General features: G+C 38.6%; 3 protein-coding genes across 3 annotated transcripts; 2 read left to right on the top strand and 1 right to left on the bottom strand.

Moving 5' to 3' along the window:
• Positions 1 to 9,722: 9,722 nt before the first annotated feature.
• crip2 (cysteine-rich protein 2) lies at positions 9,723 to 28,379 on the bottom strand. The gene is made up of 8 exons (XM_079458086.1): positions 28,230 to 28,379; positions 17,287 to 17,381; positions 12,661 to 12,718; positions 12,108 to 12,242; positions 11,589 to 11,657; positions 11,397 to 11,491; positions 11,224 to 11,281; positions 9,723 to 10,925 (listed from the first exon to the last, which is right to left on the bottom strand). Exons 1-8 carry the CDS (start codon positions 28,270 to 28,272, stop codon positions 10,858 to 10,860), a joined length of 621 nt encoding a protein of 206 aa, XP_079314212.1. The 5' UTR covers positions 28,273 to 28,379; the 3' UTR covers positions 9,723 to 10,857.
• Positions 28,380 to 43,217: 14,838 nt separating this feature from the next.
• Positions 43,218 to 82,162, top strand: mta1 (metastasis associated 1). Its single transcript, XM_079458477.1, has 18 exons — positions 43,218 to 43,603; positions 59,326 to 59,393; positions 61,205 to 61,298; positions 69,958 to 70,084; positions 71,241 to 71,304; positions 72,153 to 72,270; positions 72,997 to 73,099; positions 73,344 to 73,443; positions 74,850 to 75,038; positions 75,573 to 75,647; positions 75,731 to 75,789; positions 75,908 to 76,110; positions 77,006 to 77,157; positions 77,386 to 77,575; positions 78,772 to 78,861; positions 78,948 to 79,100; positions 80,429 to 80,583; positions 81,326 to 82,162. Exons 1-17 carry the CDS (start codon positions 43,576 to 43,578, stop codon positions 80,536 to 80,538), a joined length of 1,923 nt encoding a protein of 640 aa, XP_079314603.1. The 5' UTR covers positions 43,218 to 43,575; the 3' UTR covers positions 80,539 to 80,583; positions 81,326 to 82,162.
• An 832-nt stretch (positions 82,163 to 82,994) lies between these two features.
• Positions 82,995 to 89,172, top strand: tmem229b (transmembrane protein 229B; the record flags this gene model as incomplete). Its single annotated transcript, XM_079458630.1, has 3 exons — positions 82,995 to 83,100; positions 86,746 to 86,826; positions 88,585 to 89,172. Exon 3 carries the CDS (start codon positions 88,621 to 88,623, stop codon positions 89,170 to 89,172), a length of 552 nt encoding a protein of 183 aa, XP_079314756.1. The 5' UTR covers positions 82,995 to 83,100; positions 86,746 to 86,826; positions 88,585 to 88,620.
• Positions 89,173 to 130,865: the final 41,693 nt, after the last annotated feature.

Below are 130,865 nucleotides of genomic sequence, written 5' to 3'. Positions count from 1 at the left end.
GTATCTGTGTTTTCAATCAAAAGGATGTGTTTATTTAAAAATATGTGGAAAGTAAACATTACCGTTGTAATAAAATGGAGATAAAAAATAGGAGACCTAATCTGTTCACTTTGGACTGATTGAAATGTAACGGTCATTTCCCACTGCCTATAAACATAAACATCATTAAGCGTAATGCTTTGGTCTGGCACAGTACTGGAGAGTACACAACTATTTCCACCCAAAACAAAAACGAAAGAAGAGGGAGGTTCAAAAATACAGTTTCCTTAGCAACCGACTATTATTTGTCATAGTTTACTTCCTGTGCCATGGTAACAAGGAATAAAACAGGATATGATGAGTCTGCATGCATTCGGAAGATTGTGAACAGTATTGCAAGAAGCTGTCTTATTATTCAGCTCTCCACACTCTTACAAGCTAAACTGTTTCTGTAAAATATTTATCAAGTTGGACAGCATTGTGTTTTTGTATAGCCTACCGTCCTTTATTACTAAATTGCAAGCATATGTTTTATTCAGTTTTCCTTTTGCGGCTTCCAACTTTGTTGAACAATAAAACATATAAGGAATTGTGCATTTCTAGCTTGGAGCACTTTACAGTGTTTTCTGGTGTGCATATTTTCAGCGTTAGTTTCACACATCCCCATATTTACTAGCACTAAAAGTTTATGGCACTGACGCTGTTCAATATTTGGATCGCATTAAACACCCGTGTTTCACAATGTGGCGTAATTTCCTTTTCTTTTGCAAGGAATTGTTACCTCAGCTGACCTGGATTTTTTCCAGTATAAAGGGCTTCTCTGTGGATGTTGAGGAAACGACATGGGAAGCAGAGAAGGATTCACAACAACGTGATATGAGCGCTGGAGAGACGTCTGTATGGGAAGAAGCATTGCAGGTCTGGGTGTTTGTAGAACTTGCTCTGGTTTAACTTAATGTTGGATTGGTTTACCCAAAAATAAATATTCTGTCATCATCATCATCATCATCATGTCCTTTCAAACCCATATATTTTTGCCATGGACTGTTTCTTTTCCATGCACTTAGAATGTTCAGGGACAAAAGCTTTACAAAGGATGCAAAAATACTAAATTAAAACAAAATATATATGTTTAAAGAATCCAACATTTCAGTTTTTGACATTTTCCCTGTGGACCAATGATTTTTTCTGTCTGTGCCTTTACTATCTTAAAGCTTTAGAACTGAATGCCAAACGTATTGCCGCTGTCCTTCTGAACCCTGCTGTTGTTCAGGACATGGAAAAAAATACATGTTTTAAATGATTAAAAACTGTGTTGTCAAAGTTGACAAGCACTTTTTAAAATACTCTTTATTAGTTAGATATTTGCAAAACCTAGTGACAACCAATGAAGAGTGAATAATAATAACAAAATATAGGGATGAAAGGTTTCAATGAAATGGCAAGGATATTTTTGCATAAAAAAGAAATGTTTCAAAATAAAAATAACAATCACAATTTATTCATGTAACTCGTTATTCATGTTTTTACACTTTTACATCTAAACATAAAAATCGACACCTACGAACCCTGATTCATTTAATATGAAGTTGTTCCTCTCTTTCGAGCAAAGAGCAGATGATTACATCAGAAAGTTGATGAAAGTCAGAAATTCAATAATATGTGAAATCATTGAATTCTTGATTCTGCCGACACACCCTCTGTTCTTTACGGTGCCAAGTTTCCATTCACACCTTTCCAGTCTTTGGTTCACTCACTTCATAGGTAATTTAGAAATACCTTTAGGAAAATCAAAAGTAAGCCGCCTGACTTTTTGGCTCTGGTTTACTCTTCAGCAGAGAAAATTACTCTCATATGCGCAGTGGACCTAAAAAACCAAGCGACCAGTTCGGAAGCCCTGTCAAAGGAAAGAAAATGCCAGAGACATAAACATTACATTTCACAGGATTTTGGAGATGGTTGAATGAGCCCAAATGTGCGTTTATAGCTGGATTTCCTCCACTAAAGCGCTACAATCATCCACTCCACTGTGACACCCCATCCGCTACCATAAATCCATTGATACAAATCAGACGCGATATTTTGGGGCGGACAGCACGTCCACGCGGTTTCCATTACGAGGCCCGCAAGCCGCACATGGCTTAGATCAGTATGAGAAATTACTAAGACTACAGGTTTATTGGTGTCTTGGTGTGGCTTTGAAGTTGGGGATTTTCTTCGCCGTGTACTTGTAGTAGAACTTCATCGCTCTTGCAATTGTAGAGCAGTTTCCATTTGTGTACTCTGGAGTTTTCATTAAATCAGTTTATCAGCACGGAAATGACTGCGGTTGCAACGGAGAGAGTTTGGCGAGGGGACGGAGGGTTATGTCATTATGGGGTAAAAAGCTGAAATAAAGCAGAGCGGACAGGAAAAGAGTGTACGGTGGATAGTAACCATGGTAACCTGCCACTGTGATGCTGTATTAATTCCCAACTCTGTAACTTTGAACACTTTTAACACCTACTTGTACAGTAAACCCATGTGTAATAGAGTGAGAAAACTGTCAGCACTGTAAAGAAAACCAGATTTTTCCTAAAAATGGAAATTGAGGAACTTTGAGTGAAGAATTGGAAGACTTTTATTTCAAACCAGGATTTTGGCATGCCTTAACAGAAGCTTGAATGAATTAAAAGGGTTTTATATGGAAAATGTGTAATTTAAGAATCACAGCGAGCAAGAAAACGTCCTATTGCTCCAAATCCTTTAGAGAAACCCGGAGAATCGATCATTGTCTTATACTTTGCTGCGTTTGGCTCTGACCCATTCATTGTGCTCTTTTGCAATCAATGGAAAATGTCTTGATGTTGCGGTCAACAGATGTAAGTTATTATGTTAATGTCTATTCTTCAAAAGCCTCTGTGTGCTAAAACCATCACTGAGGTGAAAATAAAACATTCTCTAGAGTGATTTTCTGCGGCGTAACGTATTTTAAGGAAGCCAGTAATGGAAGGGAAAAACTTATCTATACTGTATTTGGAAGGTACAGTGGAAATCTTCGCACTGATAAGGATCTTAAAAGATTTTGGCTTACTGTGCAGTTAGCAGAATAACAGGAGGAAATCATTGCAGTTTATGGGGTCTTTGGTCTATTGCTTGCGAAAATGGTTGTTTCAATAAAACCAGTTCGTTAAATATGGCATTACTGTGGAAACGGCTAGTAAATCTATGTCATGAAATAATGGCTCTGTGGGATTATGGAAAGGGAATGAGAAACACATCAGATTGCCTGATGCTGTAAAACAAGACAAAAATGATGATCTAACATCAAGTCCTTAAATGGCATCACCTGCAATTTAAGTGCATGTCTGGAGCAGTTCAGGATTATGAAGATGAATCTTTGAATTTGTCTTTAAACTTTTCTAGTAAATCTTTAACTACCATTAGTGTAAAAACGATAACATTTAAATAACTCAAATGACCACACGACCCGACTCGATGTGTCGGAATTTGACTATTTTTTAAACGTTAATGTAAACTTCATGTACATTTTGGTCTACTTTATAAACAGATCAACATATCTACAGGTGCACCACAACTCGGACACTGCCTGTTATTCAAATCTTACTTTTATAGATAAGTATAAATCTTACTTTTTGTGAAAATAGATTGTGTGTAAAACAATGTGATTTCTTTTGAGCTTTATTGTTGAAGTTGTATCCCCACTTAAAACAGAACTGATCTAAAGGAATAGTTCACCCATACATGAAAATTCGTCATTATGTACCCTCGAGTTGTTCCAAACTTATATACATTTCTTTGTTCTGCTGAACACAAAAGAAGATACTTTGAAGAATGTGGGTAACCAAAGAGTTCTGGGGCGCCATTGACCGCCATTGTGATTTTTTCTAGAGGTTTGAAAACATTCCTTCAAACGTATTTCTTTGTTTTCTGCAGAATAAAATGAACAAGGATTTGGAACAACTTGATGACAGAATTTTCAGTTTTGGGTGAACTGTCCCTATAACCAGAGATAGTCTGTGGATTATTTTCTACAACCAGCATCTCTAACTCTAGCCCGATGAACTGAGCTCTGATTGGGCGTTATTTTCTGCATGGCTTAAATCAATCAAGTGTGGTTTGATTGAGGGTCCACAGGTTTTGGAATGGTCTGTTCTGAATTTCTATTGGCTGCTGTTTCAGTTGCTAATCAAGTGCTAATAACAGGTTAGCTTACACTTAGGGATCAAAGTAACCTTCTAGCGGTCACCATTTTGAGGTCTCATTTGTCTTTTAAAATTAGAAGGACCTCTCACTTTCCTTATTGCCCACAGCATCCCTGATTATTAACACAAGTCTTTCTCAACAGAAGGAAATGAAGGATTTGATTTACCATGTCTGCTCCATCATCGAGAAAAATATCAGAAGAAATATTCTGGTATGCTGGATGTCTGAGAACCTCGGGTCTCCGTGGAAACGTCTGCTCAACACAAACAATTGCTGATTCGCTCTGCAGACGTGAAAGGGAAAGCACAGAGAAAATGTTTTCCCAGAGGGAAGAGTTGGACCGAAAGGCTACTCTGGTGGGTTTATGTGGGAACTCGTTCAGACCGCCGAAGAATTCAGCCAAGTCAAAGAATAGCAGAGCAGCTGCTTTATCTATCGTAGGAAACTGGGCAAATTCCAGTCTGCACATCAACCTTTGACTCTCTTCCAGTCGAGCCTCTGTATATCTATATGCTTCCATGTGCTCGACTGAGAAAAAGATCAAGTGTCTTATTTCTGCTGAGCCGTGTCCGAACAAAACTCAACACGGCATTGCAAGGGCATCATCGATGTTCACAATGTTAATGTGTTGTGGGTGGTTTTTGGTGTGTTGTTGTGTGGTTGCCAGGATGCGTTTGGCATTTTAGTGGCCTACTGTTGCTATGATATTCTGGTCCCCGGGTGTTACGTGGTCTTTTTCTTAAATATAGAATACCGATGACCTTAAGAAAGTACTAGCGTGTCTCAACAAAACACACGAGTTGATGTTTTGTTCAGTTCCAAATGGCGAGGAACTAGTTATGTGGCAAAGTTTTAGAGTTCGTATCTGAGGTTTCGGAAAACCACACAGTACACTGTGAAAAAACTGTAAAATCTGTAATATTCGGGTAGCTGGGACACCAGAAAAAACGTAAAAGTTACATATTTCACACCCAACTTGTAAATTTGTCGTCTGTTTCGTTTCAAAAAAGGAAAATTCAGTAAATACAGTCAAATTGCAGTATTTCTACAGTGTAAGTTTTCACAAAGGAAGATATTTTGAAGAATGTCAGTAACCAAACAGATCTCATCATACATTTACTGATATAGTATTACTTTTCCTTACTATTGCAGTCAATGGGGGATGAGATCTGTTTGGTTACTGACATTCTTCAAAATATCTTCCTTTGTGTTCAGCAGAACAAATAAATGTATACGGGTTTGGGACAATCTGAGGGTGAGTAAATGATGACAGAATCTTCATTTTTAGGTGAACGGTTCCTTTAAAGAGCGAAAATGCATCTGTACTGGTCTATTATACAGTGACAGGAGAAATCATGAACAAGTCGATATAAGGGTATTGGATCAATCTGTGGAGTATTTAGTTTGAAATCTGAACCTATTTAAATGTTTATTTTGTCTTTGTCTTACGTTACATAGAAGGGTAAACATTCATGTACTCTATGTTCTCACATTGGTGGGGTGTTGTTGCTTTGGCTGCAGTGCAGGCAACTTACTGCTTTTGGCCTGAACGATGTCCTTCCGGGATTTGAGGCTACTTGACTAAAATACAGATGTGTTAAAAGAAAAAGATAAATCTCTGAACTACGGTTTGTCTGTATTAGTGTGTCTGAATCAATCTGGCATTTCTGTGCACAACCGTGTGTGTGTAGTCCCTGAGGAGAGTGACAGAATCAGAATAAAAACATCAAACTAAAAGACTATAGAAATGGAAAAGAGTCTGGGTTGGATTAATGGTGGGAATGGAGCCCAGTTTGGTCAAACATTTTACAGGAAGTTCAGTGACAAAGGAAGGGAAAGATGGAGGGAAACCTGCGGAAGGGCAGAAATGTCACATAATTAGTTTAGGTTAAATGAGGCAAAACAGGTTTACTTCACCTGGTATAAATTATTATTGTAAAGTAAATCAAATAGGGGATTCACAACAGGTGCCTGATAAACAATAATTGCACTGTTTGCACATTTTTTGTGTTTCTGCTTTACCCCCATAAAGTAAATGCTGGTTCAGCTGGCATCTACGAAGCAATTGTTGTTCAAACGTGGTCACGTCACAGTGAACTTAGCAGTCGTAGCAGTGCTATATTTAAAATCGGTCAATATTAAGAAGGCTTCCAAAGAGATTGACAGTCAGAAACTACCAGAAAATACCCTACATGCTTTGACTGCCTTATTTTTCTGCTTTCTAACGCAGGACAGATATTTGACACAACTCAACAATGGGTTGAACACTCACAGAAAATGACACACACATACATTAAGAGACGTGATATAGTTTGTATGATGTGTTCTCATTACAACCTTTTGCAAAACCTGGTATCCACTGTAAATGCATTGTTTGTTAAATGTAAAAAACATACTTCCTAAATTTGACTATAGTCAAATGATTCCAGCTTGAGAAAAGACGGACGCGTAGACTTTTGTGCTTGGTTTACGTCTTACAACAGAGTTCAGCATTACTCTGATAGCTTGTGTCCGTTTCTGTGATTCTGGTTAGCTAAATTGTACAGATGTATTCGTCTTAGTGAGACCATAAATACGAGTACACAACTTAAAATCTGACATCTTTAAACATGTAAACAGTAGATTGTAGTAGTCACCATTGTTTTTGTCCATGATGCAAATACGTAGCCTCCAGGTCAATACGTTCATTGCTGTTAAGAGGAATGGTTGCCAAAACGTTGGGTTTTTCCATATTTGACTCAACGATGGGTTGAAATTACCCCAAATTGTTTAGAGTGTACAGCTCACACACTAGCATATTGCGTTTTGGACGTGGTAAAGACTCAATAATGCCTGAACGGTAACAAGGTTAGCCAGTTTAACCAGCTACGTTTTGTGAAAAGCATAATTGTGATCTGTTGCAAACCATCTGTAACCACTATAAACCAACCTGGCATGTACATTCATGCAGATCTAAACTGATATTTCTAAACTGACATTTTCGAAATGTTGCATCATCCAGCGCACATGTGCAGGCCGATCACATTTTCGTGTGAGATGGTGACAGCAGAAACACGAGAGGTTGTGTGTATTGTTTTACTAATGCGGTCTGGTCTCTCGTAGGATATAAGGTCTTCTTTATTGCAGTAGCATTATGAAAATCAAGCCTCACAGCTCAGAACACAACACTAATGATTTCCCCCGTGAAGCCTTAAGTGAATAAAGGAAGGAGATTTCCCATGATGCATCAACTTTTAAATCTCAAGAACATGTGTGGGATCACCGTTGCACTAGGAGAGAGAGATGAGACTAATAAATGTAAAATGTTTACAGACCAGTGGTGGTAAAATCACATCTGTGTACCATTACAGGAGGAATAAAGAGACATGACTGAGACTTTGGACTATTTATTAGAAGACAATAAAATCAGTCATTTAGGCAGGTCAATACTGAAGGTGTAACTATGGGTTACAATAATAGAGAGGGGCAGAGATATGGATTGTGCTATCAGTGGTTCAATTATATTATTACATATAATATATTATTACCTATGTGTTCAGGAAAATGATCATTTTTTTCTTCTGTGAACAATATTTCTCCCAAATTTCTATTTGTGTTTATTTGGAGAATAAAACCTGGAGAAAGAATAAAAAAATAGAGAGAGTATTAATATTTAACAAAAAGCAGACATTACATTAACTTATTCGTTTACAATTACATTCAGATTCAACAGGACACCGTTTGGCAGAAAGGTGTGTAAAACATAAATCACTTTTAAAAAAGTGCAAAAATAATGCTTGTGGAATTTCTGTCATATATTGAAACAATCCTGGTCCTTGTGATGTTGCATCAGATGTTGCAAATCTGGCAAATTTGATGTTACTGATATCTTATTTAGGCTTTAATTTAGTGTTATAATTGATACACTCCATCATATCTTTATTTAAGTAAGGACCACATGGTGGGCACATCAGTTTTTTACTGTATAGGAAAAACTCAATTTCTGTAATTAGACTAAACAAACACTCATTCAGAACAGGATGAAAGATTATGTAAAGAATGGAGGTAAAAATGCTCCCCCTCCCCCTTTCAGTGCTGTCAATGTTTCCAGGGCGTTTATGTCCGGTGCCGCCCATGGGTCTGCTTTTTATTGATGGGTTATGTGTTGATGACCACATTTAGAACATAGATACTGTAAAGCACTGGCCATCTAGTGGATAAATGTAAAAGTCAACCAGATTGAATACAGCAAATTTCATTTAAATACAATAAAGAAGCAAATGGTAACGTAGAGGGTGCACTTATACGTTATTAGGATAATAACACGATTATGACTCGCACGTTTTCATCACGTAAATGATTAAGAATATCTGACTTTTATTTGGATTCAACAACTCAGAGTTTTCTAAATTTGCAACCTGATTTCTCTGTGTCAGAAGGATTACATTCAAATCTGCCTCAACTCTCTTTTATCTCTCCTGGACACAGACCCTCCTGCACAGATACATCTGGACTTCTTTGAATCTAATCCTGCTCTATCTGACCAGATCATATTGCCAGTTTGGCCATCTATATCACTACTATGTGAGTGTTCACGTTTGTGAAAGTTTATGTCTGTAGTCATATTGCGTCAGAGGCAGAACACGGCACAGATTCAGTGAACAGTTTGTTTCCAGAGACAGAGTTCAATGATTTAAAGGCATTCAGTAATGGACTGGAAGTGTATCTCCCCTCCCCTATTTGCATTTCAAAAGTTACCATCCGGTCAATTTTAGAGATTACCGCAACAAGACCTTACCAAATATGGAAGCTGCATTACATACAGTAAATTGCAATTGCAAAAACAGTGTTACATAATAAAGTTTTGAAAGAACCCTTTTTATTACCTACAGATTTTACAGAAAGGTTTTAAAGCATCATTATTAAGATGCAAGCTAGTGTGATATAAGTCAATTGGTCACTACATCTCACTCATATTCATTGAGTTTTCATTGTACAGCCCTCTCAGCATATATATATATATATATATATATATATATATATATATTTATTTATATTGTGGGAATGGTGTCTTGCCATTTTATGACAGTTTAACAACTAGGTGACACTGTTATGCGCACATATTTTTTTTGCAATTCTAGCAGTCAGTCATGTCTCATGCACAAAGAAACCTTGAGGAGAGTAATAGATTTTTAAACCTCTCTTTGTAACTTTAATCCCTTTTTATGCTTGGTGCAAAAGCAAATAACGTTTTTTAGTTAACGTTAGTGTAAATATAAATGCCAGCAGGCTTGACTTAAAGAGCTCAATAAGCAGACAAATACAAGATTACTTGTAAAATGTAAATGAGTAAATCATTTACTCACCCTCATACCAATACAAACCTGTCTGATGTTCCGCATTGGTTTTGTGTCCATACAATGAAAGTCAAAGGGGGCCAATGTTGTTTGGTTTCAAACGTTTTTCAAAATATCCACCGAGGAGAAAGTTTGATTTTTGGATGAACTATCCATTTAAACTACCAACACTTCATAAGTACTCACCAAACTAAATATTTTGTGATCGTGGGACTTCCAGAAAGATCACTTTATTGAAACAATTCAGCACCTAGTGTTCCTGTGAACGTAAATATAACAAAGACCTCCAAATATTCCAAACTTTAATGTGAGAATACACAGACAGAAGCAGCGGGACTCAAGTTCAGGCTCTCTTTTTTTCCAAAAGAAATGTATAAAAAAACAAGCCTGATACAGCAAAGAAATTAGTATAACAGCAAAAACGGTCATAGAATACAAAGACACATTCCGTAAGAATGTGATTGAACTTAATACAAGCTGAAGTCCTACTGGGAAATATAATACTTCAGTTTCACCACTGAGAAACTGGGGTTCATCTAAAATAATACAAAACAATAGAAGAGCACCTTAATATGCTTTTCTCCTTAATCTGATTCCATACGTAGACTAGAGTAATGGTACTAGACTGGCATCATAAATATTAGCTGCAGCCACACATCACATCACATACACTCCCATACCCATCGATAAAGAAGCTTGTCCTCTACTGAAAATGAATAAGAGCCTTTTGCTTTACTGTCTGCAATACATCTTGCAGACCATCTCTTTAAAAAATGGTTCAACGTCGGAATGTTGCCATATGGCCAAAAAGTAAATCTGGGTTTGAGAATTTTTGTTGAGATTTATGGTGATGTGCTCATGAACCTCACCTGCACGGAGACTCTGAGGTGACATGAATCTCCCTGTTGGCAAACAATTCAAATATAAAACAAAGCTCCTTTTAAACTTCTGTTGTTTTATGTGTGAACAGGGACGTATGTTCTACTGCACATACAGTATTGATCCTGAATTCCTTCTGTAGAGGAGCTACAACTTTGTTTCAATTTAGGGAAACACTGATTATACATAAATAATAAAGACATACATTTATATAAATTACCAAAAAAAGACACGGGTTAAGTTAGACATAATCACATTGTATACTGTACATCATGTCAGTCAAAATGTCTTTCAGGGTACATTTGGACATCAGGGAAAAAGGCATGTGGCATCGCCTTTCTGCAGGAAGATCCGGGCTGGCACATTATTCGTGATAAAGGCGAGATGTGGGAAATGTGTGACAGTGAGTGAGGTTGAATATGGATGTGATTTTAGTGATGTGGAGAAGGGCTGAAAATCAAGGCTGAGCCTCAGCGTTGGCTTCCTTGTCATAGATGTAGCTGCCAACACCACCAGTGTTTACACCTGTAAATGGAATAAATCAATTAAATGAATCGGAATTTAGATCTAAATCCCATTAGGTTAAAAAACTGAAGTAAAAATAAGAAAGTAATCAAATATTATATGAAAATGATTTGAAATTGAATTATAAAGCACAAATATGAGAATACAACAACAACTTTTCTATTTAAATAAGACATGCAATTTCATATAAAATGCATAATTGTTTATCTTTAACGCTAACAAAGAACAAATGTCAAAACATGAGAATATAAAAAAAACTGTCTTATAGCTCCACCTAGAGTTACAAACATAACAGTACCTTTAGGACCAAATAGGACAGCGTAACATGGTTTGTGGCAGTAGGGCTGACCGTCATGCTATAACAGATAATGACAAAATATTTATATGATTTATACGATAATATGCAGTAACTAATACAGGCATTTTCTGTATGCCTGTATTTGAGGATTACAGCTTTCATTTCTCACTTACCTCTGCGTGGCTGCCTGCTGCCAGTGTCTTACTGCATCTCTCACAGCGCAGACAGGGCCGGTGCCAGTCTTTCCCAAGTGATGTCACCTTCTCAGCTACCATGTGTAAGTAACAATACATGTCATTCTGTAAGCACTACTCCATTTGCTGGCATTATAAACTATAAGTCTAGAGTCTGAAAGAAATGCATACCGAAATAGACTTTCTTGTTGCATCTGGGACAAAGATTGGCTTCTCCAGAAAAGGAGGTGACGCTACCAGCTGAAAGGACAGGTGCATACAGAGCGGTTTAGGAACGCTTTAGTGTTAATGTCACATTGCAAAACATTTGAGATAAAATAATAAAGGGCAAACATTGGACTCTCTGAAATAGTATATTTCAATTCGTCATTTACAATAGTCACACTTGATCGGACAAACAATAAATCCCCAAGAGATACAAATATCAGGATGAAGAAGCTTAACTAATCTATAGATCTACTGCCAAGTAATTAAACATAAATTCGTCATTTTCATTTTAATATTATTAAAGTTCCTGTCTTGTAGCTATAGCATTTTTTGTTGTATAAAGACCCCTAAAATAAATAAACCCCTGAAAGGATGATCAGGAGCCCAATGGTAAAATGTTAATCTTAGATAAAATAACCAATATCTCAATGGTATTACAGATTAAGCTTGGATAGGTATGAATGTAGGTATTTTTCGTTTTACCTTTAGATGGTTGCCTGGTCGGTGCTGGGACCCCCTTTTCTTGAGGTTTGGGTGCCGAGTCCACAGTGGATGCAGGTGGTGTAGTGCCAGTGGGAGCTTCATACACATAAGATCCTGCTCCTCCAATGTTCACACCTAAAATAATAATTGCAAAGGAACGTCATGATGACGTCTCGCCTCCATTCGCTATTATACAAATGTGCCATCCATCCTCGTGATCACAATAACTGTTCGCAGGAATCTGCTAATTTTATCAATGCTGTACGATTAAATGATCTTCAAACAAAAGTTGTTTGTGAATGATACAAAAACAAATCTATTTGTGATGCTGTCTTAAAGTTATAAAATAGCCAGCAGAAGGCGCTCTCGGATATACACTCAGAATGCATTGTGGGTAAAAAGCAGTGACCAAATGTAGGGAATGAGTTGTTTACTCAGAATTCAGACAACACTACAAAATGGCAGACACCCGATACAGTGCACTATATAGGAGATAGGGGGCGAATTCAGACAGCTATAGTTCATGACCTTGGACCACATTAGCTCCTCTCACCTTTTGGCCCAAAGAGGGCAGCATAGCATGGCTTGTGGCAATACGGTTTCCCATCATGCTGTAAGAAAACAGAAGGCATTGTCATTACTTTACCATTCTGTCCTATGACAATTAATACATATAATGCAAGAATATGACATCTATATTTCTTATGGGATAATCATCTAACAGTGAATCAGTTACTTAATGTCACAGACGGTCACATCCCAGTAAACTTCCCCTCCCCGATCATTTTCACAACAGTTACTAAGACATAGGATATGGAAGACAGACCAAATTTTAACAGCATGTCCTCCCAGAGCCCTTTGGTCAGGGCCAATGGCGGGAAAGTGTTGTCATGGGAACCGTCAGAGGGCAGCTGTGTTACCGTAACAGCTGCACGGGGCAGGATAAAGAAACGGAAGAGGCTAAGAACAGTGGCCTCATGCCAATTCAGACGTGTGCGCGAGGACAAATGTGTAATGAGCCACACATCCCAACAAAGCTTTGCAGACACCTTAATTCCCATGACCATGATTGGAAACCCTGATGTTGTTTGTGATGAAATTGATCACCAGTGAACCCGATGATGTCAGTATAATTTAATGTTATATAGAGCTGCAACTAACGATTATTTTAATAATCGATTAATCTGTCGATTATTTGTTCGATTAATCGATGAATCGGATACAAATTTTTAAAAGCATTCATTTTCAACCCTTTATTGAAAAATAGAACTGACATTGCAAAACATATTTCAAAAGCTTTATTATTACTTATTATATTATTATTACAGCTGGCTGTGGTTTACATGATGCATTTCCCATCAAGAAGCCTCTCATGGTTTGCTGTTTTTTTCTGGAATTTTTTCGGGTCTCTCTGATGGTCTTTCCTCTACCTCCGCTCTGCTTTTTTAATTTATTTTTTCTCCGCTATGCTGCGCGGCGCGATCAACTTTTTTTAGTCCTGTGACACACTAGATGCGTGGCGTGAGCGTCTCAGAAGCCTGGCGTGACCGTTTTTAAATCGGCTCCCATGTTAACAGGTTAGAGCTTGCACACTGCCTGCGTGAGACGAGCCGCACGGAAAACGCGTGCATGCTAGGAATTGAATCGACGCCTATTTTTCACGAGACACGCAAGCGTGTTGGAAGCGTTTCCAGGCAAAATAGAATAAGAAAAGATGTTTATATGTAATTGTGTACACGAATACATATTAATGAATGCCATTTTGATGTTTGAAAGCTAATCATCATTTATTTGAACGTATTTTCAAATTGAATTTCATTAAACCAACATCTACACGTTACGGGGTTTACATGTCCACTGTAGAAAACATCAGGACTTAAATCATGTTTATAATGCATTTTTGGAGAAACAACAAGTGAATATTGAAATAAATTATACATTAATATTCCTATTAAGTATGAGATATTATTACTAAAATGTTGCAAATGAATACTCCAATTAACTACTTTTTTCCATAAAATCTTCCTCCAAGAAAATGCTTAGGCTATATCCAATGAAAAGATACATTGCATTGAATGGGAATATTAATTTATGTCCATCTTAAACACATATTGCATAAAGTAAACTCCTGCATCAATTGATTACGTTACATCTTTAATAACATATCTGAGAATCATCTTAATACGAATTTTGGTTCGTATTAAACCCCAAAATGTATTGGTGACTGAATTATTTTTGTTTTTTATGCTCTTAACAATGTGATTAAAAATGGAAAAAAATATGACACACTACAATAACAACGTAGTCTAGTGTGTCATCTGAGTGACGGTCCAACATCAGGTAATAAAGCTACAAAACATTTGGAAATGTTATTTAAATAAACAGACAGCCTACTTACTCATTTTTCGGATTTTGGAAGGTGTAGGTTATGTGAAAAAAGTTTAAACATGTCGTGAATACAAGACCCTTGTCTGTCGGCGGCCTCCCTCTATGTCACCTATAGCAGCAGCAGCGCGCCAGCGCCGCGTCAGGCACGGTGCTGGTGTGCAAAGATACAGAAAACACGACGCAGCCGCCACAGAGCTGACACGCTACAGAAACGCCACGCTCACGCCACTCAAACATGTGGCGCGCGTTATAGTCGCGCGATACAACGAATCGATAATGAAATTCGTTGCCAACATTTTTAATAATCGATTTTTATCGATTTTATCGATTCGTTGTTGCAGCCCTAATGTTATACGAAAAGTCCACACGCTTACAGAGATTTGGTTGATCTGGTGAAGTTTAGTTTCCCCAGAAAACGACATAAATTGCTAAATTACTAAATGTAAATTTCTCATATAGCCAAACTTTTAACTGTTCCGTGAACTCTGGTCTACTTAACAGAGTATACTAGCCAAAAAAGCGGGAAGACATTTAATGAATTAACTTTTTGGAAAGGAGCAGGTATATATGACTTCATAACCTTGAGATCCGAGTATAGGTTTGGTGAAGGTTTTGTAGAACATCCTGTAAACCACTTTGTTTCCCAAACAGCAGATACAAATTGTGTAAAGCCTGCTAATCAGATTAAGAGAAATTCATTGCCTTTTTTGTGTGCAATATGCATCAGACATGAAAGGTTTGTGGGAGTGATGTCTGAGGTTGAGACTACCCGCGGTTATCTGATCCCATTTCAGTTCAGCTCTCCAACTCACTCATGGATTATTTTTCCAAACCAGGGCTCCAGACTGTGACTAAAACGGTCGCATTTGCGAGTTATATTTTTTCAGAGATCATGCAAATTTACCCGTTTTGAAATAGTTTTCAACGAAATCCAGTGTACCAGTGTGGGTAAACCTCACTTCCCGACCCAAAGAGGACCTAGCGACAGACTAGAGATGCGGTCTTTCCTCGTAAGAGTGCCCTACTTAGAGTAGCCCGAGGGCCCGATACATTGTGTTGTGAACATGCGGAAAAATGTCATTATTACAAACTAAAACCAACATAGTAACGTATTAACACAACCCCTTTCATTTTGATATAAACTCTATAAGCAATAAAATGTTTACGTTTTCATATAGTATATATTATATACTAATATGGTCTTGACATGCACTTTTTCTTTTGGTTCGAATAAATTCAGAGTACAAATTTGGTCTGGTGTTTTCAGAGTTTTAACAGTTGTTTTAGCATCAATCAATAAAAAAGCTTCTCTGCCTCTTTTAAAAAAATCTGCTATCAACTGCATTCAAATAAACAGTATAGACATGCAGCGTTTAAGACTATTTGAACACATTTACACAATTATATTTGTGGACAAATGTAAACACATTTGATCCTATTCCACAGATCTTTCCCAAATCTTGATCAAGCCTGCAGATTCCGTATGTAATTGTTTAAGGAAAAACAACTTAAAATTAAAACGTTATGTTAGCAAAACCTATGAGGGGAAGATGTACATACATCTTTGGATAACGGATAACTAGTTTCAAGTTCATGTTATGTGGCTCTTATGTGGCGCCTGGTTTTTCATCCAATGGCTCCTTAATTGATTTTTTTCTGGAGCCCTGCAAACCCAAACTTTTTCAACTACTTTATTCTGATAAATAAATCCAAAACCTGTCTCTTTCCACCTCAGCTTGATGTAAAACTTTCACACCCTTGCCCAGGCAGAACACATGAAGGACACTCATCATCTTTAGATATTTACTTTGTCGGGTCAACCAATTTACAATACTATTAATAATAAAAAAGAGACCATAGTGATGATAGTATTTCAATCATACTAATGAGAATAAGACATCCGTGAATTTGCTAAACATTATTTTTATTTCACTCAAGTTTTTTATTTTTACAATACTGTATCTAATAATTTGATGTGCAAACTGTAACACACATAACACATGGATACTTCTATTAACTTATTGTTAAAGGTTGATCCTTAAACCCATGTGAAATACCAATTAGAAATCATAACTTTACCGTAGCGACCTGACCTGATGCATGTGTAGAGGATGTTAATATGTTTACACAGAGATTAAAAAGAAAATTTGAACTGTAGTGCAAAGAAGAAGTTTCTATTTCTGCAACTCTGAACATTATAAAAATGTATGTATGGTAAAGAGACACCAGTAATCAGTAATGTCTTTTTTAATGCTAAAGGATGACCTATAATATCAAAGCAATATGTTGCAATCCGAAATTTATGTTGATGGACATAACGGGTCTGTAAAAGATCACTGCTTACTCTGCTGCCATTCCAATCAAAATGTAGTCGCCACAGAGTGATGTAATAGGATGTTGTAAACGTAATGCGCAATTGCACGTAGCGCAGTCACGCAAACAGGGGAACATGAAAACCTTTCAGCCAATCATTTAATACTAGCATCGTGGGACCTCAAACATGTTATTGTGTTGCATTACACACAGCTCTCTCAAACAGAAAAGGGGCACAAATTGTGTGTGGCATGCTACGAGAAAGACAAGAATGTGCAAGCAAGACAAAAACACAGACACAAACACACAAAATACAATGTGACATTGGATTCAATCCTATTGCTTGACTCATCAAATAGAACTGCTGACCTTCTGATGAAAACGTTCAGTGTCATAAAGTCAATACTGTTGAGAGTTTGAGTTTCCCCCGTTAGGCTGCAGAGGGTTAGTGTGCGATCTGTAGTCCTCATTCACTCACCTCAGCATGGCCGCCTGCTGTCAGAGTCTTACTGCAACGCTCGCACTTGAGACAGAACTTGTGCCAATCCTTACCCAGTGATGTCACTTTCTCAGCTAGAAATGAGCAGAGAGAGAGAGAAAGAGAGAGAGAACACAATTATATGAAGAACGTGTGAGTGGCGTTTGCAAAATTTGACACCAAAAGGGTTTTCAGTGTTTTTTAGTTCATTTTTATGGTGAACATTAACCCAGCTTCGATTCCTTAGATATGACTCTGGTTTTTTCTTGAATGTGATTTTTGTTTGCACGTTGATCACCCGCTAGGTAAATTTTTTTATCTGATCAATAAGAAAACTAATGGCACTTATATTCTAAACAAGGCACAATACTGTATTGAGCCATCACACCAGTCTGTTGCAAAAATGATTCAGACGAGAGTTGAAAAAACAAAGCTATTAAAAAATATATTTAACAGTGTTTCCAAAGCCACTACAGGGATTCTTTAAAAAGTACTTGTGTACCAGATATGATATAACCCAGTGGTACTCAAACTTTATCACTGTGAGTCCCCCGTGTATGGTGCATCCCCCAAAAAAAACTTGTAATTTAAAAATTTTAATTAAACTGTTAAAAAAACATTACATTATACAATTTTGGAACAGCAGTTATTTTGGCTGGTGGCTTTATTTTGTTAAAAACTAAATATCTTGGTAGCTACAGCTCCTGAGATGTATACAGTGTGCCATGGAATAACATTAGGAAACTTCCTGTTTGAAAACCAAGCCCGTGAAAAAAGTATGCAGTGCGGAGGTTAAAACAAAGAACCTCTCACTCTCAACGCCATCCGTGCTCTATTATGATTATTAATGATGGCTTTACATAGTTTTCAGAACCGTGAGAGCTCAAGGATACAGTCGATTTATTTTCATTTGGACAATCAAAGTGAGATCATATAACAATTGGAAAATGGACCGGCCATATTGTAAGAGGTAATGATGGCTACTTCCATTGCTGAGGTCTGTGTTGATGTGCAACACAATGAAACCCAGTGACAATTCACCACTAATTTCAGACGGAAAGTGAACTAACAGAGCATCTCTGTAACCCACTACTCCTTTTCCCGTCCTGTACCATTTCTATAGGAGGGCCTTGGGAGACTTCTCCAGATCTAATAATACTCATTCCAAGAATATATCCCAGTCTCCAGACAATGCCGAGACAACTCTCTTGCTCTAGAGGAAACACCTTCTCTTATCAGAACATAGCACAATCAGCCAGAGAGAACAATCGGTTTCCTTTACTATAGCTTCCCCTCCTCGCTAGCGTTCCTGCATGGTGGAGTATTGTTTTCATTCTTTCAGTCCTGCTGCCCGGTAAGTTCATCTCTTGGGGGGTCTGGCTCTGGGCAACAGAGATCACTTTCACCCCCAGAAGAGATTTATACGACCAAATGCATAGTAGATCAAGAAAGTGTTGTTCCAGACTGTACTCCTACACATAGCTGTAGGAACAATTTGGAAAGTGTGTGGGTCAACACATTAAAGCATGGAGATAATATTTGCGATTTATTCAAAATGTGAATAAAACTATGATCATTCAAAAATTAAAACTATTGCTCTAGGACAAGACTGTGAACCAGGATCCCAATCCTGTATACCACAGTAAGTGTGTGTATGAAATGGATGATCAAGTACAGATTAAAAGAGTTACCACTGAAGTGGTTTGTGTTGTTGTGTGAGGTTGATGGGGAGGCATTGTGTTGTCTGGAGGGAATCACTTAATTTAGATGAATAGATCCTGGACTTTCTCCAGCCAAACACTTAACCACATTTTAATTCTACATTCATTCCCAATTCTAGGTTTCTACACTTAAACATTCCAGCATCCTCGCTGTATTTAAAGACCTACATTCCAATGAAATACGGTTGACTACATGGTCCCTTAATCTGTCATAAATCATACCAGAGAGATATCCCTAACAACACTATCATATGTGCCTCGAAGGGTTTATTCAACCAGAGAGGGAAGACGCTCTATCAGTCAGGGTTTCATTAGAGAATCATGTTACCCTGGATGAGGGCGAAAATGAAACAAGCGTCCTAATGGACGGTTTTGTAAGATTATACGCAAGCTTCACATCGTCCGGCTCTGATGATCACAGACAGAGGTTATAGTGCACTACGTACACCTGATAGCAGATAATCATCTGAGCTCTTTGTTTTCAGCAACGGAGGTAATAACTTTATTCTCCATCTTCATTGTTGATAAATGTCTCTAATGTCCAGCAAGTAGAGTTTTACTGTGGTTTACCCCACAATTTCATCCCATTTCAACATGGAGTCAACTGTTCCATGAGAGATGCGTAGGTTTGTTAAATGGGCTGTGTCCGACCGGGACACAAAGGGATTGTAAACAAAACCCTCTGCACTCAAGTAAGAGTAACGGCACCTTCACGCCAGTGAGCTTTTGCCATCTCAGCAGAACATGTAGGTCTGGATGTGGACTAATAGTCTTGTGTTGTCAGCACTGGTTTCCAAGGTACTGTAGACTGTAAAACTGGTTTGAAAGTATTCTTTCCTGTAGCTCAGGGGTTAGAGCATGGCACTAGCAATACCAAGGTTGTGTGTTCGATCCCAGGGGATTGCACATACTTAGAAAGAAATGTATGATAAAATGCAATGCAAGTCGCTTAGAATAAAAGCGTATGCCAAATAAATAAATGTAATTATATGACTCTCCGCAACAATGCCATGCCCTAATGAAGTGGCTCTTATAGGGTGTTTACGCGACAAAAAAGTCCTTGTTTTTAGGGCTTGAAAATGAAAACCTTTGTTTAATTTGTTCAGTTATCGTTTGCACAAAAATCATGCACATATGCATTCCATGTAAATTTTTATTGCCGATAAATGGTGGAAAACAGGACTATGCTTCAGGTACTCAACATTCTTATTAATGTTTTTCCAGCTGAGACGCATATAAACCAACTTCTAAACACATAAGCTGACAGGGTATTTTTAGGTTCAACCTATGCATGTGCGCAGGCATGAAGTTTATCTTTATAAAGTGACGTCGCCAACTTCTGGTCTGGCATGCATAATACAGCTTTTTTTACTTATTGTTGTGGATCGGTGGGAATCATTTCAATAACATTGTTTGTTGCATGTAACATTTCAGAAAGTTAAAAAATGAACTTTTATTTATTTGTCCCATTTAAATATTTCCTTTATTTAGTTTTAGTGGAAGGGCTGCTGCCCTGCAATTTATCTCCAACCCTAATAAAACACACCACGACTCTAAAGAGCATGATTAGCTGGCTCAGGTGTGTGTTTCATTAGGGTTCAACTTTGCAGGACAGTAACTATCCATCTTAGTTAAGTACTGTACATGTTGCAGCAGATTTTATGTCAGTAGGTGTGTTTGACTTAATGCGGCACCGTGCAGACTGACCGCGCCTGACAAATGCAATGTATTCCAGTTAAAAAATTGGTCAGACTTTAATTGAAGCTATAAATGCCCTACGATCACATGTGCAGTACCTTAAGAGCAAGACCAAGAACTATTGTAGGTCAGACGCTGCAGATGCCCTAAATCGTCTGCTTATCTGATGACAATGTATTCCAGTTAAACCTCGAACCTGTCTCCTATGGGCGTCGCCAGACAGTTCCATAGCAGATCCATGCAGAGGATGAAGTACTGGCAGGGAGGAGTATCTAAGTCTGCTAGTTGTGCCCGATTGGCCCAACCAGACTTGGCTCTCAGAGCACATGCTCTGACAACCACTCCCCCCTGGTGAGAAGGCCGCGGTCTAGCACCCGAGACCAGACCTCTGGAACCCCATGTCTGGACCCTGGACAGGTACGAGGAGATCGGAAGTGACCTGTCCCCACTCTCGTTAGCATGGTCAATAGGTGGTGGGGTACCTGAAGTCCCAACCCTTTCCCTGTCGTGTCCAGTACGTGCCCTGCACCTCTTCTTGGACCGAACACAGAGCTCTCCTTCTGAGCAGCTCTTTGTCTATGTCAGGGGACAACAGGGAGGCTGTCTTGAAACAGAGTACTACTACTCCCATGAGTTCTCCCCACTGGTCAGACCGTGTAGGTATTCCACATATTATCTCCCTTCGGCAGATGTGGTCTCCGTGGCGTCCCCCCCTCAGGCGAGGGGGTAGCGCTTCCCAGTGCTCCTTACGGTGTCAAGCGGCCTAGTCGCCTCTAGTGTACCAGGGCCACCGCCTGTACTGCCAGTATTAAGACCCTCTCATCGTGGTCACACAAATTGATGTTTTACTACACCACTGGATGGTTACGATTCGCGAGGACGCTCATTCGTGACTCGCCTATGCCGGTCAGTCTCGTTCCGCTGGAAATCGTGACGTTGCAAAGCAACATGGCATTTTCGACAGGGATCCCATTCTGTCAGTGTCGACACAACGTCAAGAGACCGATTAGAAAGGGAACGTGGAGGGAACGAGACGTTGTGTCCATCATGCAACGATGCCCGCTGCAGCGAACGAGGGTGCCCCTCAAGTTCCTCATCCCAAAAAGGTGAATGAATGGGCACCTTCCTTTTTATAACCATATGTACGGTGCGGAGTCAGGCGTGCCGTCCCATTCGCCAAGTTCATTGGCCTTTTCAAAGTAGAATCGGAGATGATAGGATCTCAAGTCAAACCCCATTCTGTCAGTCTCGACACAACGTCTCGTTACCTCCATCAGGGAACCGAGGTTACATACTTAACCGAGACGTTTTTATATCAACTGTTCTCAGCTAGAGATGAACTTCATCAGTGAAAAAAGATGCTGTGGTCTGTCATAAATATTGTAGGTTCAGTACACAATGAAAGACACATAGTGTCCAACTTGACAGCTGTCTCACATCAGACACGCAATCTTGACGGCGAGTTTATTTTGTTTAAAAAAGCAGTTTTTGCTCCCTGAATTCTTTGTAAGTCGCTTTGGATAATAGCGTCTGCTAAATGACTAAATGTAAAATGTAAATCGTTTTTGATGCCCGCATATCACAGAATAGTTTGCAGTATGAAAAACAGCAGCTCAAACATTTCTTTTTGTATTCCAGTGTAAAAAATACAAACAGGTTTGGAATGACATGAGGCTGAGTATGATCAAATTTTTATTTCTGGAGGCTGCAAATGGGAAACTCTTTTTAAAATCTAATTGCAGCCTATGATCACTGACAAATTGAACGAGGTAAAATCGAATGCTCTGTCCAACTCCAGAGAAAACTAAACAGAAAGGAGAGCCTCTTACATGCTGACCCTGCCTTGAGCAAAGTCTAAGATGTGTAATCACAGATAAACAGCACTAGGCTTGAACAACATTTACTCATAGCTAAAAACCCTACATGCCCCACAACCGGAATGCATCCTTAGTGCCCCACATCCTTCTTTCTCTGAATAATGGACTTCGGTAGGAATGAAAGAGAAGAACGCTGAAAGGTCTGTATAAACAAACATCCCCTTATTGAGTTACAACTGGCTACTTGTTCTTTTGATTTCAATCATCCAAAGTTCGGAACAATTGAAACTCAAATGCAATGACATGCATTACATATCTGTGCACTCTGAAATAAATTTTAAGGGAGGGACAGATTTGTTTCCACTTTGGCATATTTACATAGAGCCATCTGTTTGAAGCACAAGTACATTAGTCTTCTTTCTCTCCAACTGTATCCTCCCGCACCGCAAAAACACGCAGGCCATCTGGGTCCAGCATGGCATTTTGCTTAGAGTCACAGAGTACAGTTCGATCCGCCAGCTTTGCATCTGAAAGCCTGCAGGCCTTAGCCAAACACGAATGCTTACACAATTAAATGAAACAGGGGTATAAGGCAGCTCAGATACACAAAACTATTATGTGCACTTCCTGGCATCAGGAAGCAAGGAAATGATTGCTGTTGTTAGCTCCCATGAACCTCAGCTTTTTCAAACTATAAATAGCACACAACATGCACTGAGATCAGATCAGAAGCCTAGAACACACTAAATGACCCTTCTGCGCCATGATGGCAAACAGCGCTTGTAACCCTCTACTGCTTTGTGGCAGGACTTTCCTTCTCCAAACAAGTCTCAAATTGTAATCTGATTGCAAGGTTGAATTTCCAATTTGCACTGGCCTGTGAACTTCTGTAGAGTAGTGCGGAAAGTATGGGTGTGGTTATAGGCCCTTGCTGCACAGATGTGGCCCTGATGCAAGACCAAGCAAGCTTGACGTCTGTCTCTTCAGTCCAATGCGGTTTCCTCCAGCTACTCGGTTTGGCAGATAGACAATGACATTGTCCATCGCTGACAGCCATCACGATGTTGAGCTGGCATCGTGATTCCCCTGCGTGACGCAATTTTCGTCATCAGGAGGGTCGGCGGGCGCCCGCACATCCTGCTCACGTACAGCACGACAAATGTTAACAGCCGAGTCCACAGACATTTGACATTTTGCACATGTGTCCAGCTTGTCCATTCGCGGTTTTCCATGGTGGAGCATGATTTGGAAGCTGCACAATGTGTGTGTATGCGAGTCTTAGACAGAGGTAGAAAGAAAAGTGAATTAGTAATAATCCACTCATGCTGTGTGTGTGTGTGTGTGTGTGTGTGTGTGTGTGTGTAAACTTGTCAATGACGACCTGAACTGTGCGCGTCCGTGATGGTTCATCAGTGACGCATGACACGCACAGTTGACTAATAACACACAACCTACACTAGTGGACACACGATCTACTTTTCTTTTCACATGAAATACCAACTGAAAGAAATTCCAAATTTGCAGGTTGTACATGCGCAAGTACTTTTGAAAATGCTCACGCTGTCTTGAAAACTGGACGCAAAATGGACATTTTTAATGTCCATCTAATGGCCATCTAGCAAACTGATATAACCCTCGCCCCCCCATGTCAACGTCCATGATGCAAATTTGGTAGACATCGCCCAACCCTACCAGCTACGAATGAAGCAACCTCATGATTTTCAGTTCTCTAGCCCGAATTAGAGTTGCATGTGTGCTACTCCAATGCCCCAGGCTGTCAGTACAAATCAATGCTGCCTCGTGCATAGCTCAGCTTTCCTACAACTAGATACTCAAATCATGTACACAACTAATCAGGGCTAGAGAATTTCAGTAGCGCTTGAGCAGTTAACACCTGGAGTCATGTGAATTACTTTATGATGAACATGTGGATATGAGCCAGGATATTTTTTAGGATTACTCAAATTGTCCGAATGAAAAACAAAGTCATACCAAAAATATGGCACGAGGGTGATTAAATTATGGATTCAAATTCATTTTTGGGTGAACTATTCCAATCTGAAGTGAAGTTGTGAAGACTCCACTGTGTTTACACTTTTTGAGGAAATTAACCCACAAATATATATTTATGAACTATTTTCTCTTTTATTATCAGTCATATTATAAATCATATCATGCGGTATAAATGTTATTTTTGTGTCTCCAAGTACAGTTAAAGCTTGTTAATACTGTGAAGGAGTGTGGAATGATGGGACCTGATAGTGATCAATCAGACGGGAACAAGAAGTCATGTAAGCGGACGAGGTAAAGTAATAAAGTTTTCTAAATGTTGCGTATAATTGTGGTCCATAAGTGACTGCTCGAAAAAGCTAGTGGCTTGCTAGACGCTAGACACTACTTATGTATTTGTCCACGACAATATTGTCATGCGGTTTCTACGTCAGTAAAGACGTAACAAAGATTTGACGCCATTGACAGGCGACGGCACAGCCCCGTGTCACTGTTTAGAATGTCGATTTTCTCATGATTTACAAGTAGTTGGAAACATTTGAGATATTGTAAGTACTCATCTGAACAAAATATATAACACATTTTACTGCAAGATTGACTGCATCTTAAAGCAAATCAATAGAGACAAATGCATGTTAACAACTCTTTAGAAGGTCTAATTAGACTAATGTCCGTTTAAAGAATAGTTACATAAAACATAATTGCATAACTGCTCATGTCTTTCTTTGCTAACCTTGCCACAAAGGCTAAAACCTCTCGTTACTATGGTGGAGGTTCATGACTGTTAGGAATCCTGACAGAAATAAAGAGCGTCCCCCCATTCGGACTCCCACGATTATGCAATGCCCCTTGAAGCAGGATGCAAAACCTCAAGAAGTAGCATTATATAACGGATTCTGCTAATTTAAACAGATTGTGGGGTAGCCATGCAGAAAACACAAGGTTTACACACAGTGAGTTAGTGTATGTGAGAAAAAGAGAGATGGAGACAGTGAGAGAACAAATGACAATGGTCATTTGAGGATGAGAACATAGTGTGCTTTGAGTAACTCTCTGTATCTAGTACCTTCACACAGAAAATGTGTTTGGAATATATGAGAGAAAAACAACCATGTGGAAAAGTACGGTCTCCTAAACCAAAGGAAAACATGATGGAGATGCCCACTCTCACGTCAACGTGACTGGCATTCTGAGAAAGAAGGTATTCTTCTCTGAAGGAAAGAGAACAGACCCTGAAGGGACAGATAAAAGGTAAGTAAAGAAAAGGCAAGGCAGCAAAATTCGTGTGCCACCAAATTCTGGCGTCACTCTACCGTCTGTGAGCTTTGATACAATGCAAGAGTGCTGTTTGCCATTAATAAGGCATAACATGTTTTCATAAATATAAACTTTCAAAATCTGTTCCTAAGGTTTACTTACAATTCTGCCTTTGTTTTAATTTGTAAATCCATTGGTCACAACAGTCTATTTGTTCAATTCCATCTATTCTGAATTAAAATACAAAAAAATTAATTCCTGATTCTACGTAATGCCGTTTTATGTGAAAAGCTGCTAAAGCTTTTACAGTTGAAAGAACACTCACAGCATCTGCTAACAGCTGTTCAATAAATGAATAAAAGTTTTCAGCTGAAAGTTTGAAGGGTTTCCACTCAATACAGTGGCTTACCACTTAAGTTAGAAACAGGATATAGTCAGAAAGGAATTTACAGGAACACATGCACTGACTCCCACAAACTAAATTTGGAAAAGCCATCTGGAGCCACAGGCTTTGCAGCCCAAACTGTATTTGGTCATATTTATCGTTTTTATTTTGATTCAATGTAGTTTATATTTAGCATAAAAAGGGAAAGTTTTTTCAGAATCGATTTAATATATATATATATTGTATACGCGCAGATGTGAGCATTAATCCTAGTTTCCACTTACTTCAGTTGTCAGACTGAAGGCTTGGATATAGCCACCTTGACTTTCAAACGTTAACTTGGTGACATATTGCAAGACAAAGCTGGTGAGGACCTAAAGAGGAGTTTTGAACCACGCCCCTGCTCCTCCACAGCTGGATGGAATGTGCTTTGGCTTCAACTTGAGCCCAATAAAAGACCAGTCACCCGCATCCTCCTGACCAACTCCCTGATGACGTACACAGAGGTCTGAGGTGGTGAGACCTTACATTGTGTTTTCTTCAGTACTATGACATCACACCCAATTTTACCGTTGTGACATTTACAATACAGCACAGGTCCAAATCCTAATTTCCAACCAATAAATCTAAATACATCTTGGTTTCCATCATAACCGGACATCGTGCCTTAACTTTCTTGTGGCTTTATATTGACGGTTGTAGATGCATCCTATAGCACCTTCTCCTTACTATTTCTTTCCCTCAGTTAAGTGATGTTAAGTTGGTTACAACTGGTTGTTGTGGACAGGAGTGAAAGCACAATGCTAAATGTAGATAGCCAAAGTGACCATGTGAATGGTGCATACTTAGGATAGCAAGGCTTATCAACTTTTAAAAGGCATCAGAACGTGCTTCCAATATCTTTTGTTCTTGACTTTAATGGTTGTGCATCCCATCAAACCACAGTATCTCAGCGCAAGTTTATCACTTAGTAAGGTAGCTAACCAAACTAGGCAGATGCCAACATGGACAGGTGGTGTGACACACTTTCTTCCTTAAAGCCTATTATTTATTGGCTGTACGTGTCATTCAGGGACCATGAAAAAGGCCTTTAGATATCAAATTGTCTGTTTTTTCCTCTCTATTTCACACGCCGATATTTGTCGGGTCTAACGTTAATATAAATACATTTTAATGTTTGAATTTAAGGACTACTTTTTTGCTTTTGTATGATAAACAAGTCATTGGGTCACCTCTTGACGGTCCACGTAAAACCTCGATTCAGAACCACTGAATAAAAGACATTTCTAACCGCCCGCTTACAGACAGCCAATGCAAAGACCACCGTTTGCTTATGTAAAGCCTCAACTCACTCATTCCAAATTAATAGACATAAATAAGAGCCAAATAATCATCTCTGATGCGCTGATGCAAAACCTTATAAATACAAGAGTAGGGATGATAAAGTCAAGTGGGAGAGAGGCTATTCAAGCGCTTAATGGTTTATATGGTATATATTGAGCAGGGGCCAATGCTGGGCAGAAAATTGACATCAATATAAATGATTCACTTTGATCTTACAGCTCCCCAGACGTCCGCTGCAAGAGACATGTGCTGTTTTATCAAATAAAACATCTACAAAAGTCTATAAAAGCAAACTGACTTCCCCCTTAGAGTCTTTATTTAAGTCAAGACATTATTTGGTCAAGACAGTGGACGATCACGAAAAGAAATCCTTGCGTGACTAAAGACAGGACGTGGACACAACTGTTTATTATTACTGTACAGAAGCCGGCAATACAATTGCCTCTTTATAAACTGTAATTTCACAGACGTGTCCACGTCACATTTACGTTCGCGTGCAAGCACAAATTCGGCTAATTATGGGGGTGGTTTAAAACATATGTATAAAAATGGATTGATTTTACGATATAACATTGCTCTGTGCGACATATCAACAAACAATCCAAATCCATTTGCTTGGTTACAACGTGGATGTCATTTATTATGTCAAAACGTCACGCTGCACGTTAAATAGAGACATATTAAAACGAAGGAAATATAAAATGAACTTACCAAAATACACAGTCTTCTCGCATTTGGGACACTTGGAGGCCATCGTCTGTTCTTTCGCGAAAAACGGTGAAAATCACGAGTGAATTTCAAACTGGATTCTCTCAGTCGGTAGCAGGTTTCTCCTCCACGCGCGCAAGCCGACCAATGGCTGACAAAAGCGAGAGCATCCCACTGAAAGCACCCCTCTGTATTTGCATAGCTCCGCCCTCTTTTGCAGGTTTGCGTTTGAGCGTCGCCCTGTCGTCTTCTCTTATTGGTCACGCTACAGTCACTCACTAAGTAGGCGGGGCCGTCTAGGTCACCGCTTGTGTCTGCTGGCTCTTCCTTTTCACATCCTTCAACGGGAATGTGAAAGGCGTCCAACAATAGCCCCTTTCACGTCTCATGAATAAGGGATTCTTCAGCTCATGCCCGACCGTTACTAGTGGAAATAAGAGGGAGACGATGTTGGCAAATTTCTTATAATGCTTCTCTATTTGGTTTGGGGTTGAGGTCACTGACAGTATTACGGTTTTCACAAATTTTTCCTTTACATCACTTTTTCCACACGCCCTAACATTTTCACCATGTCTTATTTAGTCCCAGCCGTTTGCCAGCTCTTACATTGCTGTTGCCTCCACCGTGTTCTGGATTGGGTGTAGCCCGTTGCGTTAGGTTTTGGGTTCGAATCCCGAGAACCTGTAAAGCTTGAATGTAATGTCAAACGCTTTGAAGAAATGCATCTGGCACATGTGATAAATGTATCGGTCAACTGTGGAAATGTGCTCCTTGTTGACTGTTAGACTACGCTTGTTTACAGACACACGCGACCGAATCCTGTTTTTTCTCCAAATATCTTAATTGCTTCGTCAATTAGACAAACACCAAATCGACCAGTGACCGTTTTATGCAAAGATGTACAGTATTTAAAGCACTAATCAATCTGGACTTTTATTCTCCCCGCTGCCAAGTTCACTGAGGGGAATACATTTACTTTTTGTGTCAGTGTTACAGCAGTAGATTGGTAGAGCTGCTTTGAAGGGGTCTGACAAAATGCATGCATGTTACAAAACAGTGATTTTCTTTGGTTAAATTGTTTTGTTGGAAATGGTAAGAGTTACTTGGTTTTAAATGAATTTCTTCATTTACCAGCCAATTTTTCTAAATGCAAAATTTGTAAGTTTTCAGATATTAAAATGTCCAACCAAAATCGTATTTATCCTGTTTTCTAAAAATGCATAGGCTATCAACCAACCGGCAGTATTTTTGAAACAACACTGCAGTCTTATGTTTTTTCTTTATCCTGTAATCCTTTTGTGAAGATGTCAAACTAACAATGAAGGTTTTGAGACTAAATATGTGGAGGTTTCATTAAAATGAACTTCATATTTTTTACAGGCATCATTATAGATTCTGTATAACCTACCAAATGGCTTGTTTAGATGCTGGAATGGCGTTAACAAATGGCATTGAATGAAACAAATGGCTTGTAAGTTATCAGTGTTACCTGCCATCCCTGATGAAACAAAATACACACACCAACTTAATATACAAAGATATATCTTTAGTACTTTTTAAGATAAGAAGATCTAAGTGAACTCAACTGAGACACCATAAATAGAAGTGCTAAAGACTGTTTTACTATTAGTACAAACTTAATGGAAGTGTAATTCTTTTTTTTACCTGGTGTAATTGATTTTCATGCACCTTTTGTGGGTTGGCTGCAGTTCATTTGAATCACTTCACATTAAATCTTTGCTGCAGTGATCGTTTTTAGTTTTTAATTTAAATTATTTTCACCTCAGGCTCATGCCAATCCATTTTGGATAAGTGGGAAACAGGTGCCTAAACCCCTCGGTCTCCCATAATAGCATTCTTTTATCTGCAACCGCTCCCTGAGTAATAGATTCTGAGCCAAATGTCGCCTCAAAAGCAAGTGTGATAACCTCAGTGCGTGTCCCACCCAAACCACCGCACCCAAAGCAAGCTTGACTCCTCACAGACGTGTGGGATTATGATTCATGTGAGAACATCTGTGTCCCTAATGTATGTACATGTTTTATAAGTCACAAATAGCAATGGATTTTCAAGGCATTAGATGTGGTGATGAATTCGAGCTCTTAATTAAAGGGATAGTTTAAAATTCTGTCATCATTTACTCACGCTCATGTTATTTCATAACTGTATAAATTTATTTGGAAGAATGTTTGTCATTTTCAGTTCCGGGACATCATTCACTACCATAGTAGGAAGAATTAAATGGTAGTCAAAGGTGCTTGAGAACTCTTTGTTTTCCTACATTTTTCAAAATATCTCATTATGTGTTCAACAAAACAACAAAATACTATATTTTTATTCCTACTATGGCAGTGGATGATGTCCCTGAACTGAAAATTGCTAACATTCTTCCAAATATATTTCTGTGTGTTCATTGGAACAAATACATTTATACAGGTTTGAAACAACCTTAGGGAGAGTAAATGGGAGGGAGACAGATTTTTCATTTTTGGATGAACTATTCCTTTATGCCTTTATGAGATAAATATGTTTGTCCTTTAGGGATAATTAAGTTAAATAGAAACGTGATGTTTTAAATGGCAGATACAGTATGAAACACTCCCAATGCAGCCTAAGGAATTTAGTCATGTCTCAAGGAGTGTCAAGTGTAACTGGCCTTATTGTTTTATTTTAGCAAAGTCAGTGCACATCCAGAAGTACTGAAGCATTCAGTTATTCTATTATTATCATATAAACTGTTCAGAATTTAATTAACAGCAAAAGCTCTGTACTCGGTTGCTTAAGTGTGTCTGCAGTTAAAGGCATCAGGCTGTGAAAATAGAAGCAGGTGTCTGCAAAGCCCGATAAGGCAGAAAATGCACAGACTCCGCATTATCTCGCTCTGGTCTCTAAGCGACACAACCAGACTCCACTATCAGACAGTCACAGTTCAACAACAGAAGTCCTCAGAGCATGTGAGAAAGTGCTTAACATGGGACCGTTACACAAATGGCACTTGTGTGATACTCTGAATTTGAAACAGAATGGATGCTGAAGAATGTCAAGTTATCCCTTGGTATTTAGCTTGACTCTTGGCCTAAGATAACAGCGCATTGACCCCGTCCTGTGTTCTCACCACATACTCTGAGATTGTTGCTATGGAAAGATCTTCCACAGAGCTGTACTCAACAGCACATTCCCAACGGTCCCCTTTTGGGAGTTTCCTCCTGTTCTGGGTATCTCTGTTTTATCTAATCGAGCAAGTATATTTAGAAAGTTTGCTAACACGTCATTCTTGACTTTCTTAAATAAATGTTTGTGCAAGTGGAAAATGATTTCTAACGGTCAATCAAGTGGGTGCGGTTGTCACAAGAAGTTTCAGGAGGAGAATGAGAGAGAAATTAAGATATTCAATTATGTTCTTTTATTTGTCACGTCATCATGTTGGTCGAGAGGCTTGTTGTGATGGACAAACGTACTATTAAAGGAGAACACTAGTCACCAATGTGTTCATTATGTATTAAGGGGATTTCTGGAGGATGTTGACTGTTTTGGTCACAGCTACGTGTGTGAGGTTGATAATATTAACATAATACTTGCAATGGTAAGTTGTTAAGGCAGACATAACTGTTTCTATTTTAAAAACAACCTAAACTGAAAATGTAAACCACATGAAATTTCCCATAGAAAGAAAAAACACAGGAGATCTCTTTAATATGTAAATTTTTTCTCCCAGACAGTGACATTAAATGGAGAGCCAAGCTCAGATTGGTCAAGTTTCAAGATAACCTCAAACATTTCAAGTCTGTCCAAATCCATATTATTTTACCTAGATTCATTTTACATCTCATTCGTCTCATTTGTTATTTTTATTTCTCTTAAAGTCGGCATTAAACGGAAGTAGCAATTGTCTTCTTTTCAATATCGTGACATTAGAAAAAACATGTAGAACTTATTGGATCGTTGGAGTCTCGCCCTCACACCATTCCTCGTTTTTTATTTAAGATGACTGTATGAGGGCACATGAATAATAAAAAAGCGCACAGATATATAATCTATTAAAACAAATTATTTATATAAACACATGACAAATGTGAGCAGTCAATTTCACAATAACTTCAAGTTTTACGAGAAACATATGAGACAAGTTAATACTTAAATAGATCACAAAGGATAACTTTTCTCTGAATTGAAATAAAAATGTATTCTTAATATAAGAAATTTTTTACATGTTGTATATTAGCAGTACAAATATTATTAACAATGCTATACACCACTATAAAAACTGCAGTTATTACAAACGCAAGCACACAAACCCGCAAAAAATTTAAATAGCATAAGCCATTCTAGAATTGTTTAGATTTGTAGATGAATGCAGATGTGTTGTATCTAAGCATATTGCTTTCTCAAATGACATACGTTTCTGGTTCTGTCTCAGATAGGATATGAGATCACTTCCACAGTGTTTTAAACTGAACCTGTCCAGAGATGTACTTTGTCAAACAGCACAAGAGCGCCCACACAAGAACCCCAAAACTGGACGTATCCAAACTATAAAGAGAACTAACAGAGCCATTCCTTAAACATTAATTCGCCAGAGGCATTTCTCTAACGTACACGGCACGAACAGCAAGTATAGAGAATGTGGGTTTGGGTCAAGAAAATACATCAAAGGTCACATCTTTGGCTTTGAAGAAGTATATAAACAAGTCCAGAGCTCCAAAATACCCTAGTTTCATAAACATGGCAAAATCTCAAATCTCAAGAACTTTTTTCGCTTTTTAGAAGTGAAAAAGAAGCTAAAGCTAAACAACTTCACTCTCTGTAATGCTCATGGGAATGTATAAAAATCTTTCTTTGAAACACAGCTTTTTTATATAAATAAGAGCTGTGATTTTCCCTATGATGCAATCAATGTGACAACACACATACAATTTTCACTCGTGTTAAATGTTTGCAGCAGTCAAAGGTAAATTTAGTATCGAGAACGGCTGCGGTGTGTAGCTTTCGGAAAAAGAGAACATTTAAATCATTATATAACGTACCACAACCACAATGTTAAAAAATGACAGTTACGTTTTGTGCATGCACGTGACTTCATGCATGTCCTTTATATTGGTGTAAAGTGTAATGCTGTCCAGTCCTGTTAGATTGAAAGTGCTGCCTGAGGCACGTTTTTGCTCCATATCATTTTACTGCCTCGCTTTTATCATGATATTCCTGTGTCTTACGCAGTCCTTGGAAACTCACACATGCACATTCATTAAAATACTGATGTACATACAGTATTGCACTTGTGTGTGGGATGTGAATGTAGCCCAGCCCTAAAGTCTCTGGGGTCAGCTGTTTCTTTTTTCTCTAGAGTTTTGGCATATGGATGACTCCAGTGTTCCTTTGCCAACTGTCCATGGTGTGTTCTGTAGAACGTATAGCAGACTAAAACAAGGACAGCTGGCCTCTTGTAGGTCCTTGCACTTTCAAAGTCTGGCTCTGTCAGGTTTTGCTGAAAGAGGATGGTGTAATTCTCCAGCAGGGCAGGGCAGATGGAGACAGACTTTATGCCAATCCAGAGCAGCTGAGAGTTGGAAAATCCTGTTGCTTCTGGCCAGTGCCAAACATACCTCTCACTGTTGGCATTGTTCTTGAATATTATCATTATGATTGATCTTTTAGTCCTTATCTTATTATCCTCTTATCTATTCTTAAGGTACAGGTGTAACTGTGATGAGATTAACGAAAAAATACATTAATAGGTTGTTCGCTCTAAAAAGTATAAACACTAACACTCTTTGGTGCTTTTAAAGCATAATTTTAACATCCCGATCAGCTTGACATATGACTGTTGGCTTGACCAATAGCATGTGTTTGTGGCTGGACATCTGTTTGGTCAACCAATGGGGCAAGCAAGTATTCAAGAAACCTGTTGTTTTATTCTGTTTGCTCATGGTAGTGGTACAGGAGAATTTAATCTCCATTGATGCTCTATTCAACTTTAATAAGCATCTCACAAAAGGCATGAAACATAATATATTAAAAAAAAGTTTAAGGTGGGATTTGATTTTGTCTATTGGGAATTGATTGGAATGTGAAGGGTTGTCCCTGTATGACAGGTGGTTGGAGGGGAAGGGATTGAACATCAGCTGAATGGTTGCCAAGTCTATCCCGCGGTTTCTTTTTAACTGTTGCTGCAGATTCTTTTTATTGCATGGGTTAAAGGTGGAAGGATTTTGTTAAAAGGTTAGTTCACCCAAAAAATTTAATTCTGTCATAATTTACTCACCCTCAAATACACCCAAATCTGTATACTTTTCTTTGTTCTGCTGAACATGATGATAGATACTGTATATGGAAGAAGTTTGCAACCAAACAGTTCTGGGACACTGGGGCATAGTAGGACAATTCTTTGTAAGTTTCTTTGTTTTGTAAGAAGATATAAGAAGATATTTTCACTCACATAGTGCCCCAGAAATGTTTGCTTACAAAGATTCTTCCAAATATCTTTTTTTGTGTTGAGCAGAACAACAAAAAAATCATACATATTTGGAACAACGTGAGGGTGAGTAAATGATGACAGAATTCTCATTTTATGGTGAACTGTCCCTTTAATAGGAAGTTATTTATGAAAACGGACTATGTTTATGACTATAAAAATTACTTTAAAATTGTAAACAGTGATTTTAAGACGAAACCTTGTGTAATGCGTAGCACTGACAATAACATTTTAGATTTGGGAGTAGCATATATTGAGTTTTGATATTTGGGCCACTTTTGTTATGCAGATCTGGCAACCATGATCAGCTAAAAATAAAAGTATGAGTAAATCATTTTTGTAATGCATAGCACTGACAATAAAATGTATATTTTAGATTTGGGAGTAGCATATTTTGAGTTTTTATTACTTTTGTTATGCAGATCTGGCAACCCTGGCCTGCTCAAAATAAAAGTATTTTTGATAAAGAAGACAGGCTTTTATTCTTTGTAATAATTTGCATTTTTTTAGACATTCACAATATAAACAGGAACATCAAACGGTCATGTTTGTTTTTACTGTATGTTAAAGATCGGGTAACATCTTCAGTACCTATACAGTGTTGCATTAGTCATATCTTCGAAGAGTAGCCTATTTAGTTTGATAAAATTTATAAATGAGGGATTCAGCTGTACAATTATATCCGGAAAAACACAATTATGCACGTACGTGCCGTTTGCAACAACACACAGACATATGACTTGGTTTCACTTCCCCCGTGCAGTTTCGGCATCTTTAAGCACTGGGACCGCGCCATCTATCAGTTTCAAACGATCTCCAAATCCAGCGTTATATCCACCGTTTATCTATATAACATCCATCACAGAAATGCCGTGAACAACCAGACACATCTAAACTTCACTATCGCAAGAGTAACAGGCTGCAGTGCGGACAATCTTGACGCAGCGCAGACAATCTTGATGGCAAGCGGGTCTCGCTGGCTCTTTTTTTCGCCTTGCCGTACTTTTCCGGGAGAATTGGCCAATAAAGGGAGTAGGATCCCTGTTACGAAGCAGGGATCCAGACTTTTAAAAAAACTTTAACCGTGCTGGGGGAGTGTATCAAGTACAGAAATACTACAAGTTGACCATGTTAATCATGAGAAGCCAGCACGTTCAACCAGGCCCGTCGCGACAAGGCAAGCAAACCAAGCAATTGCTTGGGGCCCCGAGCTGGCCGGGGGCCCCGAGCTGGCCTGGGGCCCAAAGACAACAACTGGTTAAGAATAAAATGCAACGACAAACTGAGCGCCCCTTTGACAGTCAATGCAGTAAAGTGCAATGACACTTTTATTGGGATCCCCCTCAAGGGGCCCCTTTCGTGATCTCTGCTGCCGGCAAAAACAAAACCTCCGTCGGCAGTCATGAAGCGGAATTATGCTTCAGGATCCCAAAAAAGAAAGAAGAGAAATGAAGAGGAGGATAAGAATAAACAAGATAGTGGTAAGTGATAAATTACACTGGATAAAATAGCTCTTCTTGTCTTGGTGTCATTTTGCAGCAGGTAGGCTTGCAAAAATATGTTAGCTAACGTTACCTGTAACCTGCCTGACGGCAAATGCTGCTTGTAACGAACAGTTAGTGCAACTTCGGACGGAATATGGTTACATACTACTGTAATATGTTTTTAAACGGGATAAGGAAGATGCAGATCTGTTCCAGAATCACTGTTTATCGTATTTAATGACATGACATTGCTATAGCTTTGTAATAGGTTTTGATGAAAGTGGCATAACGTTAGCATGCTATACTAACTATTCCACCGTGATGATCTATTTACCAAATGGGGGGGTTAGGAAAACCACACAATAAATTCCGTGCATCAAACATTAGCTTGGGATGTTTTTAAGCATTAGTAACCCTTAACAAAGTGTTAGGAATATCTGGTCGTCTATCTATGTAATGTTTATAGATATTTTAAAATGGTTTCTTAAAGGTTTACAAAAAATGTTTAATCATTACCCGATACCTAATATATTATATGATAGATATAATGTGTGTTACAATAAACTGTTAATTTACAGCACTACTAATAATTAGTAAACATATAATTATAATTTCATTGTTTGTTAACAGTAAAAAGACTGTTTGCTAACAGTTAAATGACAGTAAACTAAAGATTAATTAACTATCAATTTACCATCTATTAATGATTGTTATTATTAAGTGTTACCATCTTTTCTTTCTCCCTCAAGGTGCTTTGCTTAAATTTCTCAGCCCTCAGGCTCTTCCTAAGGAGACCTCCACTGATGAAGGTAGAGTGAATTTCTCTCACTGAGCTGAGCTGTTAATAGTGACCTCTTTCAATATGCTAACAGTGAAATGGTAAAACGTACTTCACAGGTAATTTCAGATTTTTTTTCAATTATTTTCCCAGCTACACCATCAACTTCATCCTCAACATCAGATGCATCACTTCTCAGTGCTGATGTTTCCTCTATAGCACAAGGTACCACCACAAGCTCTAGAATTACAGCTGATATCCTGCACAGCCCAGAGTTTAAACTGATAAGTGTGTGCTGTCATATTGTTAGAAAAACAACAGTGCAAATCACTATTGAATTCCCACCAAACTGTGTAAATACCAGTCACTTTAGCCCATGGATATTTCAGAATGTTTAATATACAGTAGTGCCTGTCAAATTTCTAGGTGTCAGACACTCAGTGATGAATTCTGTACCTCGACAGATGGATTATATTGATAAAAACATTATTTTTCCCCAGCTACACCGTCAATAGCATCTCTCACAGTGGAAGACACTGCATCCAGAACAGAAATTTTCAATGTATATTTGATTTTATGGTACAGTGGTGTTTTTTGTTATGCACATTATATGCAACAGCAGTATTTGCACTGTAATTTTATTTTATTTATGCACAGTATATGCAACATGAGTATTTGAACTTTAAACATGTTTTATTTATGCACTGTTTATGCAACAGCAGTTTATGCACTGTAAACCTTTTTTATTTATATAAAGTGTGGTTGAACTTAAACTTTATGGCTATGCTGTGGTTCCTGTAGGCATTGCGGGTGTGCGGGCGGGGCGGGGGGTTGGGGGGGCCTCCATGTCCATTTTGCTTGGGGCCCCCAAATTCCTTCAAACGGCCCTGCGTTCAACTGTGTAATGAAGTCAGAATGCATGATAAAGCATGTTACCTCCACTTCAACCACTGGCCCATACTATTGTTTTGTAATATGTTTATTTACAATAAGAGGGGCAATAGGAAACTAGAAAAACTAGAAGAGGATTGGGTAAAGCTGTAATCTGGGTTTCAAACAATCCATAACTGCTAGGCCACGGGGCCAACAGCATACGGTTTTATAACTTCACATATAGACACTCACACATATAGCCTACACCACAAAGAAGTTCACACACTTATCACCTCTCTCACCAGAACACAGGGAAGAGGGAGTTCTGGAAAGAAAAGCTTTTTATCAGACAGTAGGCCTATGAGTTAGCTCAGAGTCTGGGTTGCTGTGACAAAATATATGTCATCAATCCCAAATCTAATCTCCCTATGTGTTGTGATGAACCGGTTAAATCAGTGTCATTTCCCATGTCAGCAGTGGCAGGGCTGCTTTGTTCGGATTACTCTCATTGCACACTTTGTACTGTTTGGAGAGCACGTGTGGACAAAGACTTGTGATAAAATATGGTTAAATATCGCCCCCTGCTGATGATCGGTGAAAAGTGCACAAATTTGACCTTTGGTTCTCGACTTCACACCTTGTATTTTATTTGAACCACAGAGTCAAGATTGTGGAGTTATTACCAAATCATTTGAGAACCCTTTTAACACTCCTAGGCCTCATATCTAAATACAGGGGTGCAGGGATGGATTACTGACCGGGCCAATTTGACCAGTGCCCAGGGGCCCTTGACTACCATGAGCCCGAGGGAGCCATGGGCTCCAAGTTTGCGCCATCCAGTCCGGTACAGAAAAACCAACAACAATGAAAACAGATGTTATGTTTAATACATGGGTCCCATAGCCTATACAAGGCCTCTGTGGATAGCCTGTAAAAATAAAATGATAAACAAATCATGGCAGAATATGTTTTTATGTTATCTTTATTTATTAAATTAAATTTGACATATTCATTCAATTACAGCACATTTAAATGGCATTTCCTGAATCTGTTTGTATGTTTACAGACATGTGTCACAGGGGCAATTCATGGTGAGAAATCATTTTTTATTTATGTAATGCATGAAATATGTGTATATTTGACATTTAAGTTAAAGACGTGTGTTTCAGTTTGCCTCAATTTGATCCATTGTTTATTTTTTGCTGCGTAGCTAATATTAGACTTCTATAAACCCTGTACGGAGTATTTGTTAGACCTAAGGTTATAACAAGGAGTCCATTCTTCAAATAAAACACAAACTTCTATTGGTACATTTCTTTATTTATTTTCCTGTATAGTTGAAAATCTGTAATGCTAACTAAAGCTTTATGTTAGCTTTTTAGTTTAATTTGACAAATACCGGAATGCGTTATTACTGGGAATATCATATTTTCCCATTCCAAATGTTGATAAAATTGATCTTGTCACCGTTGGGTTAAATGAACCCAGAATTCTTTTTATTTGACCCACTGGGTTAAAACAAACAAGCATGGTAATTTACAATTCTTTGGACCCAACGCTGGGTTGAAAATAACCCAGAATTTTTTTTACCATGCAACATAGTTAATTTTAGTAGGGCCTTATGCAATACATTGTATCATTTACATTAAAAAGATAGACATTTAGCCAAGTTTAATCATGAGCCAATTTGATTATAGGCAACAGAGCCCAAACCGAGAATGTTGTGGACAACGTTGCTTCTACTTAAGCTTTAAAAAAAACCAGACAATAATATGGGTGAGGCAGTCATCTCTCGTATCATTTCCTGTTTACTGTGCCGCCCGACTCTTAAAACGATCAGACGTCTTCTCATTACTTAGATTTTATTGTTAATCTCTACTCTGTATTTCTGTCTCAGTGTATTTTTGCTGAATGTTATTTTAGTGTCAAGCACTTACCTGCACTTTTGATTTTTTTTAAAATCACTTTTACAAATACATCCTTTTAAGCTCACAAACACCAGTTCCTTCCAGAAAACATTGACTACAGTTGGCAAACAGTGTATGACTCTAATAAGAAGCCGTGATATAAAAAAACACAAGAGAAAGCGGAGCTTGATCAGGCCATATGCCTTAATTGATTTCTTGTGTTTCTCAGGCAGTTCCCTGTTGTGTGAGTGCAAGGGCTCTGGGATAAGGCCAACTGGGGTGCTGCTGCAGCCACTGAGATTGTGGAGGACCGAGTCACAGACAAAGAAATTGTGAAGCCTACTGCTTATTGTTATAAGGTAGGCTGTATCTAGTCGTGAGTGCGGATGGAATGCAGCAAAATTAACAAACATCATTAAATTTGGAAGCGATTACTTAATACGTGTATTTAAGGGATTTGGCTTGAATTTGTGACATGCTTTTAAAGAAGCTAACACACACATATTTATGAATAAACCCATACACAAGCACACACAATTAGCAGTATGGACTTGGCTTTGTCGTCAGTCTCCACAGAGGGTAAGTCAAAGCCTGCCATTGGCTGGGATGAATCATGTGACTGCAGATTAAGCTGGAGGCAGAGCTCAGTTTGTAGGGTTTTTATATGGTGTAAATCAGATGCTCACCACAGCATTCCACTCCGCCTTCACTAACAACAACAACTAAACATGAGCGGTACCTCACCATTCCTTACCGAACTAACGCTTACTGAAATTCACCTGCGTCCCCTAAATCCTCTCGTTTTTCAGATCTTTGCCATGCTGTTTATCTTTGAGCCTTGTCTAAATAGAGACAGGTGAATATATTATTACATACAGTATGTTTTGCTAATTGACACATTATTACGCATTAATTGACGAACATTGTGTTTTGTTATTTTATCGTGAAACACAAAAGTAGATGACACCTTCAGAGCCTATTCAATTGAATTATATGGACGAAGGAGCGCCATTAACGTCTTTGAATGTCTTCACTTATGTTCTGTGGATAAGAAAATTAAATCGTTCAGAAATTAGATTTTGTTTCTGTCAATATTTTTGTCAATAATTGAATGAGTGCTAGTACTGCTGATATGTTGTTATCGGGTGAATAAATAAATATACTCGTAGTTTAAACATTTTAATGTCTATACTTGTATAAGTCCCCAGGGACTTTAAGATTTCATTCAAATCTAGTCTGTTGAAAAAGTACAAAAGCTTTCATTGGGGCGTCACCCTTTCAAACCTTTTGCAGTTAGGCTACTGGTCCCAGTAGTGCATATCAGTACCTCAACCAAATTTTAGTCATTTGCCTAAATGGTACATATTAGGACATTTTTTAAGTGTACCGTCCCAGTGCTTATAACTTTTTCTGACAGTGGGGAATGCGTTATGTGGGACACACGTTCTAGTGTTTGTAGATCCCCCATAAACACATAAATGCCAGTGAAACTTTGGGTTACCCAAAGCTGTGATGTCATCTGATCTTTCCTGAGGTTTTCAAATGGTATTGGGTGTGGATTTAATGCTTTGTATATACATATAAATATGTCACATAAACGAAAAAATGTTCCGTATCCATGCAATTTTGAAATATATTTTACAAAATGATCATTACAGCCTGAAATCAGGGTTTACAAAACCTTCTGTTTTGCTTGTGTTTAGTTCATGGCCTGATAACTGTGTGTCAAACCACACTACTTAACACTGACCTTACCAGAGATCTCATAGTAGTAGATGGTTAAGTGTTTCCTGTTGTAGCATAGCATCAATGGCTAATGTTTCTCATATGCTGACTCATTCTATGCTTTTATATCTATGCTATAATGTTGGAACATATGCCACCCACAACACCTTTCTGAAAAGCAGTCTTTCACATTTCCCTGAGAACAAACTCAGAAGCGGCTAAATCTTTGTAGCTTTGTGCACATATAGTATAAATATAAACCGTCTCTCAGGACTTTACTGAATGCTTATTCCAAGGTTATTGAGCAAATAAATACAACAAGATTTAGACTTTAGTTTACAAAAATCTGGTTTTGTTACTGTCAACCGAGAGTGTTTAGTCTACACACTCTCTGAATTTAAACAGAGTTAAGAACCACCACATTACAATGTGCTAGACGAAACTTAGCGCCATTTCTTTTGGTCGTCACTAAATATGTATTTTATATTTGTTTGATATATATTGTTGTCACTAAACGTGTTTTTTATATTTGCAGATGCTTTTATCCAAAGTGACTTAAAGGTTCTGTGTGTAATTTATAGCGGCATCTAGCGGTGATGTTCTGAATTGCAACAGAACACTGACTACACTCATCCCCCCTCCATTTCGAAGCATTGTGGAGACCGAGAGAGGATTAGATGTTGTGACGTTTTCGCTTCTTTCTCAAATGGGATTTACGAAACGCGTTCTGTCGAGCAGTTCGTCTTTTTAGAGCTACTGTAGAAACAACATGGCGACATGCCCATGCAAGGGGACCCGCGCTGTGTGTAGAACAGAAATAGCTAATTCTAAGGAAACGCTTCATTATGTTAGGTCTTTATACACCTCTGAACATATAGTTACATATGATAATGCATTTCTTTCAATAGATCCACTAAAAACTATACACTGGTCCTTTAAATGTATACTAGAAGAACTGCAAGAATTTTATAGTTTTATTTCATTAACACTGCAAATATGAATTTAGAGTCTGTCTGACATTTGACTTGTGTTTTGACTTGCATATATTTTTTTGCTTATATTCAATATGTTTTCTTGTACAGCTGCTTTGTAACAATGACAATTGTAAATAGCGCTATATAAATAAACTTGCCTTGACTATACATTTTTATGCTGCGTGAATTAATGTAAATTCCACCAATTCGGTTCAGATTCATTTATGCAGTTTAGTACAAGGTTAGTGTTAGTCTAGTTCATACTGTAAACATGTTCACAAGCAAAGCTGGTCAATTTGGTTGATCGGCGGATTTTAACTGGTTAGTATAGTTTAAGGAATAGTTCACTTGAAAATAAAAAAACTCGCCTAATTTTTCAAATGACATCCTAGAAGTAGGTTACAAATGATTCGTAGGTCAGCTGAAACAACGTTTTTTCATCCAAAACAAACATATATAACGTCTGCTAAATGACTAAATGTCTAAATGTAGATATTTAGGTTACATACATGTACACATAGTCATGTTCTCTATCTCTATCTCTCACACACACACATACACGTATAAAACTAAGCTTTTTACGACCGCTTTTTGTGAGAATGCGCTTTTTTGGGGGGGAGAATAATTTCTTATACCCTTAGGGAGTACCGCATCCAAAACACAAGAACAACCAAATGCACCATCGTTGATCATTTTGCAAACACCTTTATCTTTTTTATACCTCGCTCGGAAAGCAACAGTTGTTTATTTGTTTCATTTTTGCCTCTAGTGGGTCCTAAGTAGTACAGCAATGGTCACTCGAAAGAGGCGGGGAAACGTAGAAAGGAGAGTGATGCTTGCCCACAAACGCGGACCCTCTTCCCTCCCTCCCTCCCTCTCCCGTGGCCCGAGTCTCTCCTCCTCACCGAGGAACCCGCTTTGTTGGGAAGGTGTCTGAGAACACGCGCGTGATCCTCAACTCGATCTGCCGCTCCGTAAAGCGCGGCTTCGTTATTATGTGTACTGTCTCTTTAAGATCCCTTCGCTGGTCCGCTTCGTATTGATCAATCCACCATTTTCCAGCGCACAGCACTCAGCGGCGGCAGCGGCGAGAGATAGAAAGCCCTACCTGGAGACGCCAGGCAGGACCGGGGGCAGTCATGGCAGCCAACATGTACCGGGTCGGAGGTAAGAGATCAAGCTTGGTAAAAAACATCGTGCTGTTTTTTACGCGTCGCCCTCGTACGTGCTGTTTTGCGTCAGGGCTTAGCAGTTTTAGGTTTGTCCTTCCTCTTTTATGTTTTAAAGTAGTGTAGGACTACAGCGAGAGGATGAGGAAGACGATGGTGAGATGAAGAGGGACGCTCTCGTTTCGGGACCCCGGGATTGTTTTTAATAGTAACTAGCTCAACGTTTATCGCTGTTAGCATGATGTAGCGCGTGCGTGTGTCATTGAGTATTAGTAACGTTCGGGTAACTCTTAAATTTAGAGAGGAGGGAGGCACGTTTAAAGTTAAGTTTGTGCAGCACGCTTTTACTTTGAGACCCGTCGGGTGAGACGCGCTGTGAACTGGTACAGTCGTGAATCTTATTGGACTTTATGTAGATAAGTTCCGTATGAACAAAAGAGAGAGTGAGAAAGTTTGTGAACGTAGACATAAAGCCCGTAGATGGCCCTGTGCTTATAAAGATGATGTAAAAACAACCCACAGAATAGAAAACGTGGTCACGTTGTGTCAGAGGTTGAACTTAATTGAGATGTGGACTGCACTGAAATTGGTGTGTGATCATAAACGCCAGTTACGTTGGATGGCAGTAAAGCAATGCTATTTGAATAAATGTGGGTCAAATTTAAAAGGTGTCCACAATTATGTCTAATTACATTAATTATCCATTATGGCTGAAGCTCGGGTACCTATTTAAGTGATTGCATCTGTCTCTGTACAAAAGACAAGTGAAAATGAACTGATCCCGTGTTGGCATCAATTATCCATTAGGGTACCGGTCTGAGGAGAAAAATGTGTCCAATGTGTAATTATTGATGTAATGGGTGTATTTGGTAGAGGGTGTTTAGTCTTGAGGCAGAGGGGTTGTATAGGGTGGTCTTTTACGACAAAAGCTGATCTCAGGCACCGTGTGAGATCACCTGTGCTCACATCAAACGCGTATGATCAAACATCAAATACTATTCTTACTATTTCGGCAGGATATGAATAGTATGCACATTTTCCGTATGCAAAGAATACTCTGGTGACTTGCTACAGTTGGCAAAATGTGCTGTGTGAACAGAACATACTGTGCTGGGATGTTTAATGCGCACGACCGACTGTCCGTTTTATAGTGAGGAATGATCTGGACTTAATGTGAATCACATCTTTTTAACCCTTTTTACATGCAATTGCACTACATTTTTTTATTATTTTAAACGAAATTAGACTAAAATATAAGATTATATACTCTCCAAAGGATCATTTTTGGCTCTATGGTTCCATAAATAAACTTGGACAAGTAAACTTTTTTTGTAGTGGGAAAGGATTCTTCAGACTATGAAAGATATGGCTCCTTTAAGAAGCTTTCTTTGGGGAACAAACATGGTTTGTAGCGCCCTTTTTTTTGAAGTGCACCTTATTTCCGAAATAGTTATTGGATGCTGCACGTAATGTTTCAAGTTCATTTATATATATATTCATTTTATATATATATACATTTTAACAATGTTGCATTGATTCAAAGCAGCTTTATAAGAAGAAAATCACACCAAAAATGTAATATAGCTTACATAAGGAATATAATTGTATTCTCCCCATAGAAAGATCGGAATCTACAAAAGATGGTATATGTCTTTTTTAGCCTAAAGGACATTTAGTCGATTAATATGATAGATAACGGGTATCATATCGGACGCCGCCCAAGCTCGCATGGAAATGGCTTTTCAGAATTAAAGAAGATTATTCAAGAACATGAGTGTGTAAACATAGACTTTGCCTCTGAACAAGAGTAGAAAATGTACAGTTCAAGTCTGTAAGATTGTGGTTGGATCAGTATTTAACAAATGCATAGTCAAATTAGGGCTGGGCGGTATACCGAGTTGGAGGGATATATCGATATGTTTACCCAACGCGATGCGGGATTAGCCTATATCGTTCATATCGATATGGTTTGATGCCGTGCACGCGCTCGCTCTGAGCGAACCAGATCGCGCCCGCTTGCCTGCTCCAGCACACAAGGTAGCATGCAACATGGAGGAAAGAAAAGTCGCAAGTGGTGCGATATAACTAAGGCGGTAGCTTATCACATTGCTAAAGACATGGTTCCTATTGCAACAGTGGAATAAGAAGGTTTTAAAACGCTGCTAAAAACCGTTGACCCAAGATACCAGTTACCCAGTCGCAAGTACTTTGCAACAGAAGCTCTGACGCAGACGGAAGCTTTCCGAGCGGCTCGCAAAAGTGTCTTATTTCACGCTAACATCCGATTTATGGTCAAGCAGGACATGCGAGCCATATATGAGTTTGACAGTTAATTTTCTTGAAGATTGGGAAATGAAAACTGCGTGTGCTGTTTATTTGTAAACAGGGAGGGAAAACCCTGTATTTGCATTCTATTTTGCTCAAAAACTGTTAAAATGAAGGTTTAATAAAGGCTTTGATTTTCGAGTAACCATTTATTCCTTTTGGTAAAAAATACCGGATATATATCGTATACCGCTATTCCTCCTAAAAATACTGAGATATGAATTTTTGGCCATATCGCCCAGCCCTAAGTCAAATTATAAAATAAAATATACATGGGAATTTCATTCTCTACACAGCTCTGTTCTCTGTGGTTATCCTGTATAGAGACACATCTCAGCATTGAGGATGGTTTGGTTCGGACATCAAGATTATTGCGTAAATATCTGTTACTCTGTTACACGCTCCTCCCAGTGTTTGCAACATCTCTGCTGCTGAGGCTGAAAATGGCCCCGGGCTCTTCATCCAGCACAGAATCTCAGTGGGCCGCCATACCTCTGGCTACTGCATCACCTGATACATATCGACAGCTCCTGTTCTCTCTCTCTCACTGTATATTGCTCATTGGTCCAACATGGTCCAAAAAGAAGCACCTACCTCAGACTGGAACAATGCCAGTTACGCACAATTTTACACCTCCATGTTCAGACCTCAGCTGTGCACCCAACACTTAGCGCAAGCGTACTAATAGTCAAATGCTGAGATGAGTTTGTGATGTAGTTATGCAGTCAGAGTCAGACTATGATTTGAATCTAGTTAAAGCATCCCAGATCCCTTTCCGGTTTCAAGGCGTTCAGAATTCTCCTGGTGCCCTCAGTCATGATCATGTCATTGTCACCTTTTAGAGGATTTTGGGGCATTAAATTGGGTTGTGGTATAATGGTTAAAACAATGGCCTGTGAGAAGGAAACAAAGCGTTCCCTTGATCTTTGTCCTCCCTCACACTTGATGGAGAAGGTAGTCTGCGTGAATTCTCTCTCATTGAGCCAACTGCTTTTCGCTGTCTCTCCTTTCTTTTCCCAGAAGGGAGGCTTCTCCTAGACTCCAGCGTAGAAGAAACGTGCCAAGAAAATCAGAGGGATTTAAAAAAAAACAGACCACCATGATCAGCCAAAGAAATGTGGAAATAGGCTGAATCACATTAGGACTGGTGACGTTCAACTCGGCTATGTCGTTCGCTATTGATGACAAATGTTCTCTAACCCCTCCTGAAGGACCCCTAGTACTGCATTTATTGTATGTTTCTTATCGAGCTCCTCCTCCTGCTCGGGATTCGTTTGTGGGTTCTCCTATTTGCTTTTCTCCATGTTTCTTTGTCACACTTGGTATAGTGCACCGTCTCACTCAATCTAACAAGCAGGAGCTCAGCATGTGAATTAGCCACGCCCCCTAATTTTAATACCATGTATACAAGGAACATAAAAATATTTTTCTGTTGCAGTAGTTTAGGCATTCATATCATCTAGCCATATTTTAGAGTATGAGCAGATGCACAGAGTGTTCAGATTTTAGAGTACGTTTAAACAAATAAAAAACAAAAAGTTTGTCCTTTTTGAAAAGTTTCACACACACTAGGGGATGACCCCGAATAGTCGAAAATTTTATGCTGCGATAGAAGGAGCCTGATTCGACTACCAATATCAGAGTGGAATCTTAGCAGAGGTGTAATGCAATATATATTGGCAGTGGCGTAGCAGTTAATAATTATTTATGATAAAAAAAGGGACATTTTTAGGGCTGGGTACTTAAACAGCCGGCGCATATGAGCGCGAGGTCTGGCTATGACCCAAGCTCAGGATCTTGTCTCTTCGCGTCTTCTGTGCTGTAAGACAGGTAAGGAGAAGCAGCATGTTCCACACGCACCCGCAGATGACTCGCAAATGAATGTGTACATCGTTTCCAAACATTTGTGACTTACGGAATGGTTGGGCATTTAAATATGAATGAGCACTTTGTATGTAAATGCAGGTAGTTCATTACATAGACTGAACTTTGTGCTGCATGATATGTTATAAAGAATAAAGTAATATAACAAAAATCACCGCATATGGTGCAGACTTTTGGAACTTGTCATTCTCTGTGCAGTATGACAGAGAAAGAGTGCGCAGGAAAAGAGTTTTAGAGTTTAAATGGTAAGATGCTTTTTTGCGTTCCTCCTTTATATACGGTAACTTTATTGGTAGTTCATTGGTAATTATTATCAGGTAGTTTTAAAAATAGTTTTGAGGCGAGATTTGGTCTAGTATTGAATGGCACTGGTTGTTACGTGATGTTTAAGGAAAATGTCCATTAATTCGATTTTGTGACTTCGCACCTGCGATTCAACTATCAGTCGACTATAGGCAAGATGTAAATCCTCAGTCGAGGACACCCCTAGTACACACGCTTGCAAATCTATTGAGAGCGTCTCAGGGCTCAAGACTAACTTTTTTCACTAGGAGCGCTGTATCCCCTGACTGAAATTTTTAGGAGCACAAGCTGAAAATTTTGGGGCTCACCTTAAATCACCCTGCAATGCACAGTTATTGACATTTTCCCCCAAAATAGCTGTATTACTTTCAAATACTTTGATAGTGAATAGACTGAACTCACAGAAATTACTATGTGAAAGTCTTATTTTCATTTCAGAGAGGTATGATATTTCTGAATACCAGGGACATAAGGAATCTGCAGACTTTTGTTACTTCTGTGCTAAAATTTTGGAAAAATCTGCAGAATTCTGTGGAACAGTTTTAAACGCATTTCGAAATATCTCCCCCCTACACACGACAGCGTTATCAAAACGATCTGCATTTACATGGATCCGGGAAAACAATTAAAAACTATGTTTTACGCATGCCAGGCCAGTGAATGGTGCTGTTGCGCTATAAAGAAACCCTGCGTGCTTTTAATCTAAAAGCACTTTTGATACAATGTGTCGGTTATAGTTATAGAAGTGTGCAATAAATACTATGTTTCTGCTGGTTGTAGTGGTGCAGTAAATCTATTTTTGCTATAGAAATTACAAGTATGTCACACGGCACAAACATACAGCATGGAGGCGCCATTATTGTTCGGCGTAATACTCGCGCATGCCTTCAGACTGAACGCATGATACGCATGCGGTTTTTAAAACGTCACCTTGAGAGTTTAGACGGAAACGATAATGCCGTCGTTTTCGAAAGTTTGCGTATTCAGTCCCCAAAAACTCTCTTTTCAGTCTTCAAAAATGCAGTTTTCATGTAAATAAACAGCCAAAACGCATTAAACGTTTACCGTTATTATTTGCAAACCTTGTGTAAACAGCCTCTTCGATTTTCTCCAAAATTATGGCACATCATTCTGTTATCTGGTCCACATTGTGCAGAAAGTTCCTTCAAGGTTGTTTGAATTGAATTGAATAGAAAAAGTCTAAATGTAGTGCACCCCTGTCTTTTGACAAAAAAGGTACTGTACATCTGCTTTGTCGTTAACAAATGCAATATAAACCCATGTCTGTATAGCTAAAATGATCGAAAGATGAATAATTCACTGCATACTGTCCATTCATTGGTTAAACCAGACTACTGTATGCACAGTATTGAACTGTACGTTCATGAGGTTTAAAGGGATAGTTACCCCAAATTAAAAATCCGTCATCATTTACTCACTCTGTGACACCCTCTGTCAATTCAAACCTGTATGACTTTCTTGTGCAGAACACAACAGAAGATATTTAAAAGAACGTTGGTAACCGAACAATGGCGGTACCCATAGACTTGCATTGATTTCTTGTCAGTACAATAGAAGTGTATGAGTACCGCCATTGTTCATTATTGGTTGAACTATCCATTTAAACACAGGTAATCATGACTTTTGCACTAGCTTTGTTCAACTTTGTGTGTTTAAACAATTGATTTTTTTATTAATTTGACCCTTAATCCATAACTACTAGAAATACTTTCAGGTGGTTGTTATGCTCATTGGAAACTAAATGTTTCCTAATTTTTCATTGTGCGATTATGAGGTCTTCTCTGAATATTTGCCACAGTGGTCTTACACCTCTAAGTACCACTTCTTGTCCTAATTTGTCATGACATGTGACACTTCACTTTGTTTGCTATGCAACAGCGATGTGTTTATGTTTCAGCTGCGTCACACTAGGTAGCTCTGCTTCAGTAAAAACTCACAGGCTCAAAGCCTGTCTCGCATAGCTCTACATTCAAGTCAACATGAGGTAACAATTGAGCTTTCTTTATATAGTTTCTCGTGATATTATGCACAGTTCATCAGTACATATGTCAGTCAGTCTAAATAATAATGTAATCTGGAAACGGTGTGCAGTTTTGTTTGATGTCATCTAGGCTTGACTGACTAATGGTCAGTGTTAAGTAGAGATGCACGGATTGCAATTTTAATGGCAGATTCCGGTTTCCGAATTTTTTGTCAGTGAAACCTCAACCTGACTATTCAGATTTTACGATCCAAGAACTATTATTGACAGTATGCTTAATATCATGTTTATGTTTCTTCAATGCACATTCTTTCATCATAATTTTTTTGTAAGAATTTCCCCACATTTCCCTTAATGCAGTTCTACAAGCTGTATTACATTACAGGATCTTCTCTCGCCTAAACAACTCTTAAATTGAAGAACTCCGTGACTAAGAAGAAGTATAAATAATGAAATATAACTAAACATGTCACTTAATTTACCTTCTTCTCTTTTATAATCATCTCACCAAACTAAGCTCAAAATAGTACTTCAACTTTATTCTTGTTTGTGTCTGTTTTATGACGCTAATATTGGTTATAATTATAATAAAAAAAATCTAAGATGTCAAATCAATTATCTTTATCTCTGGTCTGTAGTATTAAAAGCAGTGGGTTGATTCATTTGAGGTCAACTTCATTCAAAGTTTGAATTGAGTGAATTGTAGGCTACTCTATATTTATTCACACTTTTTTGTTAGTAAAGAACTGAATCGGATATATATCATATATACTGTAAGGTTGATGTGTTAATTTTTTATATTTGGGATTTTTAAAACAAATAGAGATTGTGACTCTTACGATTCTGAATGGCGACTAAAAGTAATTCATAATTTACAAGAGGTTCTGACAAAACATTGTTTATTTAGGCATGCAATATTAAGGACTTTGCCTCAAAGTTATTACATATTTTGTGGTTAACCTACAGTAACTATAGTGATAATTAAAAAATAACAAATCCCATAGAAAAACCTATTTTTTTGTTGTTTTACTTAAAATGCAAAGGTTTAACTTCCTAAAAAGTATTAATGCATTGAAGTAACTTGTATATGAAATATATGTCTACAGTAAAACATCCATAAGGTGAAAATTAAAGGTCTTTGGAAAGATTTATCAATTTGCCTGACGTTTACAGACTGCTTGAAGGGGTCTTTAAAGAAAGCCACAACTGACAAACATAACAAAACCGTATTCTCAACTGCAAACAGTTTATAATAACCTGAAAAAAAACATGAAATGCTGGGTAACCTGATGAGAAGCTCTATAGCGCAGCTTCTCTATTAACATAATACAGTGAAAGCGCCACAAACTCTCATGACATGTTTTTACCGTAATGACATATTTGGGCTGGGTGATGTATATCGCAATTCACTCTAATTATACATGTCAAAATCGATTCTCGGTTTTATGCACAGCTCTTCCGTGAACTACAGCTCTTTGATAAGTAGGAAGTATTCCTCGATTTAAAATCACTACGAGGTTGAGTTGTTTATAACGTGCATTTGAAAAAGAAAGACTCGTCAAACATCATCATTATAAATTATTATCATGAAAATACCTGAAAAGGTTCGAAGAACAAGCCATAGAATATCACCATTGTGATTTCCTGGAACTGTGTGTTTGTAAATCGTTCTTCTTCTGTGTCCCATATTTGGAGTTTCTGGCTTTCAGATGTTGCAGCATTTAACTTTAACTCATTGAGGAAACTGAGCATAAGAATTGCATGATATTTTGCCCAGCCCTGTGACAGATATAATTGTGCACTCGGATTTGTCCACGCTACAAACTGCAATCGATAGTTTTGTTTCGAACCTTTTTTATTAAGATGTTAAGCATGATTCGAACAATATAACACAAGACAATGATAAGAGCGGTTTTGTTGCTAGACTGTATTTGCTTTATGTTGGTTTGTTATATGCAGAGGTTGACGAAGTGCACAACTTCTTTACTTGAGTGAAAGTACAGAAACTTCGGGTCAAATATTACTCCACTACAGGTAAAAGTTGTAAAGACAGATTCTTACTTAAGTAAAAGTACAGAAGTACGTGCTTTTAAAAGTACTCAAGTATTAAAAGTAAATGTATTTGATGTCAGTGGTGCATTGTTTTATTGTCGTATACCTTTATGCCTCTGAAGCAACCTGCTGAATACAGAGGGTAACTAACAGTATTAGTGGTATTAAAGGAGTAGTTCACTTCAAAATTGGCCCCCATTGACTTTCCATAGTAATTTTTATTCCTGCTATGGAAAGTCAATGGGGCAGATTTTGAAGGAGGCTACTCCTTTAAGAGCTTTATAAGTTTAATTTAGATATAATCCTGTATTATCATTCAGCCTAATTATCCTCATTAGCCCCCCTAGGCCTTTTATATCATGCATGCAAGTTGGTGACTTTAATCCCAGTGCTTTTGTGATCATGTGACACAGAAATAGTGATGTGCGGTTGAAAAGACTGTTTGTGACGTCGCTTCAGCTGCAGCACCATCACAGATTGAAGTGTTATGATTTTAGTCGGAGGTGTAAATTAATAGACTCAGGAAAATCCTTGATTTACATTAATGAGATCGTCTGGGTGTTTGAATCGAGATTATTACATCTATGGCTGTAGCTATAGATTATTTTACTATTTGAGCATGTTTATTTGTCCAAGGGTGTGAGAGTAACGTGGTGGATAAAAATGAGAAATATTCAATCCTCTGTTTGCCAGAGTTGTTGAGAATATGTGCTACACCCTTCGGCCATCCGTGCACTTCTAAGTGGAGACGATCCACGATGCGGACGGACAAACTTGGGCTTCTGCTTTTCTTTACATAATATGCTTTATTATATGGTGCATACAGAACATTTAGTGGAATGTCGCAGGAACATACGTTTGGCCTTATTGTTGGGAAAACCCCCCAAAAAATTATTTATTTATTTGATTATTTAAAATGTATTATAGCAAAATTTTAAACGTAGACCATAAAATACAATTCTGTAGAAATCTCTAGTCGAGAAGTCATACACTTCATTTTGGTCAGTCCTGCATGTTTTAAAACGAGAATGGCAGATGTGCAAGTACTTATTTGCTTCCGGTGGACACGCATCATTTATATAAGAAAGATTCAGGAAGGTTATTCCCTTTATTTTCCTTTAATTTATAAAAAATAAATATAATCTTGCTTGTTAAATTCGGAGCATTGGGATCGCAAATATAGAGTTTATAAATATAGATTTAATAATCAAACATTGAATTAAATTAATTTTTAGTATTTATAAAATGTGTTTTTCTGTGACCTGCCCTATATGTAATATAGACTTAATATAGTTTTATCCTAACATCATAAATGAACGTTACTGGACAAATAAATTTTTTATGGCGTGTTCATTTTTGTGACCCCACCTTTACTTCCGGTACACATTCACAGAGGGCCTGTAGATTATTTCTGATTACAATCAAAAGAAACTGAGAAGAACCGTTACTTTGCTAAACTCGTCTCTACAATATTTTGAATTTAGACTCCGATACCAAGCTCAACTTCAGTGTACAATACGGTTTCTTTAAATGCGACAACTACAGGACCCATTCAACAAATAGTTTATTTAATAAAATAAACATACTACAAAATTCAACAAATCGTTTATAACAATTACAATTATTATACAGTAAAATAATAATACAAATGAATGTTAACATAAGTTAAATTAAATATATAGTTATATTTATAGACACTAGCCGAACAAACAAAAAAGTTAACTGGGGGTCAGGTACGCGCGCTCTTGAAGAAACGGTCTAGTTTGGGAACGAGCACGCTTGATGAATTTGCAGCTACAGATTAAAAAACAATAAGTTATAAATATGCAAAACTGAATTATTGTTATTTTACATAAATAACGACCATGTGCAACACTAGAGAAATAGTCGAAGGGCAGTTGTTCATTTTTAATTTGCCTCAATATTTGTGAATAAAATCGCATCTTCAGATCAGAATCGTGAATCGAATCGTTGCATTCCTAGAATCAGCCATCCCCGATATGGCAGTATTGTCAATCGGCACAACCCTAGTATGTGTATGTGTACAGATATCTCTTTTGGCTTTTTTCATACTCCGTTTAATTTTATTTCTTCCAAAATATACAGATTCTATAGTCTACAAGCTAGTTATAAAGAGGCTTACACACAAAGGTCACTGTATAACTTGAAAATCAGACAGTAACTTCATGACTTAAAAGCAACACTATTGTTCAGAGAATGTGTTTGGCACATAAGCTTGAATTAACAAGTATTGCCATAGTAACGGATGTCTCGTGGGTCTCAAGACCAGGATTGAATGGCCTTGCCGCACTCAGTGGACCTGTGCCGGCTGGGTCGCGGAGACCTCGTTCTCTGTCGGAGTGCAGCTCATTGCCAGACAGCCTTACAGGAGTCCTATCTGACTGTGTGTACGTGTGCCAGTGTTCTTACTTTCATTTTTATCATTCTTTTTTTTTTTACACATGATGTCCATTTTAAGAAGCTGTTGGCTTTCTCATCTGCATCTGGCCTGATTAGATTCCTTACACCGTTTTCTCTTCTTTTATGGTGGTTCTCTTCAGTCTGAGTAAGGCTCTGCAACATGCACAGATTGGATCACAGGAAATCTGACTGCACTGTGATGTCACAGAGGGTGTTGTGCGCTGATTGGTGGGGGGATGGGGGCACAGTATTTGCTGTGGGCGCAGGCGAGCGGAGATGGCAGGAGGGTTAGCAGAAACTGTGAGAGACAGCGGTGATGCCTTTAAGTCTTCTGTAAGCTCCTTGCCGTTCTCCACCCAGTCCAGCTTGAGGTTCTGATAGACTTCATATCAGGTTTTGCTGGGGCCCAGGAGGCCTCTGGTAGAAGTAGTGCTTATTAGAAAGGCGTCAAAAAGACGTGGCCACTGCAGAGATGTAGTCTTGCAGATGTAGTCAAATGCCACGAAACGGATGACTCGGGTGTTTTAGTTTTTTTTATGCCAAAGGTATAGATTGGAAATAAATGGTATTATTAGTGTGATAAGCATGCCATCAGCCATATATACACAGCCACACACACACATATATATATATATATATATATATATATACGCAGCAATGTACAGACTTGCCAAGAAAACCCAGGGTCTTTACGACGTATAAAATATTTCTTGTGTGGGAAATAGGGCTTTGCCAAGTAATATTTGAGCATTTTCGTGTCCGGGAACACCTGATTCCTCTGTAAGCAGTCATTTTGCTGAATGTTTTCCCCTCATGAGGGGGTGATCACATGGTGTCCACGTGGTAAAGTGATGACACGTCCATACCCTCTATTGGGCAAGTGTATTTATCACATACAATTGTGCTGGCTTTCACATATCAAGGTCTCTGCTTACCCTAAACTTCATCATTAATGTCTTTTAACATAAATCCATCAATTATAATTGAGGACTGGAAGTGTCTATTTAATTTATTTTATTATAGTTACACTCCAGTTATTATTTACATTCCAATTTCAATGTCCAAGTATTATATTAAAAGGTCTTTGTTCTGTAAAAGGGTGCACAATATTATATGATTACTTAAAATATTTATAAAAAGACGATAATATCGACTATCGCAATTATTTCTGATGCAATTAATCGTCAAACCAAAGGTTGCTATCGCGACAGGCCTACTCCATATGTTGGAAAAGGAACCTTAGTATAATATCAAAATCATTTCATGGCTCTTGTAGTGTTATAGATTTAATTTGAACCATGAATGAAGCTAATTCATCAAACATGCATTGTTTATTAGGCTGATAAGCCAAAACATAAACGGCACACTCTGAACTGTGAGAGGGCAGCTTACATGTACGTGACTGACCAAAATGCATTATGGTCTGCTTTAAAATAAAGTAGCAGAAAGAAAATGCATTGAATTGTGTCAGATCAAAGGAAACCATGCGCGGGTATGAAAATGCCCTTACAATTGATGCATTTTTGTGCTGTGGCATAATGGGTAACCCATGTGCATGGCAAGGTAAAGGTATAGTTCACTCAAAAATGACAATGCTGTCATCATTTACAATGACCTCTTCTTATTTCAAACCTGTGAGACCTTCTTTCTTCTGCATAGCACAAAAGAAGGTTTTTAAAGGAATGTTGTTAACCCAACAACAGCGGTACTCATTCACTTTCATTGTATGGAAATAGAAACCAATGCAGGTGAATAGGTACTGCTGTTGTTCGGTTACCAACAATCTTTAAAGTATATATTTTTTTAGTTATGCAGAAGAAAGGTCACATAGGTTTGAAATGACAAGTGGATGAGTAAATGATGACAGCATTTTACAATTTGGGTGAGTAAGTTTAACTCAATGAATATTGTGAGTTAGAATCTGATTTAGCTTATACTTCTTTATTTTGCTAACATCAAAAATCAGCAAAAATGTCTAATACTAGTAACTTGAAAGGACTGAACAAGCTTTCAAGGTCAATGTTTTTTTCTTTTTTTACCTTTAAGTCTTGTCCCATCTGATTTTTTCCCCATTGTATTTAAATCATATGTTTTTATGTATTAGTAAACTGGCATCTTTCTCTCTGATACAAGAACCTCAGACTCAAAGGCTGTGTTACCAATCACTGAGTTCCAAGCATCGTTTTTGCCAGACTCTGGGTTCTGGTGTACAACCCCCAAACCCTGGAATTACTGTTCCGGTAATCTCCCTGAGGTCCCAGCACACACAGGGTTAAAACCAGGCACCCCACCAAGTCTGAGGCCTGCAGGGATGTCCCACAGAGCCGTAAGCTTGCATAGAGCTCACACACCCTGGAGCAAAGCCAAAAGCACTCACTCAAACACAATATGCCTGCATACGAAAACATTGAGGAAGGGAAGACGAAACAAGATAGGGAATCTGAGAGATACTGGGAACCCAACGCAAGAAATATATTTTTTAGGGTACCCAAGTCTTCAGATGCCACAGCTCAATTTGTTAACAAATTGGACTAAAGGCCGATTCACACCAAGAACTATAATATGAAGTATATTAATATTACCAAAAAGGATAACATAATGGTTTAAGCTTGCATGCCGCAGTTTCACAATTTAAATGTGTAAAACATCTAGTGGGATTTATAGCGGCCACTAGCGGTGAGTTTGAGAATTGCAACCAATATTTGTCTTCCGCTCACCCCTCCCTTTCGAACCACGACAGTGGCCACCACAGAACAAAGTTATCCTAGGCTAAGACCGCGTGTCTTCTCATGTTGACGCAGGGAAGAGATCATGTGGGCATTAGAAAGACTGTAGAAAGAGCAATGTCTTGTTTATTACATAAAATAAAAGTCAGGCAGGAGTTAAGACCTGCGTTAATATTATAAAGACTTTCCAGCAGAGATGCTTTTTGAGGAGATACTCATATATATCTATGGAGATACTTTCCATCAAAGAGACGGTGGAGAGAAAGATCGTCTAGAAATCACCCCGAGGAGGTTGCTTTGAATCCGTATTCGACTAACATTGGGTTTTCAAGATATGTTTTTGTTGTAATATAAACTCTGAAACGGAGCAGTTCTTAGCGTCTTGATTCTCTGGAACCAGTCTGCTGCTTGTATATACTTAGCTTATTTTATTAATTTGCATAATTTTTTGCATGGTCTAAGCCAGGGCTAGTCAACTAGCGGCACGCCAATCATCTTGACCTGGGCCGCCTTAACATTTCAAATAAGCGGAAAGACTTAAAGAATGGTGCTCTTTAAAAAAATGCACGTCCTAAATGCTGCTACATTCAATACGAACGTGGCTCTTAACGATTGATGTATTTTAAAGTGGTTCCACAGGCAGTCAGTTTGCACACGTGAAAGATCGCGTACCAAAATGTGTCTAGAGCTCTTGAAAGTAACTGCAGGAAGAGTACTACAACACGTGAACTGATAGGGGAAAACTATGTTCTTTTTAATACAGCATTGATTATGTATGAACAGCTATATTTACGAAAAATAGCTGCTCTTCAAATGACCTGCCCTTCTAAGTGCATGGGGCACATGAATGCGATTGGAATTTACCCGATATTAGTTTCTTGCACAGATCAATTGATTCGCTTTTTAAGACACCAGTTTACAGGGATTCATTTTGTGCTGAATGTATTAGCCTTTTTTACTTTTATTAATTTGACTTGCATTCATTTAAATACAAGTAACAGCAACATAAACAGTATAAAAGGAATGAAATGCAATAAATAACAGAAATATAAAATAACAGATGAAACGGTAAAAACAAATTGGCCCCCATTCCATTTTATACTTTTGGAATCTGGCCCTCAAAGAAAAGTAGTTGAAGATTGATAAAGCTAAGCATTTCATGAGATCCTCCTTAAAATCCCACATTGCTAACGCATTCTAATGGATTTTGATTTGCTGTTAATATTTTATCACCTGACAAAAGCTCTGAAATTAATCCTAACTATATTGTTCCCAGGTATTACTGTCGTTGTGGTGTGGATGCTGCTTGAAACAGATTTTTACAAATTCATCTTAAATATTAACTGTCTATTGGTGTGAACAGCCCTTAATTGACTGGTCTGGTTGCATAGGTTCTTGTGTTTACAACCCACTGAAGGGGAAAAGTATCAGCCAGTAACAACAAAAAATTGCTCTATTCCACGAACAAAGCTTTCATGGCTTTATTCAATCTATCTATATATATATATATATATATATATATATATATATATATATATATATATATATATATATATATATATATATATATGCTATTAGCCATTTTGAATAGAACATTTCCTGTTTGTTTTCTATAGAGAAAAACATTTAGGTATGGAATGACACAAGTGTGTAAGTATTTTTTTTTGTGAACTTCTCCTTTAACGGCCCTTAAAACCTATGATGGTCCTGTTACTGGTGTGTCACATCTGTGCCAATTGAAAGAGGACACTGAAGGTTATCTATGTGGTTGAATTTCAAATGCCATAGCTATTTGCACAGTGTCAACGCATTTGTTGTCGGGTGTTCTTGTCGGGGGAACTTGCCAAAACATAGCGACTTTGCCATCACACAACCTGACGAGGAATGTCGTGTTTAGTCTCTGTACCAGTCCGGTAAGCCGCAGCAGGTGCGACAGGAGATGCTGTTTGCCGCTGACAGATCGTAGGTACTAGAACGCTAACTATCATTTCTTTCTCTTCTTCACAGATTACGTTTATTTTGAAAACTCCTCCAGTAACCCACTGCTGATCAGGCGAATAGAGGAGCTCAACAAGGTGAGTGAGAAACAAAAGTTTATCACCAGACCCACACCAAACCTTAACACTTAAATGTTGCTTTTGACATCTCACTACATATCTTCCATCTACACTATTGTTCCCTTGCCATTTGCACGAAACTATTGAAACACCACAGTCATTTTTTTTATATAAAACATATAATTCAGAAACACGATCAATCATTATCATAAAGGAAGAATTTAATTATTTTGTATTGAACCTATTTTCTGCTAAAAATGTAATCGTCTGAATACATGATATAAGTAAGATTGTATTATTTATTAAAAAAAAATTTGATGATCTGAAATGAGAACTGTCATAATAATTTATAATAAAAAAAGAAATAGTCGAAAAAATACGTGTTCATGACTGATGGTCTCGTCCACGTAGCATTCTTTAAGGACTGTATATCTTTACATAAAGCTTTATTCGGTTTGAATCATGTCTGCCAGTACCGTCCAAATGGCTACCAGGTGGACAGATTTGTTTTTATTTCTAGTCAAATGTTTAATACCCTCTTGTCTAGGAATGCACCGAATGTCCGGCAAATGCAATAGCAAAAAAAGCACATGCCATATGATCAAGCAGCGGCCAGCGCAGAGAGCGAGAGACCCGCACGCTTTATTAATGCAGCAAACTGGTCAGCAGTGTGTGGAGCATACAATAAGTGTCAGAGAAAGACACAGAATGTAACTTGATGCGCCGGAGTAAATTTCTAAATGAGAGCGTCTTTACTGGTCGGTAACCTGTGTACTTCAGACTGGAGTCGACGGTCTGACAGTATCCTCGCCGCTCGCGACATCCTTTGACATCATACAGTGGTCATGTGCACACAATTCCACATATTAAACATATTATCAAATTATGTTTTGTGCATCCCAGCCACGAGTACACCTTCTGAGAGAACAGTCAACTTTTGTGGACAGAGTTTGGAGGAGAGAAGTGAACTGAAATGGTTGTCGGTCAGAATTGCTTGCATGGATGTTTTTTTAGATCATTTTGCACTTTATAATAATCCAACCGTTTTCATTTATTCATGTTGTTGGCTTATAATGTTGAATGACACTGTTTAACGAAGTTTTCCGTTGTAGGGTACAGAGTATCAGTCGTTTCTTACAGCAGTCAGTCAAAGGCCCAATATAGGATACTCAAGAAGGGAGAGGGCTTGTTTTGCTTGATTTTATTTTAAGCTATATTGTATTATAAAAAGCACATTTCGACCATTCGGTATATGCAATAGAAGAAATACAAAAAGCCATGTTCAATCAAGTGCATGATTTTTATACGGCTTCGGCCAAGAATGTTCATTTTGGTGCATCCCTACTCTTGTCGTACTGTATGCACGACAATATTGATTATTATTACCAGCACAGGGAATTTTCCACAATTAAAATTTTTTTAATATGTGAATTACGCAAAACGTGCTTAGGCATCATGTTTTTTTTTTAGCAAACCGTGCTACGGTATTGACCTTTTTAGACTGTAACTGTAATGAGATTCTAAAGGTCTTGTTTAATTGTTTTAGAAATGAAAAAGTAATGCTTTTAAAGCTTGCCAGACCTTGTTTTGGATTCCAAAAAGGAAATTAATTGATGGAAGTATTTAAAAATAAATCACATGTGGTATATTTGAAACCAAGATGTTGTGAGAATCACCCTCCCTTCATCACGAGACTATTTTATATCATTCAGCAAATACAGGGGTGTTTAGGTCACGGTTGTGATTTAATCCTTCTTTGCATATCAATTCTGTGCAGCAGATGATTGGTCTAGAGGCTGTTGCTGTGACAACTCTGTTTCTGTTTGCAGACTGCCAACGGGAACGTGGAGGCCAAAGTGGTTTGCTTCTACCGCCGCAGAGACATCTCCACAACGCTCATCACCCTAGCGGACAAGCATGCACGTGAGTAGCTGCCAGAGACTACACTACCCACAATGCTGGGTTTAGTAATGTGTTTTTATGGAAATGGCCTGCTGTGGTTTAGGTTCTTTTTGGACTGCATTCAGAAGTTGGGAGTGTGCTGCAATTCGTAACATTTATATGTTCGAAATAAACAATAATAAATGTAATTTGAAATCTACCTTCTGGTTTTTAAGCAGGAAATTATAATTTTTTAAGGTTTCAATGTAATGATTTGGGCAATTGTGTTGGTGTGCTAGGCATCCAACAATAGACTGGTCGATGAGTCAGACCGACTACTGAGTATAATATTTGTAGCAGTGGTGCTTTTAAAGGAAGGTGCATTGAGAAATATTGATGCTACCTCTCAGGGAGTATTTTGGAGTTCTGGTAAGCAACCATGTCTCTGCACACGTTAAGTTTCTGTTAATTCATCTTTTTGACCGCCATTACAATAATCAAAACACCGCTTTTGTGCATCTCAAGTCTATCACTGCTGGACTTCGAGCTGAGCAATGTTTCCATTATAACACGTAATCCACAGGTTTATTTGTAAGGTGTTGTGGTAAGAGACAGTCTTTTACTGATTCTTCATATTGTGAAGAACGTTCCCACTACTGGTGATTCTCACTGAGAGAGCTGAGAGGAGAAGAATCAAGTTAGCTTCCATCTGCACCCCATTGGCTATAGCTGCCAACAATCACTCATCATTTGCATGAAGGTAAACATTTCTCAACTTTGTCGCGTCGCTAGATACGCCCTATCCAGTCGCTAATGGTTGCTTCTGCTCGTATCGCTAGAAGTCGTCAGCTCTCCTTTGTAATGAACGGGATCGTGTTGCTTTGTCGATTGTAATGTGAATGGGGCATAATAAACAAATCTCAAAGATAACACAAAATGAAATGTTGAAAGTAACGTTTTACGACAAGTGCATTACAGTGCATTCTGGGATTGCTGTTTACTTTTGATGCTGCTTCTGATTTCAAATTTGTAGCCGTTAGGTGGCATTTCTGCTTTGTGTTTGGAAAACTTGACTGCTGCTAGCGCACCCAATATGTTGCCTAGGTGGGCAGCACAGGTGTTATTTGAACCGAGCAGTGGAGGCCAAAATTTGATTTCTGTCCACGGTGGCCTCCCACTATCAGCCAAACCTAAAATGTTCTGGTTTCTGTTACCATACAGAGCTACCTAATAAATAGAATAACGCTTGTTTATTTCTCTTTCTTTCCATCGATAGTTATCTATAATCAAACAAATGTGCTTTAGAATACATCTGTTTTAATTTGGTCAGTGTAGACACTTGATTTGATTGAATCGTGCACGTTTAGTAATGACACAATAATTATATTATTTGTGAATATAATGTTTCTCTGCACACATAGCCTACTTTGCTATTTAATCAGATAATGTCACTACATTTTGGTAAAAGGTTATAAAACAATTGTATTCGTTTTGAATAATGTAAACTAATACATAATACTGCAGTTGTTTTTAAGTGAATAGGGTCAATATGTAGTCTTTTAATTTGAATTTATTAATTCAATTGTATACGTTTTTACAGTCACACCACCTTAGTGAAAAGCTTTCATAGGCGAATGACCACAGAGTTAGCACATAGTACTGTAAGTGTGCTGTGCGTGTGGGAGTTGTGTGGTGTATTATTATTATTATTATTTTAACAGCAGAGTCATTCTGACCTGCTTATTATCATATCAAAGTCAATGGTGCACAATCCAGTGGCTTGCTGTATAGATTTACTTCAGATATTATGTTCAGATTCACATGTAGTCTCAGATTTAACCTCAGTCTTTTGATATAGAGTCAATATCATTCAGAAACAACAATTTCGATATAAATGGATTGAGATTGAAAATGTAAAATTAAAAAACTAAAAAGTTTCTTGATTCCATATTACTTGCTTTGAGGGAGGAACAGATCAATCAAAGCTAAGATACATTCTCTGTTCTTTGTTATTGTGTGGAGAAGAGCAGTCTAGAAATGTGTGTAATGTAGGGGTCTTCAACTACTTTTCTTTGAGGGCCGTATTCCAAAGGTATAAATGGGATGTGGGCCAGTTTTTTACCATATCCTCATTTCTTCTTTTATTTTGTATTTCTGTTATTTATTGCGTTTTGTTCCTTTTATATTGCTTTTGTTGCTGTAACTTATAGGCCATATATAAAAAATATTGTATACAATATTTGAGCCTCTTCATGATATTAAATTAAAGGGGATATTGTCTTTTTAATTGTATTTTATATTCCTTAATGTGTTACTTTACCCAAAAATGGCTAGTAATTTACTCACCCACAGTCCTCCAGTACATCCAAGATGTGGGTGGCATTGTCTTTTCAAGAAGATATTTATGAAGATATTTGGTTGAATTCATTAAAGTTAAATCAACAAAAGTAAAAAAGGCAAATACATTCAATTTAAAAGTAATCCCTGCCCCCTGTGAAGTTAAACTTGCGTCTTATATAGCGAGTCAATTGATCTAAGCACGAAACTAAGCACTGTCATCCCGTCTTCGTTGAATTCCAATCGCATTCATGTGCCCCACGAACTCATAGGGCAGAACTTTTGTATATATTTGAGTTCTGGGGTAGATGAACAGCTGTTTTTCGTAAATATACCTGTTATACATAATGAATGCAGTAATAAAATCAACACCGTTTCCCCCTTATCTGAGATACCCTTCCTACAGTTAGCCTACTTTCAATGGCACGAAATACGTTTAAGAATGCGGCCTATCGCGTGCGCAAAACGATTGCCTGTGGCAGTGCAATGCATTGCTGATTATAACGTTGTAAATAACATTAAGTTTCTTGGAATTGACCGATCAAATCGCTTTATAAGACGTAAATCATTATGAGCCGCAGGAATTGCTTTCGTATTGAATGTAGCAGCGTTTTTGGACTTTTAAAGATGTGACGTCTCAGGAGGACGTGAATTTAAAGGACACCCTTCTTAAAATCTCTCCACTTATTTGAAATGTTAAGGCGGGCCAGGTAAAGATGATTGAAGGGCCGACAGTTGACTTACCCTGGTGTAAATGAATATGGAACGCCTTTTTTGAACGGACTAATCCTTTAAACCTTGTTAGGTTCAGATCGGTTAGACATTTGAGCAGTGCAATGTTCAGATGATTGGCAGATCTTTAAACATCCTGCTTTCTTGAATGACGTCTCAAAATGAATCACAAATTTGTGTATCTTCCTTCAAAATCGCTGCTGTAGAGTATGGGGTAACTTGCATATGTTTTAAAAACATATGTTTGACCCACATCACACACAAGTCTGATTCTAATACTTGAGGCACGTTTGTTCATATATACCATACAAAAGCGGTGAGGCACTTTGCGAATGTGGATGTCTTCTCGATGCCAACAGCCTCTCTGTGGACCTCCAGACATTTGCAATATGTGAAAAATGCATGGCAGGAATGGTCGTTCACCACATGGGTGTGGGCTACATCCTGTCTCTGCCTGTGGATGAGGGGAGGGGCGTTTAAGAAAGAGTAGGACAGCGTACGGGAAAAAGAAGTCACAGCGTGGAGGCGGAGCACTGAAGCGCCTCCCCTGAATGAGAAGAGGAAGAATCCGTGCTGGCTTGTCGGATGTACATTCATGAGTGTCCCTAACCTTAAGTGCTCTTTCGTCTGATTAATTAACAACACAGCCTAGTAACCACATAGCAACCACCATGGGCGAGCACCACTCACATTTCCTTAATCTAAATCTAGTTGTTAGACTCTCCATAGGACCCAATGCAGCAGAGGAGAGAGGTTGTTCCGTGGAAACTTCTTCTCCAGCGTATGAGGAATCAGAGCTGCGCGGGCGCTGTGACTCACAGATGAAATATTTTGCTCTCTGTGATGCTGGCTCCACCTCGCCGGGCCTGGAGAGCATGAGGCAGCGAGGCGCCATGTGTGCAGAGAGAGAGAGAGAGAGAGCGAGCGAGAGCGAGAGACCTGGCCCTAGTGTGAACTACTCGCTGGAAGCACCTCACACGCCGGCCACGGCCCGCTCTGCTGGTTTGAGCTTTCTGCTCGACCTCTCTGTGCCTAGTGAAACCGCACATCATTGCTGTCAGAGTGAGCCGTTTTTGTGAGTTCTACATTCTTCCTGAATTGGAAGGACAAAATAAACAAAAGAGTGAATGGAAAAGGCAGCAGAATTCATCGCTGTATCCATTCGGGTGTCCCTATCAACGTGAAGGTTACGAGCGTCGTGTGTTCGCGTGAATGTTTGGGATCAAGAGCCTTACAGATGAATGTGTGTGTTTGCGTGACTCAAGTCAGCTCGGTGAATGGGGTTTTAAAGTGTGGTTACGAGGTCATGCACGTTTTGAATGTATTATGTGTGAGTGTACGAATCTCAATTTTGTCCTTATTGGTGCGCATGTAAACATTTATTCATGTCGTCCAGGACCGGTATATGATTCATATGTGAAACACAAAAGAAGATATTTGGAGAAATGTCTTAAAAAATATTTTGTAGAGCGTTAAACAACATTTCCCCCTTTGACGTCCATTTTGTGTTCGGTGGAGGAAAGAAGGTCATAAGGGTTGGGAGAGAAGTGAGGGTGAATTCACCATATAAGTGAATTTACCTTATTTACTTAATGTACGTTTTGGACTCTTACGGTGGAGACCTCTCTTTGTTCCAGGTATTTAAAATATTCTTATCGCAGTCAGCTGAAGGATTCCTTCCAAATGTAATATCTTTTAATGCTTCTCAAATTACTTTCTTGTTTGGATGATGTCACATTTTTTAACTCCTGTCCTCCATTCACTACAGCATCTAAAATGTTCCTGATGGATAAAATCAAGTCCTGTCTTCTATTTTTTTCCCTTGTTGAATATCCGGTTTCACTCCGAATACATTATAAGAACAACTGGTCAGTTACTACACTTTGATTTTGGTCTCGCAGGCCTAAAGAACACTGTAATGGCTTCTGGTTCACGTTAAGCTGGGCATGGCAACAGTAATTCAACGATTCAAACATAAAAAACTAAGTTTAATACCGATTCGTGAGTCTTCTTGCATTAATAAGAGCCAGCATATAAGAGCCATTTATTTGTGACCATCTGACCGCACTGCTCACACTGTTTGTTGTTGTGTGAAAAAAACAAGGGAGTGGGAAAATGTTCAGGCTGGCCTTCTTGACTCAATTTAGACATCAAAATCACAACTCCGCTAAGGCAAAGATTATTTTGTCTTGGTGCTGTGGATGTAGCAGCAGTGTAGAAAACACTACCATTATTTTTAGTACAATGTTCCCAACCTCTCTTCATGCTTTTGTCTCTCCTTTCTGCCCCTTTGCCTGGTAAGGTGATTCGTTCATCAATAATTGATTATTGGTTAAGACAGGTGAGAAGGAGAGGTAATTTGTAGAGAGTGCCGGCAGATTGCATAGTCCATTGATCTCTCTATCGCCAAAAGACTGAAGTTTACAAAGTTCTGTGCCTCTTTGCTTACTGGCTTATAAGAACATGGCAGACTGTTCTTAGCCACAGGGCTGTTCCTTTTTGCTTTCATGCTCCCCTCCTCTGTTCCTCTCCTCACTCTCCGTGCGTCTCAGCAGGGGTTGTCTGTGCTCTATACACAGCTGTAATTGAACAGTTACTGATGTGTAACGCTTGTAAAGTGACCGCCAGCTTTCACATCTTGGGTTCGGTGTCGAGGGGTTCAAAAGGTTTGGCTGTTAGAAAGGTCCAGTTAGCCCTTGGACAGATGGACAGGGTTTTGTTTTATCAGGATCCAAATGTCTTCGTTCTCCTTTGAAATGTGCTCTAATAACAGATTTCTTGCAAACACATAACTTGCAGATATTATAGCAGTGGTTGCCAAACCTTTTTATTCGAGGACCCACCTTGACAGGTACAATAAATCTTAAGACACCAAAATATTTGAAATTGAAATATGGGGTAATTTTTTGTTTTCCTTGTCATTAAATCCCTAAAATTAAAGAAGATTTTTCAATTCCAAAATTGTCAATGGTAAAAAAGGCCTTGTATCAGACTGAAGGGGGTTCATTTCTCAATAACAAGCGCCTATTATCACGATTGCATCACTACTTACCTCGACGTTATTGAACATGAAATATTTATTTGAGATATTTTATTAGCTTATTTGGGCGGAAAACCTGTTAGGAAAATATGAAAATGCACCTGTCAAAATGATGACCATGCATTATTTGTTTTTAAGCGGTCATTATATTAGGAATAACTGACCTTTTGAATGTCACAACTGGCCAATCAGAAATAAGTATTCCAGAGTGTGATGTAATAAAGCACAATATATTATGTTTTATAACTTATTCTCTGTTTGCTTCCGTTCACCTCTAGCTAGGGACTTGGGACTGCACATGTTCTTCTATGGCCATCACCCAATCGGCTGTCATGACTTAATTTTCCCGCAGCTCAAGTGTGATTGGTTACGCCTCAGTTGATCAGTTGAAAAAAAGCGCTAGAAAAGATGTCAAAACTCGTATCTTCCGCCAGCCAAGCAGCTGCCATCGAAATAAACGGGATGTTCATAAGAGAGAGCTCACTCCAAGTGTTATGGACCTGGTTGTTTGGTGTACGTTTATATTTGTGTACACGTATCAAAAAAACAGATCGAGTGTGTGACAGGCAGAAAGCAGTGGGGTACGTGCGGGTGGGTGAGAAAGAGAAAGGAATACATATTGATTTCAGTCAAACATCTTTTTTCTCATAAAATCTCTTGATTCCTTTTATTCAGCTCTCACAGACACACACATACACTATTTACCCGCTCTTCCTCATGTTTCTCTCTCCTTCCTTAATGAAACTCCAAATGAATTGGAGTACGCTTGGTGGTTTTCCTCCCTCCCTTACGACTCTCCCACTTATCATTCCGCGCTCCACTCAGCATCCATACACCACACATGTGTAGGTTTGTAGAGAAAGACATGAACTGCTTCTTTACACACGTATATGGCGTTCTCTTTAAGAGAGAGGTGATAATGTGGTTGTTTAGACCGAAGGATGCCGACTATCGTGTTGTTCATGTTTTCACAGTTATTTTCACATTCGTGTGTTTGATCAGCCTCTGGTTGAATTGAGACGGTTATGGGTTTGATGAATGGCTGCCACAGTCAGTTCTGCACTTCAATTGTTCAGGCCTGTGGAGTTGGTGCGATTTCTTGATTGGGGTCTTTATTAGGGTTGCCAGATTTGCAGTGAACTAGGACGCTAACTGAAAGGTTGAAGGTCCAACTTCACAGGATTTCTCTTTTGCTCTGTACTTGTAAGTGTATTGTGCATTGCGTTGAATGGAAATGTCAGCTAAAGGATAATCGTTAGGTTTGTGAGAGACTGTTTATGGGGTCTTTCAGTCACTGTTGTTTTTTAATGTCAGTATCTTGCGAGCAGGGTCCCTGATGGATGATATTATAGATAAATATACGCTACTGTGTTTTCTGCACCACTTTTAAACAGCACTGCTGAATCTACAGTGACAGGGCTAAAATATGTTGTTTTCTATGAATTTACAAAAGATAAAACTAGATGCCATAAAATAGTGCCAAGATATTAGATGGTACAACAGATTAACATGTTTATCGTCATTAGCTGCTCGCAAAGAACAGAGATATTTTCGATGTAGTAAATAGTCTCGTTCTAGAACGACTGGCTGTCATAAAATGTTTTTTATGAATTAATCCGAAAACCTTTGAGATTCACAAATCATTGGGTTTGAAAACATCCTGCAAATTACTGAATCTTGCTTTTATTCCCCATGCACATCCCCCAAGGATAGTTGTTGTAATAAATGTTTTAATTAGGTAAACAGTTTAATTAAATGATTTGTTTAGGGTCAGTTGGTGGCGTTGAGAAAAGTTACGAAAAAACGAAAAACATTATGATCTAAAATGATTGAAAGAAGTTTGTGTTCATTTTTCTGCAAAGAAATTCATGTTATTTTTGGAAATAATGTTTCCAGATTTTAAAAAAAAATTGGGCATTGATCAGGCAGATTTGGGTCGGTGTTAACTAGTACTATTCTGGTCTGGGAACTGGATAAAGGTCAGACATCACACGACTGCTCCAGGGCACTATATTTCGTGACAGTTCATCCAAAATGAACAATCTAACAATTACTAACCCCCTTGTAATTTAAAACCTGTGCGACTTAGTAATGGTGGTACCCATTCACTTCTGTTGTATGGACACAAAACCAATGCAAGTCAATGGGTATCGCTGTTGTTCATTACCAACATTCATTCAAATATCTTTTTTTTGTGTTCTGCAGGTTATAGTAGGTCATACAGGTTTGAAATATCTAAAGCAAACTACAGATTTATCTTATTTGGGGTTGAACTATACCTTTTAAGAGTTCCATTATGTAAGTGATTTGAAATGAAATGTGATTCATTTGTAGTTCTGGTGGTGGACTGATGTATTGTGCAGTGTCACAATCTTTTGGGAACAGCGTTGGTCATGCCTGATATAACCCAAAGGATGCCTGCAGGAAATTGCTGAAATTGAGATTTTGCAAACAATTCACTTTACTAATCTGACAACAGAAAATGTGCACAAACCATGTTTTTTACGGACCAAAATGGGTTAACATTCAAAATGAAGGTTTGCGAGGTAAACTACGACATTTATCTTTGTTTTCTTTTACTTGCACCTTCAGGAGAAATGGAAGAGGAGATGGAGAACCCTGAAATTGTGGATATCCCGGAGAAACAGAAGCACCAGCTACGACACCGAGAGCTCTTTCTCTCCAGACAGCTCGAGTCTCTGCCGGCGACGCACATCAGGTAACCCAGAAAACTGTCCATCCACGTGCTTCATTCTGCTCCTCAGCAGCCAATCAGACTCGCTGTCATTAGCGTCAGTGCGTGTGTCACACGCCTCACCCGCCCTCCTCTGTCTTTATCCTCCTCTGTCCTAATGGAATCCCTTACACTGAAGTGTATGAACTCTCTTTCATTCTCAACGTTTCTTGGCGTTATGAATTCAGCAGAGAGCGATTGAAGATCGAGTTCGTCCCGTTCTGTCTCAGAGGGGTTTCGTTCCTCACGGTGTTATTTGTGAATATGAACAAAATCCGTTTTTAAGGGTCGTGCCTATCATTATTTTGACAGTTGCTGTCCTGATGTTGTAATGAAAATGCCTAATCATCATATACACTGGTGTCCTGCTTAGAGCCGTTGGACTGGTTGAACAGGTTCTTAACTGTTGGTTGATGACAGCTCGATGACAAATAACATCCTTCTCAGGGCTTTAGTGATTTTTCAAGTGAATGAGTTTTAAAATATGTTGCATTAGATTTTTGCTCAATTTTTCTAGTTGTGCTTTTCTTTGTGTGTGGAGTGAAACTTCAAAACTTTTTACATTTTTAAAATTATTTCATATTCGACAGGATTGTAAATAAATGTGACTCCCACATGAGGGTCACGGCTTAATGCATTTGAAGCACATGCCTTGACCATTAGGCCTTGGGTCCAACTTTTTATTTGTCTGGCTAGCAAAGACTGGACTCACATTTTTCAACGTTTTTTAGTTGAAAGTTAGTTTTTTCTCCGATATCTCAGGAGTGTAGCTTCACGCTTTTAATTTGAATCTTAATCATTCCAATGAAATTTAATTTTGACTTCAAATAAAAATTCTGAGCAACTTTTCTTATGTCTCAACATCTTAAAGAGTAGTAATGTTCATTTATTTATTCTTTTTCAAACGTTATACATATAGAGCAACTGAGGGGAGCATTCATAATCCGAAGTAGTGCGGTTTTTTTTAGCTTAACCAAGGGCCGGTTGCATAAACTGCACGCTTGTCATCATTGTTTTTCAAGACTGGTAATAACTTCCTTAGTCTAGCAGTGTGATGTGTTTCTAAACCATTAAGCAGCATTTGGGAGTGTGTTATTCAGTCCACCGTAAGCATTGTGTTTGTGTGTCACTGTGTTTTCAGGGGGAAATGCTGCGTTACACTTCTGAATGAAACCGAAGCCCTCAAGTCCTATCTAGACAGAGAGGTACGTATAAGCAAAGCTTTTGACCATAGGTGCTCCTGCTTTACTTTGCATGAATTTGCCTTTCACTCTCTGCATCTCCATTCACAGTACGCCCCTAAAAGGGAAATGTTTATCTGATGCGCGAGCAAGAGTGCGTGCGCACGAGAGCTAGTTTTGAGTCCCGATCTGAATGAATAATTCAGCATGTTGACCCACTATGTTCCTTCTCATATTTAGTAATGAGGAGACTAGAGACTCGACTTACGGTATGTGTCCACTGGCGCTAACGAAATCCGCTCCAAATGGCCGAGGTCTGCCGCTGCGGGGTTGTGTCTGTATAATGATCGGCAGTGTGCTTGTTTTCAGTATATGGTCGATAAACTCATCAGATGCATGATTACAGTTGGGGGATATTTCAATGGTATTTCAGAACACCTTAAGGATTCACACTATGGCTAAGTGATATAGTTTAGTTCTATCGATCATATATATGGATAGATGGGATCCTGTTTATTTTGGTTTCCGTTTATTCTCAACTTGTTCTACCCCATAAAAGTAGTGAGTGTTCGATCCAAAGCTTGGCAGCTAGTCCCAGATGTGGTGCTATAATAAAGCAATTTACATTTTGCCAATAAGAAACTATAAAAGCTTAACATTTTTGATTTTTTTTTCTCCTTGATGTCTTGAGTCAACTGACCTGAACCTTTGTATGAATTGAGAAGCATAAGCTGAGTTACATTCACAGTTTCATCACAGCGCCACCTACTGGTCCTCATATACGAAAGAAGCTCAGTTCCCTGATACCAACTGCCCTCCATCAGTTTATTTGTTTATATAAAAGCTTTAAACAAGGTTTCTTTTGTTTGCAGGACGCCTTTTTCTACTCGCTGGTGTATGACCCTCAGCAGAAGACTCTGCTGGCTGATAAGGGAGAGATCAGAGTGGGAAATAAGTACCAGGCTGATATCACTGACCTCCTCAAAGAGGGTAAGAAGCCAAAGCTTTTGATATTTAAGACCCAATCCAGCTAAAACCCTCCAGATATTCCCAATATAATCGTATTATCGTGTATTCTTGCTTGTCTTTATTCCTCTTTAGAATAACATGTGGCACTTTCAAATAGAATAAAAAATATAGCATGTCATTTAAAAAGTCAGTTTTCTTGATGCAGAAAATTAGGATTTTTGAGAATAAAACTCCATAGAAATTCTATGAAACTCATAGAGCATGAATTTTATTTGTTGGTTTATAGGTGGTCTAATGTTTGTTATGTAATACTTCTCCCAAAAATGAACAAATTCCCAATTAAACATTATCATAATTTTTAAAGGTTGACTAGTCGATAAGGGATTGTTGTTTTATTTCTAGGGATGTCCCAGACAAAAGTCTGCTTTAGAATATACAGTAATAGCTAAGAGACAAAGAATGTAGAGATAATCCTTCTAAACAGTCTCACAAAGTAGTCCCCAGTCTTCTTAAACATGAGTGTAATTTGTCTGGGTCTCAGATTCACGTTTCTATTACTGCCAGATGCTGATAATCTCAAAAAGTCTCAGAAGTGTCTCAAAAGACTAAACTAGCAAAATATTGTTTAACCGCTGACACAGAGTTCAATAACTAGACTTCACATCAGATGAAAGCTCGCTTTACGAAAGAGCCAGATAAAATGTCTAAGCACTGAAGTGATGGGATCTGTGGGTGTTGGTTTGTCAGGAGAGAGTGACGATCGTGAGCTGGAAAAACTGGAGGAGAAGGTGTGGGATCCCACCAACCCCCTCAGCGAGAAACAGATCGACCAGTTCCTCGTTGTGGCTCGGTAAGATTCTGCAGCGCGAGCATGTTTCCTCACAGGAATCTTTTCCACAGACATGTGGCATTCTGATACGAGCAGAACATTGAGTTTAACAAAAATGTAATCAATAATAAGCTCAACGTGCCACCCTAAAATATCTTTCTGTTTTCAAACTGCATATTTTACACTCTGTCTGTCTCTCACGCACTCTTTCCTCTTGTTTTTTTTTTCTCTCTTTGTCAAACTTCCCCACCCCCCTCCCCTGCAGGTCTGTGGGTACGTTTGCGCGGGCTCTAGACTGCAGCAGTTCAGTTCGGCAGCCCAGTCTGCACATGAGCGCTGCGGCAGCCTCCAGAGACATCACACTGGTACAGCACATCTCACGTTCTCACACTCGCGCGCACACACACACTCGCACACACACACTTGCACACACACACACTCGCACACACACACACTCGCACACACACACACTCGCACACACACACACTCGCGCACACACACTCGCGCACACACACACACATACTGCTAGAAGACTTCATACTATACTAATTAATGTTTGCTGTTTACAGAATAAATCTACAACCTTTTGAATGAATTTGTCCGGATGTTTTTAGAGTATATTTCGAGAATACAAGCCATCATGATATAATGAATATATAATGTCTGTTTACATTTATTCTGTTTACCACATATAAGGAACAGTTTTTATCTGTCAGTTTGTTTTAAGATATCTAAAACAAACTCATTGATGAAATGCATATTAAAAGCCATAGTAGCCATTTATTTTCAATAAATAATTTTTAAAGCTTATAGACCACTTCGAAAGATGTAAACAACAATGGTTTGAAAACAGTTTTTAAACATTATTCAAACATATACACACAAATAAACATTTCTTTAATATTTTATTATATATGTAAAAATAAGAAAATAACAGAAGTGCTTCTGGACCAGTGTTTACATCTTGCAAAGTGGTCTGTATTATGAAAATGACATGTTTTATGTTTGCTTAAAACTGTTATGACGCAACACAAAAAAGCAATTTTAATGGCAAACTTATTGATACATTTTAACATTGTTATCATTATTACTTAAAATATCCCAAAGTATACACAAACGCTGAATTTTTTGGTCTTGGATGTTTTCCAAGTGAGATATCAAAACCTCTGTGACTGACTTTCTTCCGTGGAACACAAAAGAAGATATTTTGAGAAATGTCTCTGGTGGTGGTTCGTGTCCATACACTGGATGTCAAAGGGGGTAATGGTGTTTCGTTACCAACATTCTTCAAAATATCTTCGTGTTCTGCAGAGTTGAGAAAATCATACATCATTTTTGAGAGAACTATTGCTTTGGGTTGGGTTACTAAGTATTCAAACGTTGACAACTGACACCTTTAAAGGACCATATGTAATTGAAAGTTAAAGTGCTCGGTTAATCTCAAGTATCTGCAATAATCGCGATAAAGATAATAACAAGTGCTCCTAGAACATCGGCAGCACCGGGTTTCAATCAGCCACCCGACTCTGCTGCTTGTATACAAAACATGAAGGAAAGATGCCAGCGGGCACAACGTCAATGCATTAACAGACACTCATACACTGTCCACACACCATTCTTCTGCACGTGTGTGAGCATTGTGAATTTTTTCATAACACGCTTCTGTTTGGTACGCTCTCCTGACATACAGCAGGATTTATAGAGTATTTGATGTTGTGTCTGATGATGTAACCCTCGGCCACAATGCTCTTTTCTGTAATGCTTTCTTCAGTTTCACGCCATGGACACGTTGTATAAGAACGGTTACGACATGACGCGAGCCATCTCTGCGCTGGTACCCCAGGGCGGGCCCGTGCTCTGCCGGGATGAAATGGAGGAATGGAGCGCATCGGAAGCCAACCTGTTCGAGGAGGCGCTGGAGAAATACGGCAAAGACTTCACTGACATCCAGCAAGACTTTGTGAGTACATCCCTGGCAGGGTTTACTACACAAAACAGCAACAATTATCAGATTTTTTTCTGTGTGTGCTACACAGATATTGTTTCAAGAAGATTTTTTGCATTGCAAGTACAATGTTGTAATGCCTGTTATGACTTATAAACTGCCTTTGTTCGGGAAGAGCTCGTGTGCCAAGTTCATGTTTTACTCTGCCACCTGGTGGTTGCTGGGTGTATGTGCAGCACTGAGGGTTTTGCTCTGGGCTTCTGTTTACTTGAAGTAGGGAGGAGCCAGTTATGGAACATGGGCACAGCCAAGAGAAGCAAACCATCTGATTCAGGGACAAAAAAGATGTGAATCAAGGACAGGTCCTTATTCAGAACTAGTCCTATTTAAGGAACCAGAATAAATTGGTGTAATTTGATGGGTTTACGTTAGAACAAACATTTTCCTTCGGATTTCCATTCTTAATTGTGACCATTTTCTCTAACAAATATGTAACTCCCTAGTTTTTTGTTTCCAGTGGCAATCATTGGTTTCATTTTTGCATTTTAGCTTCCTTGGAAATCCCTGACCAGCATTATAGAGTATTATTACATGTGGAAGACCACCGACAGATATGTTCAGCAGGTAATCCATCACGACCATCTCATCCCTCTCTTTCTCTATACTTCTGAATGATAAGTTTGACACGCTGTTCTTGTTCAAAACAGAAAAGGTTAAAGGCAGCAGAGGCTGAAGGCAAGCTCAAGCAGGTTTACATCCCCAACTAGTAAGTACTTGAAGGGTCAAAGTTCTGTGCCAGATTTTGCATTTCACCGAGCTGCATTATTGCACTTCACCGGAGGAATTCCAGCACACCTTGTGATCAAATTGCTTTATCTCTGCAGTAACAAGCCCAACCCTAACCAGCTGAGTATGAACAGCGTTAAACCTGGGTTGGTAAACGGCGCAGGGGCGGTTCCGGCAGGGGCGGTTCCAGCAGGGGTGGTTCCGGCAGGGGCGGTTCCGGCAGGGGCGGTTCTGGCAGGGGCGGTTCCGGCAGTCCCGGGACAGCCCGTCGGACTGGGCCGGGCATGCGAGAGCTGTTACAGTGAGTGCTCATGGCCTCTTTTAGGGCTTATAACAATACTACAGTTCATTTAAAGCTGATCCATGTGCAACTTTCACCAAAGATTCCAAATTAATTTGGTTTTCCCTAAGGTTTGGGGAGGACTGAAATTTCACCATTGATATTAGTATACAACTAGGGCTGTGACGGTTGCAGGTTTTTACCACCGCGGTGGTAATAGACAATTTAGCCGGTGGTTGGAAAATATATATTAAAAATAACGTATATTAATAAGTTTGCGTGTAGCAACCACATGACGAGTGGAAGATACCTTTTGAAACATGATATCTGGAATGAATGACGAAGAAACATCCGTCCATGTTTAATGCGCAGATCCATCAGTGAAACAGCACACTACAGCATATAAAACATTTAAATAAACATTCGTAAATAACGAAAACAAAGATGTGCTCAGAGCGCAAATTAATAGATGTCTCTCAGCAACCGCGGCAAACCCTGCACGCACTCCGATACCAAGCAAGCAAGTCATAGCCAGTTTTGATTTAACGTACCTGTTTATTTCACAACAAGATCCATTGCAGAACTTGCAGATTAACCTGGGTTTTGCCGTGCAGGCTTGCGCGCAAACGCACCAACGGAAACATATGCCAATAATTTCTGTGTTAATGTTAGATCTTTAAAATAAAACCATCCACAACTGAAAGGCTACAAATACCAATCCTTATAGCAACTGTAATTTTTATTACACGTATATTTGTCACAGTGACTTGCGCTACTGCCGGTGGCAGTTCACCACCATCATGGCACTTTACCACCACGGTGGTGCGGTTGTCACGGCCACTGTCACAGCCCTATATAGGACAACGCATGTGCACAGTGTTGTTGTAAGAAGATTTACTTTTGTTTGTGTGAGTAGCCACTAATTCGTATCAGTGGTACTCATGGGGGCCGCCCAACATGCAGTGCAGACTGTGTGCCTCTTGCTGGACCTACTGGAAGAAGTACGGCGGTCTAAAGATGCCAACCAGACTGGATGGAGAGAGGCCTGGACCTAACCGCAACAACATGGTGGGTGTAAAGTGGATCATTTCCAAACACATTCCAGCAGGGTCTGGAGTCTTTTCTTATAAACATCTCTTTGTCTCCCCTTTACTGTACAATTCTGTTTTGTGCTTCATTGTGGATGTTAAATAAGTGAACATTGTTTTTCGTTTATGTTTGCAACTAGAACATCTTCACTTTAATGGAATATTTAGAGTCCCCGCTCTCATCTCAAAGTCTGTGTTTGGTCTTCAGAGTCCTCATGGTGTGCCTGTAAGACACGGCGGGAGCCCGAAGTTTGCTGTTAAGACCAGGCAGGCGTTCTTCCTTTACACGTCTCAGATGACCAGAACAGCTCGGCACGTCTGCCAGGACTTGGTGCGATCCAAATACCTGGCAAGACACCCGTACACACCTGTCAACACTGCCGCTATCAAAGCAGAGTGTGAGTTTCTGCAAACCGCTGCTGGATTTGTATTGGCATTGATCTAAACTACAGAAAACGTGTGCCATTGAGACATAGCCGTAAGACAGTACCGTTGTTATAAAGGCCTCGTAGCAGATATAAAGTTAAATATAACCATTAGCCACATAGATTGTGACCTTCTGCTCACTTGATATGTCTTGAGTGCCTTTTCAAAGGATATTCAAAGACATGTTTTTTAACTGCTTTATTATCTTAGAGGTGTAATGTAACAAATTAAAGTAGCACGCTGTTTGGTTTTCAGAAAACCGATATCAGACAAAATATACATTTTGTGAGTAGCAAGTGGTCACTGGATGTCATTTTTTTACCCATGTCCAAATCATGTTTTGTTTATTTGGGGCAAAAGAAAATCACTTTTTTTGTAGCACAAATATCGAGGTATCATCAAGATATTTGACACAAAAAATATGGTGTTTTTGAAGTCTGTTACTTTATACTTTTGAATTTGTTGAACAACAATGTAGCAATACAGTGACAATACAAGTTAATGTAAGTGACATGAATGGCAGCAAACCTAAAAGGCCATTATCAGAGACAGATGCAGCTAGCATGACAATTAAAGCATATGGGCATTATTTCATTTTGACGCCTGATTTGAGTCACGTTCAGATGAGGTCTTATTATATGAGCTACGCCACCTTATTAAATAATAGTGCACCCAAAGATTTAAAACCTGTCATGTACTCATTCTTATCGTCTCAGTTTAATACTAACTTATACATTTTTGGTTTCTATGAATGCTAGAGAAAATATGAATAATGTAGTGGTCACTGTTTTCAGTGATTATAATGGTACTGAAGCTTTCAAGTTGCATAAAGATCGTGAAAGCACCATCAGGGCTTATGTGTTTCTAGTCTATTTTTCCTGCAGTCACAACAGAACTGCAAAATTGAATTATAAACCGGAATAGCAGATTCTTAGAAAATATATTTTAAAGAATAATTTATTCATAAATTAGGCATCATTCTTTTATTTTTCAAAAAAGTGTATTTGTCCCCTAGAGCAGTGAGAGTAATAGTTTTTTTTTAAAGTGAACTAACAAAATAATTTGTCTCTTTTGGTTTGAACTATGCCTTTAAGAATTAATTTGCTTTATTAGCCAGCATCTTTAACCCTCTTCACGTGTAATGCGTTTGTCATTGGTCACATTTTAGGTGCTGTGCGGTGTCCAGATATGTCCAAGAAGCCTGCATCGCCAAAACAGATAGCAAGGAAGCCTTTGGAGTCTGTGGTTAGATACCTGGGTAAGTAAAAATCCTTTTGTCTTAAGCAAGTTCTTCCTGAAGCTGGCCCATTACAACCCTACTTTGTTGAAACTGCTGTGTTCCAGAGGCCCACCCCTGCCCACCCAAATCCAATCCTCCTCGAGGGCCCACCATTTCCACCGGCAGCCTGACGCCCATCAAATCCACACCCATCCTCAACAACGGCTCCCCGACCATCTTGGGGAAACGCAACTATGAGCAGCACAATGGCATGGATGGTAGGCAATCAAATGCAGGAGTTTCAATAGCAGGAGGTCGTGTTGTGTGTTGCATGAAGATATTCTTCCTGTGCAGCCCACTCAACTCCCTCCTATCATTTTTCAGTGTCTCATTCACTCGTCTCGAACTCACCCACTCATATCTGCACAGGCCCTCATACAGTCAAATGTACGCATGCGCTACTTTAATCTCTAAATGGCTTTCAAGGTAGTCATGGTAACGGATCAGCACTGACTCGCATGGATCATTAGTCCTGTGGGAGATGAGACCCTAAAAAACACACTGACTTAAGGCACCGTAACCGCTCATTCACTAGGGGTGCTTGCCGGGCACGTGTTCAATTTCATACTAGGAACACTTACGTGTGTTCCTCTCTCATCTGTGTGAAGGGTTTGGCAAGAAGTCAATATTCCTCCGTTATATAAATTCCTGATGAGCTTGGCACCATTCTGTCTGAAGCATCAACTACATTTTTTTAAATGCTGATTTAAACGTGGCTTCCATATTCAGGTTTAATGTTCTTTATGTCGTTGTGGGTAGTGCTTCATTGTTTCACAAAAATGTGATGGTAATGATAGTTTCATGTTTTTTTTGGCATTGAACCTGGGCTTTTGTACTGTGAGAGACACGTGTTATATAAAGGAGGCATTAGCAGGAGAGAGCTTGTAGTACCACTTACAACCGGTAGGGGGGAGGTTTAGTGATGAACAGCTTATGAAACTGCAATGTAGCTGAATCTGCATTTTAAGTTTTATTTACTTAAGACTTGCTACATTTTTAGCTGTTTGTCCATATTTTAGAAAAATAGCAAACCCTTTACAACCATGGAATGTTGTAACTGTGGGAATTGTTATAAATATATATAGTCTATATAATATAAAAAAAACGAACTCTGTTATTCTTTAGCATCTTCAAAGTAGTCACCTTTTGCCTGGAATTGGCAAAATCGTAAACTTGGCATTTTATCATCAAACTTCATGTGTTTTTTAAACGGTTTTGAAGGAACTTCCATCCATGCTGAAGTCTAATTGGCTGCTTCTTATTCATGATTGATTCATGAATTTTTAAAATACAAATTTGTTTTTTACAATAAACTAAATGAGTTTATTGGCTTGCTAACTTTTGAACGGTAGTGTCAAAGATAGGTTCTCGGATGAAAAAGGATCTTTATGACACCACAAAGCCAAAACATTTGTTTTCTATGGCACGAACTGTAGAAGTGACATTTGAGAAAAAAAGTTATTTGAAATGCCCCTTTTTAGATGACTATAACCAAAGACTTGAAAGGGTGGATTAATCTCATCCTCTCTCTCGCTTTGTGTGTCAGGGTCCAAACCCAAGGTCCTGACCCCTCAGTGGGACATAATGGCCAAGAGGATGTCTGAACCAAGCCGAACTCCCTCTGGCTTGCAGGATGAGGTTCATGAACTGGACTGACCTCTGCTTTGACAACTGACTGCTGTACTTCGACAAGATGAGCAGGTACATAACTCCTGAGAATTTCTTATGCATTTTTCCTCTACAGGTACCAGGCTTTATTCAAGTCAATTATGCCAGTGATGTTTTGATTCCGATTTAGAAGCTGTCGATTCGAGTCAATGATTATAGAGTTAATGCAAAAAGATCAGTTAATGTCACATTACAAAGGTGAATTAAGAAATGAAATGAAGAGCCACAAACCTGTATAGTAAACTTTAAATGCACTTGGGTATATTGAAACAGAACAGGTTATTTTATATTTAAGATACAATAACAAACAAAATTTCACAAAATAAACTGTAAAGAGGGGATTCAATCATATAAACCGCTGCCTTTTATGTGAAGGTGACGCTAAATTTGATAACACCTGCATCCACCATGTTAACGAAGCAGTGAATGAACGATACGCTCAGTGTTGTAATATCCACCCATTGTTAAAAGAAAAGTGACATCTAGTGAACAGTAGTAGCAATAACATTCACATTAATGAATGTTCAGGGCTTTAAAAAACCTGATTCATAGCTTTTGTGAATCGGTATTGAATTCTTTTTATACATTTAAAAATATTTGTATGCATTACTATTTTGAATACTGGTAGATTTTAGTCTTTAATGCCAAAATATACTTTTATCCTACATGAACCTTCCCTGGTAATTCTTGAAAACAAAACTCTTCGCTAGAGGTGTTGTTCTGCCATGTCTGATCATCCCAATCTGACATCATCTCTCTTATGTTCAATTTCTAGGTGACTCGAGAGATTTTTTTCCCAGCTCTCGCTAATGGATGGACCTAAGAAAGGAGCTGCGGTCAGCATGCCCTGTCCAAGTGGCCCATTTTTTTAATAGCTGAAGCCATTGAAAAGACTGCAAAGCCCTGCTGTCTCCATGGGTTCCAACAGCCTATGGCCAATTGCAGGACTGAGCTGATTGTACAGGACTGATTATTATTATTATTATTTACTATTGCCTGTTACTTCTGTCATTGTAATTATTATTATTACAATTATCATTACTGTTCTTTTTTTACCAAATATAACCTTTTTCTTTTTAATGATTTGCTGATAAAATGAAGAATCTTGAACGTTTCTTGAACCAGCTCGCTCCCAATCGATAATGTAACAGTGGGACGAACTGTCAATTTTTTGTCTTTTGCATTGTTTTGTAACGTGTCGGATCGGCACTGACACGAAGGATTATGACTCTGTTTAGATGTTTGTATTCTCCGTACTTGTAAGCTTGCCCTGCCACAGCCGTTTAAATTATTCGGAAAGACAACAGAACGTTCTTTTTCTACCTTTTTCACAAAAATTGCAACTACGCTTCTATATGTAATTTCTCTTTTGTGAATATGTAAATGAAACCTGGAGCGAGGCGTTATTGTACAGTGGCTGATTTTAAAGCCTCCGGCGGTTACCAGAGCTTGTTGTAATATTTCAAAAAATATTTGAAATGTCTCTTTTTGTAAGGAAACATCCCTAGATTTCTCCCGTATGTAGAGTACGGAGAGTCTAGAGATTATGACAACTCTGAAAAGGTACTGCCCCATTAATACAATGATGCACCTTCTTACGAATGAGCCTGTACAGGAGTGTGGTGTATAAGTTATTTCTCACATTTTGCACCACCTTTCCGTGGAAGCGTTCAAACACTGACAGCTTCAGCCGTTAGGTACGCAATACAAACCGGTTTGCACTCGGCTTATTAAATATTAATGTCTTAAGGGGAAACGGTGAGCTTCTCTTTCCACCCATAACCTTATATCCAATTGTCATGAAGTATATATACTGTATTTACATTTCTTTTGTTTTATACATACAGATAAAGCTTATTGTTCCCAATGACACAATTTGTCAAAAAGAAATGTAGAGTAGCCTAGAGTAAATTTGTTTTTTTATTTTTACATGGGTACCCTCCAAACACTTTGGCATGAACCATCAACATATATTATCTAAAGAAAGTGAGAGTCGGGGGTCTAAAATCTGATCAATTTGTATTTTAGCTTAAGGTTTTTGTTTTGTTCTCTACACTTTTTATTTTATACACGACTTATGGACTTGCTTGTTCTTTTATTACAAAACCAAATGCAGTATCAATGTGAACTCTAAATAATGACTTGATTAATGGTGAGATGCCGACTATATTCAGAAGAAGGAAGCAGTGAAACGGTTAACACTGAGCTCTTGATCCGTGTCTCTGGCTGCGTCTTCAATACCGCACAGGCTGCCTACTCAGGCATCAGATGCGCGTGCGTAACCTTTCACCACCACATCCGCCTCCGTCAGCTGAGGCTCGCGTGAGCTAAGCCGACTTGATGAGGTAGGCGGCTCGGTAGTTTTTGAGACGCGGCCGGGATGTGAGCATGTGCTGCAGTGGAGTAAAATATGTCACTTATCACCGGACAGCGGCTGGAGGACACCGGGACGGACGCAAATGCACGCAGGGATTCTCAGTGTAATTCATTAGTTTAAAAGCAAAATGCGGCTCGGCTTGTCTGCATCTACGGTGGCGGAGGAATAACACGGTAAGTCTCACCGGCGGTTGTGATGTTTCATCCATCACACACGGGTTTCCTCCGCGGGCTATCCCGAAATAAACGGGTCAGAGCGAACCCGTCTCGTCCCAACTCGATGCTAGAGTGCTTTGTAAACGTTTTCTCGGTTATAGACTGACTGTTTTCGGACAGTTGGTCTGAACATCCATCTTTGGGATCTCCATCATCGCGCCGTGTCCCGAACTAATATATTTGCGTTGTTATATATTAAACTAACTAGTTGCGTCCGTCACGATTGTAACACGACGTGTAAACGATTTGGAAAGAAACTTTGTGTAACGTCAAATCGTTTTAAGGTAACTTCGATCTACAATAAGTCGTCATTGTGCGACATCGTATCATAATGAGTGATATTTTGTTGCTTTGGCTTGTACGTTGTCGCAGCTCCGTGTGCGGCGGTGTCTGCGCAGCTCTGCGGCAGTCGGTTGTCATGGAGGCCTGCGCTGCGCATCCGACAAACGCTGCGCATCCTGTCACGACTGCGGTACAACCAGTCGCACGCGAAGTACCATCATATTTACATGAACATTTGATATGCTAAACCAGCATCGAGTCACCGCACATTAAACGACTTCACACACCACAGAATAAAGTGTAATAAATACGATCGCGCGCCCTTTAAGATGTCATTCAGGGATAGTCGGACGGGTCAATATGTCCGACCCTGACTTCGTCCTCATATCTCATATTCTGCTGAGCTGAAGACACCCGAAGCTCTGTTGATTAAAACTGGGGATTTAGGGTGGCAGATCAGCACCGCTCCATTAAAGACACATCTCTATCTTTCTTCTCCAAATGGGAACATGTCATTATGATAGATGTTAGTTTTATTATGGTGGTGAGTAGAGGATTTTTTAAGTCTTGGCGTGCCAGGCTTGCTGCAGTCATGTGACTAAACATCATAATTAAGACTCTTTAGCTGCTAATCTTTTGGCAATGACCCGTTTGCTGGGCAGTGTTGAGGTCCTTTGAAAGTAAAAACCGAGGCGATGTGTTAAGGCTGCTCACCTAAAGTAAAATATTATAGACAGTATATGAAACTTGTGGTATAATACCAGAAAATGCCTCGGTATAATAATATCAAAGTATCACAAAGTTATTTCTATTGGGTCTGGAAACTTGCTGAACGGAAGTGACCCTTCTTGACAATCACACACATCAAAATCCAACTTGGCATTTATTTATTCATTCATTATTCATTATTTCTATGTCATTTTTACTAAATGATTGAATGTGTTAACTAAAGGGAAGCATCACTTATAAGATCATCCGGGTACTCTAAAGTGATAGTTCACCCAAAAATATGTGTGTGACAAACAAATCGTTGATCTGCGGATTAATAAAAAAGGTGTTTTGCCAAATGTCTCGGTGGTTTTTGTCAATGCAATGGGGGTCAGTGTTGTTTGGTTCTTCGAAATATCTTTTGTTCTGTACAGATAAGGACAAGTGGGTGAGTAGAGGTGATGAAATCATTTTCATTTTTGGGTAAACTGTCCCTTTAAGTATACTTTTTAAACAGACTATAATAAGAACATACTAATTCTAATATCAGATACTACTTAGGGTGGATAGTGTGTGAAATAGAACACGTACCAGTACTAGTAATGTGTTCCTGCGTCTTCACATTTCTAGGTTAGGTGCTCTTTTCAATATTCTCATATTTATTAAAATAGTTTGAATGTCTTGCCAACTTTTTGCTTTCAAATCCCTACAACATTTACATCTTTTTACTACTCTAGTGCATTTTATTTCATCCGTGCATCATTAAACAAGCTCTCATTGGTGAAATCCAAGATGATTTTTCCATCTAATGCTGAAGCCTTCAAAAGGAAACGGGTTCCACCTCCATCTGAAATCTGATAACCAACTAACAGCTCTTTGGAGGCTCATCGGGATCGTGCAGACCTGATCTGAAGAATAGAGGTTGTGTGCGGGCTGGTGCCATGTTGTTTAGGAGTAACTGAGCCGGGTGCGCTATTGATCCATTGCCATTTATATTTGTGCAGAGTGAACTCATGGCAGGAGACCAGAGCTCACATCAGTCACCTCTAGAAATAGCGGCAACAAGAATTAATCTAGCCAGTCATTCCAGTGCCGCTGAGAAGGACGTTTTAAAATATTGTTTCTGTCGATGACATGCCTGCCAGGTGTATAGTGCTGTTGACAAAGAGAGGACATTGTGAATAAAGCAGTTTCGATAGTTTAACCTTTTTATGTGTGATATTCGGTTTCATTGTGTACTCAGATGAAAGGGTACTTCTGGTGTGGTACCTTGTTTTACCATTCATGCACATTTTAAATTAGAGTCTTCATTGAGACATTAAGGGATGAATCACAAAGACATGTCCAGATCACATTTCATCCTAATATGTATATTCTGCATAAAGAAGATTAAGCCATTGTCACATTAGTAATGTACTCCATTGGTTCTCATTTCTGTACTTTTCAAACATACTTTACATTTTAAATAATACAAGTTCACATTACATCAATTAGATTTTGGGGTAAACATTGCTAAATGCATTCTGCGTTGATGCTGATGTGCGTCTGAGGTTGTCTCTGCAAGTGATGCCCAGGCTGACACGAGTGACTGGTCGATCTAGGTTCCTGAGAAGGTCAATAGAGGTTGGACGGGGGCGATCAATAGCAATGCTGACTGCAAGGCCGGGGAATGGGGGGATGGGATACGAGCACAACGAGTAATCACCACAACATGGAGCTCACCATCGGACACTTCTTACGGATGGCTGGGCACTTGTGCCTTTTATTGTGGGATAAGAGGTGTTTTATCTCAATGCATAGATTAATATTGCATAATGGCTTTTCCATTAGAGTGAAGAATATTAACCTTTTAGCAGAGTGCACCCGTGCTCTCATACTGTTGCATTGATAAAACTTTTGGAGGATGACATGTGTTATTTATTTTAATAGGAGTTTGAGAACCCGTACAGAAATTTTATATATATATGATTTATATTTCAAATTTTGACATTTTGTTCTCCATATAAATGATAAAGTATGCCAACCGTTTTTTCACTTATTAAATATACAGTATGTATTCATATTTTTATGTAGGAATACAAATTGTTGGTAGGAAATTTAAAATATCGTCGCTGTTAGACTGAACGCTCATAGACTTTCTCCAAAACTGCCACTTTACAGGAAAAAAACGTATTTCTATTTTTGTGAAATCAATACATATCTACATAAGGGAAGCACAATATATTATCGTCTCCATCGGTATTGGCCAATGAATGACTGTTTTTAGTGTTATCAGTTATTAAAGCCAATAAATGATGAATCATTTCCTTTGGTTTAACCACTTTAAGTGCACGCTGCTCACAGTACTGTCACAATCCAGTATTGTCTTACGGTTATGATCATTCACTTGCTATCAATAATTACTTAGCAAAACATTGCTGATGTAGGGTACCATATGTAGATATTTATGAATATTAATTAATGCTTCCACTGTTAAAGAATTATCAGTTATCATTATCAGACAAAATTTACATCCCTAATCTACATATGTGTTTTACATTATATACTTAAATGATTTATCCATAAAATTGCAACATGTTAATGTGCTTTAAATGTCATTTCTGTACATGATAGCGCAACAACCCAGAAGCAAAGCTTGGAATTCCTGCACTCAACAGACGGAGCTGAGGGTGCGGTGACTCTGCCAGACAGCAGGTTGGGTGAAATCAGCAAAAATGTTACAGTTGTTTACAGTATAGACCTTCAACGTTTTTCGGGGCAAGGACCCCTTAAATGAGAGATGCATGGAGTAGGGACCCCCTTATACTAAATGTGTAAACAGAGCTATTTAAATAGAAACAACCCGTATTGTCACAGCATTATTATGTTAAGACTTTACATTAGCACTTTTATGTATATTATTGTTGCACATACATACTCTTCTGTGTATTATTTTTATTGTTAATATAGATTGTTTGATTATTTTAAGGCATTTGAAGCATCATACAGTTTCATTTTACTGTGAGATGGACAGTAAACATTTACGTATCCTGAACCTTGAGATGACTGACCCTGGTTAATGGCACAAAGACTATTCTAGTGGTGGTTTTCAGGATGCGAAAGAAATCAGTGCATATGTTTTGCATCTTGATGTAAAAGCAGGCCGTTTTATTAAGTGTAATTCTCTGTGTGAAGCAGAACACACCGCTATTTTATAATTCTGTATTTTCTCGTGGATCAGCATTGTCGCCGATGTTACACGAAAATGGACAAGTTTTTCTGCAGATCATCATATCAGGCTTAGGAGAGCAACATGCAACGATCCTTTGGGGCAACTTGTTTGACGTGCACCATAAGAACACGTGTAGGCCTATGATAGTTTTGTCAGAGTTTACAATGCAGTGGCGGCGTGGTGTCATTTTACTGTCAAATTAGCGCTTCGGAGCTTTTAACAACAGAAATATATGAGAATGCACTTTATTTGCACGCAACTCCTGAACTTGCGTACTCTGAACTTATGGCAAGGTAGACAGAAGGCACTGATTGAAAGATATAGGTACTTATTTGATATAGGCCCTAACGGTTTTTAATGATGCAAATGTAATATTTGTTTATTTAATGTATGTCAATATAAATTTTTATTATAATTTTACTGTATAATAATTGTATTAAGTAAGGGATTTGTTGAAAGTTGTTGTATGTTTATTTTATTAAATAAACAATTTGTTGAATGGACCCTTTAGTTTGGTCGCCTTTAAACCAACTGTATGGTACAGTGACCCCCAGTGGTTGAGCTTGGTATCGGAGTCTAAATTCAAAATATTGAAGAGACGAGTTTAGATGAGTAAGGGATCTTCTCGGTTTCTTAAGATTGTTATCAGAAATAATATACACTCAAACAACCCCATTTTTTACAATACAATGAAGCAAAAAATATTGCAGTTAATCAATAATCAGAGAAAATAATTGCTAACCATTATCGTTTCATTTTGATACAGTAAAATCTTTATGAATTTCCTTTAAAAAAGAAATATTCACATTTTTATTTAATGCTATAAATTTTTATGCAATGCATGGTGCATTAAATATGACCAACACGTTTCTTTAACTGCTTTATAAGGTTCATAGAGTTCCCATGATGCCTTTAGAGCAAATCATTTAACCTCCATATGCTTCCAGCTAGCTGTCCCTACAGTTGGTGTACTGTAAGCAACTTTAGCCAAGGAAAAAGAGCTTAAATGGAAAGTCACCAAAGTGTCATTTATAGCCGATAATAAAATCATACTCGCCACTAATTCAATTTAACCAGGAACAGAATATCTAAACAATTTCTCTAAAGTTATTCTGACATTATACACAAATACATTTTAATAATATTACTACAAAGTTTAAAGTTTCTTTTTGTCAAAAGACATTTACACAAAAAGGCAGGATATATGGATTTGTAACCCACTTTTCCTTTACTCCCTAAAGTTCAACAAAGTCACACATCAAAAGAAAAGAAGGAAGATGGAAACCATGTCGACAACAGCGACCACCAAACCACTTACAGCGCTCTCCCGGTGGTACCTGTACGCCATACACGGCTACTTTTGTGAAGTCATGTTCACGGCCGCATGGGAGTTTGTGGTCAACCGCAACTGGAAGTTTCCGGGCGTTACAAGTGTATGGGCGCTCTTCATCTATGGAACGTGCATCTTGATCGTAGAGCACATGTTCCTTTGTCTGCGGAGCCGCTGCAACGTCCTGCTCCGCTGCATCATTTACACATTGTGGACTTACCTGTGGGAGTTAGGTACAGGTCTGCTGCTACGGCAGTTCAATGCCTGTCCCTGGGACTACTCTGAGTTTAAATATAATTTCATGGGCCTGATCACAGCAGAGTACGCTGTGCCCTGGTTCTGCGCTTCCTTTCTCGTCGAGCGCCTAGTGATACGCAACACGCTGCGGTTGCACTTCGACGAGGCTGCCGGACCCTGCCGAGCAGAAGAACAAAGATCGGGACAAAGAGGAGCCAGAGCAGGAGCAAACAGCTTCAATGGGTACGTGAAGACGGATTGAAGCCGCATTGTCTATCCCCTTTCCACATCGGAAAGATAAGTCATCTCTGACCCTCTCCCAACACCCACAACTCTATCCACACATCTCTATCTCTCTCCCACCTGCTCCCGGGGAAGGACTCGTTTGGACTCAGCTGGCTAAGAGACAATCGGACTGCGAGGACTGACTGTTTTAATCTTTTGTACAGCTGGCTTACGTGGAGGAACATTTGTTTGCCAGACTAGCGCCCCAGGCTAGCATGCCCTCGATTTGGGCTTCGGCAGGATTAAGGTTTATTAGTGGGAGTGGCGACCGGTAACCGTGTGTCCCATAACCCTCCACCTATGCCTGTACCACACCTCCCTACCAAACCAGTTCATCCACTCCAGAAACTCTGGAAGGAGACAAAAACAAAATGACTTATGTTACTATGGGGCTATCCCGAATTACATTACCAAACAGGAACACAGACAACACTTGTAGAGGAATAAAAAGAAATATATCAAATGCTTTTAAAAAGGCAGGAATATGATGTCAATGATATGTATGTAGTATCAAAAGCAAATAATTCTTAGCATAAAAGCTTTCCATTTGATCGATGTATCCAAATGTAGTTTAGAAATGTTATGAAAATACTTCAAATATTGCATTGTGTATATATATATATATATATATATATACATATGAAAGTTTGTGTCCAAAATTAGATAAAAAATTTTAGAAAAAGTTTTATTCATGTTTTATTGTGATAGTTAGCTGTATGTTTTGAGTAATTATGGCTTAAATCAAAACAAACCAACAGCAGTTTGATTGACATCAATTGGAATACACAATGAAAAAACATGATTTTTGAAAAATAAATTAAACCGAGTTATGTCATTTTGGAACCAAACTCTTCATATATACTGTATACCCTAAAGCAATGCCTTGTACTTGAATTGAGTGTTTTTTAAAGTGCATCATAGCTTGAACATGCATGAAAGTCGTCTTCCGCAGAGATCTGTAAAATTCTTATGGGCATTAACACATAATGTAAGGAGTACTGTATTGCTTTTACATAGATTGCTTAAACAGTATCACGTCATTACACTGGAGAGGGTGTTTTAGGATTAGATGTGTAAATGAAGTGAACTGGTCATTTTGAGAGAGCTGATGATACTGTAACAAAACTGACCTCAGGAATGTCTATGTTATCTAATTCACTTCTACGCTATGTATATGTATAGTTGCTCATATTTTGTCCCATATTAGAAAATGTTAATATTAGCCTCAATGACTTGCTAACAGCATGGTAAAAGTTACAGATTTTCCAGAAAGTTTTGTTGAACATCTGTATTGGTTAGCGCTGACCAAACCAAAAAAAAAATGATTTAACCATTTAAATCACATTTGTCTGATCCATTTAGCACTACGTCAGAATAAAGGTATGAATGATTTTATTTGTCAAGCAATTGTGTTCATTACTCAGGCAGTACACGTAGGGTGTTTCAATGAGGAACAGTTTTACTTAAAGGGGTCATTTGACGCGGCTAAAATAAATATTATTGTTTGCTTAAGATGTAATACAATGTGTAAACACGATTTAAGGTTTAATAACGCCGTATTTTCCACATATGGTGCATGTTTGTATATCCTCTTTTTGCTCCGCCTCTCTGAAACACGCTGATATTTTACAAACCTCATCGCTCTGAAAAGCGAGGTGTGCTATGATTGGTCTTTTTTTTCACATTGCACACGTGTCTGCATTTGCAGATCACACAAAGAAACAACAACATCAAACTCAACTCGCATTAGTCCGTAACAAAGTCTTTTACAATGAAAATATACTTACAGGCTGCGAATCTGAAGCGCCAGACAGTCCTTGCGGAGTTGCTGAGAATTGCCCCACTTATAAACAAAAGCTTCCGTGCATAGCCGGTCTTGATCTCTCCCAGATTCGTGAAGCAATCGTTGTTGAAATGCTTTGCACAAAACTGAACATTTGGATTGTACTTCTCTGGAACAGTGTTGAAAATAAACCGTTAGTTTTTTGTTGTATCTTCTTTTGGCAGGGCAAACAAAGAGGATTTCTTTTCACAACGAAACACACATCGTCTACGCGACTTGGCTTGCCCTGATGACGGACTGGTACAATGAGATTTACAAGTCCGCCCACTTTACTTGCATTTAGATTTGGGCGGTCTTAGTCAAATTGTGTTACGAACTGACGTAGAGTTGCAGGTGAGCATTTGCTTCTAGATAAAATATATATTTTTTCTGACACTTACATTTATGCAATTTTACGTGTCTAAAACATGCATGGGCAATATATAACACAGCAAAGACAAAGAAAAACACGTATTTCCGGTGAATCACCCCTTTAAACACTATTCTCCACCAAATTTGTAAGAATTATCATGAGCTTTGATCACAATTATAAGTAATATATTCTCCACCACTCTTTGTAAGGGAAACAAATATTAGCCCAAATTGGGATTAAATTAGTTGAGTATAACCAATATTACTTAACATAGCTTGCTGGCTGGGTGAGGGGTCTCAGGCACTACAAGGGACATTTGTTAAGATGAAATGAGATCTGTTTGGTTTATGTTTTAGACTGAACAAAAGCTGTAAAAATAACATTCACCAATTCGTTCATTTTCACAACGCCTTGAGCAGTTCATTGAGCAGTCACAGAGTTTTGCACATATGTTTTAAAAACTATTATCAAGCGATGATTGACAGATCTATGTTGTTCCCTTTACTGTTTGTCAGCAGTGCACCCTTTCTACACTGTAATCATCCTCTGTATGTAATAAAGCAGATCAGTCAACACATCAACAATACGAACATCTGTTTGTGAGTTATGGAGATATTATTCACAGCATTACTTTTGTTAACCCTTCTATTCAATCTTGCGTTCAGGTAGAAATAAAACGATTTACAGTACAACTGGAAGTTGAATTTCAAATGTGGTAACACCACACACCATTTTATTGTTTCTTTTCAGTTTATTAAAACAGTGAGTTTCACTCTCATCTTATTGTTTGGTAGCACTTTACAGTATAGGCCTATTGATGTATTTGTTAACAGTAGTTAATGCACCAGCTTACATGAAAAACCGTAAACAATACTTACACAGCATTTGTTCATCTTAATTCATATTAATTTTAAGTTAATAGCATGATTCTTATTGTTTATAAATGTCACTAAACTATAAATGTTTCTTGTACGAATCTTATTACTGCGAGGAAGTCAGCTAAACAACTGAAGAAGCTATAAAATTAATAATCTTATATCATTTGAAAAATGATTCTAGCAAACAATTGTGAAGATAAAAGGCCCAAAATGTATATTGTCAGCCTTTAACTGAAGCTGCAGAATGACACCAACCGAAAAGACAGCATCCTCAATATTAGCAAATTCAAGGTCACATAATCTGCTGATCTCAGAATGTGTCTGTTGTGATTATGTATTATATGCACGAGATGATATGATAATTCAGATCTCGTTTTATTCACTTTATATTGTTCAATATTCGTCCAGCTGCCCCGCAACAAAAACAGAGCTGCGCGTTTATTAAGACAATGTCGGTAGTTTATCCACAAGCAGCGCAGAGGATCCAGGTTGCCAGGTTCGCTGTTTTTTCAACGGAATTAGGCTACTTTTATCGTTTATCGATTCCGCCGGTTAATGATGAAAGATTTAGTTAATTTCTCATCATGTCTTTTTTTAGGGCAACACGGTTATTTAAGAAAAAAAAGTGTCTTTATGATTGTTTATGTGTTTTTGATTTTTACTTTACAGCTATTATCAAGAAGAAATTGTGTATAGTCTAGTGTATAACAGTGAATGTAAATATGTATCTTAATTATGGGATTAACATACTTTGCGTTTCGGTGATCGAAGTGTGGTCATTAGGCTAGTTTTTACACACCATTAGGATGGTTTCGTTATTAAGATCTGGCAACCCTGATGCTCTGGCCGTCAGAAGGTGCCGACAGTACGTAGATGGAAAATAAAAACATTTGTTCGCTTTTATTGATCTTGTCCACCAGCAGAGGGCTCGTTTTAATAAGCATACCTGGCAAGTTTATAGCTAACAAAACCTATATTCGAAGTACTGCTACACGAATCTACTGTAGGCCTAGTTTAGTTACTTTACTAACGTAGCATTTCTTCCCTTTTCATTATAGTGCGTCCTAGCCTAGCATCATAAAACACTTTCTAAATGATGTGAAAGTCGCTTAAATCCACTTAAATCGATCTGACGAAGCATTTTCTTTCTTTATTAACGGTGACAATTAGCCAACCTATTTTTCTTGTACTGTATGCAGGTTTAGTTAGTCTATGTGATGGTGCCGGCTAACCACTAGATGGCGTTATATCACCACAGCGGAAAATACACTTGGAAGTGTCCGCCATTACATTTCTACAATGGTAAAACCATAAAACATCAGTAGCCTATGGTAGTTTGACTAAAACAGCTAACATAGTTTTATTACGCTTTTTTGTTATGTTTATTTATGGTTGTTTTGGATTTAAGACAACCGTTCGCATAACATGTTATATATCACATTGCATGTCTTTTGTTGAGACAACATGGTTTCTCTGAGAGATGTGATGTGTCTATTTCATGTCATTGCTGTTGAAATTCCAGCTTCTTGGAATTAGTGAAAAAGTCTCCCTAGTGTTTATTTGTCAGACGGATCGAATCCTTTCATATTGTGAATTAAAGGCCGCAGGCTATTCTACAGTATGAATATGATTTTTTAAAGATGAGGCTATGTTGCTGTTTTTGGTCTGGATTACACAAGTCAGTATTTGAATGTGTGTTTTAGACCTCAGTGTTACATACAGTATTTACATTTGAATTTCTTTCTACATGTAATCCTCAAAATGAACTTGAATGCTGGTGTCAAATATCCTTACAAAGCTTCTGCGGTGTCTTTCTTTTCTAAAGTTCCCCGCCCTCTTTTTGTAGACTGTCAAAACCCCTCGCAGCTATCTAGGGCAATTATGCGTCACCTCAAATCCCTCAAATGCGATTTGCTAACTCTTCCCTCATCGCGCTCTCATTGAAGCACACGTATGATCTCACCTGACTGCACGGCGGGTGTGCCTGGTAAGATGCCGCACTTCACCTAGAAAAAACAACCAGGCTCGGCCTTCTGCAACGGCGCATCCAATCACGTGTCAATATTCCAAATATTGACCCTTTAAAGAGCAATGAAAATATAAAAGCTTTTATATTACAAGCATGTGGGTGTCTGCATTTTCTCAGTCTGACTTCTTTGAATTTATTCCAACTTAATGAAGCAGCAAAGCGGCACATAATTGGAGACTCAAACTGTGCCAGAGCTAACAATACGCTTTGCCTAGACATGGGGTGGTGGGGGAGCATGAATTAAATGACTTGCACTGGCACTGAAGTCTGCGGGGAGGGGCTGGGACATAGTGTCTTTTAAGCGTGTCAGTCATCGGCGCTGTCAGAGAGTATTGGAGCAAAGGAAAGCTTCATGCTGCATTTGAGGGGTGAGTCAGGAGTTGACTCATTCACAAAGCAGGTTAGAAATGAAGAATGAGTCTAAATGCAAATACACAAAGGAAAGAAGCATGCTTAACAACTAGGTTGTATGGGGTTTTGCAGACACAGATGTTCAGCGATATAATGGGTTTGATTCAGCCACTCCTTGCATGTTTATTCAGGGTTTAGGCTTTTTATCAGATATTATAATATTATCAGGGTATACGTATTATTGTGATGTTGTATTACATCATTATCATTGTTCTTAATGTTTTTAAAACATACGTTAATACTTAAGATACAAATTTATGCATTTAAGAAACCAAACAAACATTATTATCGGATGAAGATTAAATTAGCAAATTATTTCACAACTAAATTACGCTTGACGTGTAATGAAATTATGATTTATAGACTGCTAAATATGTCATTAACATTACTGTGAGATACAGAAAAATGTCAACAATTATTTCCTATTTTAAATGGCCAAAAACAGCAATATTGTGTAAATGAATTATCATTGTAGTGGTATTAATGAATACTGGCGCAAGTCTAGAGAGATCGGTTGGAAGTGCTTCACTTGGCCTCACAACAGCTTTTTAAATCAGTGTTTTTGACTGATTTGTGCGGTTGTGACGTTAACTGTTAACAAGTTATATTGTGTATGTAATTCCGCGTGTTTGATGCCAATGTTTCTTTAATAGTTATGGATTAGGATTAGTTTGTAAAGATGGTCTTTAGCTTTATACGAGAACAAGAGTGTGGTTGTTTTAAGATATCTGGGTAAAGGCCTGTTTATGTGTGTAACAGTTTCCACTGTTTTTCTACTCTATATGCAAATGCTTAGTGGAAACACAGTGATTTTGGATTACGAAATTATAGATTTCTAGAGCTAGACAAACCTGCAAACCGAGTGTTAATAGTTTGTCATCTCATTTATTGACCATGATAATACAAATCTTGATTTCCATCAACTGTCTTCCTCTGCTCAGAGATTTTCCAGAAGCTTACTGTACTTTGCACAATATTTGCCAATAGTCTCCCTTTCAAAAGCCAATACAAACAGCCACCTGTGGGAGAGTAATTTGTGGCGGCTTCTGACAGTTTTTAAACGGCGAACAGCTGTACCGTCAAACTCCTCTCTTGCCGTTATGTAAACGGCCATCGCTTATCTCCCACTCAGCTTTGCATAACGTTACACAGAGGTTTCCCACACTGCTTTGCATTTTCACCTGGGTATTTGAGCAGCAGGCTATCCTGTTTTCTTTTTCCTTTTTTGAGATAAGAGCAATAACTTTCCCCTCATTCTTTATTTCTGGTTTGTGTATCTTCTGTTCAATTTAGTGCCCCGCCGCTTGAAGTTGAGACTTTATTGTAAACAATAAAGCAGATGAAAAGTTGTTCTTAACCTGTCACGTGTTTTACTGACTGTTATGAAAGCCATAACTTCAGTGGAGGTGATCAGGATGGGAAAGAGGCGTTTGCACAAGCGTTTAATTGAAACCTTGTTTTATCTCTCCACGGTGTGATGTGAAGGACTGTGTGCGTTATCTACCCATCATCAAAGCTTTGTGGAACCATCGTATAACAAATTTAAACTGTTTTTACCATCTCCATATCATGGTCACTATAAAAAATTATCTTGGGTGTAACTCTGTTGGTTGGTGTCTTCTCATTCTGTTTTAGCATTCCAAGAAGTTTGAACCTTGGACTTTTCCAGACGTTTAAATCCAAGCCACTTTTAAACCACACAAAAGCTCTCCAGGTACTGTACAGAGAGCGTGAATTACAGTAATGGCTTCTGGCAGGGGAGAAAATAAGTGCAGTTATTAAAATGAATGGCTGCTGCTCGTCCTGTGGTCCAGACCCCAGGCAGGGGTGGAGAGCCAGACCTCTCAAATTTCTTCCGTCTATTACCAACACCTCCGTCAATGGTGTCTTCCCATTACATGTCAAAGACCTCTCTCTCCGGACTTTCCGTTGTTGGTTTGGCCCGGCGTTGTGGCGCAGAGCGGCTGCGTGCCAGCCACTTGACGGCCACTGAGTATCTGGCCCCGGTCTGCCGTCTAACATCTTTACAAGGCCACTGATGGATACAGTTTGGACTTTCAGAACAGATCCACCCCCAACTTTACCCTTTGAAGTGGGAATAGTTGTGTTTAGCACATGATGATGTCATGGTGGCTTATGACGCAACCCAAAAGTCAGTCTTCGCTCTGTGCACTTAATCTTTGTTCTTGGCTGCTTGGCCTTTTTCTCTTTCAAAACTTCCATCATGCTTCTTTCTCCTTATGACAGATTGAAGCCATGGGATTTTAATCCAAACCCTTTACTGTACGTTGAGCAATGGTGCATGTGAGAGCAGGTTAAAGATTTGCTTGTTCCGCTCTGGGCTATCCAAACAGTTGGTACCAAACAACTGAACCGGTATGTTTTCTTTGATAGTTAAAAGGTCATGTAGAAAAGATCCCTTTACAGTTTTTTTCTGTATGCATGGATCATTTATCAAGTAAACTGCAGGAAGTCATTAGCTGTCCTTCAGTTCAGAAGTGTAAATACTGTATATTACTATAATAAAGATAAAGGTATCCGTTATGTCTTTAATAATGGATGGATGGCGTCTCTTTCAAAGCAGCTGCTGCTGGCTAAACAAACTTTATGATTAGTATCCAAGTTGTAGGTGTAATGGGTGTGTATGTTTTTAATAAGGTATTAAGACGAACACCTGGCAATGGCGAGATCTCCACGCATTTGTGTTTCCACACAGAGCATCCAAAAGCACTGTAAGCATTACCTGAATTGCCTATTCACTAAAAGGTGTGACTGTTTAGTTTTAGGTCTATCTTGTTTCTTCCTCTCTGTAGAATTCTGATTGAATCCAGATTTTAGCTGCGTTCAGGGATGCAGAGTTAAGGCCCGAAGACAAGAGCTACAGTAAAGCGGTCTTGGCCGGGGCTGTTTGGTGAAAAGCACACCACTGGGGTGCACAATACGTGTGACCCGTGTTATTGCAGGTGCGTGTGGATATTACGTCTGATTATGAAATATGTTAGACATTTCACTAGCGCTGTTATTTCAACCGCTCGGTCGGCATTAAAGTGCTCATTTGGGCTTTAGAAAAAGCAGTGAAATTTCCGCTCCTTGCCGCCGGAAAAGAGGGAGAATATGTGAGAGTTTGTTTAGCTGAGAAAGAGATGTTGAGGTTTATTTTAAGAAATGTTTGCTAGATGACGACTGGCGGGGTGATGTATATGGACTGTAAAGGTGGGGTTGACGATGATCTCATCAACCAGTCATGTGTGTTTATGTATAAACAGTGTCTTTGTCTTTAATGGGGGTAATAAAAATATACCCCTTGAGCTGAACCTCGGGGGATAATTTAGTGAAGCTTAAAGCTATCATTTACAAACCCTAAATCCTTTGTAGTGATAGCGAGGAATTGCTCTTTGTATTTCAGAACGCAGTATTTTAGAATTTTCTGCATCTTCTGCGGTCTAGAGTAGGTGTTTATTTCTCTCTGGACGCTGTGGTCCCCGTGGGCTCGTTCACTCTCTGTGGACCTGTAAAACGCTCTGGAGCCACAGGAGCTCAAGCGAGGGCCCCATTTGGGTTTCTATAAAAAGTTGCAGATTGTAAAAAGCATGATTTAGTGTGGCAAACAAATATGCACATTTCCCTCAGGAGGTGGATCACGTTGTCTCATCATGTCTGTACTTTTAACAACCTGGTGGATAGCCTGTGGTCATTTGGCAAAAAATTCACGTGCTGAAGATTTGCGCCGCAGGACTTGGGTGTGAGGTAGATTTTCTCTTTTTGAGAAAATACGTGAAGCCTTGAAAAGTGCTTTGGACCCTTTATTTTTTAGCTCATGGTCTTTGCATTATATAATGAAAAATCGCAAAACTGTGTTTTCATGCGATGAATTACACCTGTAGTTGTTGTGCTATAACACCTGCGTGAACTTGAAGAGGACTGACATTTTACATCCGCTAAACGTTTTTATATAATGCAATGACATTCAGGCATTTCAATTGTATGTAACCGAACACGTTTGAATGAGTGGTGTCTACAGGTAACTGAACCACACCCACCAATGGGAAACAGATTTTGCCTGAAGCTCACTGGCTTACCCTATTAGTTCGTAAGTACTTCATCCGTTTACCGTTAACATGCATTGATGAGTTACGTAAGGCCATTCAATTCATCCCACATCATCTCGACTACATCCATAACAGAAATCTTTGTTTTGTTCCTCTGAAACAGGCCTTCACGCGTGCCTGCCAATAGACAAGAGGGTTTCCAGCAAATGAGGTGCTTCCCGGCTGCATTTGATTGGCAGACAGCTCGTCACCAGACAGGCGCAAAGCAAAGCCCAAATACATTATGATGTAACAGTGGGAACACTATTCAGAGCTCTACCCTTTGGCTCTCAGTCTCTCTCAGCTTTTGAACTGTTTTTGAAGTCATTGATCGATTCACTTGTATACACACACGACTGACGTTTCGCGGGTCTTATTATTAAAACCTTGCCACACCTTCTCGCTCATGTTTGTGCTTGCTGTTCGGAGAAGTCAATCATCCGCTTTAACACTCAACGGATGTGAAAGGAAACTCAGTTGAGATGACAGGTAGAACAAAAAACTATGGCCAGATCTGTGCTAAAATCAATCAACCAGCGAAACATCCATTATATGAACCACCCAGCTGGTCTTAACGCTCCTCTGTGACCTGGTTCTTACAATTATTATGTGTGACTAAAGAATTAGACACAAAGTTATGCCACTGACTGAGCCATAGTCATATCAAAGCAACGGGAGGTTAAAAAGAAACAGTTAGGAGACAAAAAATGTGTAAGACAAAAGTAGCTGACTCTGAAGTGTTCTCTATTCATGTATATGAAAGGAAAGGCTAACAGCCCCCAAGATGTGTCAACATTTTTGAATGGTCAGCCACTTTGAGTCAAATATCATGATGAAGGGATTGAAAAGTCAGTAAAGTTAGTAAAATCAATTATTAAAACTGTCTAAATGTTCACAATTCAGTACAATGATTTGAAAGCCTTATATTATATTTTGACCTTGCAATGATTTCTAAAGGTCATGACTTCAGTAGAACTTCATTGAAAAAAAATTCTGTCGTCATTGAATCCTCCTCATGTTATTCAAAACTTGTGTATGACTTTCTTCCGTGAAACACACACAAATTCTAATAATATGAGAAATGTCTCTGTGATTTTGTGTTCATACAGCGAAAGTCAATGGGGTCCAGTGTTGTTTCTTTTCCAATGATCTTCAAATATGTCTTCTTTTGTGTTTGGCCTAAGAAAGAAAGCCATACAGGATTGAAATGACATGAGGGTGAGTAAAAGATGAAAGAATTGTAATTTTTAAATCACTTTAAGCACTTCAAAGCTTCAGTTGGCTTATACCATAACTCATCTGAGAAAAAAAAGAAAATGGAAACTTAGAAGCAACAGTTCTGCAGTTCTTGTATCTGTATAACACTCCTTGATATTTTGTGTATTTTAATGAGGATATTTACAGAATGTGTGATGTAAGATACCAGGGGTCATATCGTTGTACTTCTGCTACAGTGAGTTGATGTTGCCCTTGACAGTGGCACTGTTGGTGGGTGGTTTTGTGTTCACATGGGACCCTGTAACAGATCTGAGAACGACCTCTGCTATCCAACGAACAACAGCTTGAGCCGCGTGTGACCAACATATCTACCACGATACACACAGACACACACATATGTATCGGGTCACCTCTACATTACGCCCGCCTGGTCATCACGTTTGATGTGGCCTCCTCAGTTTTCCAGAGCGTCTGTTCTTGCTGCGTTCCTTAAATTCTTCAGCCACGTATCAGACCACCCGGATTTGGCACACATTTGCCCAGCAGCCCAGGTCTACATGCCTCTCCCGTGTCTTTCCCTCGACCCTTCGGCCCCCAGCACTCGAGCCCATCTGGATCCTCTGTAACCTGCCTACTTCCCCAACCTGTGTCGTGTTTTGAGTATATGCGACCAGCCTAGCACAAGACATTGAATCCGTCCTATCTTATATCTCCTGTCTGGACAGCGTGGGGCTGTGGTAGATACACAATCTTACTTCGCCCCTCATTAAAAGGGATCAAGACCTCATCTGTCCTGTTGGGGTTTAAGATGTTTGTGTCTGCAGTTAGCGTGGCAAAGGTTGCAAGCCCAGATTTCTAGATAAGGATTGAAAGAATGTAAACTAGGCAGAACAAGAAGTTTTTTCTTTATCTATTTGTGTCAACTCTGACACACACACACACAAATCACAACAATGTAACGCTTTAGCCAAAGCGTTGCGATACGCATCTCTGTAACAATATGTCCGTTGTCACGCTTTGCACTCGAGATGTTTTTGTAGACTTACACTTGAAAACAGCCGGAGTTCATTTCCTTATATCGTGAACCAGTGATATCGGAGAGAATCATTACTGTTATAATTGGAATTGCAACACATGAATACACATTTTAATACATAATATTGGTATTTCGTTATATGCTTCGTGACAGTAAATAGAGAATGCTAAATGCTACATTAGCTTACCATCGTGCACTGTTGAGCAAACCAAATGATCGGTGTCTGCTCTTTGAATTTCCCAAACGCTCTGGCATTTTAGCAGTATTTTGTTTTGCTGCCATCCGCCATCGATATGCTCCATATATCGCCTGTGTTGTGCGTGTGTTTACAATTATTTTATGGCAGTAGAGGCGGCACAACTATGACGGTAAGTTTATAATCCCCACCCACTTTGAAGCGATACAAAACTGCTGTGGAAAAGCAAACTGAGCCGAAGTGAAGTGAGCTGTACCGAGCCGAGCCGAGTCGTACTAAACCTGACGGTACCATGCAGTGGAAAAGGGCAGATTGACTTGCATTGGTTTTGTGTCTATACAATAGAAGTGAATGGGTACCGCCGTTGTTTGGTTACTGATATTTTTTACTTACAAAAGATGGAATATTCCTGCTTTATATTGGAGAATTTATAAATGTCTGGAGTTGGTATGAGAACAGAGATGATTTAATGAGGATGGTGTAACAATCTCCATGTTTGGTGGCCATTATCTTACCGAAGTAGCCCTTCAACAAGACCGAAGTATAACAAGCTTTGTGATTACATTGTAAGTTAAAGTGTGTGTGTATGTCAGCCGAGCGTGAACATCATGCTGGTTCATTTGTTTAAAGATGCACAACACTCAGAACTCGCAATGTTTGTCCCTGTTGGCCGGCTTTCTTTCGCCTGGCTTCTGTGTGTTTTGTTGTGGCTGTTTGCCTGGGACTGACAGCAAACTTTTAGTCAGTTCTGAGCACTCGATGAGTCACCGCACCTGAATGGGATGCACTCCGAGCAGGCTGGGAAAAACAAATCTCAGCGGCGCTTCTCACTTCCTTATCGGGTAGTGTTCTCTTCTTACCCATTGTTTTCTTGACAATCATGCCATCAAACCAGTAAGCACAACCCAACTTAAAACCACCAGGGAATCTCCGCCAATTCATTGCTGTCTGTCCATTATTTTGATGGAGCAACTTGTTGACTGACAAGTGAACAAGCCAGAATGTTTACTTGTAACAAAGGCTCATAAGTGTTTTTTTCCACCGAGCCTGCCAGTGTTAATGTTTCTTCATAAAAGTGAGCACAGAGTTGGAAAACATTGACAGTCTTGATACGCTCCAAGTTCTTACTCAACACTTTCATACTAATGCGAATGTAAAACTTGGTGTGAGATCTCTTTCTTTTCTGCACCAAATTGGACTTCATTTAGGGCTTTAAAATGTTTTACTATAAGCTTACCTTCATCATCTGCACTTCAGAACTGGCTCCAGAAGTTTTTTTTGACATTTATGAGCTGAAACAAGAACCAGAGCCTCTTTTCCGCACATATTGCCTACTACACATTATTCACTGAACTCCATTCTAAGTAGCTAATGTCACAGTACAGTATATCATTGACCGATCAGAATAGGGTATTCCAGTGAGCCGTATAATAAATCTAATGAAAAAGACTATCAAATCGATAGAGAATCGTTCACTTTTGCTCTCATAGGGCTGAGGTAATTTTGTCAACAAGTGACAAAGATATGTTTACAAAAAACGTTTTCAGCGAACTGACAGCACTACAGCTGAGCATTGTTGAGTGCCTTCGTTTTTGTATCATATTTCTGGATGCAGCTTTAAACGGATAGCCTGCAGCCTTTCCCCTTTTTGGTCGTCAATGTATGATAGCATTTGGATCCTTTGAATCCTATGTGCATCTTGAGTGAAAACGTCATTGTTCCCTATAGGCGCTACATGAACCGGATGTACCTGAGTGGACTGAGACAAAACGCGGAAGCGATCGTGCACAGACTCTATTGCATTTTTGTCAGTCGCTCTACCATGTACAGGAGTCGTATTGAAATTCACACAAACATTACAATCTCTTGATAATAGAGAGCTGGGAAGTCCCATTATTAGGCAACTAAAAGTCACAGACAGACATCAACATGCTTGCTAAACAAATATACCAGATAATAAAGTGTCTGATATTTTTTTTAAAGTTGGGTCAAACCGTGGGTTAAAAATTGACAGAGGGTGACTAAATGATCTAAATCTCTTCAAGCTTTGACTGTATACTGCATTCATACCAAATTCATTTTAAAGTTTATTTGGAAGTTAATTCCAAGACATCACATTAATACAGAGTAGAGCGTACAAATGTGATTTCATTACAGCTAAACAGAGGAAGGTCAAAATCTGAATTATTTTAAATTATTCATAAATATTGTTTTGTTTGAATTAAAGCCTTGGCATTTAGAGCAAGGAAAAGAGAACGGGCTAGGAACTGGGAATAGGAGACCAAATGACAAAACCATGCATCCAATACAATTCAGCTCTTGTATAATGTCCTGAATGATCCATGCGTCCCTTTCCTGTCTCATCGAGATATTTCTTGGCTTGTGTGATGAGAGCTGTGGAAAAATCTGTGGGAAAAATCATACATCGTGTTTTTAAGGGAGCAGTTTTGTAACCAAATTATTGTTGTGTTTTCAAGATGACTGAAATAAGTGAAGAAACCTTCTGCGGGACAAAGGTTATGTACTCAGCCAGGGCAAGAGAAAATAGGGATATAAAGTCATTTCAATTATAGCAGAGACTGTAAAAAGAGAATGTAAATCCAGAGCTAGTCATGACAGATCCAGCAGGGGGCGAGCTCACAGTTCCCAATGTTTTTTTTAGGGGGAGATAGCTCTCGTTGTATGACATGAATGATACCGAGCTTTCTGATTCATATATGATTTACTCATATTTAATAGATTCTGAATGAGATTACATGCTCTGCTTATGACACACAAACACACAACTATGTATATCGGCATATACACTTTAGTCACAAGCAGATCACAAAATCAGCATTATGGCTTTTTTAATAAACCACACACTTTAATATATATAGCATTGTCATTTCCTTTTCAGTTTAGTTCCTCATACAATGAACAAAACAGGGCTGCTGGTTTCTTTGTTCATTTTCGTTGCCTGTTTATTTGCCACAGATCAGTGTTTATAATTTCAGGTGCTAACCCATCGGAAAGAGATCTGTTTATTATGTCCGTTCACAACAATGGCACAAGAGATAGTGAAGACTTCAGCTTACATTTTTGCCTGGTCATCTGACATGTGTCTCAGTTTTTAGACTGTGCTTCAAGTTTAGACATGAGCTCAACAGTGTCTCAAACTCAAATAGAAATAAAAACTTGAATTCTCATCAGAGACCAAATTATATGAAGTATGCTATCCATATTTATTTTATAGCCCTATGTCAACTTTGTCTCATTTGTGTCTTTTTAAATGACATCAAGAGACAATTTTTATATTTACTGAATCCATTTGTACATTATTAAATGTTCCTTGCATGTGTGTGTGTCTTACGTCTATGGTGGTTTTGAACAAGACTGGTGTTTGGATACTTGTGTTTCAATGTGTTATCTCTGTGTTCATGCTGTCATAAGTATTTCAATGTTTTTTTACATCTGTGTTGGTATGTTTGGGTAAATGGGTTAGCTGATGTATATTTCTTGAAACGTTAGAACGCCAGAGTTTAGGGACGTGAGACCCAAACTCCCAAAACTGTTATTTTGAGTGTGAATCATACTATTGCACACAGGCAATCTGCTGAGCTCGTCCAGTATCATAGGGAGTCTTTGTGTATGTGTGCCTGTAGGCGAGTGGGTGGTTTGGTCGTCTGGAAGCTGATCGCTCTGGTGGGGACCTCCAATCATTCCCCTGATATGGTGAAAAGTGCAGTGCTGCAGAAATGCATTCCAGCCCAGGCAGAGAGCAGCAAGGGTTCCACGACTATCAGGTTCTTCTGCACGCCTGTGGCTTGGGCCCAGTGGTTCAGAGTTCGGTAAAAATTATACATCATTTGTTCTGAAGTGGCCAGATCTGATACAAATGTGGGCTCTTTATGAAAATGAACAATTCTGCCAACACCAAGATGAAAGTGGGTGATGAGAGAGGAGTCCAGCTCAAGCACTTCACTATGCTTGCGGTCTGCGTGTGTGTGTAATGTAATGTGGCGTGGGTGTTTTGGGCCCGTCTGCATGTGTGTTCTCTTTATACAGCCCAAACAGATGGATCAGCTCAACTTAACCTCTGCTCAGTTTTATGTGTGTGTGTGTGTGTGTGTATACGAGAGAGAAAAGCTTGATTCCAAGACCTAGTGAGGCGCCTACAGTATATACACCGTTTGGGGAAAATACCGGTTTTCCAAGCTGTAAACATGTTGCCTTTCTGAGTTTTTGCCAAATTATAGCGATTAACTATAGCAACTTTACTTATATAACAGCAAGGTTATTATAGGTGACAAAAATTCTGTTCAGTTCTGTTAATTCGGTCTATTATTTGAAAACCTTGAGAAATATTACCTCAGTAATTAACTTCTAATAAAGTTTATGTTGAGATATAAAATTGATATAAAACTTAACTAAAATTGAAATAAAAATAACTGTATTGTGTATACAAGCTCAGTTTTTATGTTAAGAAATTATGAAAGCACAACAGAAAAGTGCCAAAGGTGCTAAGAATACTCTCTTGTATAGTCTATTTTATATTTTAATATATATTAAAATAAAAAACACAAATATAATAAGAAGAGTAACTCTGCATAGCAGACAGTCTTAGAAATCCATTCATATCTGTTACAATAAAAGGGAAATGATTTGATAATGGGTTTTATGTAATACTGAAAAGTATAGTGATAAGAAATAATTGGATTGAATAAAAAGTGTTTTAGTCGGGATGGAGACAACAAGGCAAGCTCGCCATTTGTTGGAACATAGCTAAAGAGAGCACAGTGTGCATCATGAAAGCTACGGAGGAGGCAGGGGACATCTTTGGACTACTAATAAGGATGCCAGTATGCTAAAAAGGCTCCTTAAGCATCCTCTCTGTACTTCACTTTTTTCCCCTAAAGCAAACCAACGATAGCCAACCATAAACCAATTATTTGCGTTTATACTCATGCGTAACATCCACATTTTTGCTGTCTGTTTTCTCCAACAGATCCCACCTACAGTAAAAGCTGAATCTATCATGCTCATGTTTCCAGGGGCAACGTCCATCTGACTGAAGGGGGCCGGAGTCTCACCAGCCCTTTACCTTTGGCTGAACGCTGGAATTCTTTCAGAGGGACTTTTAGTTGCCAAGTGATAGGGAGGGTGAGCTAGGCAGGGGAGATGTATGTAGGTTCTCTCCCTTGCTTTCATTCTTACCATGAGCTCGATCCACTTCTCGTCTTCTCTCCTGCAAATGAAAAGATAACATTGACACTCCCCTTTGTACTTTGCGAGACCAGCTAATTCAATGCCAGATCAGATACGGAGCGTCGCCTGTCTACTTATTAACTCGACTTGCTATGCGTCTGTATGTCCGTGAGGGCCTTTGTCAGTGCTTGTGTTTTTTGGCCATTTGTAACACGCAGACAAACAGACCGTCTCGCTGAGAGACGTGCCGCAGGAGAAGCAGATGTTGCTCTGAAACACTTTCACTTCCTTTAATGAAGTGCCTTGCTTCCCCGTCCACTTCCTCTTTCCCTTCTTCATTTATATTCCTACAAAGTGATGAATATGTGATATGAATGCTGTGTGAACCATGCTGTACACTGGGTTTAGGTTAAATTTAACGTATAAGTCAAATAGCGGTTCAAAACGTTGCTTAATACCCAGAGGAAGTTTTTTGTTTCTTTATAGGTTGCTCTTGGTAGACTTGGGGTTGACAGTTGCTTTATTGCTTCATATGCTTCATTTAAGCATAATCTTTGTCTTTGAGGTTTTTTTCCTTACATTCAGTTGAAGAATCCAAAACATGCATAAAGGTATGCAATATATACAGTATGCAATATCATCAAAGTACATCATAATTGATGCGGAAAGTGTAGTTCATATGATTTGGTGGGGAAAACATGTGATGAGAGAAATTAGTTTGTGTTGACTTTTAATAGAAATGTTTGGTAATCTCTTCTGAAACTCAACAGGAGACAAATGTGAGATTATTGCTGTTTGTTTCTCAGGAGACACATGTCCAGTAAGTCACTTGCTCGCCATCCAATCGCCTATCTAGAACGCACAAAAGGGATATTAAAGATGCACAAATCTATAAAAATATCTGATGCGTCCACCTGAGTCATGTGACCGTCAGGAGATATTGATTCAGTTTGGTTTCTATATAAAGTGATATAGCATCCTACACCCTGACAGCCGCATGGCCCTGATCTCATATGTGTGGGTGTTTGGCTGTAACGGAGGAGGAGGAGGAGGAAGTGATTATTTTTATGCCCGAATACAGATATGAGAAGTTTCACATGCGGACAAGTTTGAATATTAGAATTTGTTTTGCGAAGATGAATGTGTTCTTGTTTTTTGTCTTGAAAATAAAAGTGAGTCACTTAAACCAAGCGCAGAGAATCTGATAATTACTGCTGACGTGGAGTATTTGTCAAAATCTCTTTCGAATGTGCACGTGCACGCTATACATAATCAAATCTCGCTAAAATATCACCTAACACACCTGTTGATGTGAGTTTTTTGTGAAATGTAAAACTGGCTTTGTTACTTATATTAAATATATTAAACACCTTTTCTCTTTACCTGGCAGATCTTCTAGCTGGTGGCTAAAAGAGCAGTAGAAAGTTCCATGAAGTTAAATATAATACTAACCACCTTTGCCCGTATGGCTTTCGCCACCCTGAGACTACACAGGGGTATTGTGGGATATTGGAGGTTGACCACAGGGTGATGGTCATGAATAAAACATTTTTTATATTCTTTCTTACTCCAAATGAAACATACAAACCAAACCTTTCCATAACTCAAATGATTTGTGAAATTTACTATGAGCGAGATCAGAGAAAATGAAGTGTCTGGTAACTCCAGCAGTAGAAAGACACATGTGCTAAGATAAATTGGGATAAAAATGATTTTACTGATCAACAGCACCTTTCTGCTCCTTTTCATGCCTCTCCTGAACATGTGCGAGACATATGCGTCAGCTAGCTTGACTGCGGTGGAATCATTTGACTGAGATTTTTATGCTTTTGACAGGTTTGGCCTTTCCATGTCCACACTGGCCAGAACCAGCACATGATTGTTACCCATATGTTGCCATTGTCTCAGTTTTCTAAATGTTGTTTATTCTTCTTAGTACTAAAATACTAGTGTAGCTAGTCGCAATGGCACTCAGCTTATTGACCAGCATGGTTTTTGTAGAGATGCTGGTTGACAAAGAAAGTCTTGCTGGAGTATGATGGAAACCCTGACTAAAAAAACAAACATTTTACTAGGAGACAAAAAGAGAAAGAAGAAGTGTTATCAGACTGTAGCTTCCTCTCTGTCTTCTCATACTGCAGGACAGGAAAGGGCTGGTATCTTCTTCCTATCCTTATTCATCTCCTCATTTATTTTCCTTTCCTCATGCACAGAAGATCCAGCGGGAGCTCTGCCGTGACCTACTTTCATGAAAACTCAATAGCAGGGCATGTGCCAAGAGGTCGGGCTTGCCAGCGGTTTCACCAAAAAAGACAAGTCTAATGCATAACTGGGCCAAGGTGCATGAGAATGGGCGAGATCACTTGTAAACAGATTTGCCAGGGAACATGTCGCAGTCTTTTTTTGTGTCAGTGGAGAACTCTTTGCCCAGATTTGTGGTCATTAAACAGATTTATGGCACCCAGTGAAGTTAATATGTATGAACAAGAGGGAAAATCAGGCGTGTAAATTACAGGATGTCTTATATGGGGCTCTTAACAAAGTTTTTTAATTTGCCACCACCCCCTAAGCTCTCTCTCTCTCTCTTTCTCTCTCTCTCTTGTTATCATTCTTACTGTAGTCTGACCAGCCATGTCTGACCTGCCAACTTCCAACACCCCTGTGCATAGACCTGCATATTGGAAAACATACATCATTACTACACTCGCTCCCCATTAAGGATACTTTAGACTAACTTAGATCCACACGTACAAACAAAGCTATTTGAATATTTTCTGGGGGACCTTTAGCGATCCCATCGTGCAGCTGCACTTCCTGTAGCTGTGACGTTGGGGGCAGTTGAAAGAGGTTTTTTGGTGGGTCACCCTAATGAGCAGCTCTTCCACTGAACCAGGTTTATTGTGCGGCTGCCAGCATCATTAAGAGCGCCTCATAATTGCCCTTTGCAGCCAAAACCCAAAGCTGAAACATCTGCTGGCCCCCATCCACCTCAGCTGATTTCCTCTCTTCTTCTCCAGTTCTATATACAATTAGATCCCATGCCAGCCTATGCACCCAGCAGCCTATCATGTCTTTCTTGGTCTAGTGGCAGGATCATGACAAATGTTTTGTGTGGAGAGAGACATGTTTTTGTTGGTTCTGACATAACATGTGCTCACTCCGGTATTGTCTTTTACCCCGCCTCTCTCGTCTCCTCGTTTAGCTTCCCATCAGTGTTTCATTTCCGACACCTGTCCCTTGTTATTTATCCTTTGTAAGTCTATCTATTTAATGCCCCTGTGTTTGCTGTCCTGGTATGTACCTTGTTGATTGCATGTTCCCCTGTCCTGTTGGATTCCCTTGTCCTGTTGGATCTCTTCCGTCAGCACCTGACCTATTAGTTCTTACTTCTATTTCTTTGCTACTCTTTCTATCCTTAAATAAAAACCTTAGCTTTGTATACTGTGATAAGGCATTTAAGACCACTTGAACCTTATGTTGTTCCAATTGCTTCTATTGTTTACCTCATTTGAAAGTTGCTTTGGATAAAAGCGTCTGCTAAATGACTAAATGTCATTATATATATATATATATATATATATATATATATATATATATATATAAACGGAAGTACTGTAATAAACAAACAGCCTAGAACAACAAAGCTTACTTTAGCTTTAAAGTCAGTATGGAATGGAAGCTGCAATGGTAGGGTTTTCTACGTATTGTGACATATATCGGTAAAATAGAGTTTGTTGCATTTTAGCACTTCCGCTTCCAATGGATTTTGGAAAAAATGTCTGAAATAAGATTTGTGGTAAACAAAACTTCTAAATATTTTCACGTTTTAATCTATGACATAACACACCAGTTATAACACAACTTGCATTGTGATTTTCAAAGCTTTATCGCATCTTAAAAAATGGGTGCAAATCAGGGAAATATTTTTTCACTGAGTAGTTATTATCTGGAAATGTGAGTTGTCAGAGGCTTTGTGGTGGTGGTGGCATTGATGTCAAGCGACCGTGATGTAGTCTGTTTATAGCCTCATGTTAGGCTTTTATATCTGCAGATTGTATTTAGGCTTCAAAATTCATAAATGTGTTACTTTGTAAAGATTATCTTTCTAGACAAAACGTGAATCAAAGAAAAATCTGATTTGAATTGTTTCTGGCCAGTAAATTTTTTAATTAAAGTTTTACTGGTGTAGTTGATCTATACCTGCAACAATGCCCAGATAACCATCTTGTACCAGTAACAAACCAGCATCTAAAACCATTTAAGGACCTTCTTTGAATTTACGTTGCTCTAGATTTGTTTAAGTGAGATTTCCTTTGGCTTTCCACTTTTCACACGTTTGAAAAGAAAGTAAATAATTGCATACTGTCCCTTTAAATACATTGAAACAGAAACATCACAAACAAGGTTTTCTGCTCTTTTTCTGTTTCAGTCTATCCAGCATTTCAATGGATACATTGACAATTATTAACCTGTTAAGTACAATCCCTCATTGTCCCATCTGAGGTTCCTAATACACTAAAGACCATGAAGCCATCCAGTCAACTGCTTGATAATGCAGCCACTGTCTGCCTCTCTTTGCCTCGAGTCCTTTGTGGGGAAAAAGGTTAGTGCCCTAGAGAGAACAAAACGGCTCTTGGTTGTGACCAAGAGAGGGAGGAACATTTCTGTTCTGTGTTTTTGATGTAATATCCTGTCGGTCAGTCCTGCACAATGGCAGAAGGATTGAAAGGGACAGTGTGAAAGAGAGCCGTAATTAAAAGTACATTAATGAGCAAGATTTAAATCAGTTATATGGGAACCATATTGAAGCAATTGTCTGATAGCACTTATATCACAGGATATAAACACAAAACAGCATGAGGAAACAGATGTGCATAGAGTACTTGTCATGACAGCTTCTGCAGATGATAAACAGACAATAATGTTTAGCTAAATTTGGCCCACTCTTATTCTGTTTCTTAATAATGACCTACCGTACACTGTTGTTAAACAAACTTGGGTTAGGAATCCCTAATCTGAGACATTTAAACATATATAAAGAAACCCATTTTAAGATAAATATATTCACTCTTCCTCGTTCTAAATTATGTTTTGTATTTTTTATAACTAATTGGACAGATATTTTTTTTAGTACTAGTGCAAAAATATATTTCTCATAGACGTAACTGTACTGCTCAAAAGTTTTGGTTATATCCACCAAACCGCACAAGTGCTACTCAGAATTATAGTTTCTTGGTGATAGACAGGCAAAAGTCCTAATCATTTAAATTATGTTACTGCGATAATTCTTAGTGTGATACACATAAACTAGTAAACTTTTCATTCATAAAAATAACACAAAATGTAATAAATTTTATGCTGCGCACAGCGTTTACTGTTCACTGACCTAGCATGTTCATCTGGTGCTTTAACACAAATGTGACTGATGACTTTAGACGTGACTCAGTCCGGGCAAGCAAGTGGACTCTGTTTTCCACTGACTCAAACACTTAACAAAGCTTGTGCAACCGACAAATCTGCACTAGGATTACCTGACCTCTGTCCTTTTTTTGTTGGTGTAAGTGCCTTGGTGCCATTTTGGATCACATGTCACAGGTCATTGTGAGCAGTTAAGTCAGAAGTCTTGAGCAAAGAATTAACCAGCTTTTGATGAGACGTAGAAAGTAAAAGCGGAATTGTGTCCAAAGGTTTGTAATCGCTTTGCCTCGATTATCTGTCGTTGATACTGAAATCCAATAAGTTCCTACTTATTAGTTTTGATTGTTTGCTATAGGTCAATAATTACCCTTACATATTCAAATTCAATGTGTATCAAATCCTGCACTATTTGCTTTGCAGACGTAAATACTATTTCAGATAATCCGTCTTATTGTGGAGAAGCAAGCTGTTCCTGTTCGGAAAAATCTGACATTTTGTGCTGCCTTGTTTTGAATTTTATATTGTGTTAATGTCTTTACTTCCACCTTTAAAGGTAAAGTTACCCCAAAATAACTCTTTCTTCTTCTGCAGAACACAAAAGAAGATATTTACAGAGTGTTGGTAACCGAACAACAGCGGTACCCATTGAATTACATAATTTTTTTGTCCATACTGTAGAGGTCAATGGGTTCTGCTGCTGTTCAGTTACCAACATTCTTCTAAATATCATCTTAATTTTGCAGAAGAAAGAAAGTCATATCATGTTTGAAAGAGGGTAAGTAAATGATGGCAGTATTTTTTATTTCGGTTGAACTATCCCTTTATGCAATTTCAACTATTTTTTGTAAGTTACATCAACCCAAATATGAAAATTCTGTCATCATTTGCTCACCCTCAAGGTTGTTCCTAACCTGTATGCTATTTTCAGTTTTTGAACATCATTGACTGCTGTCACAGTCTCGTCTGTCCCCCTGCCTGTTCCTCCAGTTTCCACCTTGGACTGTATAACCCATCATCCTCCACCCTCCCTCACTAGTCTGTCGTTTGTTTCACAGACAAGGCAACCTAGTCCCTAAAATGAATGTTTGAGCTGTCTGAAATGCTAAGAGATACATAGTCCTGGCTTAAGCTAAGCCTTGTCTGTGAAACCGGGCCTATACTCAGTGTGTTCTTGTATTTATTGTCTCTTCTTAAATGTAAATAAATGTAACCTATGATAATACTACCCTGAGTGTGTGTTCATTTTCATCTTCTCTCACTGGAATTTTTATTACAGAGTGTATTGGATCTTACCTTCGTCTGTGGTCCGTGGGCGTTCTGTTACTAACTCAATTGTTTGTTTTCAGCAGAACAAATAATATGCAATATTTTTTATACTATGGTCGTAGTGAATGATGTCCCAGAATTTAAAATGGCTAACCTTCTTCCGAATATCTTTCTCTGTGTTCCACATAACTACCAGCTTTGCAACAAATGGTGTCAGAATTTTTATTTTGGGTGAACTGTCCCTTTAAAATAGTAAGTTGAAATGACTTTTGAGCCGATATAATTTAAGGCAGCAAAATGTGTTTTGAAATGTGGCTCTTTTGCATAAAAACAGGTTGATTTGGCAGCAACATGTTTAAATCTTGCCTTTATAAAGAGTTGAGAGAAACTGAGCTCTGGCAACTGCTCAACACTTGGGAGCATGTTTTGTTTGGGTCTGTCCTTCCGATCGATCACCTGCCTGTGTGAGACAGAGGGGATGAATAGAACAGGAGAGGGGAGGAAACCGTGTGTGGCGGTAGGCGCTCTGGGACGGCAGCCTGCGGACAGCTGGACCGTCGGTTCGAGTTTCCCCGCTTAGTGAGGCTGAAATTTCAGCCTGTTGCTAATCGAGGGCAATAAATGAGTTGGCTCTCAAAACAACCACATAGTGTGGGTTTCCCGCCCTTTTCTTGTTCTTTTTCATGCACAAGACTAACCACACCGGCCTTGATCTAAAACCTATAAGACGGAACCGAATGTCAGAAGTGCATTAGTTTGATGGGCTGGTTGATTTTGCCACTTACTGTATGTGTATTTTCAAACTAAAGGGCCCAGTTTCACAGATAAGGTTCAGCTTAAGCCAGGACTATGTCTCAGTTAAATTAGGATATTTAATTCACTCTTATAAAAATGCCCAAGAAAAAAACATTACTTGAGACAAAACATGGCACTAATACATTTAAAGATTCAAGGGCAAGTTATTTTCATTTCAGACAGCTCAAACATTCATTTCAGTCTGGGGCTAGGTTAAGCCATGTCTGTGAAACTGGACAAAGGTGTTTAACCTGATCTGTAGTCGGCTGGTGCAGGGTGTTTGCACAAGGAAATGTTTTTAGGAAGTACGTGCTGCTGACATGACATTTACGTAAGGCCACACTCGCTTTAAGGACGGAACACAACAGGATGGAGAGAGGCTGCAAACCGGCCTTGGTCATGAAAGGTTCACAGCTTTTGGGAAGGATGTACATTGCCAATACTAACTGGATACACTGACTCATACCTGCTGTGTGCTATGGAACTAGATTGCCTATTTAGCACTGTTATTTTGCGTGTATCTGTCAGCATGATCAAGAATAGCGTGCAAAACTCGGATTCTTTCAATAGGGGCCACCCAAACTGAGACCTCTTAAAACCAGTCGTCAGTTTTACCAACTCAAGCTATCAATATTATGTTATTTTATTAATGCAGTGGTTCTCAAACTGGATCCAGGGGGCACAGATTTTGTGGCATTTTATCTAGAAATGTATCATTTATTTTATGCAATCAAACATCAGAAAACCAACCAACTCACCAACCAAAGCAACGGATGGCCTGAATATAAAAAAGATTAATTTTTACTAAATTTTAAGTCAAATATTCGTAGTTAATGACTTGACATTTTCATTGATCTTTTCCAAAACATTAAACAAATTGTTCACTCAAAACTGAAATTTATTTTTTATAATATCCTGGCTCTTCTTAGCGTTGTGATGGCGTAGGATAGATCCCTATTTTTAATCTATCATAAAAGTAATACAGAGAGTTAATAAATGTTTTATGAAGCGAAACAAGAAGTTTGTGGGTAAAAACTAATAGCATTTTGAGCTTATTTAGTAACGTTTGGATGCAAACATAACACATCGCTCAACACACAAAATGGCCGAACACAGGCTCTACGAATCTCATTGGTTGTCACATATCTTGTGTGTTGAGATATTGAAATGTAAACAGACGTTAATGCACCAAACACGTTACACGAGCTGCCGGATTGCTAAAGTTAAAAAAAATGTTTTAATGCAAGGCAGACTAACAACCAGAGATAAAGATGGGTATATTTGGTTTAATTGACTAAAAAACCTACATTGTATTGTTGGGAGATTTTTTTAAACCCAAGAACTGTACAGGTGAAATACAATTTATCAGTTCTTTGCAGATAAAGCTGTGAACCATTGAAACACTTTTTATAATGTAAAAAATAATTGTGTCTGAACTAAGCAGCAATATGTATAAACCATTACAAAGACTATTCGCTGAAGCCCAGTGGACAAAGTAAAAAACATTCATGCAGTGCAAATGAGTTCGATGATCACATTCTGTTGAAGCCAGCACTAATATATTAAAAAGGGCAACAGGGTTAAGGAATAAAATAAGAATTCATACATAGTCCTCCTGCCTCATAGACAAAGGCTTATTTACCAAATGCTTTTTTTATTGTAGGCAAATGGCTTTTCCTGGTCTACGATTTAAAGAAAGCATCATCATCTCATGTTTGGGCTTCGCAGCACTCTTCCTTCCTCTACGTCGCTCTCATTCGTCCTCTCTTCTACCATCTCTTCTTTCATTTGATGAGTTGAGGTTCTGAATTCTCTACGGCCTCCCAGGGTTTCTGCGGCTGGCCTGAGACAGCTGAACAAACAGAGGCTGTTCTGGAGCACTGCTGAACCATAGCAGGACATAACTAATGGGCTCGCTGAGCGAAGGGGGTTGTTGGGCGGGCTGATCGTGTACAAGGTACCACGGCACTCTTTATAGACTAGATAAAACTTTAAGATGGAGTTGTTTTCCTCAAGTCGTAATGTATTTTTTAGGGTGAGGTGAAACAATTTACCACTCTGTAATTGTTGTTTAAGAGGAATGTGTTTAACTTACTTGAATTGGGGTTTTAGATAAATGTGACTCACACATTTGGTATCAGTTCGTTGAGTATTTGAAGCTCTAAAAGCACACCGAAACATACTTTACGCTTTCAGTCTTCGCAATGTCTTTTGCATGATCCAGCAGATGCCAGATTGCAAATATAAATCTCTGTGGTTGTTTCTGTATGGGCATTGTCACAAATAACTCACCGTTTCCACCACATGTTTGTTATTGTTGGGTTGTGATGCTCAGCTAAGTGTTATAAAAGGCACAGTAGACTGCTGGAGGCTCGGCAGCTCTGTAATGAACTGCAGAAGGCAATTCGACTGTGCTGAAGCCCCTTCCCCCGTCGACAAATCCAGCCAGAACATTCCTAACACATCTGGCCCTCCAACGCTCTCGCCTGTACCGTAATTACCCACAATCCCTGGTGTTCTCCTTTTCTCTTTTCTTTTTATTAGCTACAGAAACCTTTCCCTCATCAAAGAGGGCTGCTCACAAACCCCAGAGATGGGAGGGACCCTGAAAGGAAGACTCTAGAACAGGGCTATATTCAATAAGTTTGTCATGGGGGCCAGTTCATGAAAAGCATCCCAAATAAGCGGCCGGAGAGATATGGCTTGCAATATTTGGATGACTCTGTTTTTTTTCCTATGGTGGTCCTATTCATGCTAGCAAAATGTCTGAAATTAAATTTATAAAAGTTGTTATGGTTCTGTTCATCGCGTCTCACAGGAAAAACTGCTGCAGCTCGTGTTGAATCGATCAGACACGCGTCACTTCATAACTGTATTTTCAGTTCCTGACTGAAATAAATTGATTCTAGAGATTATTTTTCACACTATGCTACTTGAAGGGCCGGGACAATTTACATTGAGGGTCGGGTATTGAATAGCCTGGCTCTAAAACAATAAGTACACTTATAGATTATTACATAGTCTGTGTGGAACGTATTGTTATGATGCCTCACCCTTAACCTAGTACATAAGACATAGTACCAGTTCTGGGGAATCTTTACTGAAACCGCAGCATACCAGGCAACAAGTTACTCATGCATACCTGAGTGAATTATATTTAATTGTACAGCACACTTATCAGCTACATATTAAGATACTTCCAGAAGAAAGCCATAATGAGATTTCTGTTTAAATGTATAAGAGGAAATACTGTATATTAATATATAGGTCAAATATATTGACACTGTATATGTAACATCTGCCCAGTCTTCGTCAACCACGCCCCACATACCAGAGCCACCTCCCATCATGCACTGCACCCCTGACATCTTTGATCACCCCACACCTGACTCCCATTACATTCCACCTGACCCCCCTCCCATGGACTCCAGGTATACTCAGCCTTTTTTGTCATGTTATTTGTCCAGTCATCCAGTTGTATTCTGTCTTAGTTTATGCACTACCTTGGACTCTCTTATCTTGCACCAGCATGTTCTGTGGATGTTAGTTGTTGGATAATGTTTTGTCTGTGAATCCTGTGGATTATTTTTTATTTACTTTGTTGCCGTGGATGTTTACTCAGTTTGCTTGGACTCATTCAAATGCACCCTGTATACTTCAACTATCTGTGTGGCACTGCTACTTCTCAGGCGTATTGTTACAGTATACAGCTTAAATAGTAATATTGTAATCGGAGCAGTATTTATCAGATACAAAACAATAAGCATCTCATTTAGGGTTACAGCATGGAACATATACATTTACGTTAAAAGTAGGGGCCTATGATTGAATTCCAGAATTCATGCATGAAAACCTAATTTGCGGTTTAACGTGGAGAATTTGGCAAATGTATAATGTATTAATCAGACAAGTACTAAAGTATTTTTTCATTATAATAATTGTTTGTTTAGCAACAAACTGTAATCATTTATTCACCTTCATATCGTTCGAAACCTGTATATGACTCTTGTTTCTGTGGAACACAAAGAAGATATTTTAAGAAATGTCTCTGTGGTTTTGTGTTCCTATAGTGGAAGTCAATTGGGGGCAATGTTGTTTGCATTCCAACAATCTTCAAAATATCTTCTTTTGAGTTCTGCAGAACAAAAGTCGTACAGGTTTTGATTGACATGGGGATAAGCAAATGATGAAAGAATTTTCATTTTTGGGTGAACTATAACTTGAAAGCGAGGTTTAGGAAGTAGACAGTGAAACCGCTCACAAGGTTTTTGAACAGAGTTTGAGTTAAAATGGTGTGTGTAAGTTGATATGTTGTTATATAATTTGATCTGTCTGTAAAGAGTGAGGCACACAATAGTTTGTTTTTTTATATGCATACGTTGTGAGAGGTTGCTGGGTAAAAGCATGTGCGTCAGGCACATGTGTGAGCGCTGTCACTGCTCCGAAACAGGAAGTGAGGGCGCATGCAAGGGGCATGCAGAAAGGAAGAGGCTTTGTTGGTATTCTTCAGCAGGAAGTGACATTGTTGAAAGTGCTGCGTTGTTTTGTTCCTCAAGCAGTCTTACTCCAGCTCACTGTGTAATCACTGGCCGCCATCCAAGTTTTACTCCTAAAGCTCTAGGGTTTCATCGATACGGGAACAGTCGAGTAGTCCTTCAGCGTTTCAGTGATGTCAGAAGCTGCATCGGCCCTGCACTCAACCAGCACATTGACTATGAGAATTATGTTATGAAGTAGGATGTTGACGTTAAACAATGTTGAAGGAGTTCCCATCTATTCTCTGCACCTTTTCATAATTTTTCCAAGTCATTTATTTCAAAGGCAATTAAATGTTAATTTGCAACGATAAAAAATTGTTATTTGTAAAATTATATTTTTGTCTGCAAAACTAATTCTGACATTTAGGCATACGCCCTCAGATCAGAACAGAATAATTAGAAACATTTCACGGTAGTAAGTTATCTTAAAATAAATCAGTGTCAATGTTTTGTATGAAGTATAGTTTTTTTTCATAGAAAAGTTTCTAAAAGCTACTTAAATGGCATAATTTAACTAAGGCTTAAATGCCTCGTCTAGGAAACAGCCCCTAAAAATTTGAGTCTTTTATTAAATGAAATCCTCACATGGCCGAGAACATAATGCTGCTTTTCATATTGTCGTCACAGTCACATTACTGTCTTTGAGTGTGAGTTGAGTCTTTACAGTAGCTCTGCAGCTATATAACACGTCATGCGGACTGACCCAAATAAATATGCATAATCAGATTAAAGCAAAAATTTTATCACAGGATTGTTCCATCATAAAAAGGAAGTTTGCTACGGTCGTCCTTGTGCCTTCTTGCCTTATTTTCATAAATATATGTGTAAATCGTCTTAATCGCATTTGAAACACAAATCGTCTGTAATCTACTGTAATTATGATGAATGACACCCTGTATTATCCCTCCTGTGGTGATAATCATGAGCTGGAATGAACTAGTCACGGTGATTCTCTGTGGTCTTCTTTGCAGGGCCGGAGAGAGAAAGAGTGAGGGGGAGATATTAGAGTAAAATGCCCTCCAAAGCGACAACTTTGAGAGGCAGAAAGGCTATTCAGGATGTGTGTGTATGACCCCCCCCACCTCCTTTGCGTCAGTGGACCTATTTGCTGAATCCCTTCACAAAGCCTGTCTTTGATGTGCTGCTGCTTCCTGCTTCCTAACAGGGCCGCTGTATTAAATTAAGTTTGCCTACCGTTGAATGAGTTAGGCTTTAATAGCATTATTGATCAAGCAAGTACAATCCCATGCAGCCTCGGCTTTGGGTGGTCCACGTCCACACAGCTTGCTTTAGACACACAAGTCTGGAAAAGTGATTGTTTACAAAGTAAAATCTGAAGGAAAAATCAATTTTGGTGGGATAAATGGAAATTCTTTATGCTAAGGATAAACTTTTATTTGTTAACATTTGTAAATGCATCAGCTAATATTCACTAACAATTTATTCATATTTGTCAATTTATTTAATGTATTAATCTTTGTTATGTATGTTCGTTTATTTCAGAACAACTGTACATGTTACTTCGTCGTGCATCAACAAATTTGAAAAGTTATTACCTTTGATCTTAAAAACTATAAGTGCACTTTGAAAATTAAATGAGCTATTATATGAATGAAGGCTGTAGAAGTATTCCACATAGTTTGTTCTTGTAAAGTAATGATTTCACTGATGATAACAAATATAATCTTAATGTAAAATCTTGTAAATTCTCCAATAATTACTTTTAACCTTAAGTGTCAAACTTCAGCTTGTAACTTGTTCTGCTGCATTTTTTTTGCGTTACGTACAAGTATTTCTGTAATTTTCGAGTGATTAAGGATTTATTTCTGTCCATTTTATTGATTGTTTATATCAATGTGATTCCAACAATAAATGTTAAATGTTATGACCATTATCCATCCAGCACGATCTACTAAAGATTTTACAAAGAAAAACATGAATATACAATAAAGTGCATATGCAACTGTCTCAAATGCATAATTATAATAATAATATTTTATTAAAAATATATTATTAAATTGTCCAATCAGAGATTTACAATTTATTTATGTTAACTAAATTAATATTGTCCAGGAGATGTCCAGACAGCTAATTAGAAGAATGCATTGTAGGTCTATATATAGAAAAGCACATTACTAAATTTTTTACACACATTTGATGTTTTAGTTAACTAATTGAGCAATTTAATGTATATTTGAAATATATTTAAATTAATTTCTTAATTACATCAAATATACATGAAAATTAACCTTTAGTCAACAGGATAGATAACATTTAAATACACTTTATTCACATATTAGAACACATATTAGATTAAACAAAACTTTTAAGTAAAAAATTATAAAAACTTTTATAAATTGCATAATTTATTGGAAACAAATTATTTATTGTATCAATGGCGAATGAAAGCCAAACACTTTCACTTTGTTTAGCTCAACAATGATTAAGAGAAATAAAGTAAATGTGGTTATAACAGTTTATTATCAAATATCTAAGAGATCTCGTTTCACTACGGATGATAAAGACTAATATGTGTTTCTGCATCGAAATGATTGATATCTTAAGGTCACATAAAAACGGGTCACATTTTTTGTGAATGTGTGTTTTGACTTGTGTTTCTCTTGGCTTTTGATCAAATTGTTGAGATGTTCTGTTTTGTGTGACAGCACTTAAATGTCTGTCACACTCTGAATCCACAGGTGAATAGTGCCATCATTTCATTACCACATACCCATCATGCTTTGCATTCACTGAAGAGTTTGTGTGTTTTTGTTTTTCTTTTAGCGTTGCATGCTCGGAAATGTTTTGTTTTTTTAAGTTTTTTTTCTCAAGTCTGATTTATACAACGGAAGAATCAAACGTTATTCGGTTATTCACTATATTCATTACTCGGTCACAAAAAAATATTACCAAACAAACACCAGGTAGAACACTCCTATTTTTTATTATGTGCAGTTTTTATATGTTTTTTTATCAGCATTCCCTGAAATCAAACCTGTGACCTTGTTATCTTAGCACCAAGTTTTCATCTTAACTGATAGAAAGTTAATATATGTATAATAGAAATATCAATGAACAGTTGATAGTCAGTGATGTTAGAAGCTGTTTATAAATCTACTTTTGTTTTGTTTAGGCTTCCACGTATAAGGTGTTTTTTCATCTTTGAAAATGTTAATAGATTCTGTAAACAGCCAGAGAACATGAGACTCAGTGTTTCTGTGAACACACAGCAGCTCAGCAGGAGGGCAGATGCAAAAAAGTTTGGCATTCTGAGAAATGCTCTGTTCCCTCGATGCCAAGTTAGCCGTTAAAGCGCCTGTTGCATGCTGTTGACCCATGAGTTATGTGTGTCTGGGATCACAGGGTCAAATCTGGAGATTTACTGGAGAGACGCTGATTCCTTCAGGGGGCCGGGAGTCTCCTCTCCTGTAATCCCTCTAATTTACTCTATTAAACTCAATCTCCCACTCTCTAGTCATTCAGGCCTGGCTCAATCTCAAATTACTGCCGGGTGAGATATATACACACACCCATTTTATGTGGACATGACCACATGAAAGTACTTAAATCTTAAATAAATAAAGAAAAACACACTTAATATAGCTAGATTTCTAGATAATGGTAGGGTAATGTGAGTGCGTGTCAGAGTGCTATTGCCAATGTGTTATGAGTGGTTGCTATGTGGTAGTTCATATTGCCCCATGTCATAAAATTGCAACCCATGTCTTCTATGATATTGTTATACATGCAATCGTTCAAAAAGTCCAACCTCTTAAAAAAGTAAAGCACATCTTTCCTTAAAGTGATAGTTCACCCAAAAATGTATATTCCCTTATAATTGACTTACCCTCTTGTCATTTCAAACCTGTATGACTTTCTTTCTTAGATATTACTTTCAAAGATATTTTGAAGAATGTTGGTTGTCGAACAATTGCGGTACCCATTAACTTGCATTGGTTTTATGTCAATACAATAGAAGTTAATGGGTACCGCTGTACTGCCATCCTAAAAGTCACTTTTTTATATGAATATATGCAGTGTTTTATGAAAAACAGCAGGCTGTTATCGCTTTGTTTGGGGACGTTAGCAGAGACATAGCTGTTGAGCAGATCACAGGATTCCAGAGGCCTCTAGGGTGTGTGTGCTATCTTGTATTTGTAGCCTTGTTGTTTATTGTCTCCCTGTTGCCGACTCGTAAATTAGAGGTAAACAAATACCTCCTCATATTCAGCGAAGTTATTCAAGCTTATTACACGGCGTTCACTGTATCTCATACCCAAGACATTCTCAGGGACAGACTAGTTTTCGCAATTGCACATGGCCCAGAATTCCTAGACTTACAGCTGCTTGCATACATCTTCCCACACCCACTGATCCACTCCGAGTTAGGTCAGTGTGGTAGCGATCTGCTGAAACTGATTGACACGGTGACTGTCAGAGTTACAGGTTGATGGATGGTTTGTGTCTGTGGAAAAACGAGACCGATCGCATTCTACACTCGTACGATATTGAGGACCAGCAGGACACGACCAATGAGAATGTTTGTTTTCACATATGGCCCAGCCCTCCATGCATTGTTATTTTAGTTCCAAATTAGGACAGGCTTTTAATGGGTGTTCTAAGAAATCTATTTTAGGAAATAGATGACTTCATCTGGTTATCTCACCATCACCAACACTGTTTTTAAGCATTAACATGCATGACTGATGTTACAGTGTAATACAATACTGGTGACAGCTTAAATAACAGACATATCTTAAGGTATAACAAATTCTCTGTAAATTTAAGATGATTTTAAATATACATGTATACAGTATATTGAGTAGTCATGGTTCTGTATTAAAAATAGAAAAGCGGTGGTGCTTGGAATGGCATTGAAGCTCATTTTAGTCAATAACCCCACTTAGAATTTATCAATTTTAAAACTTTCGCAGACACAGCCAGTCAGGACCAGAGCTCTAAATAACATGGAAAAGATAACTTTTAGAATGTGTTGAAATGCTGTGTTGTGTCACTGCACTGCACTCATACTATATACGTACTGTTTTAACGGTCCATAGGTAGGTAGCCTACTTATTCAACTTCAGGACGTACTGTCAGAGTATGCAATTTCAGACACAGTCTATGTGTGATGTCTGAAGCTTTAACTAGCGTCTTTCGGATCCATGCTAACAGATTTTAGCATGTGGTACATTCACTTAAACGAATGCATACAAGAAATGAAAATTAAATGTACGAGGGATATAGCCCACAGAGAGTGAATCTGAGTTGATTGTATGACACATGATGAGAGGTCATGCTTGTAGACAGCAGTGAATACTGGGGGGTCAAAAAAGTAAAGCTTTCTTTGAGTAAGGGAGCCTGAAATCCAGACTGGTGCGTGCTGATCCCCAAAATCCCCCTATTGTTACAACAAACAGAAAAGCAGAGGAAATGTGTGAGTGCGAGCACCCCAGCGTGCGTGGAATCACAACCCTAAGCCTGACTTAAAAGGGATTGCATTCAAGTTTGGTGGAGCTTTTGTTCCAGAGCCGTTTGAACTTGTTAGGTTCAATATTTTGAGGACAACAGCTCTTCACTTTACACTGAGCCACATTATTTTAAATTTACGACTTGAAGTAATGAGGTTTTTATTCTGCTTTTCATTTCTTTGCTTATTTCAATGGCCCAGTGGCACAGCCTGCTACCCTTTCCAGAGTCCTACGGGGCCCTACATTTCATTAACTTTCCTCAGCAACCGGGAAACCTGCTGGACAGCTATTGGATGTTATTTAGGAATCCACACTCTTCTGCTCTTTGGGTCTGACATTTAAAGCGCGTTAGGTTTGAGACTGTCCTTGACTGAACTTGTAAACATGTACTGTGCTTTGAAGAAATGCTAGAGGCTTTACGTTTTGGACCACATTTACTTGTGTATTAGCGCCGTCCACCTGTTATTGAATCCCAAAAAATATTTATTGATATTAACAGCATACTAAGTCTAAATAAAACAATCTCCACATCTGTCCCTCTTTTTCCACTTGTCTCATCTCATCTTTCTTCCCTTTCTTCTATGATTCAGTTAAGACAGCCACATTTCGTTTTATACATAATCCTTCACCTGACATTTCTTCCCTGTGTACAGTACGTCCCACATCCCACACCCCACATTCTCCCTGCTGGATAGGACTAAACCTCTAATTCTGAAGATCTGTCTCACACCCCACATGAGATGCTGTCCCCCTCACAATCACATGGCTCTTTCATTTTGATCCATCACAGTGTGTAACGGTCACTTCCCAAAGCGAGCCTCTGTCCTCACTTGGGGGCAGGGAGGATGTCTGCTGGCCTGGACGTGGAGTTCAGCTAGGTGGGGGGGACGTCTGAATGGTCACCCGCTGGGAGGGAGGCGGGGAGTGGATGGGACAATGGTGGTCCTGTTTTGAGAGAGCGTGGTCAGGGGGAGCGGAGAGCGGGGCTGGGGGTGTTTGTAAGGGCAGGAAACAGGGGGAAGCTTATGGGAATGCAGATTGGCTCGCTGAATTGAACTGGCAGGCTGGTCTTTGATGTGAGCAGAGGGGGATTTTCATACAGCCCAACTTTCATCAAGTTTATAACCACTCCCCATTCCAAAACTTAATCTCTCCTGTTTATCTCCCTTTCCCACCACCAATCTGTTTGTCCGGCTTTGTTTGGATGTCAAAATGGGTGCCATTTGGTATATCTGTGTGTCATTGACAGCAATTGCATCTTTTTAATTGGTATCCTCTAATTTGCTTAGAGATACCCATTTTTTGTTGTGCTTGAATTGCTATTTTCACGATTTCAGATTTTCGCTACACGTAATCATGGCCAATCCACAGTGCAAATATTATCACGTTATCTATTCATATGTTTTTAAAGGTCCAAAGAGGAATTTTTTTGCAGGATCTATTCACCGAAATGCAATACAATATACATAACTATGTCTTTACAGGTGTATAAATGCCTTACATGATGAAGCATTTTGTTTTTTTACCTCAGAGTGTGCTATTTCTATCTACAGACACAGAGAGTCCCCTTACATGGAATTAGTCATGTTGTTTCCACAGTAGCCCTAAACGAACAAACAAATTTCATAAAGACGTTATCTCCATCGGAAAAGAAGAAGATTCCATCATGGAATGTCATGCATGTCAAGTTTACAAGGACATGGTACCACAGTAATACCATGTATGTCCACACATCAAAACCAAACATTTTATTCGGACACCACCACACAAGAGCACTGTTGCGATACTGTCACTCTATTATGATCAGCGTTGGGTGTAACTAAGTAATGTGTTACTGTAAAATACTTACTTTTCCTTTTAAATTAAATGACGTTACTTTCATGTCTATCCTTGAATCACTTAACTTATCATGGTTGATATAGGATATAGAAAGTAATTAGGGTTGCACTTTACAATAACGTGCTATTTGTTAACAATTAGTTAATGCACGAACTAACAATAAATATTACTTCTACAAAATTTATTAATATTGATATTAATGTTAATTTCAGCATTTACTAATACATTAATAATGAATTAACATTGACAAGGATTAATAAATGCTGAAAAACTCAATTGTTCAATGTTAGCTAATGCATTTAATAATATTAACTAATAGAACCTTATTGTAAAGTGTTACCGTAATTGGTAATTAAATACATTTTGGAGAAAGTGATTTGTAAAGTAATCCAACTACACTATTGAAATTGGTAAATTGGTAAGATATTTACTTTTTCAGAGTAACTTGCCCAACACTGATGATGATACCACCACATGTTTAGACATAAATCTTTTGGTAATTGATTATTATTAAATAGCTAGCATGTCATTTGATGTATCTGAATGGATAAGAATAGCCAGCTAGCTTTGGATAGGTTGAAAGTTTGGTGCGGCACAAAAGTACAAAGCAGCAAAACTCGAAAACTTTTTAATGTCCTGATTTAGGCCCCACTGCAGGCCTTCCCTTAATTGGACTCTGAGAATGTTCGTCTCTGTGTGTGTATCACAGAAAAACAGTGAATACGGCCAAATCCAATGGCCTCGACTCTTATACAAATGCAAAACCCCTGAAGGAGACACTGCTTTATATTCACAGTGCACACACACTGCTCAAACTCCACACTTACTCTCTCTCCTTATGTCCTCCAAGAAGAATCTTAAGAAGAAGCAGGTTTGTATGGAGGAACAATGCGGTTTAGAAATTGCTGAGTGGTGAATTATAAAGATAGATGAAAAGAGTATGTGTGTGTATGTGTGTTGTGTGTATGTGTGTTGTGAGGGTGCTAATTACTTTTCTTCCTCTCTTGACGGAAACCTCTCCATCCAGCAGGGGTGAGGGGCTTTAGATAGGGGGTCTTGTCCTGTCCCGCCACTCGAATCTCAGCATCTTGAAACTTTTCTTTGTGTATTTTATCCGCTCCTTTATCCCAACCTGCTTCATTCAGCAGATTTATTATTTATGCTGACTTTATTCTGGACTCTCCTGAAAATCTTAAAAAGGTCCGACTGTGGTGCCGGGTGGGGGCTTCCTGGTTAGCCTGTAGGGCTGTTGTGGGCTCAGACCTGGATTTAGGAAGTTAAAGCAGTGGGGAGGGAGGGGTGGAGGGGTTTTACTACAGAAATCAGTTGAATAATAGCTGGAGAAATGTCTTGTAACAGCATTTGTACATCATAAAGAGCATGATTTCAACACTTTTCACAGATCTCTACAAGCGGTGGAAAATGAAGCTGGGACATTCTTATGTATGTCATGTGCAGAACTGCTCTGAGATCAGACTGGAGAGGTTATTTTTAAATAAGTTGACGTTTTTGTTTTCCTATATTGCGAAAACAAGCTTGGTGTCACTTATGGAAGATGCCACACAAGACAACGTGGAGGTAAATGTCCTTTCTTCTTTAATAATGAATAAAAAGAAAGTATTTGTGTGTCTGTCTAAACTAGAAACATCTCTCATTGTCCTTCAGGAAACTCCGGCCCAGTCCGGTGACTCACAGTCTAAATTGTATTTGCTAAATTAGATGAATGCTGTCAATGCTGCTGCTTATAATTGAAGTCCTCGCCTGTAGGACAATGTGGCTGTGCATGAGTTTGGTAGGAAGATGGGGAGAATAGAGTGAGAGCTACTATTACTGGCAATTTTTTATCAGTGCAGTTTCCGTCACTTTATTGAATGAATATTTATGTTAAAGGTCCAGATTATGACATTTAGCGGCGAAATGCAACCTACAGCTCACTCCACCCCTCCCCTTCGAAGCTCTAAGGTGGTTTACACAGGACAAAGATGTCGCCACGTTTTCGTCGAAGGACAAAACGTATTTATACACTCTGTAGAGCAGTTTGAAAAACAGAAATCCAGAAGGCCTGGTCTGTATAGTGTGAATGGATGAGTTTCAATGTTACTCAGCAGTCCCTAACCAGCCCTGTTGAGCAATTTGTCAAATTCTATGTAAGGTCCTGCATTGTATGTAGATAGAAATAGCTCTATAGGTAATAAAAACATAATGCTTCATTGTGTAAGGTCTTTATACACCTCTGAAGACCAAGTTATGTATCACACATTGTAAAAATGACACATTGAACCTTTAATTTCGGCTGCTTAAAAGGGCAACTTAAATCTCCATGCTGGTCCAGTTTGGCTTGTTCTGGTCTAGCTGGTGGAGCTGCCAGTCTACTCTCGTACAGAAGGTGTTTGAGCTAACCCTGTTAAAAATGATCTTAAACCAGAAAGTAGCTGTAATTTTTTGCCGGACAGCTAAAGATGAAATGAGAGACCAGTTGAAAGCGGACATCAAAACACAGCAGTGTCCAAAGCACAACATATGTTGGTGACAACCATGCTAGTCTAACAAAGGCTTCATAAGTAATAAAGGCAGGACGGTCTTTCATGTCTTAAAGCGAGAGCCTCTCCACAGCCTCATGGCCACAAAATTACCACATGAAAATAAAGCCGAGACCCCATTTAGTCATCCTTGAGTCACTCAAATGTTTACATAAGCATCACTTATCATATTTACAAACCACAGAGGGCACAATGGGAAATTAACCATGAAAATAAAGTTGGTTTCTGTTTTAAAGTCTATTGTCTACTCAGGGGTATAATATATAAAGTATGATGAATAAGCACACCAATATTCTGGGATTAAAGATAATGCCGTATTAGGCGTCAATCCTGGCTTCCAACAGTCAAAGAACTGTCTATTCTAAGACACGTCTATTCATCAAAAGAGAGAAAATGTTAAGGGGAGGGTCTTGTTTTTGTCATGGAAGAGAAAAGTAAGCAAGATAGCGAGAGAAGGAGAGAGAGAGAGACTTAATCATGTTTCCTGGATCAGTTTAAATGAGAGCAGTCCAGTAATGGCAGTGCTGGAATGCAGTCAGTGCACTGCTCAACCCTCCCTAAGTCTTGGCTTCACTCCACTCTCTCAGCACTCCACACAAAGCTTCCTTTGTTCAGCTTGCTCTTGAAAAGCAATGCTCGGTCACTCCCTCTCTCTCTCCCTCCCTCTGTGTTGTCCCGACTCTTCCTGTGTATCTCATCTAACCGCTACAGCAGCTCGCGTCGCATCTAAATCTGCACTTTCCCCTACAATTTATGCTCTAAAAATGCTGTGATTGAAGTTTAACAACTACAATATCTAAGATGGTTAAAAAGCCTTAGGGGAAATGAGGAAATGATGCAATATTTGCTGAGAAATGTAACTATTAAAATCTATGACTTGTTGCCAGACTTCTTGGCAAATCAGAGCATATTTTGAGACATTGTTTTCCTGAAAGTCCTGAGAAGACATATGATTACGTGGTCTGTGTCAAAGAATGAAACTGAAGCAAACTCTTCTAGGAGACAAATTAAGATAGAAAAGAGATTTTTCTTATGTGATTCTCTCACACTGGTATCCCAAAATGTTGATTCTTTCTGCGTTTTGCTTTCATACTTTCACCTTTTGTTTAGTCCAGCTTTTCTATTTTCACAGACAGTTGTTTATTCGCCATGAGGTGAAATCCAGCCAAGAAATCAGTTTTATCCTTTGTGTTCACAACCTGAAGAAGAATTTTTCAACCACCTCTTTTTTCTCCTCAACAGCTATTTTAGGTTAACCACACATTTAATAAGCTGGAATGGGGAGGAGGGAATTGTGCTCTTGTTTTGCTCTCATACTTTTTCAAGGCTTAGTAAAGCCTGCCAGTCTCCCATGAAAGAAACACGCATACTCATACACAACAGAGCCTTGAGGCGTTCTGCCCGTATGCGATTTACAGATAAGCAACCTCGAATGAATCATACAAATGTCACATGATTAAATAACTAGATTGATTCTCGGGATTTATTAAAAGGAGTCTTGCATTGGCCATTAAGTGCTTTGTTTGATCAAGGCATGTTTCAACACTAGCCTGTTTATTTTGCAGCTACTTTCAGGTCATGCAGTCATATCTTTTGTTCCTTCAACAATAATCACTTCATGTGAGAACCTGTTGCTCCAGTAACCTCCTATACAAGCCTTGTCCTGTGGATTTTAAAGTGAACGGCATTGGATGGCCCCAAGCATGAAATTATGTCTATCATCGCCTTGTGACGCAGCCAGATTTTGCACAAAGGCTTCCTGACATCGATGTGGGACTCCGCAAGCCTGCTGGTTGCTGGTGTACCTGCTCGTGCTCATGCTGTGAAATGATTTTTTCACGCCTACATTTCATCACGTTGTATAGTCATACGGTCAGAGACGTGTAGTGGCTTGTAGTTAGCTGTAAACTTTCTGATAGGCGAGGAGCATAACAGACCAGTTTAAGCGAGGCCATATCAGGGTAATTCATAGTTTAATGGCCCTGTGTATAACTTTGAGTGTACCTCCATCACACACATTCAAAATGAGCAAGAAGAGACTTTACTGGTACTGCAAAAAATGACATTCCTCCAAAGCATTTTTGTTTTGTTTTGTAGTAAAAATATATTAAACGTCTTAAATTATGATACATTTACAGCGCCCTCCACTATTATAGGCACCCTTGGTAAATATGAGCAAAGAAGGCTGTAAAAATAAATCTGCTTTGTTTCTCGTTTTGATCTTTTATTTAAAAAATCTAAAAAATTCTAACATTTCATTCAAGTAAAATAATTTGAAGTGGGGGACATATCACATTCTGAAAAAAAATTCTGTAATACACCCTGTCCACAGTTATTGGCACCCCTATATATTCTTATGAGTAAAATATCTCCCATGTATATTTCCATTCACATTTACATTTTCTGAGCACACCAAGGTGACTATAAACATGATTTTGTCCAGTCATGACTGAGGAACAATGCAGATTTATTTTTACAGCTTTTCTTTCAGCTCACATTTACCAAGGGTGCCTATAATACTGGAGAGAACTGTACATAACAAGAAAAGTGACGATATTTAGTATT

Source organism: Barbatula barbatula (genome assembly GCF_947034865.1).
Source record: "Barbatula barbatula genome assembly, chromosome: 6".
NCBI classification, from domain to species: Eukaryota; Metazoa; Chordata; class Actinopteri; order Cypriniformes; family Nemacheilidae; genus Barbatula; species Barbatula barbatula.
The sequence above is the reverse complement of the archived record's forward strand: the minus strand, read 5'-3'. Positions and strand labels throughout refer to the sequence as shown.

What these genes read in the sequence shown, in the direction of transcription:
- crip2 (XM_079458086.1), bottom strand. Translation starts at nt 28,272, where the DNA reads ATGGCCTCCAAGTGTCCCAAATGCGAGAAGACTGTGTATTTTG. An exon ending in CGAGAAGACTGTGTATTTTG is followed by an intron (nt 17,382 to 28,229) that starts GTAAGTTCATTT and finishes GCTCATTTCTAG; the next exon opens with CTGAGAAAGTGACATCACTG. An exon ending in CAGCAGGCGGCCATGCTGAG is followed by an intron (nt 12,719 to 17,286) that starts GTGAGTGAATGA and finishes GTTTTCTTACAG; the next exon opens with CATGATGGGAAACCGTATTG.
- mta1 (XM_079458477.1), top strand. Translation starts at nt 43,576, where the DNA reads ATGGCAGCCAACATGTACCGGGTCGGAG. An exon ending in GACCTAACCGCAACAACATG is followed by an intron (nt 77,158 to 77,385) that starts GTGGGTGTAAAG and finishes TTTGGTCTTCAG; the next exon opens with AGTCCTCATGGTGTGCCTGT. An exon ending in GTCTGTGGTTAGATACCTGG is followed by an intron (nt 78,862 to 78,947) that starts GTAAGTAAAAAT and finishes GCTGTGTTCCAG; the next exon opens with AGGCCCACCCCTGCCCACCC.